Below are 144179 nucleotides of genomic sequence, written 5' to 3'. Positions count from 1 at the left end.
AGCTCGAGGCGGATACATTTCCCACACACGTAGTCGTCAGGAACACCGGAAGTGTCCCTGAGTTCCCACATGGTACAGGAGGAGCATAACACCTGACCGAGCTCTCCTGCCATGACTTAACCCTTAGATACACTTAAATACACTTAAATTGGCAACACAATGTTAAAAGTTACTGACTAATATAAAAAAGAAAAAGAAAAAGAAGAGTCGCGGAGGTCCGGAGCCGGGGGGGGGGGAGAGAGAGTCGCGGAGGTCCGGGGGGGGAGAGAGAGTCACGGAGGCGGGGTGGCGGTGGGGGGGAGCGGAGGTCGGGTCGGGTGGGAGGAGATTATTCATGCAGCCCCAGTGTGGCCATTCGGCCAGGGCTAGGGGCTGCGTGCTTTGGGCCCCTCCCACAGCTTTGGGCGCCTGGAGCTACTGCACATGCGCGCCCACTGTAGCGCGCATGTGCAGAGGTCCCGGCACTGTTTTCAGCGCAGGGACCTGGCTCTGCCCCCAACAGCTTGTGCTGCACTGCGCCCAGCTCCTGAGGACCTGCAGGGAGCCGGAGAATAGGTAATTTTTTTTAGGTGCACTTTCTGGCATGAAAAACGGGCGTCCAGGTCCGGGCTGCATCGTTTTAGGCGGGGCCCGAAACTTGGGCCCAATGCAGTAGTCACCTGGCGAATGCAGATATGTAGCGTACTGTGATTGCAGCATATGTCCCGTGCTGATGCCTGAAAGGAGCCAGAGGCATAGACGTCAAGTGCCGCAGTCACCTTCGCCTCGACGGGCAATACAGTCCTGATGCTGCTGGTAGGCTGTAGGTCTGCATTTATCAGCTGGCATATCTCTGTGACCACCTCTTTTCGGAAGCGTAGCCTTCGAACGCACTGTGCCTCAGAAAGCTGTAGATATAAGCGCAGTTCCCTGTAAACTCGTGGAGGTAAGGCCTCCTCCCCATACGCCTGTGAGGTCTTTGATTACGCTCAAAATGCTCTTGAATAAGCCTTCTTCCTGCTCGATGCTGCATAGAAAAAGCAGTCAGCAATAATGGCAAAGATATTATAGCCCCCATTCTTTTAAATGTCCTCAAATAGCCTTAAAAACGAACTATAAACTCACAAAAACCTCACTGTGTAAAATGCAGCCTTCTCTCCAAATCCTTTTATGCACTGAACTTCTGTTCCATTTTTCAAGATGGCGTCATTAACGCCGGGTGTGTTGTGGGTCTGAGCAAGTAAGACTTGGATTTTTCCGGCGTGTTTTTGGACGAGCGTAAAAATGGCAGTATCGGCCACAGCGATAGCGGAGTATTGCACGCCGATTGACGTCATAAAAACGGTTTAAAAAACGAGCGGGTGTTACCTTTTACCACCGGCACAAAACCGCTGCCAAATTTTCCGCCCGGGCACTACATTTTGTGTGCCACGTTTAGCGCCCAAAACATCACTTTTTCTAACCCGCCACCGTGGCAAAATAGGCACAAACCGGCCAAATTTCTAGCCCTGTGTCTTTCACACTTTCTGTCTTTCTCTCAATGACTTTCTTTGGTGTAGATAGTACACCATGGTGCACCAGAGGTGGAGAGAGTGAATGTTGAAGGTTGTGGATGGGGTGCCAATCAAGCAGGCTGCTTTGTCCTGGATGGTGTCGAGCTTCTTGAGTGTTGTTGGAGCTGCACTCATCCAGGCAAGTGAAGAGTATTCCATCACACTCTTGATTTCTCCCTTGTAGATACTGGAAACGCTTTGGGGAGTCAAGATGTGAGACACTCGCCGCAGAATACACAGCTTCTGATCTACACTTGCTGCTACATTATTTATATTCTGTCATTCTGTATGCCTCTCATATACTTTCTCTGTTTCTTCCTGTATCACATTCTCAGCTATTATAACACTCGTAACCACGATAAAATAGCCTACAGATGTTTACACTTTGAGCTGACACACGAAGAATGGCCATATTAGTGAGCTACTGGGACACCACACATGGAGTACATATAGACATGCTTTCAGGACAGAAGAGCAGTAAAGGGGAGTTAAATTCAAAAGAAGTTAAAAAATATCGGGACTAACAGATATGCTTTTAAGAAACACAGGTCATGACTCACTAATTTTACAGAATTTTTTACGAATGAGTAAAAGAGTGGAATGAAGAAAATCAAGTGGCTATTGTCTACTTGGATTTCCAGAAAGCTTTTAAATAAAGTTCTGCATAAAAAACTATTCTAAAAAATGGTTGAATTTGTGTAAACAGACTGATTATTAATGGAAATGTTTCAAACTGAGGCTTAGTACTGAGTGGAGTTCTGCATTGTGTACTTTATTCTTCACTATGTTTATCAGTGATCTTGAGAGGATCAATTATATTACTAAATTTAGAGATGATATGAAAATGTGTGCAAGGGTTGGCAATAAGGAAGAGTTTCAAAGATAATTTAGATATGATAAGTGAATGCGTTCATAAATGTCAGACATCATTTAATGTGGTGAAATACTGTGCTAGGCACATGGGACCAGCGAATTCAAGGCGTATCCATTCCATGCATGAGTGTCCATTAAAACAATAAAAGTGATTTGGGAGGTAGTCATTGGTAAGCCACACAGTTCACAAGCACTGTAAGGTAACTGAAGGGCTTGAGGGTATTACTAGTCAAAAATGTATAACATTTTTAAATAAAATGTATTCGTTCCTGGGATGTGGACGTCGCTGACAAGGCCAATATTTATTGACCATCCCTAATTGTCCTTGAGAAGGTGACGATGAGCTGCCTTCTTGAACCACTGCAGTCTGTGTGGTGAAGGTGCTCCCAGAGTGTTGTTAGGGAGGGAGTTCCAGGATTTTGATCCAGCGACGATGAAGGAATGATGATATACTTCCATGTCAAAATGGTGTGTGACTTGGAGAGGAACTTGGAGGTGATAATGTTCCAAGATGCCTGCTGTCCTTGTCCTTCTAGGTGATAGAGGTTGCGGGTTTGGGAGGTGCTGCCAAAGAAGCCTTGGTGAGTTGCTGCAGTGCATCTTGTAGATGGTACACACTGCAGCCACATTGGGCCGGTGGTGGAGGGAGTGAATGTTGAAGGTGGTGGATGGGGTGCCAATCAAGTGGGCTATTTTGTCCTGGATGGTGTCGAGCCTCTTGAGTATTGTAGGAGCTGCGCTCATCCAGGCAAGCGAAGAGTATTCCATGACACTGCTGACTTGTGCCTTGTAGATGGTGGAAGTGCTTTGGGGAGTCAGGAGGTGAAACACTCACCACAGAAATCCCAGCCTCTGATCTGCTCTTGTTGCCACATTATTTATGTGGCTGGTTCAATTAGTTTCTGGTCAATGGTGACCTCCAGGATGTTCATAGTGGGGGATTCGGTGATGGTTATGCCATTGAATGTCAAGGGGCGGTGGTTAGACTCTCGCTTGTTGGAGACAATCATTGCCTGACACTTGTGTGGCGCAACTGTTATTTACCACTTATCAGCCCAGGCCTGAATGTCGTCCAGGTCTACATGAGCAGTTGCGAATGGCACTGAACACTGTGCAATCATCAGCGAACATCCCCACTTTTGACCTTATGATGGAGGGAAGGTCATTGATGAAGCAGCTGAAGATGTTTGGGCCTGGGACACTGCCCTGAGGAACTCCTGCAGCGATGTCCTGGGGCTGAGATGTTTGACCTCCAACTGTCACAACCATCTTCCTTAAGAATTGAGGAATTAAATTAAGACCACTATACAGTATGCAAAGATTTGGTACTTCCACAATTGGAGTATTGTGTACCGTATTTTTGTTTGAACATCTAGTGCTGAATATTGAAGTTCTAGCGAGAATACCAAAAAGGGCTACAATGATGAGACTTAAACTTAGATCTCTTCATTAAGAGGATATGCTTAGAGATGTGGATTATTCACTTTGGAAAAACATAGGTGGTGAAATTCAACTCATGGTCACCCATTTTGCACCTGAAACTCGGGAGGAAGGCAGCTCGTCCTCCTGTTTGATGCCAAGGCCTGTGTGATGGGATAATTAGGCAGGCCTATAAATGGGCGAGCAGCCTGCTCACTTGAAACAGGCTTAAGGTTGTTTATATGGTATATTCTGTGATTAATAGTTCCATTTGGCAATGTTTGTATGTTGCAACTTTCAGAATTTGCCAATCAATTGCTCCACTCCATGTAACAATACAATGGAGGACCTATTTCGCTTAGCAAAGGGGTCAACAACCAGGGGGCATAGATTTAAAATAATTGGTAGGAGGTTTAGAAGGGACTTGAGGGGACATTTTTTCACCCAGAGGGTGATGGGGGTCTGGATCTCACTGTCTGAAAGGGTGGTAGAGGCAGAAACCCTCACCACATTTAAAAATGGATTTGCACTTGAAGTGCCGTAACCTACAAGGCTATGGACCAAGTGCTGGAAAGTGGGATTAGGTTGGATAGCTCTTTGCCGGCCGGCGCGGATACAATGGCCAGAAATGTCCTCCTTCAGTGCTGTAAATTTCTATGATTCCATGAAATGACACTTCTTTGTTCCAATTACATCTTATGTATTCACATAGATTCATCATGGGGGGACTTGGGTTCGACAGAATTTCGCAATAATTAGAAAGTTAAGGCAAAAGAAAACTTTTAAACATGGGGCACTGTTTTTAAATTTGTGAGAATGGTGTATAGCATGGAACACCAATAGTTTTAACAGCCAAATTATTATGGCTAAAAAAAGGATGGAATTAGTTTCAAAACATTCTTTTTAAGATTAGAAAATGCTGGAAAGACTCAGCAGGCCAGGCAGCACCCGTGGAGAGAGAAACAGTTCATGTGCCTGGTCTGAGAGCCTTCATCAGAACTGGAAAAGTTAGAGATGTAACAGATTTTAAGCAGGTGCAGAGTAAGGGAAAGGATGGAGGGGATGAAAGAGCAAAAGGGACAGTCTATGATAGGGTGGAAGGCAGGAGAGATTAAATGTTGCAAATGGGGATGGCAGAATCATAAACAGCCGCTGCCTGAAAAAAATAGGGGCAGAGGTTATGGTCTGAAATTGTTGAACTCGATGTTCAGTCCAGAAGGCTGTAAAGTGCCTAATCGAAAGGTGAGGCGCTGTTCCCCGAGCTTACGTTGAGTTTCGTTGGAACAGTGTAGGAGGCCGAGGACGGGGATATCAGAGTGGGAGTGAAGCAGAAAATTAAAGTGACAGGCGACCGGAAGCTCGGGGTCACCCTTACGGACTGAACGGAGGTGTTCCGCAAAGCGGTCACCCAATCTACATCTGGTCTCCCCGATGTAGAGGAGACCACATCGTGAGCAGCGAATACAGTGTACTGAATTGCAAGAAGTACAATTAAATTGCTGTTTCATCTGCAAAGAGTGATGTGGTCCCTGGATAGTGGGGGGGGGGGGGGGGGGGGGGGGGGGGGGGGGGCCGGGGGGTGGGGGGGGTAAAAGAGCAGACGTTGCATTTCCTGTGGTTAATCTTTTTAAGATAACACATTGGGGTCAAGTTTCGGCCTGAGTTGCTCCTACTTTTTTGGAGCAACTAGTTTAGAATGGAGCATCTTAGAAATTGCAATTCTCGGCAGTTAGTTTGCTCCAGTTCTAATGAGTTAGAATAGTTCCATTTTAGAACAGATTTTTTTTTTCAAAAGGGGGCGTGTCCAGCCACTTACGCCTGTTTTACAAGTTTGGGCAGCGAAAACTTACTCCAAACTAACTTAGAACAGAGTAAGTGTAGATTTTTGTACGCTCAGAAAAACCTTGCCTACACTTAGAAATCAGGCGCAGGGAATGAGAGATGGAGGGGTGGGGGGAAGCTTACAAACATGAAACATGTCACTTTTACAAATAAAGAGCCATCATCAATAATAAATGATAAATCAATCAATAAATCAACCAATAAATCAATCAAAAAAAATAAAAAAATTAAAAATAAAAAAAATAATTAAAAAATCAATAATTAAAAAATTAAGTTTCTACTCACCGACTGCAGTACCGGGAGCCCTCTAACAGCGCCCCCGCCGCCCCCTCCCCCCCCCCCCCGCCCCATCCAGTGTCTCTCTCTCTCTCTATCTCTGTCTGTCAGTGTCTCTCTATGTTTCTGACAGCGAGGGGCGGGGGGGGAGGAAGAGGAGAGGGGGGAAGAGGGAGAGGAGGGGGAGGGAGGAAGAGGAAGGGGGAGGAAGAGGAGCGGGGAGGGGTGAGGAAGAGGGGGGAGGGGGGAGGAAGAGGAGTGTTATGTATTGTCCATGTACATTAAATGTATAGTTACAATGGTGCGCCACAAGGGGCACTGTGGTGGGAGACCCGAATGTACCTACGAGACAGAGTATAAAAGGCTGCCCACCACACCTGAGTGGCACTCTGGAGTTACACAATAAAGGACCAAGGTCACAGCAGTTACTAAAGCACCAGACTGTGTGGAGTCAGTGATTTGAGTGCTACATACATCACAAATTGGCGACGAGGATACGGATGAGCTCTTCATGCAACCATGGCTACTTTGGGCTCGCTAAAGGATTTCACAGAGGGTAATGACTGGGATGCCTTTATGGAAAGGCTCGAGTACTATTTTATAGCAAACGACCTGACAGGGAACACGAACGCACTGATAGAGAAGCGTAAGGCGATATTTGCTGTCCAGTTGTGGCGATGAGGTTTACTGTCTCGTCAGGGATTTGCTGGCACCCAGGAGCGCCAAGGACAAGTCATATGAGCAGCTGATTGAACTCATTCGTAACCAACTGAAACCGAAGGAGAGTATCCTCACGGCCAGGCACAAATTCTACCACCACTGCAGACCTGAGGGCCAGGATGTCACAAAATATGCTGCGGACATCAGGAGACTTGCGGCGCCGTGCAATTTTGGCGCACACCTTAACGAGGCATTGCGAGACGTCTTTGTTATGGGGATTGGCCATAGGGTCTTCTTCACAAGCTGCTATCTACTGAATCTACCGTCAGCCTGCAGCAAGCCATCAACATCAGCCGGGCATTTATGATCTCGACCTGCAGCACCAAGCAGATGATCCACACGGTCTTCACAGGACAAAACTGCAGAACGTGGCTCTGCCCAGGGCAGAGAGCACGGACCTCAGGGTCCTGGAACTCAGAGTCCGCCGAGTGGGGGCTAATCGAGGAGCACCATGCTGGCGCTGCGGAGGAAGCCATGGGGCTCACCGGTGCAGGTTTGCGGAATATACGTGCAATACCTGCCACACGAAAGGCCACGTTCAGCATATGTGCAAAAGAAACACGACTCACCATGTGGCTGAGGAGACGGTAGATGATCTGCTATCCAGCGAGGAGCATTGTGGTTTGGCTCGACGGGCATCCCAGCCCCAGGTAGGAGAAGATGATGCGTTTGGACTGTATACGTGTACCGGCGATTCGGCCCCAGTGATTATGGAAGTCAAGATTAACAGAGTCTCAGTGAGTATGGAAGTGGACAGGGGGCCGGGTCAGTCGCTGATGAGTCAGGAAACTTTTGAAAAACTGTGGATCAACCCAGCTGCATGACCCAAGCTGGTCCCGGTCACGGTGAAGCTGCACACCTACACCAAGGAACTGATACCTGTTCTTGGCAGAGCGGATCTGCAGGTATCTCACGGTGGTGAGACGCACGGTTTACCTTTGTGGATCATTGCAGGCGATGGGCCGACGCTACTCGGCAGGAGATGGATGGGGAAGGTCCGAGGGAGCTGGGAAGACGCCATTCCTCCACAGACCGCTGTCCCCCGTGTTCACAGGCAGAGCAGGCCTCCACCTTCGGATCGGATGGCAGTGAAGGAAGTGTGTGTGGGGTTGGGCAGAGCAGTGGCTGCCGTCGACTCTCCCCTGCAAAGTCTGAGAGTGAGAAAGAGGCGCTGGAACCAGCAGCAGCGCTGACCGAGCTGGAGAAGAGAGAAGGGCTTCGACGGGCTGCTCCAGCAGGCACCGTCGGCCCGCAGGCAGAGGCGGCCGTGCGCGGGGCTTGCAGCGGGAGGAACGGTGAATCGGCAGTTTTGGGAGCGGGACTCGCTCGGCGACGTCGTGAGGGCCGGTGCTCCGAGGAGCGGGGCTCGTCCAGGATCGGCTGCGGCAGTGAGGAGGTCGGCTCCGGAGAACGTGTGTATGTGTGGCGACTCCCGGGCAAAAAGGTCAGCTGCGTGGGGTGCTCCGGAGGATGCGGCAGTGCGGGGGCCGGTGCGTTGCGGCTCCCGGGTGCGTTCAGAGTGTGGTGGCTCTCTCTCTCTCTCTCTCTCTCTCTCTCTCGAGAGAGAGAGAGAGAGAGAGAGAGCAGGCAGCAGCACAGCGAGTTCAAGATGGCGGCGAGCCTCGTGGCAGCAGAGTTCTGCAGAGAGAGGCAGGGAGGCACCAGCAGAGCACCTAAAATGGCGGCACCCAGTAGAAACCTCGTGGAAAAAACAAAATGGTGTCTTAAAAGGGAAATGTCTTAAAGGGGCCTTACACCATTGGCGGTCCCCACAAAGAGACTTTTGTAAGGGCAAGAGTGAGTCAAAATGATTACTATGATTTGTATGATGACATGATTTATGACAAGAGTTAATATTTTGATGCTAAAATGATTACTGTGATTAAAATGATTGATATGATTGGTGAAAAGAGTCAATATCACAATGCACAGTTAAAAGGGTTAATGGATCTGTGACTAACATGACCAATGGATTAATGCGATTTCTGATTTTATGTGATTTATGCAATTGTTTAGCGGCTGCAGACAAGCCGCAAAGGCACCTATTTTCTGAGATCAGAGGCAACGCACTAGTTGCGATACCCTGTCTCAGCGCAGACCATTATCTCGGGCAGTAAAGGGGCAGTATGCCGCCACCAGTGGAGCTGGGATTTAATAACTGTTCAGTGTACGTGCAACATTTTGATATAACTCTTCAACACATCTGTATGTATCATACAAATGTACTGTCTATGTGTACCTGCTTTCTACTGGAGATTATGTTTGTGTACCTGTATCATCCATGTAAGGACTGCTAATACCACATGCTTGTACCAGATCGCAAGCATAATCTCTACATGGGGGGGAAAGAGGGAAATGGACTCACACTCACAAATCAACCAGGACGAACAAGGCCGAGGTTACCGGCAATTTGCTTTTGGAACTGGTGGGGGGGGGAGTGAGATGTTATGTATTGTCCATGTACATTAAATGTATAGTTACAATGGTGCACCAAAAGGGGCACTGTGGTGGAAGACCTGAAAGTACCTGCGAGACAGAGTATAAAAGGCTGCCTACCACACCTGAGGGGCACTCTGGAGTTACACAATAAAGGACCAAGGTCACAGCAGTTACTACAACACCAGACTGTGTGGAGTCAGTGATTTGAGTGCTACATACATCACAAGGAGGTGGAGGGAAGGGGAGGGAAGAGGAGGGAGGGGGAGAGGAGAGGAGGGAGGGAGGGGGGGAGGAGAGGAGAGGACGGGAAGAGGTGAGGAGGGAGGGGAGGAGAAGAGGGGGGGTGAGCTGGAGCGGGAGCGGACCTGAACACGGGGTGCGGGGTGGGGGGGGGGGAGCGGCAGCGGACCTGAACGGGGTGGAGGGAAGCCGGAGCAGGAGCTGAAGATAAAGAGGAGGGAGGCTCGAGTCCGATCTTCACAGCCCCAGTGAGCCCATTCAGCCAGGCAGGGCAAGGGGCGGCATGCTTCTGGCCCCTCCCACGCAGCCTCGACGGCCTGGAGCTACTGCACATGCGCGCACACTCTAGCGCACATGTGCAGAGGCCCCGGCACTGTTTTGAGCGTTGGGACCTGGCTCCGCCCCCATGGATTGTGCTGCGTTGCGCCAAGGGCCTGCAACGTTCCAACAGCGGGGAGAATACCGAGGTAAGTTTTAGGCACGGTTTTTGTTCTAAAAAGTCGGTGCCACTCACGGAGTTGCGCCGTTCTAAGCATGGGGACAAACTTGGGCCCATTATGTGAAACCTTCACACAGCAATAGAACCCTCGTGATTTTCAGTTGCACAGCAATGACTGGTGTTGCAACTGATTCTCGAATTACCTCCTGCAAATTGTGAGATTTGTAATTAGAAACATAGAAACATAGAAAATAGGTGCAGGAGTAGGCCATTCGGCCCTTCTAGCCTGCACCGCCATTCAATGAGTTCATAGCTGAACATGCAACTTCAGTACCCCATTCCTGCTTTCTCGCCATACCCCTTGATCCCCCTAGTAGTAAGGACTACATCTAACTCCTTTTTGAATATATTTAGTGAATTGGCCTCAACAACTTTCTGTGGTAGAGAATTCCACAGGTTCACCACTCTCTGGGTGAAGAAGTTTATCCTCATCTCGGTCCTAAATGGCTTACCCCTTATCCTTAGACTGCGACCCCTGGTTCTGGACTTCCCCAACATTGGGAACATTTTTCCTGCATCTAACCTGTCTAAAGCCGTCAAAATTTTAAACGTTTCTATGAGGTCCCCTCTCATTCTTCTGAACTCCAGTGAATACAAGCCCAGTTGATCCAGTCTTTCTTGATATTTCAGTCCCGCCATCCCGGGAATCAGCCTGGTGAACCTTCGCAGCACTCCCTCAATAGCAAGAATGTCCTTCCTCAAGTTAGGAGACCAAAACTGTACACAATACTCCAGGTCTGGCCTCACCAAGGCCCTGTACAACTGTAGTAACACCTCCCTGCCCCTGTACTCAAATCCCCTCACTATGAAGGCCAACATGCCATTTGCTTTCTTAACCGCCTGCTGTACCTGCATGCCAACCTTCAATGACTGATGTACCATGACACCCAGGTCTCATTGCACCTCCCCTTTTCCTAATTCAGATAATAGTCTGTCTCTCTGTTTTTACCACCAAAGTGGATAACCTCACATTTAGCCACATTATACTTTTTGTTTTTTATATCTGTAAGTGAACTGTAACATTGTTATTACCAATTGAAGGGTATCTAAGGGTTAAGGCATGGCAGGAGAGATCGGTCACGTGATATGCTCCTCCTGTGCCATGTGGGAACTCAGGGACACTTCCGGTGTCCCTGACGACTACGTGTGTGAAAGGTGTGTCCGCCACGAGCTCCTGACGGTCCGCGTTACGGAATTGGAGCTGAGGGTGGATTCACTCTGGAGCATCCACGATGCTGAGAATGACGTGAGTATCACGTGTAGTGAGTTGGTCTTACCGCAGGAGAAGGGTCCACAGTCAGATAGGGAATGGAAGATCAGCAGGAAGAGCAGTGCAAGGAAGGTAGTGCAGTGGTCCCCTGTGGTCATCCCCCTGCAAAACAGATACACCGTTTTGAGTACTGTTGGGGGGGGTGACTCATCGGGGGAGGGCAGCAGCAGCCAAGTTCATGGCACCGTGGCTGGCGCTGCTACACAGGAGGGCAAGAAAAAGATTGGGAGCGCGATAGTGATAGGGGATTCAATTGTGATGGGAATAGATAGGCGTTTCTGCGGCCGCAACCGAGACTCCAGGATGGTATGTTGCCTCCCTGGTGCAAGGGTCAAGGATGTCTCGGAGCGGGTGCAGGACATTCTGAAAAGGGAGGGAGAACAGCCAGTTGTCGTGGTGCACATTGGTACCAACGACATAGGTAAAAAAAGGGATGAGGTCCTACGAAACGAATTTAAGGAGCTAGGAGCTAAATTAAAAAGTAGGACCTCAAAAGTAGTAATCTCGGGATTGCTACCAGTGCCACGTGCTAGTCAGAGTAGGAATCGCAGGATAGCGCAGATGAATATGTGGCTTGAGCAGTGGTGCAGCAGGGAGGGATTCAAATTCCTGGGGCATTGGAACCGGTTCTGGGGGAGGTGGGACCAGTACAAACCGGACAGTCTGCACCTGGGCAGGACCGGAACCAATGTCCTAGGGGGAGTGTTTGCTCGTGCTGTTGGGGAGGAGTTAAACTAATATGGCAGGGGGATGGAAACCAATGCAGGGAGACAGAGGGAGACAAAAGGGAGGCAGAGGCAGGAGACGGAGGGGAGATGGGGGGGGGTGGGGGGCGGAGAGGCCCGGGGCGGGGAACAGGAAGTGCCACTGTGCGGCAGAATTCTAAAAGGACAAAGGGTGTTAAAAAAACAAGCCTGAAGGCTTTGTGTCTTAATGCAAGGAGTATCCGCAATAAGGTGGATGAATTAACTGTGCAAATAGATGTTAACAAATATGATGTGATTGGGATTACGGAGACGTGGCTCCAGGATGATCAGGGCTGGGAACTCAACATCCAGGGGTATTCAACATTCAGGAAGGATAGAATAAAAGGAAAAGGAGGTGGGGTAGCATTGCTGGTTAAAGAGGAGATTAATGCAATAGTTAGGAAAGACATTAGCTTGAATGATGTGGAATCGATATGGGTAGAGCTGCAGAACACCAAAGGGAAAAAAATGTTAGTGGGAGTTGTGTACAGACCTCCAAACAGTCGTAGTGATGTTGGGGAGGGCATCAAACAGGAAATTAGGGGTGCATGCAATAAAGGTGCAGCAGTTATAATGGGTGACTTTAATATGCACATAGATTGGGCTAGCCAAACTGGAAGCAATACGGTGGAGGAGGATTTCCTGGAGTGCATAAAGGATGGTTTTCTAGACCAATATGTCGAGGAACCAACTAGGGGGGAGGCCATCTTAGACTGGGTGTTGTGTAATGAGAGAGGACTAATTAGCAATCTCATTGTGCGAGGCCCCTTGGGGAAGAGTGACCATAATATGGTGGAATTCTGCATTAGGATGGAGAATGATACAGTTAATTCAGAGACCATGGTCCAGAACTTAAAGAAGGGTAACTTTGAAGGTATGAGGCGTGAATTGGCTAGGATAGATTGGCGAATGATACTTAAGGGGTTGACTGTGGATGGGCAATGGCAGACATTTAGAGACCGCATGGATGAATTACAACAATTGTACATTCCTGTCTGGCGTAAAAATAAAAAAGGGAAGGTGGCTCAACCGTAGCTATCAAGGGAAATCAGGGATAGTATTAAAGCCAAGGAAGTGGCATACAAATTGGCCAGAAATAGCAGCGAACCCAGGGACTGGGAGAAATTTAGAACTCAGCAGAGGAGGACAAAGGGTTTGATTAGGGCAGGGAAAATGGAGTACGAGAAGAAGCTTGCAGGGAACATTAAGGCGGATTGCAAAAGTTTCTATAGGTATGTAAAGAGAAAAAGGTTAGTAAAGACAAACGTAGGTCCCCTGCAGTCAGAATCAGGGGAAGTCATAACGGGGAACAAAGAAATGGCAGACCAATTGAACAAGTACATTGGTTCAGTATTCACTAAGGAGGACACAAACAACCTTCCGGTTATAAAAGGGGTCAGAGGGTCTAGTAGGGAGGAGGAACTGAGGGAAATCTTTATTAGTCGGGAAATTGTGTTGGGGAAATTGATGGGATTGAAGGCCGATAAATCCCCAGGGCCTGATGGACAGCATCCCAGAGTACTTAAGGAGGTGGCCTTGGAAATAGCGGATGCATTGACAGTCATTTTCCAACATTCCATAGATTCTGGATCAGTTCCTATTGAGTGGAGGGTAGCCAATGTAACCCCACTTTTTAAAAAAGGAGGGAGAGAGAAAACAGGGAATTATAGACCGGTCAGCCTAGTGGTAAAATGATGGAATCAATTATTAAGGATGTCATAGCAACGCATTTGGAAAATGGTGACATGATAGGTCCAAGTCAGCATGGATTTGTGAAAGGGAAATCATGCTTGACAAACCTTCTGGAATTTTTTAAGGATGATTCCAGTAAAGTGGACAAAGGAGAACCAGTTGATATGGTATATTTGGACTTTCAGAAGGCTTTCGATAAGGTCCCACACAAGAGATTAATGTGCAAAGTTAAAGCACATGGGATTGGGGGTAGTGTGCTGACGTGGATTGAGACCTGGTTGTCAGACAGGAAGCAAAGAGTAGGAGTAAATGGGTACTTTTCAGAATGGCAGGCAGTGACTAGTGGGGTACCGCAAGGTTCTGTGCTGGGGCCCCAGCTGTTTACATTGTACATTAATGATTTGGACGAGGGGATTAAATGTAGTATCTCCAAATTTGCGGATGACACTCAGTTGGGTGGCAGTGTGAGCTGCGAGGAGGATGCTATGAGGCTGCAGAGTGACTTGGATAGGTTAGGTGAGTGGGCAAATGCATGGCAGATGAAGTATAATGTGGATAAATGTGAGGTTATCCACTTTTGTGGTAAAAACAGAGAGACAGACTATTATCTGAATGGTGACAGATTAGGAAAAGGGAAGGTGCAACGAGACCTGGGTGTCATGGTACATCAGTCATTGAAGGTTGGCATGCAGGTACAGCAGGCGGTTAAGAAAGCAAATGGCATGTTGGCCTTCATAGCGAGGGGATTTGAGTACAAGGGCAGGGAGGTGTTGCTACAGTTGTACAGGGCCTTGGTGAGGCCACACCTGGAGTACTGTGTACAATTTTGGTCTCCTAACTTGAGGAAGGACATTCTTGCTATTGAGGGAGTGCAGCGAAGATTCACCAGACTGATTCCCGGGATGGTGGGACTGACCTATCAAGAAAGACTGGATCAACTGGGCTTGTATTCACTGGAGTTCAGAAGAATGAGAGGGGACCTCATAGAAACGTTTAAAATCCTGACGGGTTTAGACAGGTTAGATGCAGGAAGAATGTTCCCAATGTTGGGGAAGTCCAGAACCAGGGCTCACAGTCTAAGGATAAGGAGTAAGCCATTTAGGACCGAGATGAGGAGAGACTTCTTCACCCAGAGAGTGGTGAACCTGTGGAATTCTCTGCCACAAAAAGTGGTTGGGGCCAATTCACTGAATATATTCAAAAGGGAGTTAGATGAAGTCCTTACTACTCGGGGGATCAAGGGGTATGGCGAGAAAGCAGGAAGGGGGTACTGAAGTTTCATGTTCAGCCATGAACTCATTGAATGGCGGTGCAGGCTAGAAGGGCTGAATGGCCTGCTCCTGCACCTATTTTCTATGTTTCTATGTTTCTATCTGTCATGCATTTGCCCACTCACCTAACCGATCCAAGTCACTCTGCAGCCTCATAGCATCCTCCTCGCAGCTCACACTGCCACCCACCTTAGTGTCATCCGCAAATTTGGAGATACTACATTTAATCCCCTCGTCTAAATCATTAATGTACAATGTAAACAGCTGGGGCCCCAGCACAGAACCTTGCGGTACCCCACTAGTCACTGCCTGCCATTCTGAAAAGTACCCATTTACTCTTGCTCTTTGCTTCCTGTCTGCCAATCAGTTCTCAATCCACATCAGTTCCAATCATCTAATTCCTGCCACATTGGAACTGAGGGAGAAATTGACCTGTACTTTAAGGGTTAATGGGCATGCAACTAATATGGCAGCCTCCTTTATTTTAGATGATGTACAGCTTGCCTTAACATAGTTTTTTTCAATATAAAATAAACAGTGACATAAATCAATAAGATGTTACAGGCAATGCTTCAGACTATCACTGCTCAAGGAATGTGAAATAGATGGTTGAGTGAAATCTTTCAGTTCAGTCAGGCTGGTTTCACCTGATGAAATGCATTTTCTCAAAGACAGCAAGATGAAGAAGTGTTGAGCAACAGAAAGATAGCAAAGCGGTTGTCAATACAATCTTAAATAAAAAGTTAACAGTCATTTATTACTGAGTTGTGGAAATAATGTCTAATGTTAGATTTGACTAATGTTAGATTTGGCTGTAACAATGACTACGCTTCAAAAAGTATTCCATTGACTGTAAAGCGCTTTGGGACATCCGGTGGTCGTGAAAGGCGCTATAGAAATGCAAGTCTTTCTTTCTTTTTAATTTTTTTTTTATATAATGAATCATATAACAATCGTTACATTTTATATCTAAAATCTAGACTTGAACATTAAATGTTGGTTTTATATGCTTGTGTTCATCTGACATCTTTAGAAAGTTTGAACTGATCGCCCCTCATTTTCCTCCCCAAAAATCTGCAGTTGGTTATTTGCGAAAACACTTGCACAAAACATTATTCTAGCACATCAGCAAAAAATGTGTTAATGGGGCCAAAGAGGTTACATTTGTCTTCTATAGAGCTCGAAAGGTGTTTCCTGCAGCTTTCTAAAAATTCACTTTATTCCACATTTGATTGACGCTTTGTTAAGCTGGTTTCATTTCCTGCAAGGACTGCCTAAGGCCGACTTGTGGCCTGAACTTGTTTTGACTTTCAAACTTACATTTGTTCCCAATCATCATCATCATCATCATAGGCAGTCCCTCGGAATCGAGGAAGACTTGCTTCCACTCCTGAAATGAGTTCTTTGGTGGCTGAGCAGTCCAATACGAGAGCCACAGACTCTGTCACAGGTGGGACAGATAGTCGTTGAGGGAAGGGGTGGGTGGGACTGGTTTGCCGCACGCTCTTTCCACTGTCTGCGCTTGATTTCTGCATGCTCTCGACGTTTGTTCCCAATAGAGCCATACTAAATGAGCTTCGCCACATTTGGAACCCAACCAAAGTAAATAATATACAAGAAAAACAGGTTTTTTCTTTCAGAATGTATCAAAACAGAAACAATATTTATTCAATCTTGAACATGCATTTTACATTATCTCACACTGAAATGTCTTCAGTTCTGTAACTAAAGTGTAAGATTTTAAGCCTTTAGTATTGAAATAGCCTTTGTTTGTAACCACAAGGTTTCCTAAAGGGTCAGGTAACATTTATCAAAACTAAAACAAGTTTTCACACTTGGTTGCTCTGTGTAGCAATATTGTAAAATGCTCTTTTTGAACATATTTATGGCGTGGCTATGTAGTAATTTGTTAATTGGAGTCTGGAGGTAACAATAGCATGGTGAACCCTGAGCAGGGTTTCAGAGGCAGATGAGCTGAGGCAAGGGGGGAGACAGGCAATGTTACGGAGGTAGAAGTCGGCAGCCTTTGTGGTGGAGAGAATGTAGGGTTGAAAGTTCATCACAGGATCAAATTGGTCAGCGAGATTGCAAACACTCTGGTTCAGCCTAAGACCAGGGAGCGGGATGGAATTGATGGTGAGGGAACAGAATGTCTGGCGGGAACAAAAGACATAGGCTGGAATTTCCTGTAGCTGGGTGGATCGGGTGCAGCCGGTCTGCATGGCAGGTCGCAACCGTATTGCTGCTTCCATCCCGCTGCACAAAACGCCTTTGCGTCAATGGGGCTTTTTAAGCCTACCCAGCAAGTTACCTGGCCCAATTAAATGGTGCGGGTCTGATGACGTCACCCATGATGCGGGCCATGACCACTTTGCATTTGAAGGTTCATCTAGGAGTGTACAGTCACTGCACTGGAGATTTTGGTTGCTCCAAACACTTGGAGACACGACTGCACAGGGACAGAGGGCTGTACCCAGGTTCTCCGATGACTCCCTCCATATGTTTGTGGAGGGAGTCAGAGCACGCAGGGAGGACCTCTTCCTTTCCGATGGGCGGAGGGGACAAAAAAAGCCTGGCTCCAAATTGCAGAGGAGGTGAACAGCAGGGATGTGGTCAGGATGACCTGGGTGCAGTGCTGGAAACGAGCAGCTGATGTGTCACTCACATGAGCACATGCTATCTATGGAGAATAGATGGCAGAGGCTCATAGACCTCCTGTCTAGGTACTGTCTCCCTCTCCTTCAAATCTGCCGTCCTCAAAAAAACAACCCTTGACCCCACTGTCCTTGCAAACTACCACCCTATCTCCAACCTCCCTTTCCTCTCCAAAGTCTTTGAATGTGTTGTCGCCTCCCAAATCCATGCCCATCTTTCCTGGAACTCCATGTTTGAATCCCTCCAATCTGGTTTCCGCCCCTGCCACATCAAAGTTACAAACGGCTTCCTTTGTGAATGTGACAAAGGTAAACTATCCCTCCTCGTCCTTCTCGACCTGTCTGCAGCCTTTGACACGGTTGGTCGCTCCATCCTCCTCCAACGCCTTTCCACCATTGTCCAGCTGGGTGGGACTGCACTCGCCTGGTTCCATTCTTATCTATCTAATCGTGGCTAGAAAATTACCTGCAATAGCTTCTCTTCCCACTCCTGCATCGTTACCTCTGGTGTCCCCAAGGATCTATCCTTGGCCTGCTCCTATTTCTCATCTATATGCTGCCCCTTGACGACATCATTCGAAAACACAGCTTCAGTTTCCACATGTACGCTGGCGACACCCAGCTGTATCTCACCACCACTTCTCTCGACCCCTCCACAGTCTCTAAATTGTTAGACTGCTTGGCTGACATCCAGTACTGGATGAGCAAAAATTTTCTCCAATTAAATATTGGGAAGATGGAATCCATTGTCTTTGGTTCCCGTCACAAACTCCATTCCCTAGCCACATGACTCCATCCCTCTCCCTAGCATCTGTTTGAGGCTGAACCACATTGTTCGCAATCTTGATGTCACATTTGACCCTGAAATGAGCTCCCGACCACAGAGCCGCGACATAACTAAGATCGCCTATTTTCACCTCGGTAACATCGCACTTCTCTACCCGTTCCTCAGCTCATCAGCTGCTGAAACCATCACCCATACCTTTGTTACCTCTAGACTTGACTATTCCAACACACTCCTGGCTGACCTCCCACATTCTACCCTACATAACCTTGAGGTCATCCAAAACTCGCTGCCCGTGTCCTAACTCGCACCAAGTCCCGTTCACCCATCACCCAGGTGCTCGCTGACCTCCATTGGCTCCCAGTTAAGCAATGCCTCGATTTCAAAATTCTCATCCTTGTTTTCAAATCCCTCCATAGCCTCGCCCCTCTCTATCTCTGTAATCTCCTTCAGCCTCACAACCCCCCAAGATATCTGCGCTCCTCAAATTCTGCCCGCTTGTGCATCCCTGATTGTAATCGCTCAACCATTGGTGGCATTGTCTTCAGCTGCCTAGGCCTTAAGCCCTGAAACTCCCTCCCTAAACCTCTCCGCCTCTCTAATTCTCTTTCCTCCTTTAAGGCACTCCTAAAAACCTCCCTCTTTAACCAAGCTTTTGGTCATCTGCAGTCATTTCCTCTTATGTGGCAAATGTTAGTCTTATAACACTCCTGTGAAGTGTCTTGGTACATTTTACTATATTAAAGGTGCTAGATAAATACAAGTTGTTGTTGTAGTAGGTGGGATGTCAGAATAGGCGTGGGTCCTCATGGCCCCACTGCTGTGCAGCAAGGTGCTCTCCCGCTCCTTGCCAGCAGGAAAATGCAGGTGCCCTATGAGGGGGATGATGGTGAGAGGGGACATGTAAGTGGGGGCTCCTCTCAAAGCGCTTACACGTCTCCCCCATTGCCACCCCCTCAGTCAGAGCCCCAGATGCCTCCTCAGACAGCGATGGCGGCGTCTGCCCTGCACAGTCGCAGGAGGAGCAGACTTTGGCGAGACCACCAGAGATTCCAAGACCCAGCGGACGTCCACAAAGAGTGTCAAAGCAATCGCAGCAGGGAAGTGAGCAGGCTGCCTCTACCTCTGCTGGAGCCACAGTGCTCCTCATAGGTTGCGGAGAAGGTTGGTGGTGTTGTTGGTGCTGCTGGTGTGCTTGGTGCTGCTGGTGTTGGGGCTCATTGTGGTCAGATTTTGAGGACCAAGGTGAGACAGTATAAATGGCACCCATGCTGATGGAATAGATGTCAGGTCAAGTAGAGTTGACACAAGCAATCTGTCAATGGTGAGAGAGGTTCTCCCAATGAGATGACACTGGATGGAGACTTTGCTGGAAGCATTTGCAGCCTGCAGAAAGTTAAATCTGTGCTGGCAATGTAGTCAGCAACAGCTTCTGCTGAGGAAAGTGATCAGCTGTGAGGGCGGAGCTTTTATAGTACATATGATGCTGTCAAGTAATCAGCTGGAGCAATGGATACTCAAACATAGAAACATAGAAAATAGGTGCAGGAGTAGGCCATTCGGCCCTTCTAGCCTGCACCGCCATTCAATGAGTTCATGGCTGAACATTCAACTTCAGTACCCCATTCCTGCTTTCTCGCCATACCCCTTGATCCCCCTAGTAGTAAGGACCTCATCTAACTCCTTTTTGAATATATTTAGTGAATTGGCCTCAACAACTTTCTGTGGTAGAGAATTCCACAGGTTCACCACTCTCTGGGTGAAGAAGTTCCTCCGCATCTCGGTCCTAAATGGCTTACCCCTTATCCTTAGACTGTGACCTCTGGTTCTGGACTTCCCCAACATTGGGAACATTCTTCCTGCATCTAACCTGTCTAACCCCGTCAGAATTTTAAATGTTTCTATGAGATCCCCTCTCATTCTTCTGAACTCCAGTGAATACAAGCCCAGTTGATCCAGTCTTTCTTGATAGGTCAGTCCCGCCATCCTGGGAATCAGTCTGGTGAACCTTCGCTGCACTCCCTCAATAGCAAGAATGTCCTTCCTCAGGTTAGGAGACCAAAACTGTACATAATACTCCAGGTGTGGCCTCACCAATGCCCTGTACAACTGTAGCAACACCTCCCTGCCTCTGTACTCAAATCCCCTTGCTATGAAGGCCAACATGCCATTTGCTTTCTTAACCGCCTGCTGCACCTGCATGCCAACCTTCAATGACTGATGTACCACGACACCCAGGTCTCTTTGCACCTCCCCTTTTCCTAATCTGTCACCATTCAGATAATAGTCTGTCTCTCTGTTTTTACCACCAAAGTGGATAACCTCACATTTATCCACATTATACTTCATCTGCCATGCATTTGCCCACTCACCTAACCTATCCAAGTCGCTCTGCAGCCTCACAGCATCCTCCTCGCAGCTCACACTGCCACCCAACTTAGTGTCATCCGCAAATTTGGAGATATTACATTTAATCCCCTCATCTAAATCATTAATGTACAGTGTAAACAGCTGGGGCCCCAGCACGGAACCTTGCGGTACCCCACTAGTCACTGCCTGCCATTCTGAAAAGTCCCCATTTACTCCTACTCTTTGCTTCCTGTCTGACAACCAGTTCTCAATCCATGTCAGCACACTACCCCCAGGTTGACAGACGTGGTCCCTGAGCTGCGAGCATTCTCTGGCCATGCAGGGAAGTTTGAAATGTCGGGGGTAAAAAGCTCTTAAGTGTTTGGCTACAAGCTGATAATAATTTCAATTAGTTCACCCGCCTCTGCCAGTCGGGTCTCTACCGCACCGGCAAAAGCGCCCGAGGGAAAGACACCTGGGGGCAGGATGACAGTGGCTACCCGACCCACTCCGACTTTTTCAAATTTCCCACCCAACCCGCCTCCGATCGCACTCCCAGAAAATTCCAGCCAATGGCTTTGGCCACCCCTAGATTTAATTACAAGTAATTACGGCTCATCTAGGACTGGATGTCAGGCAAGCAGTCTGACAATACAGAGAAACTACAGAGGTTGAGAGATGTGGTGGTAAGGTAATGTGGCCCTGAAATTGCGGCCTCTCCGGGGGTGTACGATGTGTGCACGCGCCTGATGGGGCCCTGCAAGTTCCGGGTTTAGGCGCACGAAGGGCCTTCGCAGGCGGAGATTTGGGCTATTTTCCCAACTCTTGCCCAGCAAATGTCCTACAAACTCTTATGCCTGGTAAAAGCTGGCATAAGGCCTACTTTTACCAGCATAAGAGTTTTATTAGATAGAAAAATTAAATGTTATTACTTATTTTTATATTAAAAACCCTGTCTATGAAGGTAAGTTTATTTTTATCTCTATTAAAACATTTTTTTAAATTTAAAAAACATTTTTTTTCTCCAAAAAATTTAATTTAATGCAATTTCTATTAATTTTTAAAAAGTGAAGTGTTTTTTAAATTTATGTTTGTATTTTATTTGATTTTAGGGATATTTTCATTGATAGTAATGGGAAGTCGGAGCTCGGAGCTCCCATTACTATGAATCAGAATACTACATTGTGATTCGTGGTCCAGGCCTATGTGATCCCAGGATGTGCATACACTCCTGAGATGTGATGCCTCTGTGCTGGGCTGCGCATCTAGGCGTTGGAGCACAAGTGTTCGTTCCTTCAGACCACCAGGTACTTTTGTAAAAAGTATTTTGGTCGGAGGTATCCAACCGCAATTTTTGGCCCTATAGGAAGACATGCTATGATGTCGTTAGCATATATGTGAAACCTGACATCATGTCTTCTTATAATGTCACCGAGTGGCAGCTTGTAGATGAGAAATAGGAGGGGACCTGTTTCTTTCAATTGGCAAATCTAAAACAGGGAATGCCCTATCAGATGGAAAGGTATGGTTTCCATATTTAAGAAAGGATATGCTTGGTTTCCATATTTACGAAAGGATATATTTGCTTTGGAGGCAGTTCAGAGAAGGTTCACAAGGTTGATTCCGGGGATGAGGGGGTTGACTTATGAGGAAAGGTTGAGCAGGTTGGGCCTCTACTCATTGGAATTCAGAAGGATGAGAGGTGATCTTATCGAAACATATAGGATTATGAGGGGGCTTGACAAGGTGGATGCAGAGAGGATGTTTGCACTGATGGGGGAGACTAACTAGGGGGCATAATCTTAGAATAAGGGTCCACCCATTTAAAACTGAGATGAGGAGAAATTTCTTCTCTCAGAGGGTTGTAAATCTGTGGAATTCGCTGCCTCAGAGAGTTGTGGAAGCTGGGACATTGAATAAATTTAAGACAGAGATAGACAGTTTCTTAACCGTTAAGGGAATAAGGGGCTATGGGGAGTGGGCAGGAAAGTGGACCTGAGTCCATGATCGGATTAGCCATGATCATATTAAATGGCGGAGCAGGCTTGAGGGGCCGTATGACCTACTCCTGCTCCTATTTCTTATGTTTTTATGTTCTTATAGGTGCAAGGCTGTGATTCATTGCAAAAAAGATTTTTTTTTAACATGTTCGGCATAACCTTCTAAGCAATGCTTTCGGGCTTAGTGAAGCAACTATTAATTTCTTATTTGGAGGTGTACATCGCCTGTGTACAAATGAGTTGCATCTCAGAGCAATTGGATGAATGTTAGTGCTGCTGATCCCATACATGGTGAGTGAATTTGCAAACCAAGCCATGCTGCCGGGGAGAGAAATGCTGAGCAAAGACGAGGCTTTAGGAAAAACAACTCGTGAGTCAGCTTCTGCTGCTCCTGTGCACATAGTTGATGGTCAGTAACAAAGCTCGATGGGCAGAAGCTGGCAATTATTTTGTCTGCCTGTTTTTCTGTATCAGGGAATGGCGTACGGCACGGCCAGAGACCTAAATGAGAGCACAAAAAGGAACTTGGATGCTTAGGTCAGACATTTCAGTAACTTTAAAAAATGTACAGAAAAATCTGTACCTTCATGCATATAATATAAATATCGCATGAATTTACAATATTAGGAATGATTTAAATCATTTGGAAATCTAAAGGGTAAAAATGATATCTGGACCACCTTGAACCTTTGTAAATAATTTTGAATTAAACCACTACCTGTATCAGCAAATACATCAGCATTGGTATTTCTTTCTCTTTTCCCATTTTCTTTTACCCTTCTTTTTTTAATGATCGGAAAGGAGTTTTGTGTACTCTCTCTCTCAATGAATCATTTCGGAGTCTTCATCAACATTCTAAGCTACCTCAAAGCCACACCTGGAGTACTGTGTACAGTTTTGGTCTCCGTATTTATGGAAGGATATATTTGCATCGGAGGCTGTTCAGAGAAGGTTCACTAGGTTGATTCTGGAGATGAGGGGATTGACTTATGAAGATAGGTTGAGCAGGTTGGGCCTATACACTTTGGAGTTCAGAACAATGAGAGGTGATCTTATCAAAACATATAAGGTAATGAGGGGGCTCGACAAGGTGGATGCAGAGAGGATATTTTCACTCATAAGGGAAACTAAAACGAGGGGACATAATGGCAATCAGTAACTAGTGGGGTACAATGGGGATCAGTGCTGGGACCCCAACTATTTACAATCTACATTAATGACTTAGAAGAAGGGACCGAGTGTAATGTAGCCAAGTTTGCTGACAATACAAAGATAGGAGGAAAAGCATTGTGTGAGGAGGACACAAAAAATCTGCAAAAGGACATAGACAGGCTAAGTGAGTGGGCAAAAATTTGGCAGATGAATTATGATATGGGAAAGTGTGAGGTCATGCACTTTGGCAGAAAAAAAATCAAAGACCAAGTTATTATTTAAATGGAGAAAGATTGCAAAGTGCTGCAGTACAGCGGGATCTGGGGGAACTTGTGCATCAAACACAAAAGGTTAGTATGCAAGTACAGCAAGTGATCAGGAAAGCCAATGGAATCTTGGCCTTTATTGCAAAGGGGATGGAGTATAAAAGCAGAGAAGTCTTGCTACAGTTATACAAGGTATTGGTGAGGCCACACCTGGAATACTGCGTGCAGTTTTGGTTTCCATATTTATGAAAGGATATACATGCTTTGGAGGCAGTTCAGAGAAGGCTCATTAGGTTGATTCCGGAGATGAGGGGGTTGACATGAGGAAAGGTTGAGTAAGTTGGGCCTCTAGAAACATAGAATCATAGAAAATAGGTGCAGGAATAGGCCATTCGGCCCTTCGAGCCTGCACCACCATTCAATAAGACCATGGCTGATCATTCCCTCAATACCCCTTTCCTGCTTTCTTTCCATATCCCTTGATCCCCTTAGCCATAAGGGCCATATCTAACTCCCTCTTGAATATATCCAATGAACTGGCATCAACAACTCTCTGGGGCAGGGAATTCCACAGGTTAACAACTCTCTGAGTGAAGAAGTTTCTCTGCATCTCAGTCCTAAAAGGCCTGCCCCTTATCCTAAGACTGTGTCCCCCGGTTCTGGACTTCCCCAACATTGGGAACATTCTATCTGCATCTAACCTGTCCCGTTCCGTCAGAATCTTATATGTTTCTATGCGATTCCCTCTCATCCTTCTGAACTCCAATGTATAAAGGCCCAGTTGATCCAGTCTCTCCTCATATGCCAGTCCAGCCATCCCGGGAATCAGTCTGATGAACCTTCGCTGCACTCCTTCAACAGCAAGAACGTCCTTCCTCAGATTAGGAGACCAAAACTGAACACAATATTCCAGGTGAGGCCTCACCAAGGCCCTGTACAACTGCAGTAAGACCTCCCTGCTCCAATACTCAAATCCCCTAGCTATGAAGGCCAACATACCATTTGCCTTTTCACCGCCTGCTGTACCTGTATGCCAACTTTCAATGACTGATGAACCATGACACCCAGGTCTCATTGCACCTCCCCTTTTCCTAATCTGCCGCCATTCAGATAATATTCTGTCTTCACGTTTTTGCCCCCAAAATGGATAACCTCACATTTATCCACATTATACTGCATCTGCCATGCATTTGCCCACTCACCTAACCTGTCCAAGTCACTCTGCAGCCTCTTAGCGTTCCCCTCACAGCTCACACCTCCACCCAGTTTAGTGTCATCTGCAAACTTGGAGATATTACACTCAATTCCTTCATCTAAATCAATGATGTATATTGTAATTGGAATTCAGAAGAATGAGAGGTGATCTTATCGAAACGTATAAGATTATGAGGGTGCTTGACAAGATGGATGCAGAGAGGATGTTTCCCCTGATAGGGGAGACTAGAACTAGAGGGCATAATCTTAGAATCAGGGGCCGCCCATTTAAAACTGAGATGAGGAGCAATTTCTTCTCTCAGAGGGTTGTAAATCTGTGGAATTCGCTGTCTCAGAGAGCTGTGGAAGCTGGGACATTGAATAAATTTAAGACAGAAATAGACAGTTTCTTAAATGATAAGGAAATAAGGGGTTATTGGAAGCAGGCAGGGAAGTGGACCTGAGTCCATGATCGGATCAGCCATGATCGTATTAAATGGCAGAGCAGGCTCGAGGGGCCATATGGCCTACTCCTGCTCCTATTTCTTATGTTCTTATGTTCTTATAATCTCAGAATAAGGGGCCGTCGATTTAAATCTGAGATGAGGAGAAATGTCTTCTCTCAGAGGATTGTAAATCTGTGGAATTCTCTGTTCCAGAGAGCTGTGGAGGCTGAGTCATTGAATATATTTAAGGCGGAGATAGACAGATTTTTGAGCGATAAGGGAGTAAAGGATTATGGGGAGAGGGCAAGGAAGTGGAGCTGAGCCCAAGATCAGATCAGCCATGTTCTTATTAAATGGCGGTGCAGGCTCGAGGGGCCAAATGGCCTACTCCTGCTCCTATTTCTTATGTTCTTATGTTCATCTGCCTTCTTCCAACCCAAAGTATTTATCATATTTGTCTGCAACTTTATCTCAAAAGGACAGACATCTCAAGATTTCAATTTGATTTACATTCAAGACTGTTTCCAAAAGATGAGATTTTTTTTCTCCTAACAAAGATTATTTTCATGGTTTGTTGGCATGTCAGCCGCTGAAATATTTCTTCCATCGCATCACTCACTCCCGCTTTCAGAAAATCTTGATTTTTCCATAGGATATCTTGCTTAAAAGAGTCCAGTTCTACCCATGAAGCTTAAAAGATGAAGCGCTGGTACTTATGAAATGTGGGTTAATTTTCAAAATGCACCGCAGTCCTTGACGCTTGGCAGTTCTAAGATTTCTAAGTATTAGGTGGGCAAGAAAATGTTACCCACTGTGGAAAATGGAACGCTTATGATGTTTTGGGTTAACATGTCCTACTTTAGCATTTGAAGGGATACTTGACTTTGTCTCCAGCAACATCATTTTTTTCTGATGCATAAGTGCTTGGCAATATGCTGCTACACAATGCAAAAAACATACATCAATTTATTTTGATTTTACTGCCAATTCGAAAGAGGCCTATTAGTCAAGAATTAATCTTGAATATGGATTTTAATATACATTTTCATATGAGGTATAGCATAATAAATTAGTTGGGTAGTCAACATTGATGAAAAAATAAATATCCTTGCTATCTTTTTCCTAAACCTCAAGGTTATTTTTAGCAAAGCCCTGTAGCATAGTTAATTGGTATATTGCCAATGAGTGGTTACAATTTTGGTTCGCCTCCATGATTGCTTTGTCTGCTGAGTTTATATGGGGAGGTGCCGAGCATAGAAAAGGTGCAAGGAGGTATGACAAAACCAGAATATTGTTACCGCATGTCACATTTTCACATCTTCTTGCGGTTTGTTGCAGAGCTACATAAACAGAAAACAGGAAGCAAAGCTGCCTGTTCCTCTTCGCCGGGAAGTGTGGCAGAGAAACAATGAAAGGTATAAATTACCTTTCATTATTTTCTAAAAAAAAAGCAATCTATACACTCAGTGATGCTCAAAATATAAGTTTTGTATTTTCCATCAGCTACTTTTCATGCGCATAATGTTGTTCTTAGACAATATTATTTTACTTGAGTAGACAATTATATTTAGCTTTAATTTTGTGGTGCAATGTGCACTATTGTAAATACAGAATACTTGACTTGGTATTTTTCTAGTTGTATTACTTTTAACAACACAATGGGCCTAAGATTGAACTGGTCATTAGAACGGTGCACCTCCGAGCCTTGCGCCTATTATTTAGAATTAAAAGTGCACCTAAAAAGTACTTCGCTATTCTGAAGTGTCTGCAGGCCTCCATTCCTGTCGGTGCAGCGCAGCTTGAGCTGCGGGGGGGGTGCAGCTATCGATGTGCTGTGTCTACACAGCCGGCTAGGGCCCAGCATGTCTGTGAGTGCCGGCAGCGTTGCGCATGCACGTTGGAGTGTTCAAGCATGCGCAATGGCACAGAAACATTGGCTGGGTGAGCGCTTTCCTGCCGCTAGCCCCTGGCCGAACGGCCGAAGATATGCTGCTGCGTGCTTTACTAAGCTGCTGGGTGAGTGCTTTCCTGCCCCTGGCCGAACAGATAGGTGTTGCGTGTTGCAGTAGGTGAGGTAGGGATTTTTATTTTTTTATTTATGATATATTGATTGATTTTTTTATTTTTTTTATTTTAAATTTTTTATTTTTTATTTTGCATTTTTTATTTATTAATTGATTGATTGATTTATCATTTATTATTGATGATGGTTCTTTATTTTTAAAAGTGAAGGTGTTTAGTGTTCTCTCTTCCCTTCCCCCCCTTTCCCATCTCTGGCTAGCTGCACTGATTTCTTAACTGTACAGAAACATTGGCTGGGTGAGCGCTTTCCCGCCCCTAGCCCCAGGCCGAACGGCCAAAGATATGCTGCTGCGTCCTTTAGTGAGCTGCTGGTTATCGAATTCCTGCCCCTAGCCCCTGGCCGAACAGCCAAACGTCGAGCAGCGGCGGGAGATCCGAGGAGGAGGTGCGGGAGTCCGGGGCAGGCCTATAAAAGGCCCAACGTCGAGGAGATTGGAAACATAGAAACATAGAAAATTGGTGCAGGAGTAGGCCATTCGGCCCTTCGAGCCTGCACCGCCATTCAATGAGTTCATGGCTGAACATGCAACTTCAGTACCCCCTTCCTGCTTTCTCACCATACCCCTTGATCGCCCTAGTAGTAAGGACGACATCTAACTCCTTTTTGAATATATTTAGTAAATTGGCCTCAACAACTTTCTGTGGTAGAGAATTCCACAGGTTCACCACTCTCTGGGTGAAGAAGTTTCTCCTCATCTCGGTCCTAAATGTCTTACCACTTATCCTTAGACTGTGACCCCTGGTTCTGGACTTCCCCAACATTGGGAACATTCTTCCTGCATCTAACCTGTCCAAACCCGTCAGAATTGTAAACGTTTCTATGAGATACCCTCTCATTCTTCTGAACTCCAATGAATACAAGCCCAGTTGATCCAGTCTTTCTTGATATGTCAGTCCCGCCATCCCGGGAATCAGCCTGGTGAACCTTCGGTGCACTCCCTCAAAAGCAACAATGTCCTTCCTCAAGTTAGGAGACCAAAACTGTACACAATACTCTCGGTGTGGCCTCACCAAGGCCCTGTACAACTGTAGCAATACCTCCCTGCCCCTATACTCAAATCCCCTCGCTATGAAGGCCAACATGCCATTTGCTTTCTTAACCGCCTGCTGTACCTTCATGCCAATCTTCAATGACTGATGTACCATGATACCCAGGTCTCGTTGCACCTCCCCTTTTCCTAATCTGTCACCATTCAGATAATAGTCTGTCTCTCTGTTTTTACCACCAAAGTAGATAACCTCACATTTATCCACATTATACTTCATTGCCATGCATTTGCCCACTCACCAAACCTATCCAAGTCACTCTGCAGCCTCATAGCATCCTCCTCGCAGCTCACACTGCCACCCAACTTAGTGTCATCCGCAAATTTGGAGATACTACATTTAATCCCCTCGTCTAAATCATTAATGTACAATGTAAACAGATGGGGCCCCAGCACAGAACCTTGCGGTACCCCACTAGTCACTGTCTGCCATTCTGAAAAGTACCCATTTACTCCTACTCTTTGCGTCCTGTCTGACAACCAGTTCTCAATCTATGTCAGCACACTACCCCCAATCCCATGTGCTTTAACTTCGCACATTAATCTCTTGTGTGGGACCTTGTCAAAAGCCTTCTGAATGTCCAAATACACATCAACTGGTTCTCCCTTGTCCACTCAACTGGAAACATCCTCAAAAAATTCCAGAAGATTTGTCAAGCATGATTTCCCTTTCACAAATCCATGCTAACTTTGACCGATCCTGTCACTACTTTCCAAATGCGCTGTTATTTCATCTTTAATAATTGATTCCAACATTTTGATGTCAGGCTAACCGATCTATAATTCCCTGTTTTCTCTCTCCCTCCTTTTTTAAAAAGTGGGGTTACATTGGCTACCCTCCCCTCAATAGGAACTGATCCAGAGTCTATGGAATGTTGGAAAATGACTGTCAATGCATCCGCTATTTCCAAGGCCACCTCCTTAAGTATTCTGGGATGCAGTCCATCAGGCCCTGGGGATTTATCGGCCTTCAATCCCATCAATTTCCCCAACACAATTTCCTGACGAATAAGGATTTCCCTCAGTTCCTCCTTCTTACTAGACCCTCTGACCCCTTTTATATCCGGAAGGTTGTTTGTGTCCTCCTTAGTGAATAACGAACCAAAATCTTTGTTCAATTGGTCTGCCATTTCTTTGTTCCCCGTTATGACTTCCCATGATTCTGACTGCAGGGGACCTATGTTTGTCTTTACTAACCTTTTTATCTTTACATATCTATAGAAACTTTTGCAGTCCGTCTTAATATTCCCTGCAAGCTTCCTCTCGTACCCTATTTTCCCTGCCCTAATCAAACCCTTTGTCCTCCTCTGCTGAGTTCTAAATATCTCCCAGTCCCTGGGTTCATTGCTATTTCTGGCCAATTTGTATGCCACTTCCTTGACTTTAATACTATCCCTGATTTCCCTTGATAGCCACGGTTGAGCCACCTTCCCTTTTTTATTTTTACGCCAGACAGGGATGTACAATTGTAGTAGTTCATCCATGCGGTCTCTAAATGTCTGTCATTGCCCATCCACAGTCAACCCCTTAAGTATCATTCGCCAATCTATCCTAGCTAATTCACGCCTCATACCTTCAAAGTTACCCTTCTTTAAGTTCTGGACCATGGTCTCTGAATTAACTGTTTCATTCTCCATCCTAATGTAGAATTCCACCATATTATGGTCACTCTTCCCCAAGGGGCCTCGCACAACGAGATTGCTAATTAATCCTCTCTCATTACACAACACCCAGTCTAAGATGGCCTCCCCCCTAGTTGGTTCCTCGACATATTGGTCTAGAAAACCATCCCTTATGCACTCCAGGAAATCCTCCTCCACCGTATTGCTTCCAGTTTGGTTAGCCCAATCTATACGCATATTAAAGTCACCCATGATAACTGCTGCACCTTTATTGCATGCACCCCTAATTTCCTGTTTGATGCCCTCCCCAACATCACTACTACTGTTTGGAGGTCTGTACACAACTCCCACTAACGTTTTTTGCCCTTTGGTGTTCTGCAGCTCTACCCATATAAATTCCACATCATCCAAGCTAATGTCCTTCCTAACTATTGCATTAATCTCCTCTTTAACCAGCAATGCTACCCCACCTCCTTTTCCTTTTATTCTATCCTTCCTGAATGTTGAATACCCCTGGATGTTGAGTTCCCAGCCCTGATCATCCTGGAGCCACGTCTCTGTAATCCCAATCACATCATATCCGTTAACATCTATTTGCACAGTTAATTCATCCACCTTATTACGGATACTCCTTGCATTAAGACACAACACCTTCAGGCTTGTTTTTTTAACACTCTTTGTCCTTTTAGAATTATGATGTAGTGTGGCCCTTTTTGTTTCTTGCCTTTGTTTACTCGGCCTTCCACTATTGCTTTTTACCTTTCTACCATCTGTTTCTGACTCCATATTACTTCGCCCTATCTCGCTGCATAGGTTCCCATCCCCCTGCCATATTTGTTTAAACACTCCCGAACTGCTTTAGCAAATGTTACCACTAGGACATCAGTTCCAGTCCTGCCCAAGTGCAGACCGTCTCTTTTGTACAGGTCCCACTTCCCCCAGAACTGGTTCCAATGTCCCAGGAATTTGAATCCCTCCCTCTTGCACCACTGCTCAAGCCACATATTTATTCTAACTATCCTGCTCCCTCTACTCTGATTCGCTCGTGGCACTCTTGGCAATCCAGACGTTACTACCTTTGAGGTCCTATTTTTTAATTTAACTCCTAGCTCCCTAAATTCAGCTTGTAGGACCTCTTCCCGCTTCTTACCTATATCATTGGTACCTACATGTACCACGACAACTGGCTGTTCACCCTGCCTCTCCAGAATGCTCTGCAGCCGATCCGAGACATCCTTGACCCTTGCACCACGGAGGCAACATATCATTCTAGAGTCTCAGTTGCGGCCACAGAATCTCCTATCTATTCCCCTTACAATAGAGTCCCCTATCACGACAGCTCTCCCACTCTTTTTCCTACCCTTCTGTGCAGCAGAACCAGCCATGGTGCCATGAACTTGGCTGCTGCTGCCCTCCCCTGATGAGTCATCCTCCTCAACAGTACCCAAAGCGGTGTATCTGTTTTGCAGGGGGGTGACCGCACTGCTCTTCCTGCTGGTCTTCCATTCCCTAGCTGGCTGTGGACCCTTCACCTGCGGTAAGACCAACTCGCTACATGTGCTACTCACGTCATTCTCAGCATTGTGGAGGAGGCCAGCTGGTGCATGATGAGAAGGCAAAAAAGAAGTAAAAAGAAATCAAAGGGTGATGTCACAGCCAAGGGGATAAGTGATTAGCTGGTGATTGGTAAGTAGTTTTTCTTCTTTTTCTTTTCCTTTATCAGTCGGTAATCTTTGGCATTGTTGCCAAATTAAGTTAATTTAAGGGTTAAGTCATGGCAGGAGAGCTCAGTCCCATGTCATGTTCCCCCTGTGCTATGTGGGAACTCCGGTTCGCTGCCAGTGTCCCTGACGACTACATGTGCAGGAAGTGTATCCAGCTGCAGTTCCTGACAGACCGCATTGCAGCACTGGAGCTGCGCATGGATCACTCTGGAGCATCCGCGATGCTGAGGATATCGTGAATAGTACGTTTAGTGAGCTGGTCACACCGCAGGTAAACGTTACTCAGGTAGATAGGGAATGGGTAATCATCAGGAAGACCAGTGGAAGGAAGGTAGTGCAGGGGTCCCCTGCGGTCATCCCCCTCCAAAACAGATACACTGCGTTGGGTACTGTTGGGGGGGATGACTCATCAGGGGAGGGCAGTAGCAGCCAAGTTCATGGCACCATGGGAGGCTCTGCTGCACAGGAGGGCAGGAAGAAGAGTAGGAGAGCCATAATGATAGGGGATTCTATTGTAAAGGGAATAGATAGACGTCTCTGTGGCCGCAATTGAGACTCCAGGATGGTATGTTGCCTCCGTGGTGCAAGGGTCAAGGATGTCTCGGAGCGGTTGCAGGACATTTTGGAGGGAGAGGGTGAACAGGCAGTTGTCGTGGTGCATATAGGTACCAACAGTATAGGTAAAAAATGGGTTGCGGTCCTACAAGCTGAATTTAAGGGGCAAGGAGTTAAATTAAAAAGTAAGACCTCAAAGGTAGTAATCTCAGGATTGCTACCAGTGTCACGTGCTAGTCAGAGTAGGAATTTCAGGATAGCTAAGATGAATACGTGGCTCGAGGAATGGTGCAAGAGGGACGGATTTTAATTCTTGGGACATTGGAGCCGGTTCTGGGGGAGGTGGGACAAGTACAAGCCAGACAGTCTGCACCTGGGCAGGACCAGAACCAATGTCCGAGGGGGAGTGTTTGTTAGTGCTGTTGGGGAGGGGTTAAATTAATATGGCAGGGGGATGGGAACCTACGCAGGGAGACAGAGGGAAGTACAATGGGGGCAGAAGCAAAAGATAGAAAGAAGAAAAGTAATAGTGGAGGGCAGAGAAACCCAAGGCAAAAATCAAAAAGGGCCACATTACAGCAAAATTCGAAAGGGGCAAAGTGTGTTAAAAAGACAAGCCTGAAGGCTCTGTGAATCAATGCGAGGAATATTCATAATAAGGTGGAAGAATTAACTGCGCAGGCAGCTATTAACGAATATGATATAATTGGCATTATGGAGACCTGGCTCCAGGGTGACCAAGACTGGGAATTCAATATCCAGGGGTATTCAATATTCAGGATGGATAGACAGAAAGGAAAAGGAGCGGGGTAGTGTTGCTGGTTAAAGAGGAAATTAACGCAACAGTAAGGAAGGACATTAACTTGGATGATGTGGAATCTGTATGGGTGGAGCTGCGGAATACCAAAGGCCAGAAAACGCTAGTGGGAGTCGTGTACAGACCACCAAACAGTAGTAGTGAGATTGGGGACAGCATCAAACAAGAAATTAGGGATGCATGCAATAAGGGTACAGCAGTTATCATGGGCGACTTTAATCCACATAAAGATTGGGCTAACCAAGCTGGTAGCAATACGGTGGAGGAGGATTTCCTAGGGAAGGTTTTCTAGACCAATATGTCGAGGAACCAACTAGAGGGCTGGCCATCCTAGACTGGGTGATGTATAATGAGAAAGGACTAATTAGCAATCTTGTTGGTGCCAGGCCCCTTGGGAAAGAGTGACCATAATATGGTAGAGTTCTTTATTAAGATGGAGAGTGACACAGTTAATTCAGAGACTAGGGTCCTGAAAGTAGGGAAAGGCAACTTCGATGGTATGAGACATGAATTGGCTAGGATAGACTGGTGAATGATACTTAAAGGATTGACGGTGGATAGGCAATGGCAAACATTTAAGGATCACAGGGATGAACTTCAACAATTGTACATCCCGGTCTGGAGTAAAAATAAAACGGGGAAGGTGGCTCAACCGTGGCTAACAAGGGAAATTAAGGATAGTGTTAAATCCAAGGAACAGGCATATAAATTGGCCAGAAAAAGCAGCAAACCTGAGGATTGGGAGAAATTTAGAATTCAGCAGAGGAGGACAAAGAGTTTAATTAGGAGGGGGAAAATAGAGTATGAGAGGAAGCTTGCTGGGAAGATAAAAACTGACTGCAAAAGCTTTTATAGATATGTGAAGAGAAATAGATTAGTGAAGACAAATGTAGGTCCCTTGTAGTCAGAATCAGGTGAATTTAAAATGGGGAACAAAGAAGTGGCAGACCAATTGAACAAATATTTTGGTTCTGTCTTCACTAAGGAAGACACAAATAACCTTCCAGAAATACTAGGGGACAGAGGGACTAGAGAAAAGGAGGAACTGAAGGAAATCCTTATTAGTCAGGAAATTGTGTTAGGGAAATTGATGGGATTGAAGGCCAATAAATCGCCAGGGCCTGATAGTCTGCATCCCAGAGTACTTAAGGAAGTGGCCCTAGAAATAGTGGATGCATTGGTAATCATTTTCCAACAGTCTATCGACCATGGATCAGTTCCTATGGACTGGAGGGTAGCTATAATGTAACACCACTTTTTAAAAAAGGAGGGACAGAGAAAACAGGGAATTATAGACCGGTTAGCCTGACATCAAAATGTTGAAATCAATTATTAAAGATGAAATAGCAGCACATTTGGAAAGCAGTGACAGGATCGGTCCAAGTCAGCAGGGATTTATGAAAGGGAAATCATTATTGACAAATCTTCTAGAATTTTTTGAGGATGTAACTAATAGAGTGGACAGGGGAGAACCAGTGGATGTGGTGTATTTGGACATTCAAAAGGCTTTTGACAAGGTCCCACACAAGAGATTGGTGTGCAAAATTAAAGCACATGGTATTGGGGGTAATGTATTGATGTGGATAGAGAACTGGTTGGCAGACAGGAAGCAGAGAGTTGGGATAAACTGATCCTTTTCAGAATGGCAGGCAGTGACTAGTGCGGTACCGCAGGGCTCAGCGCTGGGACCCCAGCTATTTACAATATATATCAATGATTTAGATGAACGAATTGAGTGTAATATCTCCAAGTTTGCAGATGACACTAAGCTGGGTGACAGTGTGAGCTGCAAGAAGGATGCTAAAAGGCTGCAGGTTGACTTGGACAGGTTACGTGAGTGGGCAAATGCATGGCAGATGCAGTATAATGTGGATAAATGTGAGGTTATCTACTTTGATGGCAAAAACACGAAGGCAGAATATTATCTGAATGGTGACAGATTAGGAAAAGGGGAGGTGCAACAAAACCTGGGTGTCATTGTACATCAATCATTGTAAGTTGGCATGCAGGTACAGCAGGCGGTGAAAAAGGCAAATGGCATGTTACCCTTCATAGCGAGAGGATTTGAGTATAGGAGCAGGGAGGTCTTACTGCAGTTGTACAGGGCCTTGGTGGGGCCTCATCTGGAATATTGTGTTCAGTTTTGGTCTCCTAATCTGAGGAAGGACATTCTTGCTATTGAGGGAGTGCAGCCAAGATTCACCAGACTGATTCCCGGGATGGCAGGACTGACATATGAGGAGAGACTGGATCGGCTGGGCCTTTATTCACTGGAGTTTAGTCGAATGAGATGGTATCTCATCGAAACATATAAAATACTGACGGGACTGGACAGATTAGATGCAAGAAGAATGTTCCCGATGTTGGGGAAGTCCAGAACCAGGGGACACAGTCTAAGAATAAGGGGTAAGCCTTTTAGGACTGAGATGAGGAGAAACTTCTTCACTCAGAGAGTTGTTAACCTCTGCCGCAGAGAGTTGTTGATGCCAGTTCGTTGGATATGTTCAAGAGGGAGTTCGATATGGCCCTTATGGCTAAAGGGATCAAGGCTTATGGAGAGAAAGCAGGGAAATGGTACTGAGGTGATGATCAGCCATGATCTTATTGAATGGTGGTGCAGGCTCGAAGGGCTGAATGGCCTACTCCTGCACCTATTTTCTATGTTTCTATGATTCTATGTTACACAAGGTTTTTCCTGGCGTACAAAAGTGGATTCTTACTCCGTTCTAATTTAGTTTGGAGTAACGTTTCGCAGTTCAAACTTAGAAAACATGCTTAAGTGGCTGGACACGCCCCCTTTTGAAAAAAAACTGAACTAAAAAGAAACTAAATTAACTCACTGGAACTGGAGCAAAATAAATGTGGAGAATTGCAATTTCTAGGAGCAAAAAAAAATAGTTGCTCCAAAAAGATAGGAGCAAATCCAATTGAAACTTGAGCCCAATGCCTCTACATTAAAAATAAATTACTTGTGCAGCAAAGCCTCAGATACTTTAATGCACTCATAGGAACAAGTAACTGCAGTAGGTCATTCAGCCCCTGAAGCTTGTTCTGCCATTCAATCAGATCATGGTTGATTTGTACCTCAACTTCATTTACCCATCTTTGCTCCATATCCCTTAATATCCTTACCTAACAAAAAAAATCTACCGATCTCAGTCTTGAAAATTTCAATTGACCCAGCATCCACAGCTTATCTTTGGCCAGGGATGGGGGGCAGAGGGGGTGGGAGAGATCCTGATTTCCACCAACGTTTGTGTGAAAAATTGCTTTATGAATCCTAATTCTAATTTTAAGATATGCCCCCCTCCCCATCCCCGTTCTGGAGTCCCCCACCAGAGGAAATTATGTTTCTGTATCTGCCCTATCAAATCCCTTTATCATTTTAAAGACCTTGACTACATCACCCTCAACCATCTAAACTCAAAGGAATACAATCAAGTTAATGTAATTTGGCCTCATAATTTAACCCTTTAAGCGCTGGCTGCATTTTAGTGAATCTGCACTGTATTGAATGCCCAAGGCCAATATATCTTTCCTGAGATGTGGTGCCCAAAACTGAATGCAGTACTTCAGATGGGGTGTGACTAAGGCTCTGTACAACTGAAGCATCACATACTCACTTGAGATAAAAGCCAACATTCCATTATCCTTCTTGTTTAATTTTTGTACCTAAGTCATAGAATTGAATCATAGAATGGTTACAGCACAAAAGAAGGTCATTCAGCCCGTTGAGCCCGTGCCGGCTGTCTGCAAGAGCATTTCAGTTAGTCCCACTCCCCCAGCCTTTCCCCATAGCCCTGCAAAAATATTTCCTTCACTATTGATCTGTGTACTATTGTTCAGTAATCTGTGTACATCAACAGCCAAATCCCTTTGCCCCTTCTCGCAATTCCTAGGTTCCCACCATTAAGAAAATATTCCGATTTGTCTTTCACTGATCCAACGTGGATGACTTCACACTGCCCCACATTGAACTCAATCTGCCATAGTTTTGCCCACTCACTTAGTTTGTCCATGTCAATTTGTAATTTCCTGCTCCCATTTACACAACGTACTGTACTTCCTAACTTAGTGTCATCTGCAAACTTGTATATACCGTATATACTCGCGTATCATGCGACTTTTGAAGACCTAAATTGTAACCTAAATTTGGGGGGTCGCATGATACGCGAGATACAAAATTTGCGGGTGTGAAGTGCTGGCCAAGATTAGGCTGTTAGGCTGTTAAGCAGACCGTATCCATGCTGAATCTCGGCAGGTATCTCCTGAGCTGGATTGCAGCCTCTATTGTCGCTTGTACTGTATCGGGGGGGATGAGAGAGAGTCGCGGAGGTCGGGGGGGGAGAGAGAGTCGCGGAGGTCGGGGGGGGGGGGGGGAGGAAAGAGACCGGACCGGATTTGACCTGACCCCCGCTCTCCCTACCCCGGCGACCCGACCTCCGCTCCCCCAACTCCCCCCCCAACCGGCAACCCGACCTCCGCTTCCCCCCGGTGACCCAACCCGACCTCCTCTTCACCCCCCGCCACCTCCCCGGCGACCCGACCTCCGCCACCCACAACTCCCTCTGAAGTTTGCTGCATTATTAGAGGCTCCATCTATCTCAGCCCATGCTTCTTTTACCCGCAAACACAGTAGAGGCTGTGGCTGAACGACGCTAGTCAAGCCAGCTGGAACGATTGCTGTATCGGTGTTCACAGCAGAATCCACTCGATGTTTCATGTTAAGGTCTGTATTCGATCTCAAAAAAGTGACTCGCATGATACATGAGATATATGGTAAAATCATGTTTTGGGGACGAAAATTTAGGGGTCGCATGATACGCAAGATCGCAGGATACGCGAGTATATACGGTACATCTCTCAATTCCATCATTCCAGTTATTAATATATATGGCAAAAAGCTGAGACCCCAATACAGATCCCTGGGGGTCAACACTTGTCACATTCCGCCAATCAGAGAATGTTATCAAATGCCTTCTTGAAGTCCATGGAGACAATATCCATAGACTTTTCCTGAATTTGCATTTTTCATTTACATTCCAGTGTTATCATAAGAAACTTGAATTGTGCTTCTCAACTGTGTTCAGCCATGATGAATTGACTTTGCCATTCTCCACAAAGGTTCATGATTAAAACCACTCTTCCATCCTTTTTCCCCATCATTGAATTTCATAGAATCATAGAATCCAAGGTCCTTGTTCCTCTACTCTTCTCAGCGTCCTACCATTTAATGTGTATTCCCTTGCCTCATTAGCCCTCCCCAAATGCATTACCTCACACTTCTCCAGATTGAATTTCACTTGCCACTGTTCTGCCCACCTGACCAGTTCATTGATACCTTCCTGCAGTCTGTAGCTTTCTTCTTCATTATCAACCAAACAGCCAGTTTTTGTATCATCTGCAGACTTCTTAATCACACCCCCTACATCAGGTCTAAATCATTGATATATACCCCAAAAACAAGGCACCTGCACGAAGCCCTGCAGGACACCACTAGAAACAGCCATCCAGTCACAAAAACACCCATCAACCATTACCCTTTGCTTCCTGCCTCTGAGTCAATTTTGGATCCAACTTGCCACTTTTCCCTGGATCCCATAAGCTATTACTTTCATGACCAGCCTGCCATGTGTGACCTTATCAAAAGCCTTGTTAAAATCCATATACACTACATCAAATGCACTACCCTCATCGACCCTCTTTGTTACCTCCTCAAAAAATTCGATTAAGATAATTGGACACGACCTTCCCTTAACAAATCCATGCTGACTGTCTTTGATTAATCCGTGTCTTTCTAAATGAAGATTTATCCTGTCCATCAGAATTTTTTCCAATAATTTCTCCACCATCGAGGTTCGGTTGACTGGCCTGTAATTATTCAGTCTATTCCTTTCTCCCTTTTTAAACAAAGGTACAACTTTAGCAGGACTCCAGTCCTCTGGCATCATATCTGTTGTCAGAGAGGATTGGGAAATGATGGTCAGAGCCTCTGCTATTTCCCCTTTTGCTTTTCTTAACAGCCTGGGATACATTTCATCCAGGCCTGGGGATTATCCACTTTCAAATGCCCCTAATACGTCCTCTCTCACGATGTTTATTTCATCTAATGTCTACACTCCTCCTCCCTGATTGCAATGTCTGCATCGCCCCTCTCTTTTGTGAAAATAGACGCAAAGTATTCATTAAGAACCATACCCACGTCTTCCGCCTCCACACAGATTACCTTTAAGGCCTCTAATAGGCCCTATTCTTTCTTTAGATATCCTCTTGCTCAATGTATTTATAAAACATCTTTGGGTTTTCCTTGATTTTGCTTGCCAACATTTTTTCATGCTCTCTCTTTGCTTTCCTAATTTCCTTTTTAATTCCACCCCTGCACTTTCCATACGCCACTAGGGTTTCTGCATTATTGAGCCCACGGTATCTGTCATAAGCCTCCCTTTTTTTCTTTATCCTACCCTGTGTGCCCCTTGACATCCAAGGAGCTCTATATTTGTTATTTTTCTTGAAGGGAACATACTTGCTCTGAACCCTCAAGATTTCCTCCTTGAATGTCTCCCACTGCTCTGACATTGCTTTCCCTTCCAGTAGATGTTTCAAGTCCATTTTGGCTAAATCACATCTCAGCTTAGTAAAATTTGCTTTCCCCCAATTGAGAACTTTTATTCCTGGTCTATCTCTGTCTTTTCCATAATTACCCTAAATCTAACTGAATTATGATCATTCGCACCAAAATGTTCTCCCTGTATACCCCTTCCACCTGCCCAGCTTCATTCCCTAAAACTAAGTCCAGAACCACCCCCTCCCTTGTTGGACTTGCTACATACTGGCTAAAAAAGTTCTCCTGAATGCATTTTAGGAATTCTGCTCCCTCTATAACTTTCACGTTAATTCTATTCCAAATAATATTAGGGTAGTAGAAATTCCCAACTATTTCTGCTTTATAGTTTTGGAACTTCTCAGAAATTTGCCGACATATTTACTCTTTTTTCTCCCTCTGACTGTTTGGGGGTCTATAGTACACTCCCAGTAGTGTGATCGCCCCTTTTTTGTTCTTCAATTCAACCAATATGTCCTCATTTGATGATCCTTCTAACATATCATCCCTCTGCACAGCTGTAATAGCTTCTTTAATCAATACTGCATTTGTAGTATATAACATGAATTCTCTTTTAAAATTAATTTTAAATGATCTGTATCTATTAATTTCAAAGGCTTTAGAGAGTAAACAGTTCAAGTCCTATTACAGTACTATAGCTGTTCTAACAGTATGCTTCACCAGTAGTTATGATTAAATCCAATGATAACTATAATTATATAACATGTTAGTACACCATAGAAGTCGTAACATTAACGACAACAACAACTTGTATTTATATAGCACCTTTAACATAGTAAAATGCCCCAAGACGCTTCACAGAAAAAATTTACATCGAGCCTTATAAGGAGAAATTAGGGCAGATGACCAAATGCTTGGTCAAAGAGGTAGGTTTGAAAGAGCATCTTAAAGGAGGATAGAGAGGTAGAGAGGCGGAGAGATTTAAGGAGGGAATTCCAGAGCATAGGGCCTTGGCTATGGAAGGCACAGCCACCACTGGTGGAACGATTAATACTGGGGATGCTCACGAGAACAGAATTGGAGAAGCGCAGATGTATCGGGGAGTTGTGGGGCTGGTGGAGATTACAGAGACAGGGAGGGACGAGGCCATGGAGGGATTTGAAAATAAAGATGATAATTTTAAAATTGAGATGTTGCTTAACCAGAAACCAATGTAGGTCAGCGAGCACAGGGGTGATGGATGAGCAGGACTTGGTGCGAGTTAGAACACGGGCAGCTGAGTTTTGGATGACCTCAAATTTACCTAGGGTATAATGTGGGAGGTCAGCCAGGGGTGCGTTGGAATAGTCAAGTCTAGAGGTAACAAAGGCATGGATGAGGGTTTTAGCAGCAGATGAGGTGAGGCAGGGACGGAGATGGGCGATGTTACGGAGTTGGAAATAGGCGGTCTTAGTTATGGCGCAGGTATGTAGTGGGAAGCTCATCTCGGAGTCAAATATTACACCAGGTTTCAAACAGTCTGGTTCAGCCTCAGACACATGCAAGGGAGAGAGATGGAGTCAGTGGCTAGGGAACAAAGTTTGCAGCAAAGACCGAAGACAATGGCTTCAGTCTTCCCAATATTTAATTGGAGAAAATTTCTGCTTATCCAGTACTGATTGTCGGCCAAGCAGTCAGAGGTGGTGGTGAGGTAGAGTTAGGTGTCGTCATGTGGAAACTGAAGCTATGTTTTCGGATGATGTCGCCGAGGGGAAGCATGTAGATGAGAAACAGGAGGGGGCCAAGGATAGATCCCTGGGGGATACTAGAGGTAACGATGCAGGAGTGGGAAGAGAACCCATTGCAGGTGATTCTTTGGTTACGCTTAGATAATAAGCATGGAACCAGGCAAGTGCAGCCCCACGTAGCTTGACAACGATGGAGAGGCATTGGAGGAGGATGGAGTGATCAACGTGTCAAAGGCTGCAGCCAAGTCAAGAAGGACAAGGAGGGATAGTTTACCTTTGTTACAGTTACAAAGGGTGTAATTTGTGACTTTGGTGAGAACCGTTTTGGTACTGTGGCAGGGACGTAAATCTGATTTTAGGGATTCAAACGTGGAGTTCTGGGAAAGATGGGCCCAGATTTAGGAGGTGACAACACATTCAAGGACTTTGGAGCGGAAAGGGAGTTTGGAGGTGGGGCTGTAGTTTGCAAGGACGGAGGGTTCAAGGATTGGTTTTTGAGGAGAGGGTAATGACGGCAGATTTGAGGGAGAGGGGGACAGTACCTAAGGAGAGAGAACCGTTAACAATGTCTGCTAACATGGGAGCCAGAAAAGGAAGTTGGGTGGTCAGCAGTTTAGTGGGAATAGGGTCAAGGGAGCAGGAAGTTGGTCTCATGGACAAGATGAGCGGAGAGGTCATGAGGGGAAATTGGAGTTTAGCCCGGTGAGCTAGGGGAAAGAAAGGAAGTTGCATAGTCAGCTGATCCGATGGTCTCAATCTTCGAAACAAAGATGTCCATGAGCTCCTCTTACTTGATGTTGGAAGTGAGGAAAAAGGAGACACGGGAGAGGGTGTTAGCAGTAGAAAATAGAAGCTGGTTATTATCTTTGCATTCCAGAATGATCCTCGAGTAGTGAGCAGTTTTTGGCAGACACGAGCAGGGCCAAATAATGCTTTATGTGGTCCAACCAGATTTGGTGGTGAATGGCTAAACCAGTTGTCCGTCATATCAAGTCTGCATTCCTTGGACTTAAGGGAATGAAGATGCGGGTCCAGGGGAAAAGGCCAGGGTGAGGGAGAATAATGGTTTTAATAGGGACTAGGGCATCAAAAGTGATGGCGAGGGTGTGGTTGAGCAGATCGGTAGCTGCAGAAATATCATGGTGAATGGAGGGCCAAAGGCTGGACAGTTGGGATTTCGTAAATGTAGTTGTAAAAAAGTTAGGAGAGAGATTTTTCCAGGGGCAAACACAGAAGAATGTGGGATGTGGGTGGAGAGCAAAACAAGGAAATGGTCAGAGATGGCCTTAAATGCGTTAGCCATCTTGTACCCATCAGTAAACCCTAACAACAAGCAATAAAATTAAAAGAATTTATCTTTTATATTTACGATTTGGCCAAGCAGATCGGAGGCGGGAGCTCGAGGTGCGTGGTAAGGCCTATAAAAGGCCCAGCGGCTGCTAGAGGCGGCGGCAGATCGGAGGCGGGAGCTCGAGGTGCGTGGAGAGGCCGATAAAGGCCCAGCGGCTGCGAGAGATGGCGGCAGATCGGAGGCGGGAGCAGCGTGTAGAGGCCGATAAAGGCCCAGCGGCTGCGAGAGGCGGCGGCAGATCGGAGGCTGGAGCAGCGTGGTGAGGCCGATATAAGCCCAGCTTGTGCAGCTCCAGCCGGGAGAAAAAGCAGAAAAGAAGTAGAAAGGAATCAAAAGGTGACGTCACAGCCAAAGGGGTAAGTGATTGGCTGGTGATTGGTGAGTAGTTTTTCTTCTTTTTTATATCAGTAAGTAACCTGTTAACAGTGTTGTCACCAATTTAAGTGTATCTAAGGGGTTAAGTCATGGCAGGAGAGCTCGGTCACGTGATATGCTCCTCCTGTACCATGTGGGAACTCAGCGATGACTCCAGTGTCCCTGACGACTACATCTGCAGGAAGTGTATCCGCCTCCAGTTCCTGACGGACCACGTTGCGGAATTGGAGCTGAGGGTGGATTCACTCTGGAGCATCCACGATGCTGAGAATGTCGTGAGTAGCACATGTAGCGAGTTGGTCTGACCACAGGAGAAGGGTCAACAGCCAGCTAGGGAATGGAAGACCAGCAGGAAGAGTAGTGCAAGAAAGGTAGTGCAGGGGTCCCCTGTAGTCATCCCCCTGCAAAACAGATACACTGCTTTGAGTACTGTTGAGGGGGATGACTCATCAGGAGTGGGCAGCAGCAGCCAAGTTCATGGCACCGTGGCTGGCTCTGTTGCACAGGAGGGCAGGAAAAAGAGTGGGAGAGCGATAGTGATAGGGGATTCAATTGTGAGGGGAATAGATAGGCGTTTCTGCGGCCGCAACCGAGACTCCAGGATGGTATGTTGCCCCCCTGGTGCAAGGGTCAAGGATGTCTCGGAGCGGGTGCAGGACATTCTAAAAAGGGAAGGAGAACAGCCAGTTGTCGTGGTGCACATTGGTACCAATGACATAGGTAAAAAAAGGGATGAGGTCCTACGAAACGAATTTAAGGAGCTAGGAGCTAAATTAAAAAGTAGGACCTCAAAAATAGTAATCTCGGGATTGCTACCAGTGCCACGTGCTAGTCAGAGTAGGAATCGCAGGATAGCGCAGATGAATACGTGGCTTGAGGAGTGGTGCAGCAGGGTGGGATTCAAATTTCTGGGGCATTGGAACCGGTTCTGGGGGAGGTGGGACAAGTACAAACCGGACGGTCCGCACCTGGGCAGGACTGGAACCAATGTCCTAGGGGGAGTGTTTGCTAGTGCTGTTGGGGAGGAGTTAAGCTAATATGGCAGGGGGATGGGAACCAATGCAGGGAGACAGAGGGAAACAAAATGGAAACAGAAGCAAAAGACAAAAAGGAGATGAGGAAAAGTGGAGGCCAGAGAAACACAAGGAAAAGAACAAAAAGGGCCACTGAACAGCAAAATTCTAAAAGGACAAAGGGTGTTAAAGAAACAAGCCTGAAGGCCTTGTGTCTTAATGCAAGGAGTATCCGTAATAAGGTGGATGGATTAACTGTGCAAATAGATGTTAACAAATATGAAGTGATTGGGATTACAGAGACGTGGCTCCAGGATGATCAGGGCTGGGAACTCAACATCCAGGGGTATTCAACATTTAGGAAGGATAGAATAAAAGGAAAAGGAGGTGGGGTAGCATTGCTGGTTAAAGAAGAGATTAATGCAATAGTTAGGAAGGACATTAGCTTGGATGATGTGGAATCTATATGGGTAGAGCTGCAGAACACCAAAGGGCAAAAAACTTTATTGGGAGTTGTGTACAGACCTCCAAACAGTCGTAGTGATGTTGGGGAGGGCATCAAACAGGAAATTAGGGGTGCATGCAATAAAGGTGCAGCAGTTATAATGGGTGACTTTAATATGCACATAGATTGGGCTAACCAAACTGGAAGCAATACGGTGGAGGAGTGCATAAGGGATGGTTTTCTAGACCAATATGTCGAGGAACCAACTAGGGGGGAGGCCATCTTAGACTGGGTGTTGTGTAATGAGAGAGGATTAATTAGCAATCTCGTTGTGCAAGGCCCCTTGGGGAAGAGTGACCATAATATGGTGGAATTCTGCATTAGGATGGAGAATGAAACAGTTAATTCAGAGACCATGGTCCAGAACTTAAAGAAGGGTAACTTTGAAGGTATGAGGCGTGAATTAGCTAGGATAGATTGGCGAATGATACTTAAGGGGTTGACTGTGGATGGGCAATGGCAGACATTTAGAGACCGCATGGATGAACTACAACAATTGTACATTCCTGTCTGGCGTAAAAATAAAAAAGGGAAGGTGGCTCAACCGTAGCTATCAAGGGAAATCAGGGATAGTATTAAAGCCAAGGAAGTGGCATACAAATTGGCCAGAAATAGCAGCGAACCCAGGGACTGGGAGAAATTTAGAACTCAGCAGATGAGGACAAAGGGTTTGATTAGGGCAGGGAAAATGGAGTATGAGAAGAAGCTTGCAGGGAACATTAGGACGGATTGCAAAAGTTTCTATAGTTACGTAAAGAGAAAAAGGTTAGTAAAGACAAACGTAGGTCCCCTGCAGTCAGAATCAGGGGAAGTCATAACTGGGAACAAAGAAATGGCAGACCAATTGAACAAGTACTTTGGTTCGGTATTCACTATGGAGGACACAAACAACCTTCCGGATATAAAAGGGGTCAGAGGGTCTAGTAAGGAGGAGGAACTGAGGGAAATCCTTATTAGTCAGGAAATTGTGTTGGGGAAATTGATGGGATTGAAGGCCGATAAATCCCCAGGGCCTGATGGACAGCATCCCAGAGTACTTAAGGAGGTGGCCTTGGAAATAGCGGATGCATTGACAGTCATTTTCCAACATTCCATTGACTCTGGATCAGTTCCTATCGAGTGGAGGGTAGCCAATGTAACCCCACTTTTTAAAAAAGGAGGGAGAGAGAAAACAGGGAATTATAGACCAGTCAGACTGACCTCAGTAGTGGGTAAAATGATGGAATCATTTATTAAGGATGTCATAGCAGCGCATTTGCAAAGAGGTGACATGATAGGTCCAAGTCAGCTTGGATTTGTGAAAGGGAAATCATGCTTGACAAATCTTCTGGAATTTTTTGAGGATGTTTCCAGTAGAGTGGACAAGGGAGAACCAGTTGATGTGGTATATTTGGACTTTCAGAAGGCTTTCGACAAGGTCCCACACAAGAGATTAATGTGCAAAATTAAAGCACATGGGATTGGGGGTAGTGTGCTGACATGGATTGAGAACTGGTTTTCAGACAGGAAGCAAAGAGTAGGAGTAAATGGGTACTTTTCAGAATGGCAGGCAGTGACTAGTGGGTACCGCAAGGTTCTGTGCTGGGGCCCCAGCTGTTTACACTGTACATTAATGATTTAGACGAGGGGATTAAATGTAGTATCTCCAAATTTTCAGATGACACTAAGTTGGGTGGCAGTGTGAGCTGCGAGGAGGAAGCTATGAGGCTGCAGAGTAACTTGGATAGGGTGGTGAGTGGGCAAATGCATGGCAGATGAAGTATAATGTGGATAAATGTGAGGTTATCCACTTTGGTGGTAAAAACAGAGAGACAGACTATTATCTGAATGGTGACAGATTAGGAAAAGGGGAGGTGCAACGAGACCTGGGTGTCATGGTACATCAGTCATTGAAGGTTGGCATGCAGGTGCAGCAGGCGGTTAAGAAAGCAAATGGCATGTTGGCCTTCATAGCGAGGGGATTTGAGTACAAGGGCAGGGAGGTGTTGCTACAGTTGTACAGGGCCTTGGTGAGGCCACACCTGGAGTATTGTGCACAGTTTTGGTCTCCTAACTTGAGGAAGGACATTCTTGCTATTGAGGGAGTGCAGCGAAGGTTCACCAGACTGATTCCCGGAATGGCGGGACTGACTTATCAAGAAAGACTAGATCAACTGGGCTTGTATTGACTGAAGTTCAGAAGAATGAGAGGGGACCTCATAGAAACGTTTAAAATTCTGATGGGTTCAGACAGGTTAGATGCAGGAAGAATGTTCCCAATGTTGGGGAAGTCCAGAACCAGGGGTCACAGTCTAAGGATAAGGGGTAAGCCATTTAGGACCGAGATGAGGAGAAACTTCTTCACCCAGAGAGTGGTGAACCTGTGGAATTCTCTACCACAGAAAGTTGTTGAGGCCAATTCACTAAATATATTCAAAAAGGCGTTAGATGAAGTCCTTACTACTAGGGGGATCAAGGGGTATGGCGAGAAAGCAGGAATGGGGTACTGAAGTTGCATGTTCAGCCATGAACTCATTGAATGGCGGTGCAGGCTAGAAGGGCCAAATGGCCTACTCCTGCACCTATTTTCTATGTTTCTATGTTTCTCAGCAGGAATGTACAGTAAGTAATGTAAAATAGCATGGTCACCTTGGATAATGATATTAAGGACCGGTTCTGACATTATCTTATCTTCCACACTGATAAACAAGGATTAAAGTAACAAGTTCTTGTTACCTATATGTATGATGTCTGCAAGTGGTTTTATTGAATGTCATAATAGTACTTTCCTGACAGATATTTTCATTCAATTTTACTTCTGTTCAAATTCAAGATATAACTGTACGAAATATTGCATTGTGTGTGGTTCAATCTGACTATTAACATTCCCAGTGCAAGACAATTATAGAATTATAGAATTATAGCCGAGCATTACATGGAAAATAGATCAACAGTTTCAATAAAGAACATTAATAATTGGGAAAATTTCATTAATTAAGCTCACATTCTGAAAAATGCAAAGCATACAACTCTTTAACAATGGCACATGATAGTAGTATTAGCCGTTGCTCAGTGGATAGCACCCTTGCCTCTGGGTCAGAAGGTTGTGTGTTCAATTCCCACTCGATGAATGTGAACACAAAAATCTAGATTGCCTCTCAAGTGCTGTGCTGAGGGAGTGCTGCACTGTGTGAGGTGTTATCTTTTGGATGAGATGTTGAACTGAGGCTCTCTCAGGTGGATGTAAAAGATCCTATGGTGCTATTTGGAAGAATTGTAAAGGAGTTATCTTTGGTGTCCTGGCCAATATTTATCTCTCCATCAACATCTCTAAAAAGCAGATTATATGGTCATTATCATATTGCTGGTTGTGAGAGCTTGCTGTGAGAAAATTGGCTGCCATGTTTCCTACATTGCAACAGTGACTACACTCCAAAAAGTATTTCTGTCAAGCACTTTGGGATGCTTTGATCCTGAAAGCAGCTATATAAATGCAAGTCTTTCTTTCTTCTTTTTTGTTTCTGTTGACTTTTCGTAATATTTGGATTCAATTGGTGATACTCACTTTAGTGAAACTATCAAGTATGATTTAGCGTAACCATTCTGAAACAATAGTCACACAGATGCAGTCTGAGACAATCAATATATTCAGTCATTCAATGCTCCTTAGCTCCATAAATCAGAAAGTAGCCATAACTTCTCACACATCTGGCTAGATTAGTTTACCCCACGTTTTTGCATATATGCAGATGCAAGATTCAAATATTTAAAGCATATGTGCCCATTACTGCCCAATGTAAGTTTGCAACTAAAATGGCACAAAAATATTACCAACAAAGACATTTTAGAATACTTTAATACAACAGTTATTCATATCCAGATAAACATCCCACATAGCTGATATGCCTCTGCATGTCTGCATCCCTCACAGCACCTTCTGCTCTCCAGGGTTCTCAAAACAGCTCCTCTTCTCCTCCTCTGCAGCTCTCAAAGCAACTGTAAGAGAAGAGATAACTATCCGTGGCTAACTAAGGAAATAAGGGATGGTATCAAATTGAAAACAATGGCATACAATGTGGCCAAGACTAGTGGGAGGCCAGAGGATTGGGAAACGTTTAAAAGCCAACAAAGAACAACTAAACAAATGATAAAGAGAGGGAAGATAGATTATGAGAGTAAACTAGCATGAAATATAAAAACAGATAGTAAGAGTTTCTGCAAGTACAAAAAAAGGAAAAAAGTGGCTAAAGTAAATGTGGTCCCTTAGAGGAGGAGACTGGGGAATTAATAATGGAGAATAGGGAAATGGCAGAGACATTGAACAAATATTTTGTATTTTCACGGTAGAAGACACTAAAAACATCTCAATAGTGGATAATCAAGGGGTTATACAGAGGGAGGAACTTAATACAATCACCATCACTAATGAAGTAGTACTTGGTAAAATAATGGAACTAAAGGCAGACAAGTCCCTTGGACCTGATGCCTTACATCCTTGGGTCTTAAAAGAGGTGGCTACAGAGATAGTGGATGCATTGGTTGTAATCTACAAAAATTCCCTGGATTCTGGGGCGGCCCCAGTGGATTGGAAAAACACAAATGTAACGTCCCTATTTAAAAAAGGAGGCAGACAAAAAGCAGGAAACTATACACCAGTTAGCCAAACATCTCATTAGAAAAATGCTGGAATCCATTATTAAGGAAGCTGTAACGCAACATTTGGAAAAGCATAATTGAAGCATGCAGTCAGCATGGTTTTATGAAAGGGAAATCATGTTTGACAAATTTGCTGGAGTTCTTTGAGGATGTAACGAGTAGGATGGATAAGGGAGAACAAGTGTATGTAATGTATTTGGATTTCCAGAAGGCATTCGATAAGGTGCCACATAAAAGATTACCGCGCAAGATAAAAGTTCACAGGGTTGGGGGCAATAGACTAGTATGGATAGAAGATTGGCTAACTAAAAGAAAACAGAGAGTAGGGATAAATGGGTAATTTTCCGGTTGGCAAACAGTGACTAGTGGGATGCCGCAGGGATCGGTGCTGGTTCCTCAACTATTTATAATCTATATTCATGACTTGGACCTCGTGTAATGTAGTCAAGTTTGCTGATGATATAAAGATGGGTGGGAAAGCAAATTGTGAGGAGGACACAAAAAATCTGCAAAGGGATATAGACAGGCTAAGTGAATGGGCACAAATTTGGCAGATAGAGTATAATGTGGGAAAATGTGAGGTTGTCCACTTTGGCAGAAAAAATAGAAAAGCAAATTACAATTTAAATGGAGAAAAACTGCAAAGTGCTGCTGTACAGGGGGACCTGGGGTACTTGTGCATGAAACACAAAAAGTTAGCATGCAGGTACAGCAAGTAATCAGGAAGGCAAATGGAATGTTGGCCTTTATTACAAGGGGTTAGAGTATAAAAGCAGAGAAGTCCTGCTACAACTGTAAAGGGTATTGGTGAGGCCACACCTCGAGTACTGTGTACAGTTTTGGTCCCCATATTTAAGAAGGAGGCTGTTCAGAGAAGATTCATTAGGTTGATTCCGGAGATGAGGGGGTTGACTTATTAAGATAGGTTGAGTAGTTTGGGCCTATACACATTGGAGTTCAGAGAATGAGAGGTGATCTTATCGAAACATATAAGATAATGAGGATGCAGAAAGGATATTTCCACTCATAGGGGAAGCTAAAGCTAGGGGATATTGTCTCAGAATAAGGGGCCGCCCTTTTAAAACTGAGATGAGGAGGAATTCCTTCTCTCAGAGGGTTGTAAATCTATGAAATTCTCTGCCCCAAAGAGCTATGGAGGCTGGGTCATTGAATATATTTAAGGTGGAGATAAACAGATTTTGGAGTGATAAGAGAGTAAAGGGTTATGGGGTGCAGGCAGGGAAGTGGAGCTGAGTCCATGATCAGATCAGCCATGATCTTATTAAATGACGGAGCAGGCTCGAGGGGCCAAATGGCCTACTCCTGCTCCTATTTCTTATGTTTCTTATGTGAATTTGCTTCATGAAAAATGGCAGCTGCATTTACAACAACAGCAGCTTGTATTTATAAAGCGCATTTAACATAATGAAACATCCTGTTGGGGTAAAAAGAAGACTTCTCTTCTTCAAGGTGGATTCCCTGAAATAAGGAATCGACACCAGCCCTTATAACGACCATGGAATCAATCAGACAAAACTTTGGATTCACTTTCCGATCTTTATTCAAGCATATGCAGGAGAAGCATCACAGTCTTAGCCTCCAAGACAGGATCTTCTTGGTGGTTTCACACATAGTTATGCAGTTTTGTGCACAAACATCTACGACCACCGGTTGGCCTCCAACTAATCAGCTGAGCTACATTGATTCATTAACCCATATCAGACTGGCTGCTGAGTGGTTTCGCAGCATCGCCATCTCCCCATATAGCACGTGAAGCCGACCTCAGTCTATTGGAATGTGTTGTTCGACAGTTTTAACCTTGCTCTGGATTTTCCAGCTTGGTCTACAGTTTTTAAAGATAAGCACACAAGCACAAGCTGTGCACTTTACCTTATTTCATGCCATACCCTTATTTCGGTCTTAGGTATACTTTTTACCCCCTTACAATCCCAAAGCGCTTCACAGGAGTGTTAGAAAATAAATTTGACAACGAGACACATAAGGAGATATTAATGCAAATTACCAAAAGTTTGATCAAAGAGGTAGGTCTTAAGAAGTGATTTAAAGGAGAAAAGAGTGTTAGAGAGGCGGAGAGATTTAGGGAGGGAATTCCAGAGCTTAGCGCCTTGGCAACTAAAGACATAGCCACCAATGGTGGAGCGATTAAAATCAGGGATACTCAAGAGGCCAGAATTAGAGGAGTGCAGATATCTCGAGGGCTTGTGGGGCTGGAGGATATTACAAAGATAAGGAGGGGCGAGGCCATGGAGGGATTTTGGGCTAGATTTTCCACATTTTTTGCATGCTTAATACCCACTTAACGCCCATTTTACCGCTGAAATGACGTATTACGCCCATATAGCGCCCATTTAGCCACAAAATGGAAACTGACAGGCATTTTTCGGACACTTATCGCGGAGCGTTACTTTCCCCATGTGCTTAACGCTGGGAAAAAATAATACCGCCAGCCCACCTTTTTGGGGCGGAATTATCAGAATGGGCGAAATCAACGCCATAATATCACCCAGCGTTAATTTCTGCACGGAATTAACGCCGAGATTCAATAATACCGCCCGCCCATTTTTTTTGTCATAAAGAGCATATTTACCAAAACTAGCGGCCATGAGATCGCCCACCTCGCACACATATCGGCCACAATATCACTCGCCCAAAAACTGCCTAGAAAAAGTGGAACTAACCGGAACTAATCACAGCATTTTGTACGCCATGTTCTACGTCACATGTCGCATCCTTTAAAAGGCTGCTTCAACCTTGGGGAGTTCGGATGTATTCTGGAGTTGATGTGAACATCTGTACAAACATCTTGACCATACTGTGACCGATTGGAATTGAATAGGTGTCTTTGTCGGGACATTCATTGTTTGTGACCAATTGGTGGAAAACAGAGAGCTATTGCAATGGGGTTTGTCCTTTCTCACCCTCTCTTGATGACCAATTACATGCAGCAGACTCGAGATCGCAGAAGGTACGCTTCACAGCATTATGTGCCCAATGTGCCAGACTGATGAGGAAGACCAGACGTTACACCCCCCGCAAGTACAGGGAGAAGCATTCTTACCTCGACTTGCCCGACACCACCTGCCTTCGGAGACTGCGCTTCCACAAAGAGGTTATCACTGAGGTATGCCAGCTCATAAGGCGAGATCTGCAGCCTGCCAGCATCATCAGTACTGCACTGTCTGTCGAGGTCAAGGTCACCGCGGCACTGTCGTTCTACACTTCGGGTTTTTTTCAGGCCACAGCTAGCGACATTTGCGGACTGTCTAAGCATGCCACACATCGCTGCATTAGACAGGTCACTGAAACCCTGTACGCACGCAGGAGGGACTTGATCAGCTTCCCTATGACCGGGGAGGCACAGAGTGAGAGGGCTCTAGGATTCTCCAGAATTGCAAACTTCCCCAAGGTGCAGGGAGCAATAGACTGTATGCACATCGTGATACGGGCACCTTTTCAGGATGCAAAGGTTTTCAGGAACTGCAAGGGTTTCCACTCCCTGAATGTCCAACTCATTGTCGACCAGCAAATTATAATAGCAGTGAATTGCTCAATTTCCGGGCAGTATCCATGATGTTCACGTCCTCCGTGAGAGCACTGTATCTGACTTGTTTAACAATCAGCCACAAGGTCAATGCTGGATGCTTGGTGACAAAGGATATGGCCTCACCACCAGGCTGATGACCCCGCTGCGTGACACCCACACCGAAGTCGAGAGGCGATACAACAAGAGCCACAGAGCCACTCGCAATATCGTGGAGAAAACCATTGGAGTGCTTTAGATGCCTGGACCACTCAGGAGGTGACCTCCAATACCACCCTGAGCAGGTAGCTCAATTCGTGGTGGTGTGCTCCATGCTGCACAACTTGGCTATCAGGAGGGAACAAGAATTGCCTGATGAGTCTGACAGTCCACCTCACCAGAGAGAGGAAGAGAAGGATGAGGAGGCGGACGCTGACATCGGCCAACAACAATCAGGCTGATGCTGAAGCCATGCCCCCACCCCTCCCTGTAGAAGGCATGAAAGGGCCCATGGTGGCATGATAACTGCAAGAGCCTTATGTCAGGAGCTCATCAATGATCGCTTTGCCTGAAAGAACGTTGCTGTTATTTACAAGGCTGACACACTGCTGGGTGTGCTGTTGATACATTAATGGTGGGCATCACCTTGGTGACAGTTAATGTTTAAGTTGATTGAAGTTAAGTGTCATTATACCCTTTGATGTTAAGGAATCACCAGCGTGTAACGGTGCAGCTATCTGTGCCAATGCGCAACAAGGTTTTGTTAAAAAACATTTAAACCAAACATTTGTCTCAAATCATCAGTATTTCTGTAAAATCCAACCCTTCCGCTACCCCCCCCCCCCCCCACCGCCCCCCTCCCCCCGCTTATCCTCGCCTGGCTGAGGAGCTCCTCAGGTGCTGCTTCATTGGGGGGGGGGTGCGGGGGGTGCTGATGATGGCCGAACCGCTGCTTGGATGGATACAGGAGAGGACAGTCCCGAGGTGGGAACGTACTCCGAGCCACGTGCTCTCATGTGTGGTTGGCAATGGGGGTGCGGCACCTTGGGGTGCAGTGCCGCGCTCTGGAACCACTGGGAGCCCTCTGCCACCAGTGCTCCTGGCTACCAGCTCCAGGGCCTCCACCATCCCTTCCATGTTATATCTTATTTGTTGGACAGAAACTCGGTGCCAACTATGTTCTTGGTGCTTAGTAGGCTTTTTGTTGCTGGTGAATCTCCCTCGTGCCTCCCACAACAACCAAACACCACAGTCATACACGCTTTCAGTCCTCTCAGCTCCTTCTCTCTCTGTCTCTTCTTCTGCGCATGTCATGGTGACCCTTGACCTCCTGAATCATGGGAATCGAGCGTTGCCATGCCGTTGCTAAGGACGGCGACATTTACGGCAGAAGGTCAGAGAGAATTAATGCTACCGCCCATTTCATATCGCTCGCGGCAACGGCCAATTTCAAAAATGAGACTAGGGGCTTTGAGAATGGGCGAGAAGCCGGTGATCTGAAAACCCATTTTTAGCGCCCACGCTGGAAATAATACCCATTTTTGGGCGATAAGCAAAAAAGTGGAAAATCTAGCCCTTTAAAACTAGGATGAGAATCCTACCCACATAACAAAAGTAGTTGCACAATGTAATTCATTCTCTGTGATGTCCTTTGGGATATTTCTGGGAGACATGATAAAAGCAATGTATCAAAGCAAATTTCTTTCTTTTTTCTCTCCCTTGGTTTGCAGCAATACTGCAGCCTCTGCTCTCTAGATCCACATCCTTACCGTAATCACTCTTCTCTAACTCTTTGTATTTTCTATAAATAAATAAGCCATAGTTTGTACTGTAGATGAATCGTGCATGTAGATGTGAAAGCAAGATTAAAGAATATTTGACTTTGGTCTCTGCGTTACCTGAGCAAATATTTTTGAAGTTTTCTGCATAAGACATTGATATATACATTTGCTTAAATTATAGTGTTCAGATTAAATGTGTACTTCTGTTTTTATGTGCTGTTTGATATGCCATTTTTATCTAGATCACATATACAAGGTGTCAGCCTTGGTTCAGTGGTGGCACTCTCGCCTCTGAGTCAGAAGGTTGTGGGTTAAAATCCCATGAGAACATAGCATAGGTGAAACTTCAGTGTAGTACTGAGGGAGTACTGCACTGTCAGAGGTGCCATCTTTCAGATAAGATGCTGAAATGAGGCACCATCCACCCTCTCAGGTAGACATAAACAAATCCCATGGAACCATGGCACCATTCAAAGAAAAGCAGGGAAGTCTCCTAAGGATAAGGGGCAAGCCATTTAGGACCGAGATGAGAAGCAACTTCTTCACTCAGACTTGTGAACCTGTGGATTTCTCGACCACAGAAAGTTGTTGAGGCCAGTTCGTTAGATATATTCAAAAGGGAGTTAGATGTGGCCCTTACGGCTAAACGGATCAAGGGGTATGGAGAGAAAGCAGGAATGGGGTACTGAGGTTGCATGTTCAGCCATGATCATATTGAATGGTGGTGCAGGCTCGAAGGGCCTACTGTCCTGCTCCTGCACCTATTTTCTATGGTTCTATGTTTCTATGTGTCCTGGCCCTCAATCAACATCAGTAACATGGGTCATTACTGTTTGTGGGACCTTGCCATGTGCAAATTGGCTGCCACTGCACTTCAAAAGTACTCCATTCTGAAGTGCTTTGGGATATCCTGAGGTTGTGAAAGGCACTATATCAATGCTAGTCATTGCATCTCTCACCTGCAGGCACCACCACAGAGACATAGAAACATACAAACATAGAAAATAGGTGCAGGTGTAGGCTATTCGGCCCTTCGAGCTTGCACCACCATTCAATAAGATCATGCTGATCATTCACCTCAGTACCCCTTTCCTGCTTTCTCTCCATATCCCTTGATCCCTTTAGCCGTGAAGGGCCATATCTAACTCCCTCTTGAATATATCCAATGAACTGGCATCAACAATTCTCTGCGATAGGGAATTCCACAGGTTAACAACTCTCTGAGTGAAGAAGTTTCTCCTCCTCTCAGTCCTAAATGGCCTACCCCTAATCCTTAGAGTATGTCCCCTGGTTCTGGACTTCCCTAACATCAGGAACATTCTTCCCGCATCTAACCTGTCCAGTCCCGTCAGAATTTTATATGTTTCTATGAGATCCCCTCTCATCCTTCTAAACTCCAGTGAATACAGGCCCAGTCGAGTCAATCTCTCCTCATATGTCAGTCCAGCCATCCCGGGAATCAGTCTGGTGAAACTTTGCTGCACTCCCTCAATAGCTAGAACGTCCTTCCTCAGATTAGGAGACCAAAACTGAACACAATATTCCAGGTGAGGCCTTACTAATGCCCTGTACAACTGCAGTAAGACCTCCCTGCCCCTATACTCAAGTCCCCTAGCTATGAAAGCCAACATTCCATTTGCCTTCTTCACCGCCTGCTGTACCTGCATGCCAACTTTCAATGACTCATATACCATGACACCGAGGTCTCATTGCACCTCCCCTTTTCCTAATCTGCCGCCATTCAGATAATATTCTGCCTTCGTGTTTTTGCACCCAAAGTGGATAACCTCACATTTATCCACATTATACTGCATCTGCCATGCGTTTGCCCACACACCTAACCTGTCCAAGTCACCCTGCAGCCTTTTAGCGTGCGCCTCACAGCTCACACCACCACCCAGCTTAGTGTCATCTGCAAATTTGGAGATATTGCAGTCAGTTCCCTCATCCAAATCATTAATGTATGTTGTAAAAACTGGGGTCCCAGCACTGAGCCCTGCGGCACCTCACTAGTCACTGTCTGCCATTCTGTTTAGCCCGACTCTCTGCTTCCTGTCTGCCAACCAGTTCTCTATCCACGTTAGTACATTAGCCCCAATACCATGTGCTTTAATTTTGCACACCAATCTCTTATGTGGGACCTTGTCAAAAGCCTTTTGAAAGTCCAAATACACCATATCCACTGGTTCTCCCTTGTCCATTCTACCAGTTACATCCTCAAAAAATTCTAGAAGATTTGTCAAGCAGGATTTCCCTTTCATAAATCCATGCTGACTTAGACCGATCCCATCACTGCTTTCCAAATGTGCTGCTATTTCATCTTTAATAATTGATTCCAACATTTTCCCCACTATTGATGTCAGGTTAACTGGTCTATAATAATCCGTTTTCTCTCTCCCTCCTTTTTAAAAAGTGATGTGACATTAGCTACCCTCCAGTCCCGAGGAACCGATCCAGAGTCGATAGACAGTTGGAAAATGATCATCAATGCATCCACTGTTTCTAGGGCTACTTCCTTAAGTACTCTGGGATGCAGACAACCCCGGGGATTTATCGGCCTTCAAACCCACCAATTTTCCAAACACAATTTCCAGCCGAATAAGGATTGTTTTCACTAGACCCTCCTTCTCAATAGACCCTCGGATCAACCTTGGCTAAAAAGGGAAATTAAGGATAGTGTTAAAGCCAAGAAAGAGGCATATAAATTGGCTAAAATAAAGCAACAAACCTGAAGACTGGGAGAAATGTAGAATTCAACAGAGGAGGATGAAGTGTTTAATTAAGAGGGGGAAAATAGAGTACGAGAGGAAGCTAGCATGGAACATAAAAACTGACTGCAAAAGCTTCGATAAATATGTGAAGAGAAAAAGATTAGTGAAGACAAACGTAGGTCCCTTGCTGTCGGATTCAGGTGAATTTATAATGGGGAACAAAGAAATAGCAGACCAATTGAACCAATACTTCGGTTCTGTCTTCACGAAGGAAGACACAAATAACCTTCCGAATGTACGAGGGGACAATGGGTCTAGTGAGAAGGAGGAACTGAAGGATATCCTCATTAGGCGGGAAATTGAGTTCGAGAAATTGATGGGATTGAAGGCCGATAAATCGCCGAGGCCTGATAGTCTGCATCCCAGAGTACTTAAGGAAGTGCCCCTAGAAATAGTGGATGCATTGGTGATCATTTTTCAACAGTCTATCAACTATGGATCAGTTCCTATGGACTGGAGGGTAGCTAATGTAACACCACTTTTTTAAAAAGGAGGGAGAGAGAAAATGTGTAATTATAGACTGACATCAGTAATGGGGAAAATATTGGAATCAATCATTAAGGATGAAATAGCAGTGTATTTGGAAAGCAGTGACAGGATCGCTCCAAGTCAGCATGGATTTATGAAAGGGAAATCATGCTTGACGAATCTTCTGGAATTTTTTGAGAATGTAACTAGCAAAGTGGACAAGGGAGAACCAGTGGATGTGATGTATTTGGACTTTCAAAAGGCTTTTGACAAGGTCCCGCACAAGCAATTAGTGTGCAAAATCAAAGCACATGGTATTGGGGGTAATGTACTGACATGGATAGAGAACTGGTTGGCAGACAGGAAGCAGAGAGTCGGGATAAACGGGTCATTTTCAGAATGGCAGGCAGTGACTAGTGGAGTGCCGCAGGGCTCTTTACAATATACATTAACGATTTAGATGAAGGAATAGAGTGTAATATCTCCAAGTTTGCGGATGACACTAAGCTGGGTGGCGGTGTGAGTTGTGAGGAGGATGCTAAGATGTTGAAGGGTGACTTGGACAGGTTAGGTGAGTGGGCAAATGCATGGCAGATGCAGTATAATATGGATAAATGTGAGGTTATCCATTTTGGGGGCAAAAACACGAAGGCAGAATATTATCTGAATGGCGGCAGATAAGGAAAAGGGGAGGTGCAACGAGACCTCGGTGTCATGGTTCATCAGTCACTGAAAGTGGGCATGCAGGTACAGCAGTTGGTAAAGAAGGCAAATGGTATGTTGGCCTTCATAAGAACATAAGAACATAAGAATTAGGAACAAGAGTAGGCCATCTAGCCCCTTGAGGCTGCTCCACCACCCAATAAGATAACGGCTGATCTGGCCGTGGACTCAGCTCCACTTACCCGCCCGCTCCCCATAACCGTTAATTCCCTTATTGGTTAAAAATCTATCTATCTGTGATTTGAATATATTCAATGAGCTAGCCTCAACTGCTTCCTTGGGCAGAGAATTCCACAGATTCACAACCCTCTGGGAGAAGAAATTCCTTCTCAACTCGGTTTTAAATTGGCTCCCCCGTATTTTGAGGCTGTGCCCCCTAGTTCTAGTCTCCCCGACCAGTGGAAACAACCTCTCTGTCTCTATCCTGTCTATCCCCTTCATTATTTTAAATGTTTCTATAAGATCACCCCTCATCCTTCTGAACTCCAACGAGTAAAGACCCAGTCTACTCAATCTATCATCATAAGGTAACCCCCTCATCTCCGGAATCAGCCTAGTGAATCGTCTCTGTACCCCTTCCAAAGCTAGTATATCCTTCCTTAAGTAAGGTGACCAAAACTGCACGCAGCACTCCAGGTGCGGCCTCACCAATACCCTGTACAGTTGCAGCAGGACCTCCCTGCTTTTGTACTCCATCCCTCTCGCAATGAAGGCCAACATTCCATTCGCCTTCCTGATTACCTGCTGCACCTGCAAACTAACTTTTTGGGATTCATGCATAAGGACCCCCAGGTCCCTCTGCACCGCAGCATGTTGTAATTTCTCCCCATTCAAATAATATTCCCTTTTACTGTTTTTTTTCCCCAAGGTGGATGACCTCACATTTTCCGACATTGTATTCCATCTGCCAAACCTTAGCCCATTCGCTTAACCTATCTAAATCTCTTTGCAGCCTCTCTGTGTCCTCTACACAACCCGCTTTCCCACTAATCTTTGTGTCATCTGCAAATTTTGTTACACTACATTTTGTCCCCTCTTCCAGGTCATCTATATATTGTAAACAGTTGTGGTCCCAGCACCGATCCCTGTGGGATAGCACTAACCACCGATTTCCAACCCAAAAAGGACCCATTTATCCCAACTCTCTGCTTTCCGTTAGCCAGCCAATTCTCTATCCATGCTAATACATTTCCTCTGACTCCGCGTACCTTTATCTTCTGCAGTAACCTTTTGTGTGGCAACTTATCGAATGCCTTTTGGAAATCTAAATACACCACATCCATCGGTACACCTCTATCCACCATGCTCATTACATCCTCAAAGAATTCCAGTAAATTAGTTAAACATGATTTCCCCTTCATGAATCCATGTTGCATCTGCTTGATTGCACTATTCCTATCTAGATGTCCCGCTATTTCTTCCTTAATGATAGCTTCATGCATTTTCCCCATTGCAGATGTTAAACTAACCAGCCTATAGTTATCTGCCTTTTGTCTGCCCCTTTTTTTAAACAGAGGTGTTACATTAGCTGCTTTCCAATTCGCTGGTACCTCCCCAGAGTCCAGAGAATTTTGGTAGATTATAACGAATGCATCTGCTATAACTTCCGCCATCTCTTTTAATACCCTGGGATGCATTTCATCAGGACCAGGGTACTTGTCTACCTTGAGTCCCATTAGGCTGTCCAGCACTACCCCCCTAGTGATAGTGATTATCTCAAGGTCCTCCCTTCCCACATTCCCGTGACCAGCAATTTTTGGCATGGTTTTTGTGTCTTCCACTGTGAAGACCGAAGCAAAATAATTGTTTAAGGTCTCAGCCATTTTCACATTTCCCATTATTAAATCCCATTTCTCATCTTCTAAGGGACCAACATTTACTTTATAGTCACTCTTTTCCATTTTATATATCGGTAAAAGCTTTTACTATCTGTTTTTATGTTTTGCGCAAGTTTACTTTCGTAATCTATCTTTCCTTTCTTTATTGCTTTCTTAGTCATTCTTTGCTGTCGTTTAAAATTTTACCAATCTGCTAGTTTCCCACTAACCTTGGCCACCTTATACGCATTGGTTTTTAATTTGATACTCTCCTTTATTTCCTTGGTTATCCACGGCTGGTTATCCCTTCTCTTATCGCCCTTCTTTTTCACTGGAATATATTTTTGTTGAGCACTGTGAAACAGCTCCTTAAAAGTCCTCCACTGTTCCTCAATTGTGCCACCGTTTAGTCTGTGTTTCCAGTCTACTTTAGCCAATTCTGCCCTCATCCCACTGTAGTCCCCTTTGTTTAAGCATAGTACGCTCGTTTGAGACACTACTTCCTCACCCTCAATCTGTATTACAAATTCAACCATACTGTGATCACTCATTTACTAGGAGATCATTTATTATTCCTGTCTCATTACACATAACCAGATCTAAGATAGCTTGCTCCCTTGTAGGTTCTGTAACATACTGTTCTAAGAAACAATCCCGTATGCATTCTATGAATTCCTCCTCAAGGCTACCCCGTGCGATTTGATTTGACCAATCGATATGTAGGTTAAAATCCCCCATGATTACTGCCGTTCCTTTTTCACATGCCTCCATTATTCCCTTGATTATTGCCCGTCCCACTGTGAAGTTATTATTTGGGGGCCTATAAACTACGCCCACCAGTGACTTTTTCCCCTTACTATCTCTAATCTCCACCCACAATGATTCAACATTTTGTTCATTGGAGCCAATTTCATCTCTCACAACTGCCCTGATATCATCCTTTATTAACAGAGCTACCCCACCTCCTTTCCCTTCTTGTCTATCTTTTCAAATTGTCAGATACCCCTGTATGTTTAATTCCCAGTCTTGGCCACCCTGCAACCACGTTTCTGTTATGGCCACCAAATCATACCCATTTGTAATGATTTGTGCCGTCAACTCATTTACTTTATTTCGAATGCTGCGTGCGTTTAGGTAGAGTGTTTTAATACTAGTTTTTAAACCATGATTTTTAGTTTTGACCCCTCCTGCAGCCCCTTTATATTCATATATATTGTCCCTTCCTATCACCTTGTGGTTTACACTTACCCCAGTGCTACTCTGCTCTTTTGCCTCCTGCCTCTTGCATTCTTTCTTAGGGTCGTGTTCATCTGAGCTCTCACCCACTCTAACTAGCTCAGAGCTCTCTCCTGGGTAGGGGACTTGAGTATAGGAGCAGGGAGGTCTTACTGCAGTTGTACAGGGCCTTAGTGAGGCCTCACCTGGAATATTGTGTTCAGTTTTGGTCTCCTAATCTGAGGAAGGACGTTCATGCTATTGAGGGAATGCAGCGAAGGTTCACCAGACTGATTCCCGGGATGGCTGGACTGTTCTATGAGTCGAGACTGGATCAACTGGGCCTTTATTCACTGGAGTTTAGAAGGATGAGAGGGGATTTCATAGAAACGTATAAGATTCTGATGGGACTGGACAGGTTAGATGCGGGAATAATGTTCCCGATGTTGGGGAAGTCCAGAACCAGAGGACATAGCCTTGGGATAAGGGGTATGACATTTAGGACTGAGATGAGGAGAAACTTCTTCACTCAGAGAGTTGGTAACCTGTCGAATTCCCTGCCGCAGAGAGTTGTTGATGCCAGTTCATTGGATATATTTAAGAGGGAGTTAGATATGGTCCTTACGGCTAAGGGGATCAAGGGGTATGGAGAAAAAGCAGGAAAGGGGTATTGAAGGAATGATCAGCCATGATGTTATTGAATGACGGTGTGGCCTACTCCTGCACCTATTTTCTATGTTTCTATGTTTCTATGTCCTCTAGTATTTCCGGAAGGTTATTTGTGTCTTCTTTCGTGAAGACAGAACCAAAGTATTTGTTTAACTGGTCTGCCATTTCTTTGTTCCCCATTATAAATTCACCTGAATCTGACTGCAAGGCACCTACATTTGTTTTCACTCATCTTTTTCTCTTCACATATCTATAGAAGCTTTTGCAGTCAGTTTTTATGTTCTCAGCAAGCTACCTCTCATACTCTATTTTCCCCCTCCTAATTAAACCCTTTGTCCTCCTCTGCTTTCGCACAAAATTCTCCTAATTCTCAGGTTTGCTGCTTTTTCTGGCCAATTTATATGTCTCTTCCTTGGATTTAACACTATCCTTAATTTCTTTTGTTAGCCACGGTTGAGCCACCTTCCCTGTTTTATTTTTAAACAGGGATGTACAATTGTTGAAGTTCATCCATGTGATCTTTAAATGTTTGCCATTGCCTATCCACCATCAACCCTTTAAGTGTCACTCGCCAGTCTATTCTATCCAATTCACGTCTCATACCATCGAAGTTACCTTTCCTTAAGTTCAGGACCCTAGTCTCTGAATTAACTGTGTCACTCTCCATCTTAATAATGAATTCTACCATATTATGGTCACTCTTCCCCAAGGGGCCTCGCACGACAAGATTGCTAATTAGTCCTTTCTCATTACACATCACCCAGTCTAGGATGGCCAGCCCTCTAGTTGGTTCCTCGATATATTGGTCTAGAAAACCATCCCTAATACAGTCCAGGACATCCTCCTCAACTGGCCCATTATACATTGTAGTTTAGAAAGATGAGGAGGGATCTCATAGAAACATATAAGATTCTGACGGGACGGGACAGGTTAGATCCGGGTTGAATGTTCCCGATCTTGGGGAAGTCCAGAACCAGGGGTCACAGTCTTAGGATAAGGGGTAGGTCATTTAGGAATGAGATGAGGAGAAACGTCTTCACTCAGAGAGTTGTTAACCTGTGGAATTCCCTGCCGCAGAGGGTTGTTGATGCCAGTTCATTAGATATATTCAAGAGGGGGTTAGATATGGCCCTTATGGCTAAGGGGATCAAGGGATATGGAAAGAAAGCAGGAAAGGGGTACTGAGGGAATGATCAGCCATGATCTTATTGAATGGTGGTGCAGGCTCGAATGGCCGAATGGCCTACTCCTGCAGCTATTTTCTATGTTTCTATGTTTCTATGTTTCCTCCACCGCATTGCTACCAGTTTGGTTAGTCCAGTCAATATGGTATCATTAGAGGTTAGCTTAGTAGAGGGGTCTACACAGGGTGATGCACAGGGGCCGAGCAGGCTGCAGCAAGGCCAAGAGGAAAGTGAACCTCAGGAGCCATCTCCCCAGAGGGCGAGTTCTGCTCCACAGGACTCAGATGAGGACCTCGATGGAGAGGCATTCACACAAAGGGTGATGGCCATGCACTCTGACATCATAAGTGCAATGGCAAGGGTGCCTGAGAGGCTCTCAGCAATGGGACAGAGCATGGAGGAGTCCGCCTCCAGCATTGCACAGAGCTCTGTACACACCATGGAGCCCATCATTGCCAGTCTGCAGACGATGGGGGACTCATAGAGGGATTGTGCAGATCCAGACCTCATGACGCGATGTGGCAGCTTCCATTGCAGCACAGTAGAAGCAACTCAACGTCTTAGTGCTGTAATACAAACAATGGCCGGTCGCATTGAAGCTCAGACTGCTCTCATGCAATCTCAGCCTGATGCCACGCAACATCTTGGTGCTGTCATGCAGCCAATGAGTTCTGGCATAGAGTCTCAGACTGCTCTCACACAGTCTCAGCTTGATGCCATGCAAGCTCTGACTGCTGCCATCATCGTTGGGTCCACCACAGTCCATCGGAGACCTCACGGCAGCAGCCCACCAAACTATGCTCCAGCAGATTGGTGGGGATGCTGAGGTGCTGCTCCAGGGGAGTGGTGCTGGGTCAGTGGAGCAGGAACCTGCTGTCCTCTCTGAGAATGACAGCGTTCCTGAGCCCACCACTGCCACTTCGCCACTGTATTTGACGCTGGCTGTTGCCCAGCCAGGACAGACTGCCGCCGCCCTGCCTGAGAGAGTGCAGCCTACAGCGGGCTTTCCAGGCCCAGAGCTGGTCGAGGGCGTCCTGTAAGGCCATCTGTAGCATCTGACCCTGACACACAGCAGCCTTCCACCAGCCATGCTGCAGCCACAACGGATACACTGTGGTGGAGCACTAGATTAGTTGAAGCAAAGAGGGGATATAAAGAAATGCACAAGGGTGAATAGTATAAACATTATGTAAGCCTTTGTTGTTATGATATAAATTTTGGTTGGAATGTTTAATCTTTGCTGTTGTCTCTCAGTTCAGTTTTGGGGCTTTCGAATGGAAGGAAAAATGGATGTGATCATGGGGGCATCCAGAGGAACCGGGAAATGGGATGGAATTCACTGTAACCGAACCCTGATAAAACGGTCGCACGCCTCTTTTGCACAATCACAATGGCCTCGCTGCCTCCTCCATCGCTGATGTTGCTGCTCCTGCTCCCCTTCCTCCTCCTGCTCCTTCTCCTGCTCCCCTTCCTCCTCCTGCTCCCCCTCCTCCTCCTCGGGTGGTGTGGCTATACCAGGCTGCAATGTCTGTGTCCTCGTGATGGTGAGGTTGTGCAGCAAATAGGGACATCCACTCAGGTGAATGCTGGACAACTCCTTCCGAGAGGTCAAGGCAGCAGAACCGTTGCTTCAGTACTCCAATGATCTGCTCAATCATGTTCCTGGTGGCAGCATGGATCATTGTATGAGTGCTGGGCAGAAGTGGTGGGGTTGCAGAAGGGAGGCATGAGCCAGGTGAATAGTGGATAGCCTTTGTCTCTGAGCAGCCAGCCACAAGCTTGATTTGGTGGCTCAAACAGAGCTGGCACACTGGTCTAGTGCAGGATGAAGACATCGTGGCTGCTGCCAGGATAGCGGGCATTGACGGTGAGGATTCTGTGTGTGTGGTCGCAGACCAGCTGTACATTCCATGAGTGGAAGCCTTTGCAGTTACAGAAGATCTCTGGATTGTGATGCGGTGCTCGCAAAGCGACATAGGTGCAATCAATGGTGCCCTGCACCATGGGGAAGCCCACTGTCCTGGCTAAGCCACATACATACTCGTGTTGCTTCTCTCTGCTCATGGGGAAGGAGATGTAGTCCCTCCTCCTTCTGTACAGAGCATCTGTGGCCTCAGGGATGGAGTAATGGTCACCAGACTGTGAGGTGTTGGAGATGTCTCCTGTTGCTCCCTGAAAAGGATCCATTGGCATAGAAATTGAGCTCAATGGGGACATTGACTGCCACTGAGAGAGCCGTCCTGGTCTGAGGCTCGAGGTCTGGTGGTTGCAGTAAATGGTAGAGCTCTGTGACCACATTCTTGCTGAAGTGCAGCCTTCAAACACTCTGTTCCTCAGTGAAATTGATGTAGGAGAACTGCTGCCGGAATACCCTGGGAGGGTAAGGTCTCCTGTTGCCAACCCTGTTGTGCCTTCTCTCTCTGGCCACATTTTGCTGCCTTTCTCCCTGTCCCTCTCCCTGTCTCTCTCCCTGTCCCTCTCCCTGTCCCTCTCCCTGTGCTTTATACGTCCTTACTATAGAGTATAAATGCACACGAAGCCCATACTTAAGAGAAGGTCACTCTGTGACCAGTATCCTTAATTAGCCAGCACTGAAGTGATGAAGGTGGGTGGAGCTTCCCCTTTTATACCTGAAAGTCCAGGTTTGGAGTGTCTCCCACAAGTTCACCACCTCGTGGTCAATGTTCTCACGGTGTACAACTTAGGTCAGTTTATACATGGATTACAATGACAGTTGAATACATGACATCACCTCCCCCCCCAAAGTATTATTGGGATCACGTTAAGTCTCTCTGGTGGTTTACGCTCCCTTGTAGAGCGTCTGAGTTGGGGCTCCGGTTGTTGGGCGCTGGCCTGAGTGTCTGCTGTTTGCAGTGCCTCAGGCCTGTCCGGACTGCCCACAGTGACTGGGCTCTCCTCCGCTTGGTTCCGGTGTTCGGTCACCTGTGGAGGAGTAAACTCTACATCGTGTTCTTCCTCTGCTTCTTCTATGGGGTTGCTTAACCTCCTTTTTGTTTGATCCATGTGTTTGCAGCAGATTTGTCCATTGGTAAGTTTAACTACCAGAATCCTATTCCCCTCTTTGGCAATCACAGTGCATGCGAGTCATTTAGGCCCTGCAGCGTAGTTGAGGACAAAGATATCAATACATCGCGCCCTCGCATTCCCGTCATGGTAGTCACATTGTGACTGGCGCCTGCTCTCAACAATTTCTTTCATGGTGGGGTGTATAAGGGATAACCTGGTTTTGAGCGTCCTTTTCATTAGCAGCTCTGCGGGTGGGACACCTGTGAGCGAGTGTGGTCGGGATCTATTGGCCAACAGGAGGCGTGATAAGCGGCTTTGTAGGGAACCCCCTTGGATTATAAGCAACCCCGGTTTGATTATCTACACTGCTTGTTCCGCCTGGCCGTTGAGGCCGGCTTGAACGGTGTCGTTCTGACATGGTTGATACCATTTCCTGCCATGATGTCCGAGAATTCAATGCTTGTAAAGCAGGGGCCATTGTCGCTGACCAAGACGTCCGATAGACCATGGGCGGCTAACATTGCCCGTAGACTTTCTGCTTGAATTGAGAATGTCACACTCGATCCATTTGGAGTAGACGTCTACTGCAACCAAAAACATTTTTCCCATGAAAGGATCTGCGTAGTCCACATGGATGTGTGACCATGGCTTGGCGGGCCAGGACCAGGGGCTAAGGGGGGCTTCCCTGGGTGCATTGCCCAGCTAGGCACACGTGTTGCACTTGTGAACACAAAGTTCCAGATCTGCGTCTATCCCTGGCCACCAGACGTGTGACCTGGCAATTGCCTTCATCATGACAATGCCCGGGTGCTCATTGTGGAGTTCTCTGATGAACATCTCTCTGCCCATCTGGGGCATGACTACACGGTTTCTCCACAGTAGGCAATCGGCCTGAATAGAGAGTTCATCCTTGCGCTGTGAAATGGTTTAAATTCCTCAGGGCATGCCCCGTACGTGGTTGCCCAATCCCCATTCAGGACATATTTCTTGACTAAAGACAGTAGCGGGTCTCTATTTGTCCATACTTTGATCTGACGGGCTGTCACAGGTGAGCCTTCGCTTTTGAAAGCTTCAACAGCCATGTCCATCTCAGCAGCATGCTCGGTTGCCCCCTCGGTGGTGGCGAGTGGGAGCCTGCTGAGTGCATCAGTGCAGTTTTCAGTGCCCGGTCTGTGCCGAATTGTATAGTCATAGGCGGCTAACGTGAGTGCAGGCCGATACATTTGCATTTAAGGCCTTGTTGTCGGCCAAAAGGGACATTAGGGGTTTGTGATCTGTCTCCAGCTCAAATTTCCTGCCAAACAGGTACTGGTGCATTTTTTTTTACTGCATATACACATGCAAGCACTTCCTTTGCTACCATCCCATAGCCCCTTTCTGCCTGGGACAGACTTCTGGAGGCATAAGCTACTGGCTGTAACTGACCCTGGGCATTAACGTGCTGCAACACGCACCTGACCCCATAGAATGACACATCGCACGTTAAAACAAGTTTCTTACATGGGTCATATCGCGTTAACAGATTGTTGGAGCATAACAAATTGCGGTGCTCTATCAAAAACCCTTTCCTGGCTGTCCCCCCAGACCCATTCGCGACCTTTGCGTAGGAGCACGTATAGCGGCTCTAGCAGTGTGCTCAATTTGGGAAGAAAGTTACCAAAATAGATCAGGAGCCCCAGGAACGAACGCAGCTCCATCGTGTTACGGGGTCTGGGTGCTCTCTGGATCGCTTCTGTTTTGGACGCAGTAGATCTGATCCCATCTGCTGCTACCCTCATCCCCAGGAATTCTACCTCTGGAGCTAGGAAGACGCACTTCACCTTTTTCAGTCGCAGACCTACCCGGTCCAGTCTGCGTAGCACCTCCTCCCGGTTGTGGAGCTGTTCTTCAGTATTGCAACCCGTGATGAGGATGTCATCTTGAAAAACCACCGTCCTTGGAATCGACTTGAGGAGGCGTTCCATATTTCGTTGAAAGATCGCGGCGGCCGAGCGAATCCCGAACGGATATCTGTTGTACTCAAACAATACCTTGTGTGTAGTGATGGTGGTCAGCTTCTTCGACTCACTCGTCAACTCCTGGGTCATGTAAGCTGAGGTCAGGTCCAATTTTGAAAAAAGTTTGCCACCGGATAGCGTCGCAAAGAGGTCCTCCGCTCTCGGTAGCGGGTACTGGTCTAGGAGTGACACCCGATTGATGGTGGCCTTGTAATCGCCACATATCCTGACCCACCCATCCGCCTTGAGCACCGGCACAATCGGGCTTGCCCAGTCACTGAATTCGATTGGCGAGATGATGTCTTCCCTCAGCAGGCGGTCCAATTCGCCTTCTATCTTTTCCCGCATCACGTACGGCACCGCTCTGGCCTTGTGGTGTACTGACCTGGCGTCCGGCTTTATGTGAATCACTACCTTGGTCCCCATGAAAGTGTGAATGCCAGGTTGAAATAGTGAGTCAAATTTGTCCAGGACCTGTGAGCATGATATTCGCTCCACAGAAGAAATTGCATTGACATTGCCCAATTTCCAGTTCATGACAGCAAGCCAACTCCTCCCCAGTAGTGCGGGACCGTCCCCCAGGACAATCCAGAGTGGCAATCTGTTCTCCGAATCTTTGTGGGTCACGACTACCGTGGCGCTGCCTAGCACCGGAATGATCTCCTTTGTATATGTCCGTAGCTATACGTCAATCGGCAATAATTTTGGCCTCCTGGCCTTGGACGCCCACAACTTGTCGAACTGTTTGATACTCATCAGGGGCTAGCTGGCCCCCGTGTCTAGTTCCATTGTACTAGGATGCCATTGAGGAGCACTTTCATTATTATCGGTGGCGTCCTGGTGTATGAACCGTTTATGTGCTCCACATGAACTTGCTGAACCTCAGCTTCCAGCGATTTCCCCCAGTGTCCATTTGGCCTCGTAGGGCTTACATCGGGCCCGTCCTCCTCATACATCAACCTGGCTGCAGGCTTCTTGCACATACACGCCAAGTGAGCGCTGACGTTGCAGTTTCTGCAGGTATATTGCTGATATCTGCAAGCTCTGGCTGGGTGTTTGCCTCCACACCTCCAACATGAACCATTGTTGGAAACAAAAGGTCCATTCCCAGTCGATCGTCTCTGACTGTCTCTGTAACTGTCCTTAAGCGCACCATTGACAGGTGTTGATTACTGGCCGCATTGTCCCTTGCGATGGCATGAATCACCGTTCAGCTCGCCATTGTCTCTGTTGAATTCTCCCTTTGGGTTCGACTACATGTTCGAGCATGTCTGATTGCCCCAGTCTGCCTGGAGAACTGTGTGCCACGTTAACAATGTTGACTCCCTGTGCATTTGCTGCATTAAGACAAGATTTTTGTCATTCTGGTCTCTTCCTCTTCTGAGATAAATGTCTGGGCCATCAAAGCCGCCTTTTCCAGGGTCAAGCCTTTGGTCTCAATCAGTTTCCTGAAAACCCCAGCGTGCCCGATGCCCTCAATAAAAAAGTCTCGCAGCATCTCCGTTCTGCATGCATCTGGGAACTTGCCAGTCGCCGGAGGTCTGCCACGAAGTCTGGAACGCTTTGCCCTTCTCGGCGCCGGTGCGTGTAAAACCGTGTGCATGCTGCTCGCCGGTTTAAAGTGCTCCCTGATCAACTTACTGAGCTCTTCAAAAGTCTTGTCCGCCGGCTTCTCTGGCACTAGAAGGTGTTTCATCAGGGAGTACGTCCTGGATCCACAAACCGTCAGGAGATGAGCCCTGCGTTTGTCGGCCGAATCCTGTCCCAACCATTCCTTCGTGACGAAACTTTGCTGTAGTCTCTCAATAAAATCGTCCCAATCATCATAAGAACATAAGAACATAAAAATTAGGAATAGGAGTAGGCCATCTAGCCCCTCGAGCCTGCTCCACCATTCAATAAGATCATGGCTGATCTGGTCGTGGACTCAGCTCCACTTACCCGCCCTCTCCCCGTAACCCTTAATTCCCTTATTGGTTAAAAATCTATCTATCTTTGACTTGAAAACATTCAATGAGTTAGCCTCAACTGCTTCCTTGGGCAGATAATTCCACAGATTCACAACCCTCTGGGAGAAGAAATTCTTTCTCAACTCGGTTTTAAATTGGCTCCTCCGTATTTTGAGGCTGTGCCCCCTAGTTCCAGTCTCCTCTACCAGTGGATACAACCTCTCTGTCTCTATCTTGTCTATCCCTTTCATGATTTTAAATGTTTCGATAAGATCACCCCTCATTCTTCCGAACTCCAACGAGTAAAGACCCAGTCTACTCAATCTATCATCATAAGGTAACCCCCTCATTTCTGGAATCAGCCTAGTGAATCATCTCTGTACCCCTTCCAAAGCTAGTATATCCTTCCTTAAGTAAGATGACCAAAACTGCACGCAGTACTCCAGGTGCGGTCTCACCAATACCCTGTACAGTTGCAGCAGGACATCCCTGCTTTTGTACTCCATCCCTCTCGCAATGAAGGCCAACATTCCATTCACCTTCCTGATTACCTGCTGCACCTGCAAACTAAACTTTTGGGATTCATGCACAAGGACCCCCAGGTCCCTCTGCACTGCAGCATGTTGTAATTTCTCCCCATTCAAATAATATTCCCTTTTACTGTTTTTTTCCCCAAGGTGGATGACCTCACACTTTCCGACATTGTATTCCATCTGCCAAACCTTAGCCCATTCGCTTAACCTATCCAAATCTCCTTGCAGCCTCTCTGAGTCCTCTACACAACCCGCTTTCCCACTAATCTTAGTGTCATCTGCAAATTTTGTTGCACTACACTCTGTCCCCTCTTCCAGATCATCTATGTATATTGTAAACAGTTGTGGTCCCAGCACTGATCCCTGTGGCACACCACTAACCACTGATTTCCAACCGGAAAAGGACCCATTTATCCCGACTCTCTGCTTTCTGTTAGCCAGCCAATTCTCGATCCATGCTAATACATTTCCTCTGACTCCGCGTACCTCTATCTTCTGCAGTAACCTTTTGTGTGGCACCTTATCGAATGCCTTTTGGAAATCTAAATACACCACATCCATCGGTACACCTCTATCCACCATGCTCGTTATATCCTCAAAGAATTCCAGTTAAATAGTTAAACATGATTTCCCTTTCATGAATCCATGCTGCGTCTGCTTGATTGCACTATTCCTATCCAGATGTCCCGCTATTTCTTCCTTAATGATAGTTTCAAGCATTTTCCCCACTACAGATGTTAAACTAACTGGCCTATTGTTACCCTCCTTTTGTCTGCCCCCTTTTTTAAACAGAGGCGTTACATTAGCTGCTTTCCAATTCGCTGGTACCTCCCCAGAATCCAGAGAATTTTGGTCGATTATAACGAATGCATCTGCTATAACTTCCGTCATCTCTTTTAATACCCTGGGATGCATTTCATCAGGACCAGGGGACTTGTTTACCTTCAGTCCCATTAGCCTGTCCAGCACTAGCCCCCTAGTGATAGTGATTGTCTCAAGGTCCTCCCTTCCCACATTCCTGTGGCCTGTAAATTTTGACATGGTTTTTGTGTCTTCCACTGTGAAGACGGAAGCAAAATAATTGTTTAAGGTCTCAGCCATTTCCACATTTCCCATTATTAAATCCCCCTTCTCATCTTCTAAGGGACCAACATTTACTTTAGTCACTCTTTTCCGTTTTATATATCTGTAAAAGCTTTTACTATCTGTTTTTATGTTTTGCGCAAGTTTACCTTCGTAATCTATCTTCCCTTTCTTTATTGCTTTTTTAGTCATTCTTTGCTGTTGCTTAAAATTTTCCCAATCCTCTAGTTTCCCACTAACCTTGGCCACCTTATACGCATTGGTCTTTGATTTGATACTTTCCTTTATTTCCTTGGTTATCCACGGCTGGTTATCCCTTCTCTTGCCACCCTTCTTTTTCACTGGAATATATTTTTGTTGCGCACTATGAAAGAGCTCCTTAAAAGTCCTCCACTGTTCCTCAATTGTGCCACCGTTTAGTCCTTGTTTCCAGTCTACTTTAGCCAACTCTGCCCTCATCCCACTGTAGTCCCCTTTGTTTAAGCATAGTACGCTCGTTTCTGACACAACTTCCTCATCCTCAATCTGTATTACAAATTCAACCATACTGTGATCACTCATTCCGAGAGGATCTTTTACTAGGAGATCGTTTATTTTTCCTGTCTCATTACACAGGACCAGATCTAAGATAGCTTGCTCCCTTGTAGGTTCTGTAACATACTGTTCTAAGAAACAATCCCGTATGCATTCTATGAATTCCTCCTCCAGGTTACCCCGTGCGATTTGATTTGACCAATTGATATGTAGGTTAAAATCCTCCATGACTACTGCCGTTCCTTTTTCACATGCCTCCATTATTCCCTTGATTATTGTCCGCCTCACCGTGAAGTTATTATTTGAGGGCCTATAAACTACGCCGACCAGTGACTTTTTCCCCTTACTATCTCTAATCTCCACCCACAATGATTCAACATTTTGTTCATTGGAGCCAATATCATCCTTCACAACTGCCCTGATATCATCTTTTATTAACAGAGCTACCCCACCTCCTTTCCCTTCTTGCCTATCTTTCTGAATCATCAGATACCACTGTATGTTTAATTCCCAGTCTTGGCCACCCTGCAACCATGTTTCTGTAATGGCCACCAAATCATACCCATTTGTAATGATTTGTGCCGTCAACTCATTTACTTTATTTCGAATGCTGCGTGCATTTAGGTAGAGTGTTTTCATCCTAGTTTTTAAACCATGATTTTTAATTTTGACCCCTCCTGCAGCCCTTTTATATTCAGTGGCCCTTTTTGTTTCTTGCCTTTGGTTTCTCTGCCCTCCACTTTTACTCATCTCTTTCTGTCTTTTGTTTTTGTCTCCTTTTTGTTTTCCTCTGTCTCCCTGTATTGGTTCCCATTCCCCTGCCATATTAGTTTAACTCCTCCCCAACAGCACTAGCAAACACTCCCCCTAGGACATTGGTTCCGGTCCTGCCCAAGTGCAGACCGTCCAGTTTGTACTGGTCCCACCTCCCCCAGAACCTGTTCCAATGCCCCACGAATTTGAATCCCTCCCTGCTGCACCACTGCTCAAGCCACGTATTCCTCTGTGCTATCGTGCGATTCCTACTCTGACTCGCACGTGGCACTGGTAGCAATCCCGAGATTACTACTTTTGAGGTCCTACTTTTTAATTTAGCTCCTAGCTCCTTAAATTCGTCTCGTAGGACCTCATCCCTTTTTTTACCTATGTCGCTGGTACCAATGTGCACCACGACAACTGGCTGTTCTCCATCCCTTTTTAGAATGTCCTGCACTCACTCGGAGACATCCTTGACCCTTGCACCGGGGAGGCAACATACCATCCTGGAGTCTCGGTTGCGGCCGCAGAAACGCCTATCTATTCCCCTTATGATTGAATCCTCTATCACTATCGTTCTCCCACTCTTTTTCCTGCCCTCCTGTGCAACAGAGCCAGCCATGGTGCCATGAACTTGGCTGCTGCTGCTCTCCCCTGATGAGTCATCTCCCTCATCACCAACACAGTACCTCCCGTCTGTGCTGCTAGTGGCCATGCTCACGTGATTTAAATCCCAGTTTCTCGTCACCAATTATTCGTCCTTACTATACAGTATAAATGCACACGAGGCCCATACTTGAGAGAGAAGGTCACTCTGTGAGCAGTAACCTTTATTTCAGCACTGAAGTGATGAAGGTGGGTGGAGCTTCCCCTTTTATACCTGAAAGTCCAGGTTAGGAATGTCTCCCACAAGTTCACCACCTAGTGGTCAATGTTCTCACAGTGTACAACTTAGGTCAGTTTATACATGGGTTACAATGTCAGTTAAATACATGACAGTGCCCCTCACTCTCCCTCTCCCCGTCCCTCTCCCCGTCCCTCTCCCTGTGTCTCTCCCTGTGTCTCTCCATCTCCCTGTCCCTCTCCCTGTGTCTCTCCCTCTCCCTGTCCCTCTCCCTGTCCCTCTCTCCCTCTCCCTCTCCCTGACCCTCTCCCTCTCCCTGTGTCTCTCCCTCTCCCTGTCCCTCTCTCTGTCCCTCTCCCTGTGCTCTCCCTCTCCCTGTCCCTCTCCCTGTCCCTCTCTCCCTCTCCCTCTCCCTGACCCTCTCCCTCTCCCTCTCCCTGTGTCTCTCCCTCTCCCTCTCCCTCTCCCTGTCCCTCTCCCTCTCCCTCTCCCTGATCCTCTCCCTCTCCCTCTCCCTCTCCCTGTGTCTCTCCCTCTCTCTGTCCCTCTTCCTGTCCCTCTCCCTTTGCTTCCCCATGTCCTTCTCCGTGCCTTGCTCTATGCCTTCCTAACGGGGCCTGTCGGAGGCACTAACAGCAGATGTAAAACAGGGCATTTTGACCCTGCCGATACTCCAGTAGTGTTGAGGGAAAGCTGTATTGTTGGAGGTGCCGTACTTTATGTTGGACATTAAACGTAAGTTCTGCCCTATGGTTCAGATGGGTATTACACATCCTATGGCACGATTCCCTGGGTCCTATCAAGATTTCTACTTCAAACAATACTACCAAAAAGCAGGTTACCTGGTCATTTATCTTATTAGTGTTTGCGAGGTTTGCTGGCACAGAATGGCAGCCACCTTTACCTACACAGTAATAGTTGCTGCACCTCACTGTTTGAAAAGCTTTAGATGTTTTGATGTGCTACATAAAAGCAAGTATTTTTGCAGTTTCTTGCAGCATTCTTGACTTGATGCATAAGCCCAGAAATTGCTATTGACATAAAATTATTATGTGACGGCAATTTGGGGAGTGTGTTGTTACCTGCGATTGCCTTTGGGTCCTAAAATTATTGTTGCAGTGTCAAGTACTCTATGCACTGTAGCATTAGTAGTGTTGTACTCACTATTAACAAGATTATTGTTCCTTCAGAGAGAGCCCAGAAAATTACAATCTTCGCACATCAAACATGAGAAGCACTCATTCTGTCCATATGAATAGATGTTGCAGCTGAGGCAGGTGTGCACATGTCAGGATTCAGAAGGGAATTGCTCCAGTTTCAATTAGTTTTGTGCACCCAGAAAGTTCATCACCATGATGATTGTTTTCAGATTGCCTTTTTTGTCACAGCTTAGGAAACAAAATGATGAACAGAAGTAGAGAAGGGCTGCCAGAGACGTCCAGGCCCATCATTATGCCATCAGTGTACCGGAAGACCCAAGCACAGCTACCTGACAATGCCTGCTGAGCACTAGCTCTAGAAGCTCATGTTCAGCATGAAGGCAATTACAGAGTGCTGTTATCTGCTTCAGGATGAAAAAGAGGACACCTTCAAGGTGACCATGGCCATCAATTTTTCTGCCTCCTGCTCCATCCAGATTAGTGCGAGGGACATAGATGTAAACAGTCGTTTTGCTATACATATATGCATTAAACAGATGACAGATCCTTTATTTAGGAGGCCCAACTGCTTTATCTCCTTTCCCACTGAACAGTTGTAATTCCACCAGACTGTTGGTTTTCCTAAACCACACAGGGTGATTGATGGCACCCATGTGGCCATAATGTAATGGGCTTTATCAACAGAAAGTGGTTCTACTCCATCAATGTGCAGCTGATCAGGGACCACCAGCACCAACTCATGGAGGTCAATGCCTGCCTGTACTCACAATGCTTTAAATTTGCACCATTTATCTGTGCAAGGCTTATTTGAAGATAATGGAAGCTTGGAAGGATGACTCCTTGGAGACGAAGACTACCCTCTTCATCCTGGCTGATGACAAACAGAGAAGCCATGGACAAATACAGTGCAATCAATTTTTTGCCCTTCTTTAGGTCAAGTGTGAATGATTTTATTTTCCTTTGTCACTGTGCCTCTGGTTAGCACTGGTGGCTTATGTGTGCCTTCTAACCCCTAACCTATGATTTCTGAGGGCTTCACCTGTGCAAAGAGTAAGTGTACTGACTGGCAAGGACTCAGCAACAACTGGTTGGAATTCTATTTGCCCTGTACCTCTTTGTGATTCATGAGGTAGCCATATAGCTGATTCAGGCAAGCTCAGGGCAGTTGCATTTGGCTGGTCCTTCCCACTTTCCACTGTCATCTACTGTTACTTGCACAGAGATCTGGCATTGACTTGAAAGGTAACAGCCCCATCAGTGCTTGCTCCAGTGCTTCTGGGCACCCTACAAATCTGCATGGGAGCAGACATTCAACAACAACAACAACATCTTGTATTTATTAAGCACCTTTAACATAGTAAAACATCCCAAGGCGCTTCACAGGATGTCATCAAACAAAATTTGACACCGAGTCACATAAAAGTAGATATTAGGGCAGATGAGATATAGGTTTTAAGGAGTGTCTTAAAGGAGGAAAGAGAGGTAGAGGCAGAGAGGTGTAGGGAGGTAATTTCAGAGCTTAGGGCCTTGGTAGCTGAAGGCACGACTGACAATGGTGGAGCAATTAAAATCGGGGATGCTCAAGAGACCAGAATTGGAAGAGCACAGCTATCTCAGAGGATTGTGGGATTGGAGGAGACTATAGAGATCGGGAGGGATGAGGCCATGGAGAGATTTGAAAACAAGGATGAGAATTTTAAAATTGAGGTGTTGCTTAACAGGAAGCCAAAGTAGATCAGTGAGCACAGGGGTGATGGGTGAACAGGACTTGGTACAAATTAGGACACGGGCAACAGAATGTTGGATGACCTCAAGTTTACAGAGGGTAGAACGTGGGAGGCTGGCCAAAAGTGCATTGTAATAGTCAAGTCTAGAGGCAACAACGGCAAAGAGGTTTTCAGCAGCAGATGAGCTGAGACGGGGCGGAGTTGGTCGATGTTACGGAGGTGGAAGTAGGCAGTCTTAGTGATGGTGCAAATATGTGGTTGGAAGCTCATCTCAGGGTCAAATATAACCAAGGTTGCAAACAGTCTGGTTCAGTCTCAAACAGTTGCCAGGGAGAGGGATGGAATTGGTGGCTACTGAACGGAGTTTGTGGCAGGGACTGAAGATAGTGGCTTCAGTTCAGACAGCCATGAGGTCTGGATCACTCAGTGTGATCACCCAGCTTGTTGATACCATAATAAGAATTAAAAGCAAGATCTCCATGCCTGTGAAAGTGAAACAGAGACACCTGCCAAGGTTAAGTGGCCACCTGCAGCTCTGAAAAAAGGCCTTTTCATTTTTTCACATCCCGAAAGGAAGAAAAGGGACAATCTTTAAAGATAAACAATCATGTCCAGCAGGATCAATGCTATCAGTTGATGAACAGGGTGGAAATCTCAGGGGAGCCTCGAACACCCTTCAGCATGCTCCCAAAGAGAGCCATTGGCATAATAGCGGCAGACCTAAGAAGCATCCCGGGACGGATTAAAGGTGCCTCGGTCCCTGGGCAGTACCCCGGCCATGGGCCCCCCATTCCCATTCACATCCTGCAGTAAATGACATTAGTGAGCTAAGTCACAGGGCACTATACTAAGTATGCATTAGGTCAAGGTCAGCTCAGGTCTACATGTCAGGTTATGCTTTCATTGATACTATGATGACACTCATTTAATATTTTATTATGTTTCCAAACAATCAAACTGATACCTTGATGAAACCCTGTATAACCAGTAAACAACAACGCATTAATTTTTTTTAATCCTTACATTTTGAAACTAAATCGTCAATGACAAAAATTTAGAACAAGACAGTGCAATTTTTTTGGAAGACCATAATTTGTCATTTGCATTCCATTTTCTCCACAGAGGCAACGACAAATATAAGATTACATTGGTCTTTTCCTAGATTTTGTCGGCTAAACTCATCAATGATTTTCGAGAAGTCAAGTCCTCTCAATACTTCGCCCTCGATGCTCATGATTAAATGACTATTAAGTCGATCTTGTCCCATTCGGTTCCTGACCTCATCCTTGATTCGTTTTAGTTTCGAGAAGGACTGCTCACCACTGCAATTTGATACCATCATCGACAGATATATCCGAACAGCTATTTCAATGTTAGAAAAGGTTTGGGTGAGGGCGTGTGTATGGAGGAATTGATATATTCTCAGCTCTGCTGACTTAATTTTTTTGACACAAATTGAAGTTTGAAGCTCTGTTGAGGATGCCACCAAGCTAGAAAATTGGATGAATTCACTTTCAATCATAGGTTCCAGATCTTTGGGATAGGAGCGGGCAATATTTGTTGTGGCTTGCTTGATCTCATGAGTCCAGAGAACGGCTAGCTTGGACAGGAATCCAAACTTACAGTTGATTTCCTTGTATGCTTCAAGGTGGTGTTTCAAGGTACTGATTAGTTGATCAATGATGACAAGGAACACTCAGTTTTGAATATCTCCTTGGGTGACAGCACAGTGTTTTCAGCATCTCCATCGTCAGAGCGATGGTTGCGTATCTGGACGCGCCTCTGAGCTGAATTGTACTCGTTGTGGCCACACAATTTAATCCCTAGGTCTTCGAAGTCCTCAAACTCTGTCAGCTGGGTCTTGAAAAAATCGACAAGGGACTCGAGTAAAGCCATCATGACATTCAGATTCAAGCCGGTCTCTTGAAGTGAGAGATTGGTCAGGTGAAAGCGCTTCAAGACTGTATTTCAAATAACAATGAGAATAGCTGAATCCAGTTTGCCCAGTTTGTCAAGGATCAACTGAGCTTCATTTCGGCATTCAACTTTTTGTTCTGTTCCACGTCAGTTGCCAGGAACACCAACATTTCACATATGGGAGTGTAACCTTTGAGCAGTGCTGACATCGCTTCATACCATCGAGTAGCAGGAAGCTGTTTGATGACAGACAGTCCTAAAGGCTTTAGTTTGTCATAAAGCAGTCGCCAGCGATACGTCGATGCAGAGAGAAAAGTGGTTTGTACAATGTCAAAAAATCTGACCATCACTGGGCTGCATTCAGCACTGTTTTTCCCCACAAGGTTGAGTGAATGTGCTGCGCATGGTATAAACATCGCATACGGGCATTGATCTTTGATGATAGTTTGGATACCAATATATTTCCCACTCAAATTTGAAGCATTATCATAAGATTGTACATGACAATTTTGTATGTCGATCCTGTTCTCATCCAGAAAGGCCAGTATTATTTCTGCTATTTCTTGTCCAGTATGGCCAATTATCGGCAAGAATTTTAGGAACCTGTCCTCAGGACCAGTCGGTAGAACATAGCAGACGACAAATGTCAGCTGATCTAAGAGTGTGACATCTGGCATTGAATCAACAGATATTGAATAGAACTTCATTGATTTCAATTCCTGGATAAACATCTCAAGTATTTTGCCACCCATCAGACTAATCAGTTCTTCATAAGTGGTGGAAGACAAGTATGAAGTATGCCCCTTGCCTTTTTTGGCGAACCGCTTGATGTGTTCAGCAAGAAATGCATTCTAGCTTGCGAGAACCTCCAACACACCCAGATAATTACCATTACTTGGAGACCCAATGATTTTGTCTCTGTCTTGCAACGAAAGACCTCGTTCGCAGAAAAATGTTATCACACAAACAGCCTAGTCTAGCACCTTGCGCAGTACTGCCATTCATTTTCAAACTGGAAGTCAATATGACCATCCACACAACCAGTGCCTGCTTGTCTACTTCACATTCTTACCATGGCTTTTCTATGCTGGTGGCTGTTTTCGTGAAATGAAATCCTCTCATCTCTATGCTTCCAGTCATTAAACCCATGAGTAAAGTGGCTACTTGTTCATGCTTTGACCTTGCAAGTAAAACAGTGTGCTCTATCGTTTGAAGGTGAATAACAGAGCCACGGAGAATCATAGGGGTCAAGTTTCGGTCCGCGCCTAGAATGGCGCAGCCCCGACCTGGATGCCCGTTTCTCGTGCCTAAAAGCGCGACAGAAAAATACCTCTTAATCCTCCGGTTCCTTGCTGGTCCCTGGGAGCTGGGAGCTCGGCGCGCACACAGCAGCCGGGGGGGCGGGGGGGGGGGGGGGCGGAGCCACAGAGTCACGCCGATTCTGCAAGTCGAGGTGGCGGGGCTCAGTTAAATGAGGCAACGTCATGCTGGCAGCCCTGTGCGTGCGTGTTGGAGCACGCGCAGTAGCCCAAAACATTGGCACTCGGCCATTTTTAAAGGAACTTTAAGAAAAGTGCTGATTTGTCTCGTGGACCTCTGGAAAGGCATGGGATTGAATTTTGGTGATTTTTTTTTGTGTCTGAAGGAGTGCTTTTAGCAGCACTGTTGAATAAATCACCTGCTGAAATCAGTGAGTGCTGCTTTTCACTGCTAAACTTCCAGAACAAGTGCTGCATTGGTGCATGCAAATTAAGGACTGTATTTTGAAAAATTAGAGTGTCAATTCAATACAGCAATGGAACAAAGTCCACCAGAACAAAGAATTTCTTGCATGAGGAAGTGGAGATATTAGTCAACGTCATTGAGCAGAGATGACAGGAGCTAGATATCAGCAACAGAGGTCGCATAAAAGTGCCACCTAAAGAAATGAAGAAACGGTGGAACCAAGTTGCAGAAGATTACTGCGCAATGGTGCATACCAGGAGATCTGGAAGCCAGTGTAAAAAGAAATGGCACGGCCTTGGTCAAATAGTTAGTGTAAGTAATATTTTCAATTTTTAATGTAATCGTAATTGTAATGTGACTATCTGTATGTCCCACCCTGCTGAAAGACGCACTCTGTAAAAAGTTATATTTTACTCTCTGCAGAAGAAATTGGCCCACAACAAAAGGGAGGCAACTCGGACAGGAGGAGGTGTGCCCCATCCGCATCCACTGACACCCTTGGAACAGAGGGTAGCTGCTATGATGAGTCGTACATGGAGAAAAGCAATCAGTACAGCACAAGCTGGGCCCGCACGCGAGGAAGAGGGTAAGTCCTGAAAATGCATCGTGGCCCTTCAATTCAACCTGCTGCCTGGCCTGCTATGTGTGAGAGTACTCATGTCACCCACCCGGCCCCCTCCCTTGCTGTTAAATATTTGACTGTTCTGATGTATTTTTCAGAACATGATGATGATGATGATGATGCCAACCCTGAGGATCCTGAAGATACAGAACAAGAACCAATACAACCAGATGCGGACGATCCAGACTGGATGATGGCGGCGATGACTGAAATGCCTACAGGGGAGTGCTTCCAAATTGATGTTTATGAGCCCCCATTAAGGGGCATCAGAGTTTCAACCCCTTGCATAGGTTCTGGTTCCACCTTCCATGGTTTTGATTCCAATGTTGCAGGTCCCAGTGGTGCTGCTGGTGTAATGCAGCAGTTTACAGCCAGTGCACCACCGTCCGAGCCTGTGCCTCCCACTCGCATAGGTTTTGGTTCCACCTTCCATGGTTTTGATTCCGACGTTGCAGGTCCCAGTGGTGCTGGTGATATAATGGAGCAGTTTACACCCATTCACCCACCATCCCAGCCCGCGGCTCGCACTCAAGTGCTGTCGTCTGGAACACCGAGCGCCCCACCGTCCTAGCCCGCGCCTCCCTGTGTAGTGGTGCCACGAGGCAGACCCAGGCAGAGGAGAAGGAGATTGGAGACATGCTCTCCTGAGATGCAGCGTGCAACAGATGCGGCTCAGGTTGTGGCATTGGGTATGGAGACCAATGAGCTTACCCGATCACTCATCGGTAGCGTCAGTGCAGTGGGTGAAGAGTTGACGGTCCTGACAGGAGAAATAGCAGTAATGACGCGGGAACTTAGGGAGGCAATGTCCGAGGGAGTGCAATCGACGGCACAGGCCGTCAGGGAGGGCATGCAAGTGTCGGCACAGGCCGTCAGGGAGGGCATGCAAGTGTCGGCACAGGCCGTCAGGGAGGGCATGCAAGTGATGGCACAGGCCATCATGGAGGTAGCTGCTGCAATAAGGGCACAGCCCAGCCAATCAATTGACACCCCCATGAGGAAGTGAACATTCACTGAGATATGGATGAGACATGTTTGCAGCCTTTCTTTGCTGCTTTTGTTCTTGTTCTTGATGTAGCTGTAGTAGCAGTTTTCAAATTGAAATTGTTTTGTAAGTTTTGTAACTTTACAACTTATAATTGATCTCAGAGTTTTTAAGTGATCTTATAGTGTAAATGCTCTCACATTTTGTATCTTATTTAATTTTGCACCTAAAAAGTGACCCTGAAGTGTAAGTGATCCTAAGGGTGTAAGATTTTTCACATTGAAATTGTTTTGTAACTTTTGTAACTTTACAACTTATAAGTGATCTTAGGGTTTTTAAGTGATCTTCAAGAGTCATATTAAAAAGTAAAGTTTGATACAACAAATATTTTATTACAGTGATGTTAACTTTTCAATAAAATATTTTTTCATTAAAACTGATTCATCTTCCATTAACACAATACAACGTAGGAACAACTGCAAAGAATAAACATGTCCATGCGCAACAGTGGTTGCAGAGCCCTCAGGCAATAGTAGTTGAAGCGTTCACGGATGAGCTGCTGGCACAAGGCTCGAGCAATCCTTAAAGGGGCACGATGGACGGCCCTCCTCCGACCTCATGCTCCGGCATCAGTCACTTGCATGTTTTCCTGATCGTTGTCATCATCCACATCCTGCTCTTCCGTAATACTATCATCATGCACTGGACCCTCACGTGGGTCTTCTGGTTCCACTACCAGCTCCTGCTGCCTCATGATGGCTAAGTTATGGAGCATGCAGCACACAACAGTGAAGTGACCGACAATCTGAGGAGAGTATTGTAAGTGGCCTCCGGAATGGTCCAGGCATCGGAAATGCTGTTTCAATATGCCAATGGTCCTCTCAATGATGCTGCGTGTCGCAATGTGCGCCATGTTGTATTGACGGTCAGCTTCTGTCCGTGTCACACGTAGGGGCGTCATGAGCCAGGTGGTCAGGCCGTACCCTTTGTCTCCCAGTAGCCAGCTCTGTCCTTCTGGCTGCCGCTCAAACATGTCAGATATAACGCTGTTGCGTAGGATGAACGCATCATGGGTGCTGCCAGGGTATCTCGCATCGACTGACATGATGCGCTGCTTGTCGTCACACACGAGCTGCACATTGATAGAGTGGAAACCTTTCCTATTCCTGTACTGCTCGGAATCCTACACAGGTGCTCGCAAGGATATGTGGGTACAATCAATGCAGCCCTGTACCTTTGGGAAGCCGGCAATCCTGAAGAAGCCCCAGCCCTCTTATGGATCGCTTGTGCGGTCATTGGGAACTTGGCTGCTGCCTCACACAGGTAGGAATATTCAATATTTTGTCTTTGCTTTGTTTATAATTTTTTAGTCAGGATGGCTCTTTATTTGTATAAGTAAGACTGTTGAATGCTTGTAGAATTTAAACTTCCCTTCCCGCCCCCGTCCCCCCATCCCCCCTCATTCCCTATGCCTGATTTGTAAGCTACGCCTGATTTGTAAAATGTAGGCAAGGTTTTTCACATACTCCATTCTAAATTAATTTGCAATAAGTTTTCACTGCCTAAACTTCCAAAGGTGTAAGTGGCCAAAAAAAATCTGTTCCAAAATGAAACTGTTCTAACTGACTAGAACTGGAGCAAACTAAATGCCGAAAATTGCAATTCCTAAGATACTCCATTCTAAACCAGTTGCTCCAAAAAAATAGGAGCAACTCAGGCCGAAACTTGACCCCATAGAATCAGAGAAGTTTACAACACAGAAGGTCATTTCAGCCCACAAGAGGCTATCCAGCCTAATCCCACTTTCCAGCTCTAGGTCCGTAACCCTGCAGGTTACGGCACTTCAAGTATACATCCAGATACTTTTTAAATGTGGTGAGGGTTTCTGCCTCTACCACCCTTTCAGCCAGTGAGTTCCAGACCCCCATAACACTCTGCGTGAAGAAATTTCTCCTCAATCCTCTCTAAACCTTCTACCAATTACTTTAAATTTATGCCCCCTGGTTGTTGACCCCTCTGCCAAGGGATCTAGGCCCTTTCTATCCACTCTATCTCAGCCCCTCATAATTTATACACCTCAAAGAGGTCTCCCCTCAGCCTCCTCTGTTCCAAGGAAAACAAACCCAGCCTATTCAACCTGTCCTCATAGCTAAGATTCTCCACTCCCAGCAACACCCTCGTAAATCTCTTCTGTACCCTCTCCAGTGTAATCATGTCCTTCCTGCACTGCACGCAGTACTTCAGCTGTGGCCTAACCAGTGTTTTATGCAGTTCAAGCATAACCTCCCCTGCTCTTGTATTCTATGCCTCGGCTAATAAAGGCAAGCATTCCTTTTGCATTCGTAACCACCTTATCTACCTAGCCTGCTACCTCCAGGGATCTGTGGACAGGATCTCCAAGGTCCCTTTTTTCTGCTACAATTCTCAGTGTCCGATCATTTAGGACCTTTCCTTGTTAGCCCTTCCCAAATGCATTACCTCACACTTCTCCAGATTAAATTCCATTTGCCACTGTTCTGCCCACCTGACCAGTTGATTGATATCTTCCTGCAGTCCACAGCTTTCTTCTTCATTATCAACCACACAGCCGATTTTAGTATCATCTGCAAACTTCTTAATCGTACCTCCTATATACAAGTCGAGATCATTGATGTATACGACGTTCGCGCCACGCGTTCCCCTGTCAGCGGGTGCACACATGTGGAGAAGGACTTCGAGCAGTATTAGCAACATCCTTCCTTAGCATGAATCATACCAAAGTTTTGGAAGTCTTTATCAGTTTCGGCAGTTCGCACTACCTTTTGCAATCCAATGGCTTTGCATGTCTTCTGAAATATTGTCTCCCCACAGCCCAATGTCACTCGTAAGTTGCGCCTCTTTCAGCTCAGTAGGCGCCAGTTGGTTTTCACCTTCTTCAACTTTTGGGACTTGGAGCTCCAACTCGGCCATTGACAATGACGACACAGCGTCGTCTTGGCCTTCATCTTCATGATTTTGAGTTTTTAGTTGGAAACATTTATCTAGTTTAAGCAGTTTAGCAACTTCTTGTCTCTTTTGTTCCTCACGTAGCTGATGCTCTTTCCTTTTTTTTCGCCCCCGAATTATGTGTAGAATGCATCTCTAGAAAAAGGGCATCGAGAGTCTGTTTACATCAAGTCGAAAATAACATGCGCCTGAGCCCTCGCGGCTTCGCTCCGCTCTTGCTATATCACTTATGTCAATACTGTTTACCCTTGCCCTTAATTCGACCCTCTATGGGCCCCACTCTAGGCTTGGGCCCCGGATAACTGCCCCATCTGCCCCTCCCCTTAATCCGTCCCTGGAAGCCTCCACTCCTCCTGGACTGCAATAGCAAAGGGAAGATGCAAGAGGTGGAAATGCAATGGATTGGGATTTCAACTCAAATTGCTCCCCATCACCAGGATTGCACCCCAGATCCGTTCCTCCCAGCTCCCAGAAATTGGGCAATAGAATTTTATGGTACATTCGGATTGGCACAACTGTGTTGTTTCTCTGAAAGAGCTATTTACTTGGTTCATCCATTTCTGTCCTTTCCTCGTACCCTTATAAATTTTTATTTTCCAAATTTTTCTCCCTTTTAAAATATATTATAGATTCTGCTTCTGCAAGATGGTAGAGTATTATTTTAATGCAGAGGGTTGTTAGACATTTCAAGTCATGACAGTCCTCTGCTCCAAAAGCTTTCTGCTATCATCTTGTAGATTTGAGCCCAAGGCTCTATAGCAGCAAAGATCCGGCTATTTTGCATGGACTCAAGGGAATCCTGCAGAGGATCCTGCTCAGACAGCAATCTCCTTTTATAAGCAAGCCCTGTGAGGTCAGAATCCTTAAATATTGATGGAGAGGCATAAATTGCCCTCCAGGCAGCAGGTGCATGCTCATTTGTCGCCACCATTTGCCCTTCCTTACTTCTGAACCACAACTCACCCAATGTTACCTCCGTAAACCAACTATCTATATCCTTTATCCTTTTGGGAGGGGAAGAATGTAGCTGTGCATCTTACTGTTGCTGTTGGTTCACAAACTTTTATTATGAATCACCTTCACCCTTGCATCATTTTTGAAGTTATTAAGCTGCTTTCTGCATTCCTTTGCAACCCTTCTTTAAGATTTCTTCTTTTTTCGGCAAAATGTATATTGATGCCGACATGCTGTAGACAAATGGTTCATGTGGCGTTCATAACTTATTTTTCATTTTGCTAAGTTTTTCACCAGGAGGAAGCTCGTGCTCTAAAAGTTAACTCATACCTCAGCTGGATTGAGGAAACTTTGTTAAGCAAGTTTACTCCAACATAAAAGCAAAATACTGCGAGTGCTGGAATCTGAAATAAAAACAGAAAATGCTGGAAGTCTCAGCAGGTCAGGCAGCATCTGTGGAGAGAAGCAGAGTTAATGTTTCAGGTGTGTGACCCTTCGTCAGAACTGGAAAAGTACGAGATGTAACAGATTCTTAAGGAAGTGCAGGAGCAGTGAAAGGGGGAAGGGAGGAAAGAACAAAAGGGAAGGTCTGTGATAGGATGGAAGGCAGGAGAGATTTAAGAGACAAAAGAGATGATGGGCACAAATGAGATGGTAATGGCACATGTTAAGAAAAAGAAGATGAGTCTAGATGGGTGTGAATGGCAGAAACTTCACCAGCTGCCATGGGAAAGAGAAAAAAAAGGGAGTGGGTTTGAAAAAAAAGGAGGAATGGAAAAAACAAAATATGGTCTGAAATAGTTGAACTCGATGTTGAGTCCAGAAGGCTGTAAAGTGCCTGAACGAAAGATGAGGTGCTGTTCCTCAACTAATTTGCTTTTATAATAGTTCATTAGAGTACTTTATCTTGTGTTGATTCTGAATAGACTGAATTCACCCTTTACAAAATAACCTATTGCCCATATTGTTTGGAACTACATTCATCCAAAGTAATAGCCTAAGGCTGGAATTATCATCATCATAGACGGTCCCTTGGAATCGACGAAGACTTGCTTCCACTCCTAAAGTGAGTTCTTTGGTGGCTGAACAGTCCAATACGAGAGCCACAGCCCTGTCACAGGTGGGATAGACATTTGTCAGGGGAAGGGGGGATGGGGGGGTGGGACTAATTTGCTGCACGCTCCTTCCGCTGCCTGCGCCTGACCTCTTCACGCTCACGCTGTTGAGATTCAAAGAGCTCAACGCCCTTCCGGATGCACTTTTTCCGCCTAGGGCGGTCTTCGGCCAGGGACTCCCAGGTGTCAGTGGTGATGTCGCACTTTACCAGGGAGGCTTTGAGGGTGTCCTTGTAACGTTTCTGCTGCCCACCTTTGGCTCATTTGCCGTGAAGGAGCTGTGCATAGAGCACTTGCTTTGGGAGTCTCATGTCTGGCATGCGAACTATGTGGCCTGCCCAGCGGAGCTGATCGAGTGTGGTCAGTGCTTCAATGCTGGGGATGTTAGCCTGGTCGAGGACAATGATGTTGGTGCGCCTGTCCTCCCAGGGGATTTGCAGGATCTTGCGGAGACAATTATACTGCTCTCTTTATAAACCTTCAACCAATCTTAAACTGTTTGTTCTCAGAGATCTCAGACCTTAAGGCTTTAGTAGCCTTTTGAATCACACTGCCATTTTTTCATTGATGTTCACCCCAAATCACTTTACACTTTCACAAAAGTGATAATACAGATGTGAGAACACCAGCAACAGGTCGGGACCATAAAACAAGCGTCGTGCGGAGGCCCAGGAGCAGCGTGGAGGCAGGCAACTTCAGGCAGCAGTGCGAGCTGCGAAGGCAGAGAAGAGTGACGTCATCAAGGTCCAGGTCGGTGATTGGAGCATGGGCAGATACAGCAGGAGTGGTGAGGTCGGGGCGAAGGAGCGGCGAGAGACTGTAGAGCGATGTGATCGGGGCCCGGGGCAGCACGGGCCAGCCCACACTGTGATATGTGTGCACGCTAGGTCCGTGCAGCACAGCAGGTCTCCAGTTTGTCTTGGTTAATCCTTGCCACTGGACTAAGACCTAACTCTGTCAAGCCCGTGTGGTGGCTGGTGTGCAACAGTCACCACACATTAAAAAAATCCAAGCACAGGCATCTTCCACCCTTCAGGATGTAGTTCAGAACTTTAGATCCTTCATTGGAACACCTGTGAACTTATCCTTTTTTGCTATAGAAGCAAGTCATCCTCGTTTCGAGGGACCGCCTATGACGATGAGTACAGATGCAATGTAAGTATAAATTAAAATTCAAAGAATCATAAATTTATGAGTTCCGGTGGCCTCAGTTCTCTTCACCATAAATCCCTCATAAAACTGGTGCATAAAGCTCTGGTTAGACCACATCTGTAGTATTGCGTCAGTTCTGGGCACTGCATCTCAGGAAGGATATATTGCCCTTGAAGGAAGTGCAGCGCAGATTTACCAGAATGATGTGGGGGTTAAATTATGAGGAAAGGTTGCATAGCCTGACTTGTATTCTCTCGAGTATGGAAGATTAAGGGGTGATATAATTAAGGTGTTTAAGATGATGAAATGAATTGATAGGGTAGATAGAGAGAAACTATTTTGTCTGGTGGAGGAGCCCAGAACAAGAGAGCATGTTGTCAGGAAACACTTCTTATAGATTCATAGAAACTTACATCACCGAGGAAGCTGATTAAGAGATGTGAATGAAAGATTTTTAAGTGCTTGTTAGTGAGTGTTACGAGTTCAGTGTAGGCTGCGTTATGAAGCAAATTGGGGCGAGGAATTTCCACAGTGGTTCTGCCACTTGTCTGTTGCAACTTTGGCAGAAGAACTGCAAAAACTCAGAAAAATGGCATAAACACCACTTACACTGTTTTCTGGGGTTTTCATGGTTCTTCTGCTGAAGTTATGGCTGAGGTGCGGGAGAACCCCATTGAAATTCACCCCCACCCGCCCAACATAATTCTCCTCAGGTGTGAAATAAGAGAAAAGTAATGATGTTGTTTACTTCCATTGTCAACTCCGTTAGCATTCACTAACTTCAGGACAGAATGACCTAAGGCAACAGATAGCATAGGTGAGAAACAACAGGTAGAACCATCTGCCCAAGTAAGATGGCCTAACTCAAAGAACTCAGTCACATGGGCAAGACAGTGGTGCAGTGTATGATGAGGCTCTGGCTCACGTGGGACACTGTGACTGAGATGTACTCCCTGGTGCACAAAGACCTGCAGACACAACAAAACTGCACGATTGCCCTGATCTTTCATGCCACAGAAACTTTCCAGGCACAGAGCAGCGGGGAAGGAGCAGGGGGTGTAGTGTATGCACCTGTGAGCTGTTGCATTGTGAGTGGCTTAGCCAGACATGTGATGGTCACAAGGCTCAATAAAACTCCAGTCAGTTGGGTCTAGATCATCCATGGTGAGGCATGCTAATAAACCAACTACTTCTTAATAGCAATAAGTTGCTATGAATGCTTAAGCAAAGAACCCATGAAGCAAACACATTACAGGGGGCTACCATCAGAATCAGTAATTATGTCACCACTGCTGGATTAAGCAGACAACTGAAGTCCACTTTCACTGAAGGGATATTGGGGTAAATTCGTCAAAGCTGTACCCCTGGAGCAGAGCTTTATGCATATTGCCCCTAATATCAATTAATCAACTGCATGCAATTTCCACCAGAAACTAATGCACAGCTCCCAAGGAGTCCGGGAGTCTATATAATGGTTTCATTCTGAACAAATCAAATGTCACACAGTTGTTTGAGATAGAAGGAAGGAAGGATAATGCAGGCTGGCTTCTGGAAGATATGGGTCAGTGTGTGGGCACCCATGGCTGATGTTCACATCCCTTACATAGGCAGATATCATGCATAAACCAGGACCTCCATCAAAAAGATGTTTGGGATTCTTTAAAAAAAACTTGGGACTGTTCAGAGGAAGTCTTATTACATGCACTAGAGATGTTTGAAATATTATGCTGCCTACCGTAGTCATGGAGAGGAGCAGTGGTCCGTGGAACAGTAGGAGGACGATGGTGTGCAGCAGGCACCAGTAGTAGATCAGGGAAACAGATGCATGAAGATGTTATTGCTTGGTACTTTGCCATGTTCAGTGAGCTGTGTATTTGGGCAGCATAGCAGCTGAACTGACAGTTTCTTTTTCTGCTTTATCTCAAAAGTGAACAAAACGCATTTAGTTTGTTGTAATCTTTTGGCAAATAACTATTTGTTTGCAGCTTAAAAGAACAAAAGACCAAAACTTAGCTACACTGTGCAATTTTTTAATTGTAGTCCAGTAAATGTAAATGGTAATTCTATGTTACTGGGTTTGTAGCAAGGAGAATTGCTGCAAGGATCACAGGACAATGAATTGGGGCTACAATGTTGTATTCCGATCTGTGACTGGCACTCCCTAGGAGCAAAGCTTCCCAACTTGGGAGCACAGAATCACTTCTGCAGTATATGAGTGTGCATGGTGTTTGTTTGTATGTCTTCTAAGTATTCAATGTATTTTTCTGCTACATTTCCCATTTTTTTGACAATGTGCTTCTAGGTGTCAAGTCAATTGACTAGATGCCCACTGCTCTGTGCTCCCATAGCTGAGGGAGTAGACGTGGTGGGTGACTGTTAAAGCAACTGGATAGCTACATTCATCTGTGACTTTGTCCCATGTACCTGCATAGATGGGAGGGCACTTCTTTGTTCAATTCACTGCGGGCTCACTGCCTTTAGATACTATGGGTTCGGTGACTTGTGCAGGGTTAGGTGCAGGCATAGACTATTCCTGACATAAAAGCCAACCAACTATTCCTATGCAGGATGAGTTCCTAAACCATATTTGGCTCAAACCAGTGGAGCAATGTAGTAAAGGGAGAAAGATTCAATCTGTCTCTCAGGCCCTATTAAATGAAAATAAAACCTTGACATACTTTTTCTACAAACCTTTAAAAAGATACGGTATGTCAAACAGTGTCCTTTTTGCATGGTTATTTGAAACAGATTTCCTGTTAATATTTAAACTTATTCATCTGCTTCTAAACATTCAGTGGCATTTGTCAATAAAAGTAATTGACCTCTGAAATGCCCAATAAAGATAAATAATGTTTTACCAGTATGATCATTTCAACTCTACTGACATATCTTCAATATATTACCCAATGCAGATAAAAGTCAATGCAGCAAATTCTTGTGCGGTGACAAACATTTTGGCAGAGAGCTGTGCATCTTAACTTTAAATGCAAGTCATCTGCACTACTTATAATATACAATGTTTTAGCTTTCTATGCCCAGGCTGATAAGCCAACATATATTATCATAAGAAGGGCATGTTGTAGAAAGTGAATGTGTCATTTGGGCTGGTGAATGTATAATCTTGGCAACGGTCCTAATAGAAATTGATTGTTAACAGAACTGATAGCAACAATTGATGCAACAAGTACAAGACACAAAACTGGTTACAGCTTTTAGTGCCTATTCACTGGACAGAAAAATACTTTATATTCATGTAAATATGTTTACTTAAAAGTGCATTTCAGCATATTTACAAGGAAACATATTAATTGCGTTTTTTTTTCCGGCAGAACTGATGGACTTTGGTTAAAGGCAAGTTCTAGCAAATAAGTAAGCACATTACAAGGGTTCTGTCTCCCTGACTCTTACGAGTGTATTTGATTCGAAGGTGCATTCTTCATGCATCAGACCAGGAATGTTGACAGCCAAATCTGATCCTGTACTCAGCTCGCATGCACACAAACTATCAACCATTTGGCTCAATATCACATCACATCAAATAAAGCTTGCCATGCTTTATTTATTTCATTTATAATAAATGCCATATATATCAGCTGTGCATAAGTAAAGAACGAGCGATTCTTTGATTCGCTATATTCAAAATGAAAGGTTATTCAACCAGAATTTGTGATAAATGCAAGCTGTACAAACATTGCTAAGTTCCTCTTCCATCTGTTCTAGCCCCTGTCATTATGAGATTAAAGTTGGTTACTCTGTAAAAAGGAATAAAGTGCTACTAGTACACTCAAGTACAAAAGTATTCAGATGTCCTAGCATATAATTGGCATGGCCTCATGCAAATGTTTAGTGAATACCATTGCCTTACAGCAAAGCATTCATTTGAAAAGATAGGTATCCAATAGAGCAGCAGACAGACATCAATATGTGAACATAATGGCTGTCTGATTGTATTTTTCTTTTCTACTAATTTACTAATACCATTCTTTGCATGGAGGTTTTGTTTCATGGAATTACAGTGCATTCTTACAGAATAAACAGTTTGTACTGTTTAGTAGGATGCAACACTGTGATCATTTGAAAGTTTCTTAAAGGAAGGAATGTGTATAAAATATATAATTAACTAGAGGTTTCTGTGGAAATTCAGTAAATCAGTGCTTGGCCGGAATTTTACCGGCGCTGCAAGGACGGATTCAGAGGCTGCTCAATAGACCTAGTCTGCTCAATCTCTCCATATAGGTCAAACCCCCCATACCAGGAATCAGTCTGGTGCACCTTTGTTGCTCTCCCTCTATGGCAAGTATATCCTTCCTTAGGTAAGGAGGCCAAAACTGTACACAATATTCCAGGTGTGGTCTCACCAGGGCCCTATATAATTGCAGTAAGATGTCTATACTCATTCTCAAATCCTCTTGTAATAAAGGCCAACATACCATTTGCTTTCTTAATTGCTTACTGTACCTTCATGTTAACTTTCAGTGATGTGTGTACAAGGACACCCAGGTCCCTCCGAACACCAACATTTCCCAATCTCTCACCATTTAAAAAATAGGCTGCTTTTCTATTTTCCCTACCAAAGTGGATAACTTCACATTTCTCCACATAATATTCTATTTATCATGTTCTCGTCCAGTCACTTAGCCTGTCTATATCCCCTTGAAGCCTCTTTGCATCCTTTGAAGCCTCTTTGCATCCTCCTCACAACTTACATTCCCACCTAGCTTTGTATCATCAGCAAACTTAGATATATTACATTTGGTCCCCTCATCCAAATCATTGATATAGATTGTGAATAGGTAGGGCCCAAGCACCAATCCTTGCGGCACTAGTTACAGCCTGCCAACCTGTTTATTCCTACTCTCTGTTTTCTGTCCATTAACCAATCCTCAATCCATGCTAGTATATTACCTCCAATCCCATGAGCTCTAATTTTGTTTAATAACCTCTTGTGTGGTACCTTATCAAATGCTTTCTGAAAATCCAAATACACTATATCCACTGGTTCCTCATTATCTATTCTGTTAGTTACAACCTCAAAAAATTCTGACAGATTTGACAAATATGATTTCCCTTTCATAAATCCATGTTGACACTGCCCAATCTTATTATTATTTTATATGTGCCCTGTTACCACATCCTTAATAATAAATCCCAGCACTTTTCCTTGGACTAATGTCAGTAGTATGATATGGAGGAGCAAATTTGCAAAGAAATGACAGAGATGAGCAAGAACTATAGAGTAGCAATAATGGAGGGCTTCAACTATCCTAATGCAGTCTGGGATCGTAATAGTGTTAAAGGCAGAGAAAGGGAAGAATTTCTGAAGTGTGTTTAAGAGAACTTTCGTGAGCAGTATGTTTCCAGCCCGACGAGGGAAGAGGCATTGCTGGATCTGGTTCTAGGGAATGAGGTCGGTCAAGTGGAGCAAGTGTCAGTATGAACATGTAGGGAACAGTGATCATATTATCATAAGGTTTAGATTAGCTATGGAAAAGGACACGGAGCAATCTAGAGTAAAAAATGTTTAACTGGGGGAAGGCCAATTTCAGTGGGATGAGAACGGATCTGGCCCATATAAACTGAAATCAAAGATTGGCAGGCAAAACTGTAATGGAACAATGGGCTACCTTTAAAGAGGAAATTGTTCAGGTACAGTTGAGGAATGTTCCCATGAGGGGGAAAGGCAGGGCAATAAAGTCAGGGCTCCCTGGATCACGAAACAGATAGAGAATATAATGAAGCAGAAAAAGAGCACGTATGACAGATGTCAGGTTACAAATACATCCGAGAATAAGGCTATATATAGAAAGGTCAGAGGAGAAGTGAAAAAGAAAATAAGAGGGGCAAAGAGAGGGTAAGTGAATAGAATGGCAGCCAACATAAAAGGTAATCCAAAAGTCTTCTACAGGCATATAAATAGTAAAAGAGTAGTAAGAGGAGGGTAGGACCAATTAAGGACCAAAAAGGAGACCTATGCATGGAGGTAAAGCTGAGGTACTAAACGAGTACTTTGCATCTGTCTTCACCAAGGAAGAGGATGCTGCCATAGACATCGTGAAGGAGGAGGTAGTAGTGACACTTGATAAGATAAAAATTGGTAAAGAGGTATTAGAGAGGCTGGATGTATCTAAATTAGATAAATTATCAGGAGCGGATGGGATGCATCCTAGGATGCTGAGGGAATTGAGAGCAGAAATTGCAGAGGTACTGGCCATAATATTCCAATCCCCCATAGATACAGGGGTGGTGCCAGAGAACTGGAGAATTGCAAATGTTAAACCATTGTTCAAAAAAGGGTGTAAAGATAAACCCAGTAACTATAGGTCAAGTCAGTTTAACCTCGATAGTGGGGAAGCTTTTAGAAACAGTGATCAGGGACAAAATTAACAGTTACTTGGATAGGTGTGGATTAACTAAGGAAAGCCAGCACGGATTTGTTCAAGGCAATCATGTTTAACCAACTTTATTGAGTTTTTTGATGAGGTATCAGAGAGGGTTGATGAGAGCAATGCAGTTGACATGGTGTACATGAATTTCCAAAAGGTGTTCGACAAAGTCCCACATAATAGGCTTGCTAGCAAAGTTGAAGCCCATGGAATAAAAGGGATAGTGGCCGCATTGATAAGAAATTGGCTAAGTGATAGAAAACAGAGAGTAGTGGTTGTTTTTTGGATTGGAGGAAGGTATACAGTGGTGTTAAACAGGGGTGGGTACTAGGACCACTGCTTTTCTTGATATATGTTAATGACTTGGAAAACTTAGAAGTATAGTGAACAGTGAGGAGGATAGTGATAGACTTCAAGATGACATAAATAGGCTGGTAGAATGGGCAGACACGTGGCAGATGAAATTTAATGCAGAAAAGTGTGAAATGATACATTTTGGTAGAAAGAATGAGGAGAGGAAATATAAATTAAAGGATACAATCCTAAAGGGGCTGCATGAACAGAGAGACCTGGGGGTATATGTGCACAAATCATTGAAGGTGGCAGGGCAGTTGAGAAAGTGATTAAAAAGGATCCTGGGCTTCATGAATAGAGGCATTGAGTACAGAAGTGTGGAAATTATGATGAACCTGTATAAAACACTGGTTCAGCCTCAACTAGAGTATTGTGTCCAATTCTGGGCACCGCATTTTAGGAAAGATGTGAAGCCTTAGAGAGGGTGCAGAAAAGATTTCTGAGAATGATTCCAGGGATGAGGGACTTCAGTTACGTGAATAGACTGCAGAAGCTGAGGTTGTTCTCCTTAGAGTAGAGAAGATTGAGAGGAGATTTGATAAAGGTGTTTAAAGTCATGAGGGGTTTGGACAGAGTAGATAGAGAGAAACGGTTCCCATTGGCAGAAGGGTCGAGAACCAGAGGACACAGATTTAAGATGATTGGCAATAACACCAAAGGCAACATAAGAAAAAACTTTTTTGCACAGCGAGTGTTTAGGATCTGGAATACACTGCCTGAAATCGTGGTGGAGGCAGACTCAATTACTGCTTTCAAAAAGGAGTTGGATAAGCACCTGAAAGAAAAAAAAATGCAAGACTACGGGGAAAGGCCAGGGGAGCAGAACTAGCTGAAGCTGTCTTGCAGAGAGCTGACACGGGCTCGACAGGCCGAGTGGCCTTCTTCCATGCTGTAACCATTCTATGATTCTGTGATTCTATGTTCACGGCGCTCAGGGATCACATCAGGTAAGTAAGTCAGGTTTTCAATGAGTATCCATTCTTCTGAATAGTTGACAGCTGCAAATGTGATATAAAAGCTACCATTTAAAACTACATTACAAAAGCAAAATACTGCAGATGCTGGAAAACATAGAAAATAGGTGCAGGAGTAGGCCATTCGGCCCTCCGAATCTAGAATAAAACCAGAAAATGCTGGAAATCTCAGCAGGTCAGGCAGCGTCTGTGGAGAGGAAGCAGAGTTAATGTTTCGGGTCGATGACCCTTTGTCAGAACTATTCACTTTCCAACCCTAGAAGTTGGAACCTTCAGGATTTGATTACACATTTGAATTTTACGCAGGCTGGAAGTGTTTGGAGTAAAGTCTCTATCCACTGTCACTTCCTTGGAACAATTCTCTCACCATTGACAGATCCCTTCTGTCATCTCAACCTCACCTGCCATCTATTCCATCAGCATTGGTGCCCTTGAAAAAAAATCTCACCTTGGTCCTCAGAATACCACCAGGATCAGCTCCAACACAGCAGCCCCAGGCACACCAGCAGCACCAACAAAAACACCAAACTTCTCAATCAACTGCTGCTGTACAAGACACTGGGCATCAGCACCTGACCACATTGCTACCCAGAAGGCCAGGGATGGGCTCACCAAGGCCAGATTTACTTCAGTTGACGCTGTACACCCTGGTTGGCACATGATGCCCCAGGTTTTTTTTTTCATTCATGGGATGTGGGCATCGTTGGCAAGGCCAACATTTATTGCCCGTCCTTAATTGCACTTGAGAAGGTGATGGTGAGCTGCCTTCTTGAACTGCTGCAGTTCGTGTCGTGAAGGTACTCCCTCAGTGCTGTTAGGGAGGGAGTTCCAGGATTTTGACCCAGTGATAATGAAGGAACAGCGATATATTTCCAAATCAGGATAGTGTGTAACTTGGAGGGGAACGTGGAGGTGGTTGTGTTTCCATGCGCCTGCAACCCTTGTCTTTCTAAATGGTAGAGGTGGTGGGTTTTCGAGGTGCTGCTGGAGAAGCCTTGGCGAGTTGCTGCAGTACATCTTGTAGATGGTACACACTGCAGCTGCAGTACACCGGTGGTGGAGAGAGTGAATGTTTAAGGTGGTGGATGGGGCGCCAATCAAGCGGGCCGCTTTGTCCTCGATGGTGTTGAGCTTCTTGAGTGTTGTTGGAGCTGCACTCATCCAGGCAAGTTGAGAGGCTTTGGGGAGTCAGGAGATGACACACTCGCCGCAGAATACCCAGCCTCTAACCTGCTCTTGTTGCCACAGTAATTATGTGACTGGTCCTCTTAGGTTTCTGGTCAATAGTGACACGCAGGCTGTTGATGGTGTGGGATTCGGTGATGGTAATGCCGTTGAATGTCAAGTGATTAGACTCTCGCTTGTTGGAGATAGTCATTGCCTGGCAGTTGTGTGGTGTGAATGTTACTTGCCACTTATCAGCCCAAGCCTGAATGTTGTCCAGATCATTATCTGAGAAGTTGAGAATAGCACTGAACACTGTGGTTGGCAACACCCCACACCAGCATCATAAAGCATCCCTACAATGTCCAAGCCACTCTTACACACTCATCAACATTGCAGGGGTACCGTTACGGCTCACCGTTCACTGCAACTCACTATGCCACTTCCAAAGGTGCACACAATTCTGTCCAAAAAGGCAAAGTGTTGAAAATAAAGATTTCAATGTTTGACAACACATTGACAGAAACTTGACATGAACATTGGCTAAAAGACCCAAGTCTCTACCCTTGTGTGTTGTTACTTGGTATGATTGGACAGGGATGAGGGTGAGTGTGAGGGGTGGCTCGTGAAATGGGGAAGTGATAATGTAGCTAGAGAGAGATGGGTGGAGGTGTAAGGTGTGTTGGTGTTAGTAAGGATGTGCAGGAGTAGGGTAGGGAAGGCAGAGTGATTAGGTTATGATGAGTAGCACAGCAGGATGAGGTTAAGCGTGGCTTTGCAGTAACATTTCCTCATTTACTTTGATCATTGAAAGTTTTGCGCCACTGTGGCCTGGTCCTTCTGACAACGTCCCTGCTTGTGTCCTCCAGTGCAATTTGCAACCAGGCTGTGTTGGTCTACAGGAAGGGAAGAGAACCTCCCTGTGTGGTGTGACTCCCTCCATAAGCATCTGGAGGGAGTCATGGGAGAGCCAGGGAGCAGCCGTGCACCTTTGTGCAGTGCTCGTCAATGTTTGCAGCATCTCAATGCTGTAGAACACTGACAGCACAAATGTCAAAATCAATTTGGCCATAGTCCCTTTAAAGAAAATGAATGATGACACGTCATCAAACGACATCATCAGACCTGCTTCCTTTTAATTGGCCGGGAACCTCGCTAGGTGGGCTTAACAAGCCCCATCAACGTAAAATGACTCATAGAGAACGGACTGCAGCCCAACAGTAGGCCGGAACCTTGCTAAAGATCCCGGCCACCACAGACTCGCCTTGGTAGGTGAAATCTCAGTCTTGGTGTGCAGAGCAGGGTGTATACACATAATTAGCACTCAGAGCAAACTTATGCAGAATAGAATTTAAGAAACAAATATCACTCAATATCACATAGTGCATTCTTTGGTTTTGGAAAAGCGACAAGAGAGTTTATTTATTCATACATTTATTTTGGTCAAGCTAAAGAGTTTTTTTATAAGATATACTTTGAAGTGCACATGGAACGAATACATGAAAGCAATGTTTATAAAATACAATAGAAAAAATAAAAAAGACAGCACAAACATTGGAAGATTTTCATCACGTGTTATTTTCTGTTGATAAATTAGTTCTGGTTGTGACATTTGACCAGCCTAGACATAGAAACATAGAAACATAGAAAATAGGTGCAGGAGTAGGCCATTCGGCCCTTCGAGCCTGCACCGCCATTCAATGAGTTCATGGCTGAACATGCAACTTCAATACCCCATTCCTGCTTTCTCGCCATACCCCTTGATCCCCCTAGTAGTAAGGGCTACATCTAACTCATTTTTGAATATATTTAGTGAATTGGCCTCAACAACTTTCTGTGGTAGAGAATTCCACAGGTTCACCACTCTCTGGGTGAAGAAGTTTCTCCTCATCTCGGTCCAAAATGGTTTACCCCTTATCCTTAGACTGTGACCTCTGGTTCTGGACTTCCCCAACATTGGGAACATTCTTCCTCCATCTAACCTGTCTAAACCAGTCAGAATTTTAAACGTTTCTATGAGATCGCCTTTCATTCTTCTGAATTCCAGTGAATACAAGCCCAGTTGATCCAGTCTTTCTTGATATGTCAGTCCCGCCATCCAGGGAATCAGTCTGGTGAACCTTCGCTGCACTCCCTCAAAAGCAAGAATGTCCTTCCTCAAGTTAGGAGACCAAAACTGAACACAATACGACAGGTGTGGCCTCACCAAGGCCCTATACAACTGTAGTAACACCTCCCTGCCCCTGTACTCAAATTCCCTCACTATGAACACCAACATGACATTTGCTTTCTTAACCGCCTGCTGTACCTGCATGCCAACCTTCAATGACTGATGTACCATGACACCCAGGTCTCGTTACACCTCCCCTTTACCTAATCTGTCACCATTCAGATAATAATCTGTCTCTCTGTTTTTACCACCAAAGTGGATAACCTCACATTTATCCACATTATACTTCATCTGCCATGCATTTGCCCACTCACCTAACCTATCCAAGTCACTCTGCAGCCTCATAGCATCCTCCTCGCAGTTCACACTGCCACCCAACTTAGTGTCATCCGCAAATTTGGAGATACTACATTTAATCCCCTCGTCCAAATCATAAATGTAGAATGTAAACAGCTGGAGTCCCAGCACAGAACCTTGCGGTATCCCACTAGTCACTGCCTGCCATTCTGAAAAGTATCCATTTACTCCTACTCTTTGCTTCCTGTCTGCCAAGCAGTTCTCAATCCATGTCAGCACACTACCCCCAATCCCATGTGCTTTAACTTTGCACATTAATCTCTTGTGTGGGACCTTGTCGAAAGCCTTCTGAAAGTCCAAATACACCACATCAACTGGTTCCCCCTTGTCCACTCTATTGGAAACATCCTCAAAAAATTCCAGAAGATTTGTCAAGCATGATTTCCCTTTCACAAATCCATGCTGACTTGGACCTATCATGTCACCTCTTTCCAAATGCGCTGCTATGGCATCCTTAATAATTGATTCCATCATTTTACCCACTACCGATGTCAGGCTGACCAGGTTTTCTCTCTCCCTCCTTTTTTAAAAAGTGAGGTTACATTGGCTACCCTCCACTCCATAGGAACTGATCCAGAGTCTATGGAATGTTGGAAAATGACTGTCAATGCATCCGCTATTTCCAAGGCCACCTCCTTAAGTACTCTGGGATGCAGTCCATCAGGCCCTGGGGATTTATTGGCCTTCAATCCCATCAATTTCCCCAACACAATTTCCCGACTAATAAGGATTTCCCTCAGTTCCTCCTTCTTACGAGACCCTCTGACCCCTTTTATATCAGGAAGGTTGTTTGTGACCTCCTTAGTGAATACCGAACCAAAGAACTTGTTCAATTGGTCTGCCATTTCGTTGTTCCCAGTTATGACATCCCCTGATTCTGACTGCAGGGGACCTACGTTTGTCTTTACTAACCTTTTACTCTTTACATAGCTATAGAAGCTTTTGCAGTCCATCTTAATGTTCCCTGCAAGCTTCCTCTCGTACTCTATTTTCCCTGCCCTAATCAAACCCTTTGTCCTCCTCTGCTGAGTTCTAAGTTTCTCCCAGTCCCCAGGTTCGCTGCTATTTCTGGCCAATTTGTATGCCACTTCCTTGGCTTTAATACTATCCCTTATTTCCCTTGATAGCCACGGTTGAGCCACCTTCACTTTTTTATTTTTATGCCAGAAAGGGATGTACAATTGTTGCAGTTCATCCATGCGGTCTCTAAATGTCTGCCATTGCCCATCCACTGTCAACCCCTGAAGTATCATTCGCCAATCTATCCTAGCCAATTCATGCCTCATACCTTCAAAGTTACCCTTCTTTAAGTTCTGGACCATGATCTCTGAATTAACTGTTTCATTATCCATCCTAATGTAAAATTCCACCATATTATGGTCACTCTTCCCCAAGGGGCCTCGCACAACGAGATTGCTAATTAATCCTCTCTCATTACACAGCACCCAGTCTAAGATGGTCTCCCCCCTCGTTGGTTCCCCGACATATTGGTCTAGAAAACCATCCCTTATGCACTCCAGGAAATCCTCCTCCACCGTATTGTTTTCAGTTTTGTGAGCCCAATCTATATGCATATTAAAGTCACCCATGATAACTGCTGCACCTTTATTGCATGCACCCCTAATTTCCTGTTTGATGCCTTCCCCAACATCACTACTACTGCTTGGAGGTCTGTACACAACTCCCACTAGCGTTTTCTGCCCCTTGGTATTCCGTAGCTCCACCCATATCGATTCCACATCATCCAAGCTAATGTCTTTCCTTACAATTGCATTAATTTCCTCTTTAACCAGCAATGCCACCCCGCCTCCTTTTCCTTTCTGTCTATCCTTCCTAAATGTTGAATACCCTTGGATGTTGAGTTCCCAGCCTTGGTCACCCTGGAGCTATGTCTCCGATATGCCAACCACATCATATCCGTTAACTGTTATCTGCACAGTTAATTCGTCCACCTTATTCCGAATAGTCCTCGCATTGAGGCACAGAGCCTTCAGGCTTGCCTTTTTAATGCACTTAGACCCTTTAAAATTTCGCTGCAAAGTGGCCCTTTTTGTTTTTTGCCTTGGGTTTCTCTGCCCTCCACTTTTACTCATTTCCTTTCTGTCTTTTGCTTTTGTCTCAATTTTGTTTCCCTCTGACTACCTGCATTGGTTCCCATCCCCCTGCCATATTAGTTTAACTCCTCCCCAACAGCACTAGCAAATACTCCTCCTGGGACATTGGTTCCAGTCCTGCCTAGGTGAAGACCGTCCGGTTTGTACTGGTCCCACCTCCCCCAGAACCGGCTCCAATGCCCCAGGAATTTGAATCCCTCCCTGCTGCACCACTGCTCAAGCCACATATTCAACTGAGCTATCCTGTGATTCCTACTCTGACTAGCACATGGCACTGGTAGCAATCCCGAGATTACTACTTTTGAGGTCCTACTTTTTAATTTAGCTCCTAGCTCCTTTAATTCGTCTCGTAGGACCTCATCCCGTTTTTTACCTATATCGTTGGTACCAATGTGCACCACGACAACTGGCTGTTCACCCTCCCTTTTCAGAATGTCCTGCACCCGCTCTGAGACATCCTTGACCCTTGCACCAGGGAGGCAACATAGCATCCTGGAGTCTCGGTTGTGGCCGCCTATCTATTCCCCTTACAATTGAATCCCCTATCACTATCGCTCTCCCACTCTTTTTCCTGCCCTCGTGTGCAATAGAGCCAGCCACGGTGCCATGAACTTGGCTTCTGCTGCCGTCCCCTGATGAGTCATCCCCCTCAACAGTACCCAAAGCAGTGTATCTGTTTTGTAGGGGGATGACCGCAGGGGATCCCTGCACTACCTTCCTTGCACTGCTCTTCCTGTTGGTCTTCCATTCTCTATCTGGCTGTGGACCCTTTACCTGCGGTAAGACCAACTCACTAAACGTGTTATTCACGTCATTCTCAGCATCGTGGATGCTCCAGAATGAATCCACCTTCAGCTCCAATTCCGCAACATGGTCCGTCAGGAGCTGGAGGCGGATACACTTCCTGCACACGTCGTCGTCAGGGACACACTGATTTCCCACATAGTACAGGAGGAGCATAACACGTATCCGAGCTCTCATGCCATGACTTAACCCTTAGATTAACTTAAATTGGCAACAACAGTGCTACAAGTTACTCACAGGTATCGAAGAGAAAAAATAAAAACTACTTACCAGTTACCAGCCTATTACTTACCCCCTTGGCTGTGACGTCACCCTTCTATTTCTTTCTTCTTCTTTTTTGCCTTCCCCCTGTAGCTGCACAAGCTGGCTGCAGCGATGCACCTCCCGAGCCTCTCGCCAATGCACCTGGAACTCCCGAGCCTCCTCCGACGCGTTGGGCCTTTTTATAGGCCACAGCGATGCACCTCCCGAGCCTCTCGCCAATGCACCTGGAACTCCCGAGCCTCCTCCGACGCGTTGGGCCTTTTTATAGGCCACAGCGATGCACCTCCCGAGCCTCTCGCCAATGCACCTGGAACTCCCGAGCCTCCTCCGACGCGTTGGGCCTTTTTATAGGCCACAGCGATGCACCTCCCGAGCCTCTCGCCAATGCACCTGGAACTCCCGAGCCTCCTCCGACGCGTTGGGCCTTTTTATAGGCCACAGCGATGCACCTCCCGAGCCTCTCGCCAATGCACCTGGAACTCCCGAGCCTCCTCCGACGCGTTGGACCTTTTTATAGGCCACAGCGATGCACCTCCAAACTCTCTCTACGCACCTGGAACTCCCGCGCCTCCTCCGACGCTTTGGGCCTTTTTATAGGCCTCAGCAACGCACCTCCCGACTCTCTCCGTGCACCTGGAACTCCCGAGCCTCCTCCGACACGTTGGGCCTTTTTATGCATTAGTCAAATTAAACAAATGCATTAGTGGGCCTTTACTATCAAAAAAGCACATACCATTTTTTCTCCACAGTTATTTCCTTATGAAGACTACAGCATACAAAAACAAAGTTAATAAGTTATTATTAAAGGACAATGAAACATTGCAGCTCCAAAGTTCTGGGAGGGTGCAACTAAGTGCAGCAGCAGCACAAGAACATAAGAAGATAAACATTGCACATATGATGTACATTTAACTGGGATCACAACAACTTGCTGGCCCACATGATTTGTATTGGCCACTGACCATGTGCACGTAACAAGCAACATTGAGTGCAGGCCCAGGAACTCACGAAAATGGCAGCTGTAATGCAGGCTATGATAGATATCTCATGGTCGGGAAATGCTGGAAACATTCAGCAGGTGAGGCATTACCTGTTGAGAGGGAGAGCTATGGTTAACGTTTCAGGTGTACATTTAACTGGTTCTGAGATAGATCTGAAATGGTAACTCTCTCTCTCTCTCTCTCTCTCCACACATGCAGTGTAACCTGTTGAGTGCTTCCAGCATTCTCTGCTTTTATTTCACATTTCCAGTAACTGCAGTATTTTGCTTTATTTCTGACCTTTGTCATCCTGCTGTTGGTCCTCAAGATAAATTTCTCTTTCAATGACAATACTGTGAAGGATACAACACACAATGATGGTGCTGGAGACTTTGTATGCTGTTACTGCAGCATGTCCGCTGACTTATCCAAACTGCTTTAGAATGCCAATTATGTTCTCTATGATGGCCCTTCAAGAGACTTGGGCGTTGGTATATCTTCTCTCAGAGGGCACTTTAGGGTGACAACAGGGAGTGAGTAACTAAGGCAGCAGCACATACCTTTAACTGCCACGGAGCCAGCCCCTGATGCTACTTTAATCTACAAAAAGGCAGGGTACACATGGCTGTCTCATAATTAACCCAGCCAATCAGCTTTCTGGGTGTCTGGCACTCACTTGCATTGGGGAATAAAAAAGGAGAGCTGTGGTTACTTATTCAGTCATAGTTAGATATTGCATTTAAGTTAGATTTACCTCAGTAGAGCATCTGGGGATTTGGATTAGGATTCAGCATATTAAGAAATTAGAGGCAATCAAAGTTTCTATCCGGGAACTATTTCTCACATACCACATCAGTTTGAGACAATGGGATTTGTTAACAGAGGGGAGATTGGGTGATATGCTGATATGGCGTTATTTATGTGACCCCAGCAGAGTACTTCCAGGGAAGCTCACACCTGGAAGGGCAGTAGGCAGTTTGATTACCAGCTCAACTGGCCAAACCTGTGCATGAAATCTGAGCCGGTCAGAGGTCAAGCTTTTAGCTGCGTGTCCAGCTAACAAAGGACACACTGAAAACATGATAATCTGTAGGAGCTGGTAGGAAGTCAAGGCTACAGAGTCAAAAGTTCTCCCCTTAAGCTTAGTCCCAACCAGCTTTGGAGAAATTACTTGACAAAAAAAAGCATTTAGCCCACTAACAATGTGATGTGCTTTATTTTTTTTATATTCACAATAAACATTTTTCTGTTCATTCACATACTATTTATAAAATAAATCAGCCAATCGGTTTACAAATGGCCTTAGCTCACTAATGTGCTCATCAATCTGGCTTTCAGAAAATAAGAGATGAACTTAGCGGCATGTGTAAGATTAAAGTATCCCACTCACACAATGCCTTTCATTATTACTACTCCCCAAGTGATAATATTGTATATCTAGAGTCATGAAGGTAAACTCATGATCTTAAGGGAGATGGGCCCCAAAGCTTGCAAAAGTGATCAGTGCCATTAAACCTAAGAGAATGCCCAGTCTAGACACAAAATTGTGTGCAACTCCTGAAGAGGTTTAATTGAGATAGCAACTTTCATACTTGCTGAAAAAGGAAATAAAACCCACTATGTAAGAAAAATAATTATAACATAGTATTAGCGCAGGATTGCAAACTTTATTTTTTTCTATTATATCAGAAGCTAGAAAAATTTAGCAACTACTGTAAATGTGTCAGCTTGGTTCAGTGAGAGTGTGCTCACCTCTGAGCCAGACAGTCATGGATTCAAGGCCAATTCCAGGTCTTGAGTACATAATCTAGGCTGATACTTCATTGTAGTACTGATGGACTGCTGCATTGTCAGAGGAGTTGCCTTTCAGATGAGACATTAAACCACGGTCCCATCTGTCTGTTTATGTAGACATAAAAGATCCCACACAAAGCTGAAGTTCACCCAGTGTCCTGACCAACATTTATCTTTCAGTCAACACCACCAAAACAAATGAAACGTTCATCTAACCCATGGATGCTTGTGGAACTTTGCCATGTGAAAATTGATTTACTGCATTAGCTAGATAACAATAGTGACTACTCCTTAAAAGTATTTCTTTGGCTCTGAAGTACTTTGAGATGAGAATGTGAAAGGTACTATATAAATACAAGTTCCTTCCTCTTTCAAAAAAATATGTTCCTATTATTCATGTGTTCTAGCAATGTTAATAAACTTGTTTAGCAGTTGAAGCCCAAAATAAAATCGAGTGTAGTGTTTTCAGCTGCTTTGAAAAACAAGAAGGAGCCCCTAGAGGCACAGGATAGAACCAGTTTTGGATTGAAGGTTAATAGAGAATGTAGGACGAGGATGTCAATGTAGGTCACAAAATGGCGGCCTCATTTATATGGGACATCTTTTATGAAAGGTGTCAACAACAACAACTTAGATACGGGTATCCAAAAGCAAAAACTGTAAAGAAGTACGGTAAATGGAACTGATTGATACTAATGGAGCTTGCCAATTTTTACATGGATTGCTAATCTCATAATGCAATTCTTTTGAAAGCGATTTACACAGATTGTAATCTGGGGAATATTGTCAAAGGCTTTAGAGAGATAATCCAATTGAATTTAGTAAAATTGAGGCAGCCTTTGGACAAATTACTCTGAGACAAAAGCTTTATTTAGATCACTTCCAGCAGAACTTTACTGAGCCAATGTATTGTTTACCACACCATAATTTCTAGGCCCTGAAATCCCTGCCTCCCCGGGTCCATACGGACTGGTACGGACCCGGGAAGGCATCGAAAAAGCCGCTTATCGGCGCACAATGCGCGTGCATCCAAAACCGGCTTTTCCAATCTGTCAAGCTCTGACTTGACAGATCCTCTGTATCCCCACAGCCAGGACTTTCACATGGGCAATTGCGGATTTTCCCATCTCTTACCCAGCGAATGTCCTGAAAACTCTTGTGCCTGGTAAAAGCCAAACAGGCGCAAAGCCTCCTTTTACCAGCGTAAGAGTTTTAAAACAAACAAAAACATAGTAAAGTAAAATTTTTAAAACACATTTTAATGTTAAAAACCCTGCCCACTAAGGTAAGTTTATTTTAAACCATAATTAAAAAACTTTTGTAAAAAATCGGAAAAATAGTTTTTTTTCCAAGACATTTATTAACTTTGATTTAAATTAATGTTAAGTGTTGAATGTTTTTTTCTATTTTTTTATTGGTGTTTTGGTGTTTGGGCGGGGGGAGTAGTGTTTCTCAATCATAATAATGATAACTCGTACTTACTTACAGAGTTCCCATTATTATGAATGAGAAAATACTTCACCTGGATTGGCTGTCCAGTGCTATGTGACTCCAGCTCCAGCATATGCCTGTCCAGATGTGCACGCGCTCCAATGTGGAGGGAGAGGAGGCCTCAGGACCAGGATCTCTGTTGGGTGCAGCAGGAAAAGATAGGTGCGCATCCTTTTAGCCATTTTCTGTCGAGTGCCTCCAGGAAGCAGAAGACCGGGATTTCAGGGCCATAGATTGCAATGGAATGTTGTGGAAGGTGCCTTGATTAGCACAATGTCCTTAAAATGCACAGAATATTAATGACAGCAATATAAGATTACGAAAGAAACATTTTTCAACTGATCTAGTAGTAGCTGATCACAGACATGCTCACAGAGGCTATGGTTTTGACTGGGTTTTTTGAGCAGGCCTCACTACCATAGATTCTAAGGCTATCATCAAACATGGAAAGTGAAGTTGTTGTGTATGCAATAACTGCTAGACTGAGTACTGTTTAACTCCAAGAAACATAGAAACATAGAAAATAGGTGCAGGAGTAGGCTATTCGGCCCTTCGAGCCTGCACCACCATTCAATATGATCTTGGCTGATCATGCAACTTCAGTACCCCATTCCTGCGTTCTCTCCATACCCCTTGATCCCTTTAGCCGTAAGGGCCACATCTAACTCCCTTTTGAATATATCTAACGAACTGGCCTCAACAACTTTCTGTGGTAGAGAATTCCACAGGTTCTCTGAATGAAGGAGTTTCTCCTCATCTCGGTCCTAAATGGCTTACCACTTATCCTTAGACTGTGACCCCTGGTTCTGGACTTCCCCAACATCAGGAACATTCTTCCTGCATCTAACCTGTCCAATCCCGTCAGAATTTTATATGTTTCTATAAGATCCCCTCTCATTCTTCTAAATTCCAGTGAACATAAGCCTAATCGATCCAGTCGTTCTACATATGTCAGTCCTACAATCAGTCTGGTGAACCTTCGCTGCACTCCCTCAATAGCAAGAATGTCCTTCCTCAGATTAAGAGACCAAAACTGTACACAATATTCAAGGTGTGGCCTCACCAAGGCCCTGCACAACTGAGGTAAGATCTCCCTGCTCCTATACTCAAATCCTCTCATTATGAAGGCCAACATAGCATTTGCTTTCTTCACCGCCTGCTGTACCTGCATGCCAACTTTCAATGACTGATGTACCATGACACCTAGGTCTCGTTGCACCTCCCCTTTTCCTAATCATTCAGATAATATTCTGCCTCCTTGTTTTTGCCACCAAAGTGGATAACCTCACATTTATCTACATTATACTGCATCTAACATGCATTTACCCACTCACCTAACTTGTCCAAGTCACCCTGCAGCCTCTTAGCATCCTCCTCACAGCTCACACTGCCACCCAGCTTAGTGTCATCTGCAAACTAGGAGATATTACATTCAATTCCTTTGTCTAAATCGTTAATGTATATTGTAAATAGCTGGGGTTCCAGCACTGAACCTTGCGGTACCCCACAAGTCACTGCCTGCCATTCTGAAAAGGACCTGTTTATTCCTGCTCTTTGCTTCCTGTCTGCCAACCAGTTCTCTATCCATGTCAATACATTACCCCCAATACCATGTACTTTAATTTTTCACACTAATCTCTTGTGTGGGACCTTGTCAAAAGCCTTTTGAAAGTCCAAATACACCACATCCACTGGTTCTCCCTTGTCCATTCTACTAGTTGCATCTGCAAAAATTCCATTAGATTTGTCAAGCATGATTTCCCCTTCATAAATCCATGCTGATTTGAACTGATCCTGTCACTGCTTTCCAAATGCGCTGCTATTACATCTTTAGTAATTGATTCCAACATTTTGCCCACTATCGATGTCAGGCTAACCAGCCCAATGGCCTCCAACAGTGAAGCCATCTAGTGGCTAGTGATCCCAAAAGTATATACAAGAAAGAAGTGGTGGTGAATAGCACTGTAGACCTAAACTACAGAACCAGTGGGAACCTGTTCAACCTTCGCCGTCTCCAGGCCAGATCCAAGACCACCCCAACCTCTGTCTTTGAGCTACAGTACACGAACGACGCCTGCGTCTGTGCACATACAGAGGCTGAACTCCAGGACATAGTTGACATATTTGTTGAGGCGTACAAAAGAATGAGCTTTATGCTAAACATCCTCCACCAGCCTGTCCTTGCTGCACAGCACTGTCCCCCAGTCATCAAGATTCACGGCGTGGTCCTAGTCAACGTGGACCACTTCCCATATCTCGGGTGCCTCCTGTCAACAAGAGCAGGCATTGACAACGAGATCCAATACCGCCTCCAGTGCACCAGGGCAGCCTTCAGTCGTCTGAGGAAAAGAGTGTTTGAAGTCCAGGCCCTCAAAACTGCCACCAAGCTCATGGTCTACAGGGCTGTTACAATACCCACCCTCCTGTATGGCTCAGAGACATGGAACATGTACAGTAGACACCTCAAGTCGCTGGAGAAATACCATCAATGATGTCTCCTCAAGATCCTACAAATCTCCTGGGAGGCCAGACGCAATAACATTAGCGTCCTCGACCAGGCCAACATCCCCAGCATTAAAACATTGACCACATTTGATCAGCTATGCTGGGCAGGCCACATAGTTCGCATGCCAGACACAAGCCTCCCAAAGCAAGTGCTCTGCTCGGAACTCCTTAACGGCAAATGAGCCAAAGGCGGGCAGCAGAAGCATTACAAGGACACCTTCAAAGCCTCCCTGATAAAGTGCAACATCCCCACTGACACCTGGAAGTCCCTGGCCAAAGACCGCTCTAAGTTGAGGAAGTGCATCTGGGAGGGCGCTGAGCACCTCGAGTCTCATCGCCGAAAGCATGCAGAAATCAAGTGCAGGCAGCAGAAAGAGCGTGCGCCAAACCTGTCCCATGCACCCCTTCCTTCAACGACTATTTGTCCCACCTGTGTCTCACATGGCTCTTGTATTGGACTGTTCAGCCACAAAAGAACTCATTTTAAAAGTGGAAGCAAGTCTTCCTCGATTCCGAGGGACTGCCTATGATGATGATGATGATGAAACCTGTTAAATATATAAACCTGTATATACCTTGTATAGCCACCAGAGGGCTCATCCCCTGGAATCCCAAGGGGTCCCACAATCCCTTGGGAGCACAGGTACCTAAGGAGGCCTCACAGGCTGGAGAGGCACTCTGGAGACCTGCAATAAAAGACTTAGGTCACACTTTACTTTGAGCTCACAGTATCCAGTCAGACTCTTTAGTCATACATAACAACTGGCGATGAGATACAGATGACGAACCCAACGATGCAGAGAACAGTGGGCATCCTGGAGAAATTCTCGGAGGGAGATGATTGAGAAACCTTCGTGGAGCGACTCGACCAATACTTCGTGGCCAATGAGCTGGAAGGAGAAGCAAACACTGCCAAACGAAGGGCGAGTCTCCTCATCGTCTGCGGAGCACCATCGTATGGCCTCATGAAAAATCTGCTTGCTCCAGCGAAACCCACAGAGAAATCTTACAATGATTTGTGCACACTGGTCCGGGAGCATCTGAACTCGAAGGAAAGCATTCTGATGGCGAGGTACCGGTTCTACAAGAGGTCTGAAGGCCAGGAAGTGGCGAGCTAAGTCGCCGAGCTATGACGCCTTGCAGGACATTGCGAATTTGAAGGACATTTGGAGCACACGCTCAGGGACATCTTTGTACTTGACATTGGCCATAAAGTAATATTTCGCAAACTTTTGATTGTAGAGTAAAGCCATAGCGATAGCCCAGGCGTTCATTGCCACCAGTGACAACATTAAGCAAATCTCTCAGCACACAAGTGCTGCTACAAGTACTGTGAACAAAGTGATGTTGTTTTCAAATCGCAACATACAGGGCAGGCCCCACATGCCTGCAACTGCACGTCTGCAGATGTCTCAGAGTCCACCATCAAGGGTGATGAATGCAAGGCCATGAACATCTTGTTGGTGCTGCGGGTATGATCATAGTTTCCATTCATGCTGCTTCAAAGGATACATTTGCAAGGGCTGTGGAACAATGGGACACCTCCAACGTATGTGCACGCAAGTTGCAAACGCTGTTAATCCTGCAAACCACCATGTTGCAAAGGAGGACAGATCCACGGCGGATCACGACGCACCAGAGCCTCAGACCGAGGAAGCAGAGGTATATGGGGTGCACACATGTACCACAAAGTGTCCCCCAATAATGCTGAAGGTTGAATTAAATGGACTCCCGGTGTCAATGGAGCTGGACACGGGCACGAGCCAGTCCATCATGGGCAAAAAGGCTTTTTGTAAATTGTGGTGCAGCAAGGCCTCAAGGCCAGTCCTGACTCCCAGTCGCACAAAACTAAGAACTTACACAAAGGAACTGATTCCCGTAATCGGCAATGCTACTGTAAAGGTCTCCTATGCTGGAGCGGTGCACAAGCTACCACTGTGGGTGGTACCAGGCGATGGTCCCATGCTGCTCGGCAGGAGCTGGCTGAGAAAGATACGCTGGAACTGGGCCAACGTCCGAGCACTCTCGTTCGCTGATGACACTTCGTGTGCCCAGGTCTTAAACAAGTTCCCTTCGCTGTTCGAACCAGGCATCGGGAATTTCCAAGGAGCAAAAGTGCAGATCCACCTAATTCCAGAGGCACGACCCATCCATCACAAGGCGAGAGCAGTACCGTACATGATGAGAGAAAGGGTAGAGATCGAACAGGACCGTCTGCAACGAGAGGGCATCCTTTCGCCGATCGAATTCAACGAGTGGGCCAGTCCGATTATTCCAGTCCTCAAGGGAGATGGCACCGTCAGAATCTGTGGTGATTACAAAGTAACTATCAATCGTTTCTCCCTGCAGGATCAATACCCACTACCAAAGGCTGACGACCTTTTTGCTACGCTGGCAGGAGGAAAGACGTTCATGAAGCTGGAATGACCTCAGCCTAGATGACGCAGGAGCTGGAGGAATCATCGAAGGGACTCATCTGCATCAACACAACAAAGGTCTCTTCATTTACAACAGATGCCCGTTTGGGATTCGCGGCGATATTCCAGAGAAACATGGAAAGCTTACTGAAGTCGGTCCCTCGCACGGTGGTCTTCCAAGACGACATCTTGGTTACAGGTCGGGACACAGTCGAGCATCTGCAGAACCTGCAGGAGGTTCTTAGTCGACTCAAACTAGTGGGGCTCAGGTTAAAACACTCGAAGTGTGTTTTCCTGGTGCCTGAAGTGGAGTTCCTGGGGAGTAGAATCGCGGCAGACAGCATCAGACCCACCAATTCGAAGACGGAGGCAATCGAGAACACACCAAGGCCACAGAACATGACGGAGCTGCGGTCATTTCTAGGACTCTTGAACTACTTTGGTAACTTTTTACTGGGTCTCAGCACATTGTTAGAACCACTGCACGCCTTACTGCGTAAAGGAGATGAATGGATATGGGGCAAAAGCCAAGAAAATGCCTTTGTAAAGGCTAGAAACTTGTTATGCTCAAACAAATTGCTTGTGTTTTATGATCCATGTAAGCGTTTGGTACTAGCATGTGATGCATCGTCGTATGGCGTCGGGTGTGTATTGTTAAAAGCTAATGAATCTGGGAAATTGCAACCAGTTGCTTATGCATCCAGAAGTCTGTCTAAGGCTGAGAAAGCCTACAGCATGATTGAAAAAGAAGCGTTAGCATGTGTTTATGGGATAAAGAAAATGCATCAATATCTGTTTGGGCTCAAATTTAATTGGAAACTGACTATAAGCCACTTATATCCCTTTTTTCCGAAAGTAAGCGGATAAATACGAATGCATCGGCCCGCATCCAGAGATGGTTGTTCACGTTGTCCGCATACAACTACGCCATCTGCCACAGGCCAGGCACAGAAAACTGCGCCGATGCTCTCAGTAGGCTGCCATTGCCCACCACAGGGGTGGAAATGGCACAGCCCGCAGACTTAGTCATGGTTATGGAAGCATTCGAGAGTGAGCAATCACCTGTAACCGCCCAACAGATTAGAACCTGGACGAGCCAGGACCCCTTACTGTCCCTAGTAAAAAATTGTGTGCTTCACGGGAGCTGGTCCAGCGTCCCAGTGGAAATGCAGGAAGAGATAAAACCGTACCAGCGGCGCAAAGATGAAATGTCTATACAGGCAGACTGCCTTCTGTGGGGCAATCGGGTAGTGGTACCCAAGAAGGGCAGGGACACTTTCATCACTGACCTCCACAGTACCCACCCAGGCATCGTAATGATGAAAGCGATAGCCAGATCCCATGTATGACGGCCCGGTATCGATGCAGACTTAGAATCCTGCATGCACAAATGTAATAAATGCTCGCAGTTAAGCAATGCACCCAGGGAGGCGCCACTAAGTTTATGGTCTTGGCCCTCCAAACCGTGATCCAGGGTCCACGTCGACTATGCAGGCCCGTTTTTGGTTAAAATGTTCCTTGTGGTTGTAGATACGTACTCCAAATGGATTGAATGTGAGATAATGTCGGCAAGCACGTCCGCTGCCACCACAGAAAGCCTGCGGGCCATGTTTGCCACGCACGGACTGTCTGATGTCCTTGTGAGCGACAATGAGCCATGTTTCACCAGTACCGAGTTCAAAGAGTTCATGACCCGTAATGGGATCAAACACGTTACATCTGCCCCGTTCAAACCAGCATCCAATGGTCAGGCAGAGGGAGCAGTGCAAAATATCAAGCAGGGCTTGAAGAGGGTAACTGAAGGCCCACTGCAGACTCGCCTCTCCCAAGTCCTGCTTAGTTACCGCACAAGACCCCACTCGCTCACTGGGATTCCACCTGCTGAACTGCTCATGAAAAGGGCACTTAAGACAAGGCTCTCATTCGTTCACCCTGATCTACATGAACAGGTAGAGAGCAGGCGGCTTCAACGAAGTACATATCATGATAGCGCAAATGTGCCACGCAAAATTGAAATCAATGATCCTGTATTTGTGTTGAACTATGGACAAGGTCCCAAGTGGCGTCCCGGCACTATTGTGGCCAAAGAGGGGAGCAGGTGTTTCGGGTCAAACTTTCAAATGGACTCATTCATCGGAAACGCTTGGACCAAATCAAACTCAGATTCACGGACTATCCTGAGCAACCCACTTTGGACCCAACTTTTTTGACCCCCCAACATACACACCAGTGTCAACCAGCACCACGGTTGGCCACGAAGCAGAACCCATCACCCGCAGCAGCCCAGCAGGACTCACCACAACAGGCAGCCCAGCAAGGCCAGCTGCACAACAGCCCAGCGAGGGCCCAACAAACGATTCACCAAAACCAGCATTTGCACCGAGACGATCAACAAGGGAAAGAAAGGCTCCAGATCGACTCACCTTGTAAATAGTTACACTGTTGACTTTGAGCGGGGAGTGTTGTTATAAATGTAAACCTGTATATACCTTGTATAACCACCAGAGGGCTCATCCCCAGGAGTCCCAAGGGATCCCACAATCCCTTGGGAGCACAGGTACTTAAGGAGGCCTCACAGGCTGGAGAGGCACTCTGGAGACCTGTAATAAAGGACTACGGTCACACATTGCTTTGAGCTCACAGTATCCAGTCAGACTCTTTATTAATACATAACAAGATCTAAAGCAGTTTCAAAGTTGAGCTGAAATCTTTGACAATATTTTTTTTTCACACTAATAAGCTTATTAAGGCCTGTGTGCGGCATTATTTACACCAGAACTGCCCTCAACTAAGTTTTACTCAATATTTCCACCTGTTTAGAGTAGGAATTTGTGCAAACACCAGGCAGTTTTCAGCATGACCAGCATTGCAATGTTTTGCTTTTTATGTATAAATCCAGAAGGCATGGGTTGAAAACAAAGAACCCTCCCAACGCATGGCATTAGTCACCCACAGAAGAGCACCTACCATCTCAGGACCAGCTATTTCCAGAGGACTGCCAAGGGCAGCAAATAATGAAGCAGTCCGTTCCCAAATGCGGCTTGGACTGATAAGTGGCAAGTAACATTCGCGCCACACAAGTACCAGGCAATGACTATCTCCATCAAGCAAGAGTCTAACTACTGCCCCTTGACTTTCAACGGCATTACCATCGCCAAATCCCCACTATCAACATCCTGGGGGTCAACATTGACCAGAAACTTAACTGGACCAGCCACATAAATTCTGTGGCAACACGAGCAGGTCAGAGGCTGAGTAATCTGCGGTGAGTGTCTCATCTCCTGGCTCCCCAAAGTCTTTTCACCATCTACAAGGGAGATGTCAAGAGTGTGATGGAATACTCTCCATTTACCTGGATGAGTGCAGCTGCAACAACACTCAACAAGCTCAACACCATCCAGGACAAAGTTGCCCGCTTGATGGGCACCCCATCCACCACCTTAAACATTCACTCCCACCATCACCAGCGCAACGGGCTGGATTTGCGACTTTTTCGGGCACAAATCGCGGCGAAATGAAAATTTTAGTGCCGGGTTAGCGTTAGCGCCAGAGCGTGCAACTTTTGCCAAATGAAAGTTTATGATGGCCGTTAGTGCTAACTTTGGCGATGCACCACAGAATTTGTGTGCCGGAGCCGAAATTACAACCCTTAAAAAATCGTCCGTTCTGTGCATGCACGAATGTATTTTTGTTTTCCCACGCTTCTGGTCTGCTGTCCGATCACAAACGTTAATGCAGGGTGCGGCCGCGTGCATGCGCAGTACACCCGGGGCTGAATCAGACATTTTATTATTTGATTTTATTGATGGAGGAGGAGGACAGTTGACAGCATGCCAGACGATTTTCACAAGAGGCAAGCAAAGCTCTTGTGGCGGCTATGGAGAGGAGATGGCAGGAACTTCATTAGAGGGTTGGATCAAGACCCCTGCCAATCATTTTTAATAGAATCTGGAGGGAGATTGCTGAGGAGTTCTCTGCCTCAGGCACAGTGACCAGGAGTGGGAAGCAGTGCTGGAAAAAGTTTAATGATCTTTGTAGGGTCGTTTGAGTGAGTGCAATTTTTATTCATACACTCCTTTATTATTTAAATTATAAATCTGACACACTATTTGTTCTCATGCTGTGGCTGTCTCTCAGCACTCTGTGGCTTGCCTCCTAAAATGCATGATACATAGTTAGGCTTAGTGTGGCACCCTATTTGCCATGAATGATCTTTACACATTATTAAGATTGCTTTCTGAGATCTCATAAGATGTTTCCGCACTTCGATGTCTTCCTGATGAACCACGTGCAACTTTCAAGGCCATTAAACAGAGGACTGTATTACATTCAGTCAGTATGGCATAAGTACCTTGATGGCAATCTGTGTGTGCCACAAGAGCAGATGGACCCTCTGATAACTATTCCCATTTTCATCTTTGCAGGCAAAGAAGTCCCACAACCGCCACGAACAGGTGCGGACAGACGGCGGTCCGCCTCGGACCTTGCCACTTACGGGCCTGGAAGAGCAACTGGCAGGCCTCATCGGCATCTCAGGTCAGGCAATTGCCACTGGTGGCGCTGACCTCCGCTTGCATACTGAGACTAAGTCCTGCACACTGCCTGGGCTGGGTTGGGGCAATGTGATGCAGTGGCTGTGGACTGGGGATGGGGCAATGTGATGCAATGGCTGTGGACTGGGGATGGGGCAATGTGATGCAGTGTCTGTGGACTAGGGTTGGAGGTAATTGGATGCAGTGTCTGTGGACTAGGGTTGGGGGCAACATGATGCAGTGTCTGTCGACTAGGGTTGGGGCAATGTGATGCAGTGTCTCTGGACTAGATATAATGGAGTAGCTGTGGTCCTTCAAATGAGCTTGTGCTATGACAGAACAGCTGACCATGGGTAGGGGCGGGGGGGAAGATGCACTCTACCCTCTTTTGCCACAGGCAAACACCTCGTCTGAGGATGATCTAACATTCCCAGGTTTTGAGATCTCTGAGGCTCCTGGGACCAGCGGCGTGCAGCAACGCCACTGGGGTCAAATCCCGCAGTCCCTCTCTCCGGAGGGTGAGTCGGCAAAGTCGGTCGGCTGACAGACAGGCAGACATGGAACTGGACATGGTGGGAATGTCCAGGGAGAGCATCCAGCTCACCCGTCAGCTCCTTAATGTCCTGGATAGGATTCCCGCAACCATCGAGAATCTCAATGCGACCATAACGGAGGTAGGGTCGCAGATTGTCGGTGCGAGCCGCGAAACCTGCAAGGCCATCACTGCCCACACGAGGCTGCTGACCTCCACCATTCACACTGGAGTCCCAGAGAGTGTGACGAGCAATCTTTCTGAGTTCCCCAGTGTGCCCAGACACACCCCCACACCACCTGTGATTGGCAACACCAATGAAGAGGCTCACCAGTCAGAAGCCGGGCCTTCCACATCACGAGCTTGTCCAGTGTATCCCCACGAGGCGTCTCCAATGTCTCTCCCCACAACACAGCAGCGCTCTGACAACGTTGCTGCATGCCATCGTGGCACCACTTTGAGTATGAGGAGCAGGTAAGGGAGGGAGATAAGGGTAAGGGAGGGGGGCGGGGAAAGCCGATGGTCAAAGACAGGGGTGTTGGTTATAATGTTGTTGTTGTTGTTGTTGTTGTTTAATCACACTTTAATCACAATTTATGTTATTTTATTAAAGTTTCAACATTTGCAAATTATGTTAACAAAGTTATAAAAGTTTACAGTGTTTCATAAATTCTTTTGTTCAACTTAATCATTCCTGTGTAGTGTCTCATTTGCAGAGTAAGAGGGGAAATAGTCAACATGGTGGAATAGAGTGGCTAGGCAATGGTCAAACATACCGTTCACTCTTCAAGCAAAGCGTTCAATTATGAGCTGCTGATGTAAGGCTTTAACAGCGATGAAATTTCCATAATGCCTCCCCTGTGGTAGTGGGGGTGGCATGGCTTCCTCACCAGGCTCTCCTTCCCTGTCTTCCTTCTTCTCCTTCCCCCCACCCCCCCACCCCTCTCTCCTGAGGTGGTCCTGCAATCCCCATTGGCAAATACTGTCCCCTCATGATGGCTAAGTTGTGTAGCATGCAGCACACCACAATGAACTCAGAGACCTGCTGAGGGGAGTATTGTAGGCAGCCTCCAGAGTGGTCCAGGCATTGGAAGCACTGCTTAAGCTCTCCAATTGTCGGTTCAATTATGTTGCGTGCGGCTGCATGGCTCTCATTATAGCGATGCTCGGCTTCTGACTGAGGGTTCCGGAGGGGGGTCATGAGTCAAGTGGCGAGGCCGTAACCTTTGTTCCCGAGCATCCAGCTCTAGCCTTGATCTTGAAGCTGGAACAGGCCTGAGGCAGAGCTCTCACGCAAGATGAAAGCATCATGGATGCTCCCTGGAAATTGAGCATTTACTGCCATGATGCACTGGGTATGGTCACAGACGATCTGTATGATCATGGAGTGGAACCCCTTTTGGTTTCGGTAAACCTCTGGATTGAGTAAAGGTGCTCACAGGGCGATGTGCGTACAGTCAAGGGCACCCTGAATCTTGGTGAAGCCAGCAAATAGTCTGTTATGTATTAATGCTTGGGGGTCACCAGACACCAGAGGGCGCCTGGTCAGAGGTCATCGGCTATACGCATGTGGCATGTGTGCTTGGTCACCTGTATATAAGCTGGGTGTCTTTGTCACGCTGGCACTCTTGGGCTAGAATAAAGATGGATCAGGGTGCACCTGAATGAGTTTACAGCAACCAGACTCTTGAGTCATTACAATTGGCGACGAGGTAATTTGCATGCAAATGGGCACTGTTGGAATCCTGGAGAGATTCATGGAAAGCGAGGATTGGGCGGATTTTGTCGACCGCCTGAAACAGTATTTTGTGGCCAACGGCATGGAGGCAGAGGCCTATGCAGTCAAGCGCAGGGCAGTTCTCCTCACCGTTTGTGTCCGAAAATTTATGGCCTCATGAAGAATCTTCTCTCGCCTGTACGTTTGCCGGAAAAAGGGTCCGAGGAATTGTGTATGTTGGTGAAGCCAAAAGAGGGGATCATCATATCACGCGACCGTTTCTACACGCATGTTCGTGCTGAGGGCCAGGACGTGTCTGGATTTGTCGCCGACCTGTGACGTCTTGCTGAGCCATGTAAGTTCAGGAACATGCTGTAAGACATGCTGCATAATGTCTTCGTGATAGGCATCAGCCATGATGCGATCCTCAGGAAGCTGTTGGCTGCAGAGACGCTGGATTTGAAAAAGGCCATCGCGACTGCCCAGACATGCATGACGACGGATGATAATTTGAGGCAGATATCAGCGACGAATCAGAGTTCCACGGCAAGTACTGTAAACAAGATGGCGTCGTCTTCGGGCAGAGCTGCTTACACGAAACCTGCCGCTGCTCAGAACCCGCCAACTAGTTCGATCCAGATTTCACCCTGTTGGCGTTGTGGGGGCAATCATCGGCCTCATAAGTGTCGGTTTAGTCATTACTCATGCAATGGATGTTCGAAAGTGGGGCATCTTCACAGAATGTGCCCACAACGGAGCAAACATGGTGCGGCTCACCACATGGTTGATGAGGACCAGTTCAGTGATGGCCCGGATACGCAACCCGAGGAGGAAGTGAATGGACTGTATTTTTTTTTTTGTCAGTGAATGGACTGTATTCGTTCCTGAGTAAGAGCCAGCCGATAGTCGTTAATGTGAAGCTGAATGGCGTGCCTGTATCAATAGAGCTGGACACGGGTGCGAGCCAGTCGATAATGAACCAAAGGACATTCGATAAGCTGTGGGACACTAAGGCTGCGAAACTGAAGCTGAGTCCAGTCAATGCCAGGTTGCCTACTTACACTAAGGAACTCATACCGCTGCTCTGCAGTGCAGCAATCGAGGTGTCATATGACAGTGTGGTTCATGAGCTGCCATTATGGATCGTCCCAGGTAATGGTCCAATGCTGTTCGGCAGGAATTGGCTCGAGAAAATCAAGCTGACCTGGAATGATGTCAAGATGTTGTCCTTGGTGGATGATACTTCGTGTGCTCAAGTATTGAAAAAGTTTCTTTCTTTGTTTGAACCGGGCATTGGTAATTTTACGGGAGCCAAGGTGCAGATTCACCTGGACTCCAATGCAAGGCCTGTCTATCACAAAGCTTGGTCTGTTCCGTACATGATGAGGGAGAAGGTTGAAATAGAGCTTGACAGTCTCCAGCATGAAGGGATCATATCACCTGTCGAGTTTAACGAGTGGGCTAGTCCCATTGTTCCTGTGTTGAAGAGTGATAGCACTGTCAAGATTTGTGGAGACTACAAGGTTACGATGAACCGATTTTCGAAACAGGATCAGTATCCGTGACCGAGGGCTGATGACCTGTTCGCCATGCTAGCTGGTTGAAAGTCGTTCACGAGACTGGATCTGACATCGGCCTATATGACCCAGGAGCTTGACGACACTTCGAAGAAACTCACCTGCATCAACACCCATAAAGGACTGTTCATCTACAACTGGTGTCCTTTTGGGATTCGTTCGGCTGCAGCCATATTTCAGAGGAATATGGAGAGTTTACTGAAGTCCATTCCTAGAACTGTCGTGTTTTAAGATGACATTCTGTTCACAGGTCACGACACTGCTGAACATCTGAACAATCTTGAAGAAGTCCTACAGCGTCTGGACAAAGTGGGACTCAGGCTGAAATGCTCAAAGTGTATATTCATTGCCCCTGAAGTCGAATTCCTTGGGAGGAAAGTTGCTGCTGATAGCATCAGGCCCACTGATTCGAAAACCGAGGCCATCAAAAATGCACTCAGGCCTCAGAATATGACGGAGCTGCGTTCGTTCCTTGGGCTACTCAACTACTTTGGTAATTTCTTACCCAGATTGAGTACTTTACTAGAGCCACTGCATGTGTCATGAACACCTACAATCTGTTGCATATGCTTCGAGAAGTCTGTCTAAAGCGGAAAGAGCTTACCGTATGGTAGAGAAAGAAGCTTTGGCCTGTGTGTATGGGGTTAAAAAAAAAATGCACCAGTACCTGTTTGGTCTTCGTTTTGAACTAGGAACGGATCACAAGCCACTCATTTCATTATTTGCGGAAAACAAAGGTATTAATACCAATGCATCGTCCCGCATTCAAAGGTGGGCGCTCACATTGTCTGCCTATGATTACGTCATCCGTCATAGACCTGGTACTGAGAATTGTGCCGACGCACTGAGTCGTCTGTCCTTACCCACAACTGAGATGGAGATGCCTCAACCTACAGATCTACTGTTAGTAATGGATGCTTTTGAGAGTGAAGGAACCCCTATCACTGCTCAACAAGTTAGGATCTGGACCAGCCATGACCCTATTTTATCGGTTGTGAAATTGTGTGTACTCAGTGATGATTGGTCTGCCATACCTATGGAGATGCGTGAGGAGACCAAACCTTACAACCCATCGCAAGGATGAGCTGTCCATTCAGTCAGACTGTTTACTGTGGGGTAATCGTGTAATCGTGTCGAAGAAAGGTAGAAAAAAATTTGTACGTGAACGTCATAGCACTCATCCTGGTATTGTCATGGTGAAGTTCATTGCTAGGTATGGTGGCCTGGAATTGACTCTGATCTGGAATCATGCATGCATCAGTGCAATACATGCATGCAGCTAAGTAAAGTACCAGTGGAATCTCCGCTGAGTCTTTGGTCGTGGCCATCCAAACCATGGTCGAGAATCCACATTGATTTTGCGGGCCCGTTCCTAGGAAAGATGTTTGTGTCGTAGTAGATGCATATTCTAAGTGGATAGAGTGTATTGTTATGCCATCCAGCACGTCTACAGCTACTATTGAGAGTCTTTGTATCATGTTTGCTACTCATGGTTTGCCTGACATTGTTGTGAGCGACAACGGATCTTACTTCACAAGTCTTGAGTTCCAGGAGTTCATGAAACTCAATGGCATCAGACATGTGAGATCAGCTCCATTCAAGCCTGCTTCTAAAGGTCTAGCAGAGCATTCCATTCAAACGATCAAGCAAAGTATGAAACGTGTAACTCAGGGCTCACTGCAGAGATGGTTGTCATGTATATTGCTCAGTTACAGGTCAAGACCTCATACGCTTACTGGGGTTCCGCCTGCTGAACTACTGATGAAGAGAAATCTCAAGACCAGGCTTTCTCTTGTTCATCCTGATTTGAATGATCGTGTTGAAAACAGACGTCAAAGTCAGCAATGGTGTCATGATCATGTTGCCGTGTCATGTGACATCTCGGTCAAGGATCCGGTTTATGTACTGAACTATGGTCAAGGTCCAAAGTGGATCGCCGGCACTGTTACAACCAAGGAGGATAACAGAGTGTTTATTGTCGTGCTCAAGAATGGGCAAACATGCAGGAAACACGTTGACCCAGGTTACAGCACACGGATGAACTGGAACCGAGTGAGGAAGATGCAGTCAGTGACCAACCAACCATTGTTCACTCATCAGAGGACTCTGCTGATATTACTGACTCTGAACCTTCAGTCTCTGATGTGGTCATGACCAGTCCCATCAGATCGGCTACTCAGCCCTCAGTCTCAACGGACTCAGAACGCCCGCCCAGAGCCAAAGTTGAACTGAGACGATCAACTCGTGAGAGGAAAGCCCCAGACTAATTTGCAAAAAGACAGTTGTTAAGATTTTAAAAGGGGGATGTTGTTATGTATTAATGCTTGGGGGTCACCAGACACCAGAGGGTGCCGCGGTCAGAGGTCATCGGGCTGTACGCATGTGGCATGTGTGCTTGGTCACCTGTATATAAGCTGGGTGTCTTTGTCACGCTGGCACCTCTTGAGCTGGAATAAAGATGGATCAGGTTGTACCTGAGTGAGTTTACAGCAACCAGACTCTTGAGTCATTACATCGTCCAAAACCTACAGCCCTCTCATTTTGCGCCTCAGTCATTGGGAAGTTTATGAAGTCCATCCTGTGCGCGTACAGTTCAGTGCAGCAAGGTGGAGCTTATGTCCCCTGCTGATGCCTGAAAGAAGCCGGAGGCATAGCAGGCAAGTGCCGCAGTCACCTTCACCTCGGCGGGCAATACAGTCCTGTTGCCGCTGGTAAACTGTAGGTCTGCCTGTACAAGCTGCCATATCTCTGTCAGCACTTCTTTTCAGAAATGCAGCCTTCTAATGCACTGTGCCTCAGAGAGCTGCAGGTATGAGCACTGTTCCCTGTAAAGTCGTGGGGGATAAGGCCTTCTCCACATAAGTCTGTGACCTCTTCGATTAGTTTCAAAATGATCATCAATAAGCTTTCTTGCAGCTCGACGCTGTATAAATATAGCAGCCAGGATTAATGGCTGGCATAGTATAGTCCCCATCTTTTAAAATGTCCGTAAATGTCCTTTAAAACAAACTATAAACTCACATAAACTTCACAATGAAAAATATGCAGTGACTAGCAGCGTACTCCTCCCAATGCTTTTAATCATGCAGAACTCCGACATTCTCCTCCGTTTCCAAGATGGCGCTGTTAGCACCGGGTGCGCTCTGGGTGCAACTGGTTTTTGCTGGCGGGTTCCCGGGCAGACGCTAAATCGGGCAATATGGCCAAAAGTTCCGCCCGGGGCACTAGTGCAGCAATGCAAGACGATTTACGTCATCCAAACGGTGAAAACAGTGGACGGGCGCTAATTTTTAGCGCCGCCACAAAACCATTGCCAAAAGTTCCGCCTGGCTCATTTTGCACCAAAAAAATCGTTTTGCGCCCTGCTCAGGCGCTAAATGGACACAAATTAGCTGATAATCCAGCCCAACATGTTTGCAGTGTGTACCATCTACAAGATGCACTGCAGCAACTCGCCAAGGCTTATTCACCTCTCAAACACGCGACTCCTCCCACCTAGAAGGACAAGGGCGGCAGACGCATGGGTGCACCATCACCTGCACAGTCCCGTCCAAGTTACATACCATCCTGACTTGGAAGTATATCGCTGTTCCTTCATCGTCGCTGGGTCAAAATCCTGGATCTCCTTCTCTAACAGCACTGTCGGAGTACCTTCCCCACAAGGACTGCAGCGGTTCAAGATGTCAGCTTACCATCACCTTCTCAAGGGCAATTAGGGATGGGCAATAAATGCTGGCATTGCCAGCGACGGCCACATCCCAGGAACTAATAAAAAAAAGCATGCCATGCCTGTGTGTAACAAGCAAAGTTCTCACTGTATCCTGTCATCTTTTGGCACGTGGCTTCCAGCGACAATCCACAGGAAGAAAAGCTGTGCCTGTGGTTCTTTAAGTGATCACCTTTTATGCTTTTGGCTCCTTACAAGTTGCCATCGTGGATCTGACAAGAGTTATATGCAGCAATGCATCCACAATGTCACTAGAGCTTCGTTGAAGCTGGTGCACTGGTATATGCACTTTAGCATCCATCAGCTGCAGTAGAAGAGAATGTGGACTGGATAAAGACCAGTGGTATGAAACCATTGAGAGCATTTGAAGAAGTCATCTTGGAGACCAATAACCCAATGGGCATTGGAAGAATGGGGAAGGTTGATTCCAGTGGATGCAATTCCTGCTGCTATGCTCCAACTCCATCTCTTCCATGGACATTACAAAGAGTTTGGCTTTTGGTGCTCCCCCTTAGCACACAAACACCTATACTTCTTATAGAATCACCATGTGTAATACAGATGTGATTGGGATTACGGAGACGTGGCTCCAGGATGATCAGGGCTGGGAACTCAACATCCAGGGGTATTCAACATTCAGGAAGGATAGAATAAAAGGAAAAGGAGGTGGGGTAGCATTGCTGGTTAAAGAGGAGATGAATGCAATAGTTCGGAAAGACATTAGCTTGGATGATGTGGAATCTATATGGGTAGAGCTGCAGAACACCAAAGGGCAAAAAACGTTAGTGAAAGTTGTGTACAGACCTCCAAACAGTAGTAGTGATGTTGGGGAGGGCATCAAACAGGAAATTAGGGGTGCATGCAATAAAGGTGCAGCAGTTATAATGGGTGACTTTAATATGCACATAGATTGGGCTAGCCAAACTGGAAGCAATACAGTGGAGGAGGATTTCCTGGAGTGCATAAGGGATGGTTTTCTAGACCAATATGTCGAGGAACCAACTAGGGGGGAGGCCATCTTAGACTGGGTGTTGTGTAATGAGAGAGGACTAATTAGCAATCTCATTGTGCGAGGCCCCTTGGGGAAGAGTGACCATAATATGGTGGAATTCTGCATTAGGATGGAGAATGATACAGTTAATTCAGAGACCATGGTCCAGAACTTAAAGAAGGGTAACTTTGAAGGTATGAGGCTTGAATTGGCTAGGATAGATTGGCGAATGATACTTAAGGGGTTGACTGTGGATGGGCAATGGCAGACATTTAGAGACTGCATGGATGAATTACAACAATTGTACATTCCTATCTGGCGTAAAAATAAAAAAGGGAAGGTGGCTCAACCGTGGCTATCTAGGGAAATCAGGGATAGTATTAAAGCCAAGGAAGTGGCATACAAATTGGCCAGAAATAGCAGCGAACCTGGGGACTGGGAGAAATTTAGAACTCAGCAGAGGAGGACAAAGGGTTTGATTAGGGCTGGGAAAATGGAGTACGAGAAGAAGCTTGCAGGGAACATTAAGGCGGATTGCAAAAGTTTCTATACGTATGTAAAGAGAAAAAGGTTAGTAAAGACAAACGTAGGTCCCCTGCAGTCAGAATCAGGGGAAGTCATAACGGGGAACAAAGAAATGGCAGACCAATTGAACAAGTACTTTGGTTCAGTATTCACTAAGGAGGACACAAACAACCTTCCGGATATAAAAGGGGTCAGAGGGTCTAGTAAGGAGGAGGAACTGAGGGAAATCTTTATTAGTCGGGAAATTGTTTTGGGGAAATTGATGGGATTGAAGGCCGATAAATCCCCAGGGCCTGATGGACTGCATTCCAGAGTACTTAAGGAGGTGGCCTTGGAAATAGCGGATGCATTGACAGTCATTTTCCAACATTCCATTGACTCTGGATCAGTTCCTATCGAGTGGAGGGTAGCCAATGTAACCCCACTTTTTAGAAAAGGAGGGAGAGAGAAAACAGGGAATTATAGACCGGTCAGCCTGACCTCAGTAGTGGGTAAAATGATGGAATCAATTATTAAGGATGTCATAGCAGCGCATTTGGAAAATGGTGACATGATAGGTCCAAGTCACCATGGATTTGTGAAGGGGAAATCATGCTTGACAAACCTTCTGGAATTTTTTGAGGATGTTTCCAGTAGAGTGGACAAAGGAGAACCAGTTGATGTGGTATATTTGGACTTTCAGAAGGCTTTCGACAAGGTCCCACACAAGAGATTAATGTGCAAAGTTAAAGCACATGGGATTGGGGGTAGTGTGCTGACATGGATTGAGAACTGGTTGTCAGACAGGAAGCAAAGAGTAGGAGTAAATGGGTACTTTTCAGAATGGCAGGCAGTGACTAGTGGGGTACCGCAAGGTTCTGTGCTGGGGCCCCAGCTGTTTACATTGTACATTAATGATTTAGACGAGGGGATTAAATGTAGTATCTCCAAATTTGCGGATGACACTAAGTTGGGTGGCAGTGTGAGCTGCGAGGAGGATGCTATGAGGCTGCAGAGTGACTTGGATAGGTTAGGTGAGTGGGCAAATGCATGGCAGATGAAGTATAATGTGGATAAATGTGAGGTTATCCACTTTGGTGGTAAAAACAGAGAGACAGACTATTATCTGAATGGTGACAGATTAGGAAAAGGGAAGGTGCAACGAGACCTGGGTGTCATGGTACATCAGTCATTGAAGGTTGGCATGCAGGTACAGCAGGCGGTTAAGAAAGCAAATGGCATGTTGGCCTTCATAGCGAGGGGATTTGAGTACAGGGGCAGGGAGGTGTTGCTACAGTTGTACAGGGCCTTGGTGAGGCCACACCTGGAGTATTGTGTACAATTTTGGTCTCCTAACTTGAGGAAGGACATTCTTGCTATTGAGGGAGTGCAGCGAAGATTCACCAGACTGATTCCCGGGATGGCGGGACTGACCTAGCAAGAAAGACTGGATCAACTGGGCTTGTATTCACTGGAGTTCAGAAGAATGAGAGGGGACCTCATAGAAACGTTTAAAATTCTGACGGGTTTAGACAGGTTAGATGCAGGAAGAATGTTCCCAATGTTGGGGAAGTCCAGAACCAGGGGTCACAGTCTAAAGATAAAGGCTAAGCCATTTAGGACCGAGATGAGGAGGGACTTCTTCACCCAGAGAGTGGTGAACCTGTGGAATTCTCTGCCACAGAAAGTGGTTGGGGCCAATTCACTAAATATATTCAAAAGGGAGTGAGATGAAGTCCTTACTACTCGGGGGATCAAGGGGTATGGCGAGAAGCAGGAAGGGGGTACTGAAGTTTCATGTTCAGCCATGAACTCATTGAATGGCGGTGCAGGCTAGAAGGGCTGAATGGCCTGCTCCTGCACCTATTTTCAATGTTTCTATGTTTCTATGTTTCTAGGTGTACTCAATTTTGGTTTCAGGGAGAGTGAGTTTCATACGTTTTGACTACTGCATACAGTAAGATGGTTGGCCTCTTATAATTGGATTTCGAGAAGGCATTCAATAAGGTGCCACATAAGAGGTTACTACATAAGATAAAAGCTCACAGAGTTGGGGGTAATATACTAGCATGGATAGAGAATTGGCTAACTAACAGAAAACAGAGAGTTGGGATAAATGGGTCATTTTCCGATTGACAAACAGTAACTAGTGGGGTGCCGCAGGGATCGGTGCTGGGGCCTCAACTATTTACAATCTATATTAATGACTTGGATGAAGGGACCAAGTGTAATGTAGCCAAGTTTGCTGATGATACAACGATGGGTGGGAAAGCAAATTGTGAGGAGGATACAAATAATCTGCAAAGGGATATAGACAGGTTAAGTGAGTGGGCAAAAATTTGGAAGATGGAGTATAATGTGGGAAAATGTGAGGTTATCCACTTTGGCAGAAATAATAGAATAGCAAATTATAATTTAAATGGAAAAAAATTGCAAAGTGCTGCAGTGCAGAGGGACCTACATGAAACACAAAAAGTTAGTATGCAGGTACAACTATTTTAAGTTGAACGTTTAAATCAAGTACCCCCTTTTTTAAAGGGCACTCGAACCCATAAATCCAAATTAACTTGGGAACTTTATCAAATTAAATCCAAATCATGTTCCATGGGGTGATGATGCACTCCAGTCCCTCCGGTGCCCACCTCTCGCTGAAGGCCGTGAGCGTACCGGTGGACACCGCATGATCCATCTCCAGGGACACCCTGGCTCGGATATAACTGTGGAAGAGAGGCAAGCAGTCAGGCTGAACGGCCCCCTCAACCGCCCATTGCCTGGACCGGTTAATGGCCACCTTGGCCATGCCCAGGAGCAGGCCTCCTCTCCGATCTGCCCACTCCCCTCTGCACAGGGTGCCCAAAGATCAGGAGCGTGGGACTGAAGTGCAACCAGAATTTGAGGAGCAGCCCCTTCAAATATTGAAAGAGGGGCTGCAACCTCACACACTCAACATACACATGGAACACAGATTCCTCCAGACCACAAAAATTGCAGGCGCCCTGGGAGTCAGTATGCAGGTACAGCAAGTAATCAGGAAGGCAAATGGAATGTTGGCCTTTATTGCAAGGGGGATAGAGTATAAAAGAAGAGAAGTCCTGCTACAACTGTACAGGGTATTGGTGAGGCTACACCTGGAGTACTGAATACAGTTTTGGTCTCCATATTTAAGGAGGGATATACTTGCATTGGAGGCTGTTCAGAGAAACATCACTAGGTTGATTCCGGAAATGAGGGGGTTGATGTATGAAGATAGGTTGAGTAGGTTGGGCCTACACACATTGGAGTTCAGAAGAATGAGAGGTGATCTTATTGAAACATATAAGATAATGACGGGGCTCGACAAGGTGAATGCAGAGAGGATATTTCCACTCGTAGGGGAAACTAAAACTCAGGGGTATAGTCTCAGAATATGGGGCCACCCATTTAAAACTGAGATGAGGAGGAATTTCTTCTCTCAGAGGGTTGTAAATCTATGGAATTCGCTGCCTCAGAGAGCTGTGGAGGCTGGGTCTTTGAATATATTTAAGGTGGAGAGAGACAGATTTTTGAGCAATAAGGGAGTAAAGGGTTATGGGGAGCAGGGAAGTAGAGCTGAGGCCATGATCAGATCAGCCATGATCTTACTGAATGGCGGAGCAGGCTCGAGGGGCCAAATGGCCTACTCCTGTTCCTATTTCTTATGCTCTTATGTTCTACAAGCAAGCAAGAGACCATGAAATTAGTGCAACACCATAGTAAATATTGCCTTTGAATATTTGAAAACACCCAGCAGTTATCAGCTGAAGTGAAGGATTATCCTTTTAATGTAAGCTTCAGGACAGCATCAGCACTGCGAGGAAGCAGAATAGACATTCAACATTGCCTTCCAGACATTTCAATAATGTGTGTCAGGACTCAGCTGAAGAATGTGGCAATTATGTCTTGATGTTGCTGGGTGACTGATAGTAAAGCCTCATCCACAGCAGCCACATTCTTGGGTTTCTCTCCATTCTGGTCATTCACTGGTGGCTGTATCTGATCACTGTCATGCTTGCTGATGTCTCTCTCACTTGCTATTTTATCAGACATACAGCATCTTGCACACCTTCTCTGGTGGATAAGGTATCCCTTGAGTGATTCAGGCAATGGAATCTTGTTTTCAAGACTCCAAATTACTGCACAATAAGCATCCTGGTTTAGGCATGGGCCTCATTGCAGCAATCCTTAGGTCTGTTGCATGTCAGGAGGTGAGAGCACTAGGCTTTGTCTGCATGGCAGTCTTCTCCAGGGTGCAAGGAACCATAGATGGCCTCCATGTTGCCTTGCGTGCTCCCAATCACTAGCCAGGCATCTTTATCAATTATAAGGGATTCCACTCCATCAGCTGGTTTACAACTACAGGCAGCGCATCATGCAGATCTATGCCCATTATCCCAGCAGCAGTCATGACTCTCTGTGGCCACTTAATTCCAACCAGGTCGTCAAGTTGCAGGTTGGCTACTTGGCGACAAGGGTTATGCCCTTCGGACATAGCTCATGACTCCTGTCAGGAACCTGGGCACAGCTGCAGAGCTAGCCGACAATAAGCTCCTTACCGCCATCAGAAAAATCATCGCAAGTAATCGGCTTGCTCAAGCAACATTTCCAGTGCCTAACCGTTCTGGAGGAACTTTGCAGTGCGCCCCTTAGGGTATATCCAGATTTGTGGTTATCTGCTCCATGCTGCACTTTGCCATCAAGAAAGAACCAGCCCTTATCACCACCTGGGCAATGAGAATTGCAGCAGGAGCAGCATGAAGAAAAGGAGGAGAGGTATCGACCACCAGTGCATCTAGCATTTTCTGGTATATGCCCATCAGCTTTCTTCGGTAGGCTGGGCCCTCAAAGTTAGCGTCCGAGTCCTTGGCAGCAGAGCTAATATGAAATCTTGCCCTCAGCGACATGGCATGTGTGGCGTCTGTTGTGTATCTGTAAAGCATGCACTCCCATGTTCCACCACCAGGGAGCGCATCCCATGAAGTCCCAAGGGATCCCAGCATCCCTTGGGAGCACTGTATATAAGCCGACCCCTAAGGCCTGTTACTCACTCTGGAGTGTCTAAATAAAGACTGAGATCACTGTTACTTTAACCTTCCTGTGTGCAGTCTCATCTGTGTTAAGAACACAAAGACTGGCAACGAGTACACGAATCCAACGCAAAGATGCAGCAAACTGTGGGCATCCTGGAGAAGTTCTCGGAGGGTGAGGACTGGGAAGCCTATGTCAAACAGTTAGACCAGTACTTTGTAGCCAACGAGCTGGACGGAGAAGGAAGCGCTGCAAAAAGGAGTACGGTCCTCCTCACGGTCTGCGGGGCACCGACCGACAGCCTCATGAAGAATCTTCTGGCTCCGGTGAAACCCACAGATAGGTCGTATGAGGAGCTGTGTACACTGGTTCGGGAGCATCTTCACCCAAGGGAGAGCGTGCTGATGGTGAGGTATCGGTTCTATACGTGCCAGCGATCTGAAGGTCAGGAAGTGGCGAGCTACGTCACCGAGCTAAGGCGACTTGCAGGAGAATGTGAGTTTGATGGCTACCTGGAGCAAATGCTCAGAGACTTTTTTGTACTGAGCATTGGCCACGAGACCATCCTACGAAAACTTTTGACTGTAGAGACACCGACCCTCAGTAAGGCCATTGCGATAGCACAGGCGTTTATGTCCACCAGTGATAACACCAAACAAATCTCTCAGCACACAAGCGCTAACAATGTTCATAAATTAACTGGAACTGTGTTTGCGAGCAGAAATGTACAGGGCGGAAACCACGAGTCTGCAACTGCCAGCAGGCCTCAGGTGACCCAGATGACTCAGAGTCCTTAACAAAGGATGAATGCAAGGCATTCACACCTTGTTGGCGTTGTGGAGGCTTCCATTCAGCCTATTCATGCCGCTTCAAAGGGTATGTTTGCAAGAGCTGTGGAACAATGGGGCACCTCCAACGAGCTTGCAAACGAGTTGCAAGCTCTGCAAAACCTGCTAACCACCACGTGGCAGAGGAGGATCGGTCCATGGTGGACCAAAGCAATTTCGAGCCTCAGAGAGAGGAGGCAGATGCTGAAGTACACGGGGTGCACACATTTTCGATAAAATGTCCACCTATAATGCTAAACGGAAAATTGAATGGCTTACCCGTAGCCATGGAACTGGACACTGGCGCTAGCCAATCCATCATGAGTAAAAAGATGTTTGAGAGACTGTGGTGCAACAAGGCATTCAGACCAGCCCTAAGCCCCATCCACACGAAACTGAGAACGTGCACCAAAGAGCTTATCACTGTCCTGGGCAGCGCCATGGTCACGGTCACCTATGAGGGCACGGTGCACGAACTGCCACTCTAGATTGTCCCAGGTGATGGCCCCACACTGCTTGGAAGGAGCTGGCTGGGCAAAATCCGCTGGAACTGGGATGATATCCAAGCGGTATCACATGTCAATAAGGCCTCATGTACCCAGGTTCTTAACAAATTTCCTTCCCTTTTTGAGCCAGGCATTGGAAACTTTTCCGGGGCGAAGGTGCGGATCCACTTGGTCCCAGAGGTACGACCCATTCACCACAAGGCGCGAGCGGTACCTCACATGATAAGGGAGAGAGTGGAAATCGAGCTTGACAGGCTGCAACGTAAGGGCATCATCTCCCCGGTGGAATTCAGCGAGTGGGCCAGCCCGATTGTTCCAGTACTCAAAAGTGATGGCACGGTCAGGATTTGCGGTGATTATAAAGTAACTATTAATCATTTCTCGCTACAGGACCAATACCCGCTACCTAAACCAAACGACCTATTTGCGATGCTGGCAGGAGACAAGACGTTCACCAAGCTCGACCTGACTTTGGCCTACATGACGCAGGAGCTGGAGGAGTCTTCGAAGGGCCTCACCTGCATCAACACGCACAAGGGACTGTTCATCTACAACAGATGCCCGTTTGGAATTCGGTCGGCTGCGGCGATCTTCCACAGAAACATGGAGAGCCTACTCAAGTCGGTACCACGTAAGGTGGTTTTTCAGGATGATATATTGGTCACAGGTCGAGCACCTACAAAACCTGGAGGAGGTCCTCCAGCGACTGGATCGCGTAGGGCTGCGGCAAAAAAGGTCGAAATGCGTCTTCATGGCAACAGAAGTGGAGTTTTTGGGGAGAAAGATCGCGACGGACGGCATTCGGCCCACATGACGCCAAGACAGATGCTATCAGGAACGTTCCCAGGCCACAGAACATCACGGAGCTGCGGTCGTTCCTGGGACTCCTCAACTCTTTTGGTAACTTCCTAACGGGGTTAAGCACTCTCTTAGAGCCCCTACATGTGTTATTGCGTAAAGGTGAGAACTGGATATGTGAAAAAAAACAAGTAATTGCTTTTGAGAAAGCCAGAAACATTTTATGCTGCAACAAGCTGCTTGTATTAGAAAACCCGTGTAACAGACTCGTGCTAGCATGTGATGCGTTGTCGTACGGAGTCGGGTGTGTATTACAACAAGCTAACGTTGCGGGGAAGTTGCAACCTGTCGTCTATGCTTCCAGGAGCTTGTCTCAGGCCAAGAGGGCCTACAGTATGATTGAGAAAGAGGCATTAGCGTCTGTGTTCGGGATAAAGAAAATGCATCAGCACCTGTTTGGCCTCAAATTTGAGCTGGAAACCGATCACAAGCCCCTCACATCCCTGTTCGCTGAAAACAAGGGGATAAATACTAATGCCTCAGCCCGCATACAAAGGTGGGCACTCGTGCTATCAGCGTATAACTATGCCATCCGCCACAGGCCAGGCACCGAGAACTGTGCAGATGCTCTCAGTTGGCTACCATTGCCCACCACGGGGGTGGAAATGGCTCAGCCTGCAAACTTGTTGATGGTGGCGCAGCCAGCAGACTTGTTGATGGTCATGGAAGTATTTGAAAATGATAAATCACCTGTAACGGCCCACCAGATTAGGACTTGGACCAGCCAAGATCCTCTGCTGTCACAAGTAAAAATCTGTGTACTGCATGGGAGCTGGGCCAGCGGCGAAAGGGTGAGCTGTCCATTCAGGCAGACTACCTGTTGTGGGGTAACCGAGTAGTGCTACCCAAAAAGGGCAGGGAGACGTTCATCTCGGATCTCCACAGCACACACCCAAGTATAGTAATGATGAAAGCAATGGCCAGATCCCACATGTGGTGGCCCGGTATCGACTCTGACTTTGAGTCCTGTGTACGGCAATGCAGCGTGTGTGCTCAGTTGAGCAACGCACCCAGAGAGGCACGACTAAGTTTGTGGTCCTGGCCCTCCAGACCATGGTCGAGGATCCATGTCGACTATGCGGGCCCGTTTCTCGGTAAAATGTTCCTGGTGGTGGTGGATGCGTTTTCAAAATGGATTGAATGTGAAATAATGTCGGGAAGCACCGCCACCGCCAACATTGAAAGCCTGAGGGCCATGTTTGTCACTCATGGCCTGCCTGACATACTGGTCAGTGACAACGGGCCATGTTTCACCAGTGCCGAATTTACAGAATTCATAACCCGCAATGGAATCAAACATGTCACCTTGGCCCCGTTTAAACCAGCCTCCAATGGGCAGGCAGAGCGGGCAGTACTAACAATCAAACAGAGCCTCAAACGAGTCACAGAAGGCTCACTCCAAACATGCCTGTCCCAAGTACTGCTCAGCTACCGCACGAGACCCCACTCGCTCACAGGGGTGCCCCCGGCTGAGCTACTCATGAAAAGGACACTTAAAACCAGACTCTCGCTGGTTCACCCCAACCTGCATGATCAGGTAGAGAGCAGGCGGCAGCAACAAAATATAAACGATGGTCGCACCACTGTGTCACGGGAAATTGATCTGAATGACCCTGTGTATGTGCTAAACTATGGACATGGTCCCAAGTGGATCGCAAGCACGGTGATAGCTAAAGAAGGGAGTAGGATGTTTGTAGTTAAACTAGATAATGGACAAATTTGCAGAAAGCACCTGGACCAAACGAGGCTGCAGTTCACAGACTGCCCTGAACAATCCACAGCAGACACCACCTTTTTCGAGCCCACAACACACACCGAAAGGATCAACAACACCACGCCAGACCAGGAAATCGAATCCATCACGCCAACAGCCCAGCAAGGCCAGGCTCACCTAGCAGCCCTGCAGGGCCAACAACACGCCAGCCCAGCGAGAGCACAGCCAACACACCAGAACAGACATTTGTACCGAGGCGGTCCACCAGGGAAAGAAAGGCTCCCGACCGCCTCACCTTGTAAATAGTTTTCACTTTGACTTTGTGCGGGGAGTGATGTTGTGTATCTGTAAAGCATGCACTCCCATGTTCCGTCACCAGGGAGCGCATCCCCTGAAGTCCCAAGGGATTCCAGCATCCCTTGGGAGCACTGTATATAAGCCGGCCCCTAAGGCCTGTTACTCACTCTGGAGTGTCTTAATAAAGACTGAGGTCACTGTTACTTTAACCTCCCTCTGTGCAGTCTCATCTGTGTTAGGAACACAACAGCGTCCTATCCCCCTGCCCTAGCTCCTGCATACTTGCGCCCGGTGATTCACTATGTAAAGAACCCCCTCGTCTAGCCTAGCCTCTAAAGTACATATGGTGGCAATATCTGAGCTGGTGCTTGCAAGGGTGAGATCGAGTGATGCTCCATCATCCACTTGCAGAATATGTCCAGCGCCTGAAATAAATAAGGGGACAAGTGTGCAGGGAGAGCCGAGAGAGAGAAGTGGCTGGTGAACACATCTGCACTTTGCCATGCAGAATGTGTCGCGTGCGATAGAAGTAATAAGGGAGAAAGAGGATAAAGTGTGACAAAACACTGTGGGATGTGTCCTCCAGCATTACCAGTTACCACTCTCCCCATGCCATGATGGCAGAGAAGAAGATTAATAGGTGATTACAGTAAATGCTTATTACTGAGCGGCCCCCGGCCTGCGAGTACCATTGGAGCAGGCCGGGGAGCGGAAGGAGCAGCATGGCGACCTACCACTCCAGGGAGCAGCACGTGCTGGAGCAGGAGAGCAACAACAGCAAACAGGGACGTCACCGAGGTCCAGGTCGGTGATTGGAGCGTGGGCAGTACTGCTGGAGCGGCGAGGTCGGGCGAAGGAGCGGCAAAAGTTCGTAGAGGGACGTGATCGGGGCCCAGGAGAGGCGCGAGTTCGGGGCCCAGAAGAGGCGAGGGCCCAGGGGCAGCACGGGCTAGCCCACACTGCAATTTGTGTGGCACTCGGCCCGTGCAGCAGAGCAGGTCTCCAGTCGTCTTGGTTAATCCTCGCTGCTGGACCAAGACCTAGCTCTGTCAAGCCCGTGTGGTGGCTGGTGTGCAACGGTCACCACACGTTAACAAAAAATCCAAGCACAGGCATCTTCCACCCTTCAAGATTCAGTTCGGACCTGGAATTTTAGGTCCATTATTGAAACACCTGTGAACTTTTTGACGTGGAAGCAAGTCATCCTCGATTCGAGGGACTGCCTATGATGATGATGATTTAAATAAAAAAACAGAGGAGGTCACCATCACTGAAACTCATCATTTATTTGAATCCATTAAATACACTAAAGTTTGTAGTTTAAAAAAAGGGGAAATGCCCGTTTTTAATTAAACATTTCAACCTTTAATTCAATCACGGGAATGCAATTTGTTTTGCAGAATGCAATTCTTGAGAAAGCAATTTCTGTAACAGGAACAGGAAAAATGAGACAATCATGTCCTACCTGTAATAATTATCTTTTAACACTTTCAAGCAGTTAATCAACCAATTAACCAGCATAAATGTCGAAATATTCATTAATCCAGCTGTGAAGTGCTCAGAATTTGGGGCGTAATGCCAAATCTGAAAAGCTCATTTTGCCAATCAGGCCCCTGCAGCACTAATAACCACTGTAATGGAATGAGATGAACAGATTTTTGCTGGGGGAGGATAGCCCCTAATTATTTAAAGGCAATCAGTGTGGCAATTATCACAAAAAGAAGCAAAGTGATGTCAATGACACAGAGGAACTGGCAGGAGAGGTTACACAACTTCAAAAAGAGCAAAGCATGAATATTACTGGAACGTAGTCACATAAAAGACATATAAATAAAGAAAAGTGGGATTTGTTAAAAATGCTGTACTGCCCTCGAAGAATTTTAGCAAGTGAGATAGTAGATGTAAAAATGGAGAAATTATACATATTACATTATGTATGCAGGCTGGGAAAAAGAGTACGGGAGGAAGGAATTTTCATGGATTAAATCACCTTGTCTCAATCCCACAACTCTCATGTTTAAAGGTAAAACTGACATAGAAAAGATGGTGGACCCTAAAACCAGAATGAACTCACGCTGTATTAAAGAGTAGTTGAGTCACTCAGGAGGAAGAGTCTGGAAAACATTGGAACGGTGGACACTGAGGGGATACACAGAACTATTGATTTATGCTGTAGCAATCATAAATTTCACGGTTTGGACAACATGTTATAACAATGGGCTGGATGTGACAACCTGCTACCATTAATTTGAGGCAATAATAGGCTTGCCAGCAAAGTTGAAACCCATGGAACAAAAGGGACAGTAGCTACATGGGTACGAAATTGGCTAAGTGACAGGAAACTGACAGTAGTGATGAATGGTTGTTTTTCGTACAGGAGGAAAGTATATAGTGGTGTTCCCCAGGGGTCGGTAGTACAACCACTGCTTTTCTTGATATATGTTAATGACTTGGACTTGGATGTACAAGGCACAATTCCAAAATTTGCAGATGACACAAAACTTGGAAGTATATTGAACAGTGATGAGGATAGTGATAGACTTCAAGAGGACATAGAAAGGCTAGTGGTATGGGCGGACAAAGGCCAGATGAAATTTAACCCAGAAAAGTGCGAAGTGATACATTTTGGTAGGAAGAATAAGGAGGGGCAATATAAACTAAAGGGAACAATTCTAAAGCGGGTGTAGGAACAGAGAAACCTGGAGGCATATATGTGCAAATTGTTGATGGTGGCAGGGTAGTTGAGAAAGCAGTTAAAAAAGCATACGGGATCCTGGGCTTCATAATAGAGGCATAGGGCTAGACTTTCCATAAGCTTTGCATCGCTACCGCCCACTTAACGTCCATTTTAACGCTGAGATGAGGTATAAAGCCCAGATAGCTCCCATTTAGGAAAAAAATGGAAATTTACACCCATCTATCGCTCACTTATTGCCCAGCGTCACTTTCGGCATTTAATTAACGTCGAGAATTAATAATACCGCCCGCCCACGTCAGAAAAATGGAAACTAACACCCATAATATCGCCAAGTGTTACTTGCTCGCCGAAACAAACGCTGAGAAAAAGTTGCTCTCACCTGAACTTAACCCAGCGGTATGGACGCCATGTTGCAAATGGGAGATCTTTTCATATAAAAGCCAGCTTCAACTTCTGGGGAGTTTTGATGTAATCTGGAGTTATTTTAAAGTGATTTGAACAACTGAACAAACATTTTGTCATACTGTGGACAACTTGAATTTATTTTATTTGTTTTAGTAGGTAAATTTATTGATTATGAACAATAGGCATAATACTGATTGTTATTGTAATAGGACCTGTAATTTCTCAGCCTGTCTTGATGACTATGCACATGCTGCAGACTAGAGATGGCTGAAGGTATATTGAGGAGCATTCTGTGCCCAAACAAAGAGGTGGCAGACTGAGGAGGAGGAGGAGGAGGACGAGAACTTACACCCCACACACTTACAGGGAGAAACGGTCTTATCTGAGAAAATGCACAACAATGTTATGTTAAATAAAATAAATTTAATGATAATAATATGTGTATAAAATCATACTGATAACTGTACAAAACACCCCACCCCACCCACACCCCACCCCCACCCCACCCCCACCCCGCAACAAATTTACAACATTTATATCATCTATTACATTTTTAAAATTTCCAACAAGACTTCACACAAATGCAAAAAAACAAGGTACCCCCCCCTCCACTCCCCCCTTCCCCCAAACCTTCCAACATTTATTCAATAGCAACAACATCAATACTCTCACAACTACAACTCCTGCGGCCATGCACCTCACTTTCCTTTCCCCCCCCACATCTTCTCCCCACCTCTACCCTTTCCCCTTCTGACTTAAAGCCGCCTTGCTGCAGTGCTCCTCAGGCGTTGCTTCATTGGGGGGGATGAAGGCAGATCCGCTGGTTGGCCGGATGCTGGAGAGGACAGTCCCAGGAGGGAACGTCCTCCGAGCCAGAAACAAGAGCTTCCTCCTGGCTCGCATGTGTTGTTGGCAATGTGGGTCCGGCACCTTGAGGTTCAATGCCGCGTTCCGGGAACACTGGTAGCTGTCACCTCCAGGGCCACCGCTATCCGCGACACGTACTCTGTCATGGTCGCGGATATTGTGGACAGCTGTTTGGATATGTCCCTCATTGTCAGGAGGATCTGCTGACTGATGTCAACACTCCTCCTGGACAAATTAGCCATGTCCCCGCTTAGATCTGCCGCTCGCGGAGCAGGCCTTCTGCGTTTAACCAACCTCCGCGGGGTCGGCGCCGGTATGGAGACACTTGGGGTGCCCTGCGGCAAAGTGCTTGGGCCCGCTACCTCCACGGTGGAGGAGGACATGGCCGCAAGAGCACTAAATGTCATCGGTGTTGTAGACATGATGGAGTTTGTTGCTGCAGGCTCCTCTGTCATCAGTGGAGGAGGCACCCTGCAGCTCCACGAGCGAAATTCGGGGCTCCTCACCACCAGAATGACGATCCCCGCCCCGTCGCCGAATCCATACCTTGCCTCGGTGGTGGTGCCTGTGACTGCGCTGTTGGCTGAGCTACAAAACATAACTGAGGTCATTAGAGGAGAAGGGGGTGTTGGGGTCACAGAGTGATTCAAACGCTACACACAGCATATGCACAAGAACAGCACTACCGCTTTCAAAATAACCACAGACATCACATTTAAAGAACATAACTAAATTCTGCATTAAAATGATTTTGATAAGCCCATCATTAATTAGATAACACTTTCATCAATCATCTATCATGTATTGTTCGGATATGACTGGGTGTGGCATCTATTGGCTTTACATCACATAATGGTGCATATTTTACTCACGCGGCATCACATCAGGTTCTGCTGCTGCATGCGTGGCTGACCGGGGGTGGATCCCCACTAGTGCCAGCACCCACTCCTCATGGTCAGTCAGCTCACACATGACTGGTGGGCTGCCACCCGTGCGCCTCTGCTCGGCCCTATTCTTCGAAAGCTTCTTCTGCAAAAGGTAACAACAGCACGACATGGCATGAGATCATTGTGTAAGATTATTGCTAGGTACTGTGAGGGCCCAGGGGCAGCACGGGCCAGCCCACACAGCGATATGTGTGCGCGCTAGATCCATGCAGCAGAGCAGGTCTCCAGTCATCTTGAGTAATCCTTGCTACTGGACCAAGACCTAGCTCTGTCAAGCCCATGTGGTGGCTGGTGTGCAACGGCCACCACATGTTAAAAAAAAATCCATGCACAGGCGTCTTCCACCCTTCAAGATGTAGTTTGGGATCTGGAATATTAGTTCGGAATCTGGAACATTGAAACACATGTGAACTTATCCCTTTTTGATGTGGAAGCAAGTCATCCTCGCTTCGAGGGACTGCCTATGATGATGACTGTCACAGATAGTGATACAACACATAATTGACAGATGTTATAATTATTATTATCATTATTAACCTAAACACGTATACTGTAAACGTAGGCTTTGAGTAAAACATTCCCAGTCTAACTGCAATACATCAGACTTGAATTTATTTACTCATTACACTTACAATTCCAATTATATAATTATATAAGTAAATGTAAATAAATGTAATACTTACTCTGCCGGAGCCGACAAGGTTGTTCCAGAGCTTGCAGCACTGATGGCCCTCACGCAGCTTGTGCGTCACCGACGAGACCATCTCAGGTATCTCGGCCCAAATTTTCTGGTAAACCTTCAGGGTGGGCTCCCCACACCCACCCCGGGTCAATTGACTCTAACGTGACTCCACCTCCTGCAGGAAGGCAGCATTTGCCACATTGAAAAATCTCTGCGTTCTTTTTCATCTCCCAACTCGACTTCCTCTCCAATTTCACTGCTGTCACTAGCCTCATCCCCTTCCACATCGTGCTGTGTCGCCTCCTCCATGCCGTCCATGTAATTAATTTTTTTTTGCCAATATTTCTGTGTCATCAAACTAAATAGTGCCCTAAATTCTTCTTACTCCTTACTCCTCACAAAAATCTTTAATACCTCCCACAATAGCCAAAGAAACCATAAAGAACCAAACCTACACACGCTTTCACTTCCTCTCTGCTTTCTGCTCTCTCTCTCTCCTCTTCTGCGCATGTATTGATGGCCCCTGACCTCCTGAAATGTGGGAAAAGACCGTTGCTATGGCGTTGCTATGGACGCCGACATTTTACGGCAGAAGAAAAAAATACCACTAACGCCCATTTCACATTGCTCCAGCTAACGCCCATTTTATAAAGTGGAAAGTTGGGGTTTTGAAAATGGGAGATAATCCGGCGATCTCAAAACCCATAATAAAAGCCAACGCTGGAAATAACACCCATTTTGTGCGATCTGCACAATAATGGAAAGTCTAGCCTATAGAATACAAAAGCAAGGAAGTTACGATGAACCTTTATAAAAGACTGGTTCGGCCCCAACTGGAGTATTGTGTCCAATTCTGGGCACTGCACTTTAGGAAGAATGTGAAGGCCTTAGAGAAGGTGCAGGAACGATTTCCAAGACTGCTTTCAGGGATGAGGGTCTTTAGTTACGTGGATAGACTAGAGAAGCCAGGGTTGTTCTCCTAAGAGCACATAAGGTCGAGAGAAGATTTGATAGAGGTGGTCATAACAAAATAGATGAGTTGACGGCCAAAATCGATATAAATGGGTATGATCTGGATCAGTTCCTATGGACTGGAGGATAGCTAGTGTAACACCACTTTTTAAAATCGGGGAGAGAGAGAAAACAGGGAATTATAAACCGGTTAGCCTGACATGTGGGGAAAATGTTGGAATCAATTATTAAGGATGAAATAGCAGCGCATTTGCAGAGCAGTAACAGGATTGGTCCAAGTCAGCATGGATTTATGAAAGGGAAATCATGCTTGACAAATCTTCTGGAATTTTTTGAGGATGTAACTAGTAGAGTGGACAAGGGAGAACCAGTGGATGTAGTGTATTTGGACTTTCAAAAGGCCTTTGACAAGATCCCACATAAGAGATTGGTGTGCAAAATCAAAGCACATAGTATTGGGGGTAAAGTACTGGCGTGGATAGAGAACTGGTTGGCTGACAGGAAGCAGAGAGTCGGGATAAACGGGTCCTTTTCGGAATGGGAGGCAGTGACTAGTGGAGTGCCGCAGGAATCAGTGCTGGGACCCTAGCTCTTTACAATATATATTAATGATTTGGATGAAGAAATTGAGTGTAATATCTCCAAGTTTGCAGATGACACTAAACTGGGTGGCGGTGTGAGCTGTGACGCAGATGCTAAGAGGCTGCAGGTTAGGTGAGTGGGCAAATGCATGGCAGGTGCAGTATAATGTGGATAAATGTGAGGTTATCCACTTTGGGGGCAAAACACGAAGGCAGAATATTATCTGAATGGCGGCAGATTAGGAAAAGGGGAGGTGCAACGAGACCTGGGTGTCATGGTTCATCAGTCATTGAAAGTTGGCATGCAGGTACAGCAGGCAGTGAAGAAGGCAAATGGTATGTTGGCCTTCATAGCTAGGGGATTTGAGTATATGAGCAGGGAGGTCTTACAGCAGTTGTACAGGGCCTTGGTGAGACCTCACCTGGAATATTGTGTTCAGTTTAGGTCTCTTAATCTGAAGAAGGACATTCTTGCTATTGAGGGAGTGCAGCGAAGGTTCACCAGACTGATTCCAGGGATGGCTGGACTGACATATGAGGAGAGACTGGATCAACTGGGCCTTTATACTTTGGAGTTTAGAAGGATGAGAGTGGATCTGATAGAAACGTATAAGATTCTGACGGGACAGGACATGTTCGATGCGGGAAGAATGTTCCCGGTGTTGGGGAAGTCCAGAACCAGGGGACACAGTCGTAGGATAAGGGGTAGACCATTTTGGACTGAGATGAGGAAAAACTTCTTCACTCAGAGAGTTGTTAACCTGTGACATTCCCTGCCACAGAGAGTTGTTGATGCCAGTTCATTGGATATATTCAAGAAGGAGTTACATATGGCCCTTACGGCTAAAGGGATCAAAGGGTATGGAGAGAAAGCGGGAAAGGGTTACTGAGGGAATAATCAGCCATGATCTTATTGAATGGTTGTGCAGGTGCAAAGAGCCAAATGGCCTACTCCTGCACCTATTTTCTAAGTTTCTATGTTTCAATCTGATAGCCATTATAGAGACGTAGTTGCAAGGTGACCAAGGCTACGAACTAAACATTCAGGGGTATTTGACAATTCGGAAGGCTAGACAGAAAGGAAAAGGAGCTGGGTAGCTCTGTTAATAAACGATGAGATCATGAGATCAGTACAGTAGTAAGAAATGGTAGGTGGCCCAAGGCTTGGCTGGGGGCAGGCATTGGGGGGTCAGTGGTCCACTGGGGTTCAGAGTGGGGGGGGGTCAGGGGGGTTACAGCCATGATGCTCACCATATGCTGGAGGAGGAGAGCTCTAGTCATCGCTGAAGGAGGAGGTCACCTGTGGGGAAGGAGAGGTCCAGCCGCTGTCAATGAGAGGCCCGATCGCTGCTGGAGAAGTGCAGGCCCGATCGATGCTGGAGGAGTGTGGGCCCGATCGCCAGTGGAGGAGTGTGGGCCCGATGGCCGCTGGATGAGTGTGGGCTCGATCGCCAGTGGAGGAATGTGGGCCCGATGACCGCTGGAGGAGTGTGGGCCCGATCGCCGCTGGAGGAGTGTA

The sequence above is a fragment of the Pristiophorus japonicus genome, chromosome 3, assembly GCF_044704955.1.
Source record: "Pristiophorus japonicus isolate sPriJap1 chromosome 3, sPriJap1.hap1, whole genome shotgun sequence".
Classification (NCBI taxonomy): domain Eukaryota; kingdom Metazoa; phylum Chordata; class Chondrichthyes; family Pristiophoridae; genus Pristiophorus; species Pristiophorus japonicus.
Note: the sequence above shows the minus strand (reverse complement) of the source record.